The following is a 144,179-nucleotide window of genomic DNA, read 5'->3' on the forward strand; positions in this document are numbered from 1 at the left end:
ACCTGCATACACATTTCTCAAGAGGCAGGTCAGGTGGTCTGGTATTCCCATCTCTTTCAGAATTTTCCACAGTTTATTCTGATCCACACAGTCAAAGGCTTTGGCATAGTCAATAAAGCAGAAATAGATGTTTTTCTGGAACTCTCTTGCTTTTTTGATGATCCAGCGGATGTTGGCAATTTGGTCTCTGGTTCCTCTGCCTTTTCTAAAACCAGCTTGAACATCTGGAAGTTCACGGTTCACACATTGCTGAAGCCTGGCTTGGAGAATTTTGAGCATTACTTTACTAGACTGTGAGATGAGTGCAATTGTGCAGTAGTTTGAGCATTCTTTGGCATTGCCTTTCTTTGGGATTGGAATGAAAACTGACCTTTTCCAGTCCTGTGGCCACTGCTGAGTTTTCCAAATTTGCTGGCATATTGAGTGCAGCACTCACAGCATCATCTTTCAGGATTTGAAATAGCTCAACTAGAATCTCTGTTCTTTTTCTATTATAGTGGTGAAATATACCAATGAGTGTTTTTTTTTTAGCACCTTGATAAAATAAGAGCATGATGCAGAATTACAATCATCTTGAACTTGTTTTCCTCTGGGGAAAAATACAAACAAACAACTAATCCAGGTCACCAGTGCCCCATGAATGTCTAGAGATGTCTCTGAGCAGTGGTTCAGTTATCAAATAAGACTGTAAACATAATTTTTGCCTGCAAGCTTCCTCTGATAGAATTCCTGATTGAAGAATCATGGAAACCACATATTTGTAAGACCTTTAAGATTCAGTCTACACTTAACTCCTGGCATTCTCAGTATTCTTGTTTAATTTAGTTTTATACAGAATTGATTGTTCAGTTGATTTGGGGTTATTTCAGAAGAGCTATTAACATTTGCAGGCCTTGGTGTCCACTGGAACCAACTGAACACAATTTGAGAGAAGCTGATCTGACCCAACCCCTCATGCTGGAGGTGAAGCCATTGAGACCCAAAGATGTCATCTGTCAACTGCCAGAAAATCTGAGTTCCAGATCTTCAGTGCTCTGCCTCATCTACTGCAGTCTCCTTGTGGCAAGACATGGCTCTCAGCAGAATCTCCTCCTTTCCTGTGTTACTTTTCTGTTGTATTTTTCTCTTCATGTATATCCATGCATACACATACCACAAATCAGAACAACATCCTCTTGTGGCCCTCTTCTCCTTCAGTGGGCAGTGCATTAATCCCACAGAACTAGAAACAGACAGTAACATGTGGGGGTATTGTAAAGGCCTATGTTGATTTCACTCAGGAGCCAGGTTGTGATAATTCACTCCTTCATCATTCATGCCTTTATTCCACAAAGGTGTCCTGAATGCCTGCTACACCTGAAACTGTGCTAGGTGCTATGGATACAACGATCAGTAAGACACAGCCCCTGCCTTCAAGCTGCTTCCATTCTAGTGTGAGAAACAGGCCTGCAATAGATGAATGTCATGAAGCTATGAAGCTACTATGAAAGAAGCTAATTTCTACACAAGCCACAGAAAATCAGGGAAAAGTGATTCAGACAATTATATTTTAAGCACCTCCAAAGAGTCACTGTTTCCCAAAGCACTTGGAGATCTTGCCTTAAGAGCCGGAAGTGTCTCATTTCAATTGTTTAAATTAATCAGAGCAGTAGCACAGATAATACTAAGCAGGAGTTAAGAAAAAGCCAGTTCTCTGCTTTAGCAAATATCATGTATCATGAATAACTATCCCCTCCTCCCAACCCACACCCCAGACTGCATCCACAACCCCTGCCCCCAACCCTGCAATAGCAGCTTGCCTTGTTAATTGTGTTTTCTCATAGCAAATGCTAACACTGGTTTATATCCCTTGAGCACACACCAGCTGGATAGTAGCAGGAAGCCTGTTCAGCATTAAAAACTGACCGCAAATAATTTAGAGGGCAGACAAGCCACAGGCAGATAGGAGTATATCGTTATTCACAATCAGTAAAAAAACTGTCCCGACCCACCCTGCAGCGCCATCTCCCGTCTCTGATGGGGTTATAGTCTTGATAAAAGTATTAATAGACCCTTTTTATGAATGCATCCGTAGGAGCAAAAACAAGGTCACATGAAATTTAGAGGACATTAATGAGACCTATGTAAATTTAGACAGCCTGGAATGCAGTTATTAGATTGCTTTCAAGTGAGTAAAACCTGAAATTTGCTTTTCAGTTTGCAAATCATCTCACCAGCAACTGCCCACCATAAGCGCTCTCCAAAACCCATAAAGCAATGGGTCTATAAAGGATGTTTCATGGAAGAACTGAATCAAATTAAACTACCTTTTACTTTGGCCATAGAAGCTCTGACAAATAAAATGAAAGATGCTGTTGCCATTTTCATCAACTAAAACAAATCTTTGCTGGGGAGAAAAAGAGGAGAAAAAAACTAAAATGTCACTGGCCAACACTGTCATTCCCTGCCATTCAGTAAATAAACATAATGTCTGTTGATTGTCATGGAAACGTTTCGCCTGATTCCAAGCATCAAAGCTTAACAATAAAGACACCCTGATATTTGCGACTGGGCACAAACAACTCTTTTGGCATTTCTCATGAGCTCACAAACACAAGAGCCATTTTCCCTGTTTGTTTGTTTTTTCTTAGGCATGAATGCATTTGCTTTGGAAAAAGAGACATGTATCTTAGAAACCTATCAAAAATATTTGAATACAGTTACCTCACTAATCTCAGCTTCCCCTCCCCGCCTTTTAACATTTGCCTGAGAAGAATTTAAATGGCATATTTAGTCACTACATATTGCACTTCCTGATGCTGTGTAAAAGGAATTGATTTAAATCATTTACAGTAACCATGTGGGGGAAGCGGGTTTGGTTTTCAACACCAAATGCTCCTGGATCCGTAATAAGCAACCACAAATACAGACAACAAATGACTGTGCTTATCACTGTCTCTTCTTGGGTAAAGAATTGTTCTTTAGTAAACACTCATTACACACTTGCAGCATTCAACAGGAAAGTAGCTCAGATATGTGAGCAGAGATAAAGGATGCTTAACCCTCCATCTCCCAGGTAACCAATCTCGGAACTGTTGGCTACAAAAATTCAAGAATGTTCCTAATTTTTTTTAAATCATGGAATTTATAACCCCTCACAAAGCAGGAATGTACCAAGTGTAAAGGTTACAGCTGAGAGCTACTAACGCTTTAGAGGCAACCATTGTTAATAATAATCAGCTGAAAGAGGAATATAGCTCAACCTTCAGAGCATCACTCAAACATTTAGCATTTCTAAAGCCCTAGAGCCTCTAACAAGCTAGGCATAAATCAGGGAGCATTAAAATTCCTGATTTTTTGGCATTTTTCAAGCTATAAATCTCACACATTCTTAAAACCACATTGTCCCATAACCAGAGCTGAGGACCAGAGTGGGTTCCAACTGCAGCTCAAATAGAACTGGAGTTTGGATGCCTGCTTTTTTTTAAAGCATTCTAAAAGGATGAGATGGCTAGATGGCATCACCAACTCGATGCATATGAGTTTGGGTGAACTCTGGGAGTCGGTGATGGACAGGGAGGCCTGGCATGCTGCAATTCATGGGGTCGCAAAGAGTCGGACACGACTGAGCGACTGAACTGAAAGTGAAGCCAAGATGGGCTTTCATTTATCCCAACACTCTATCAGGCTTTTGTCATCTTTGGATGTAGTCATCTCTGGATTTTTCTAGAAAGATCCTATTAATCCATGTCTGCATATGTGAAATGGTTTGGATAGTCAGACATAAGGAAGCATTGAAAAGGGGAAACCAAATGGTCTATAAATGAATCAAGTCAATTCAGAGTTTTTCAAAGTGGGCTCCAGGACCACTTGTATTAGGAATTCAGACTCATCTGCTATGTTGAAATTCAGCTTCTCCAGCCTGTTTTGTGTTAGTTTCTGCTGTACAGCAAAGTGAATCAGCTATCTGTTGTTCAGTCACGCCAGGCTTCCCTGTCCTTCACCATCTCCCAAACCTTGTTCAAACTCGTGTCCATTGATTCAGTGATGCCACCCAACCGCCTTGTCTTCTGTTGAATCAGCTGTATGTATACATATAAAGAGCCTGCATTTTAAACTATGGGCCAGGTACAAGCGGTAACCCATCCATAAGTGTTTGCTATGAAAAACTGAAGGTAGCTATATGGGCTTCTCAGGTGACTCAGCGGTAAAGAATCCACCTGTAATGCAGGAGATGAGGGTTCAGTTTCTGGGTTAGGAAGATCCCCTGGAGAAAGAAATGTATTCTTCCCTGGGAAATCCCTCCAGAGGAGCCTGGAGGGCTACAGTCCATGGGATTGCAGAGAGTCAGACATGACTTAGCGACTAAACAACAATAATCATTTGTTGTATTTCTTTCTTCCAAGAAAAAGTCATTGTGCACTCTCATTCTTCTATTTATTTTTCACTGTTTTTCAAATAGACTCTTCCCCCATGTTCTCTCCCTTCTGAAGGGCTGTTGGAAGAGGCTTTATCCCTTCACAAGTTTACCAAAGCGGCTTATGCTCATCCTGAAGGGAGTGATGTCCCAGGGACCCGGAAGACCTCTGTGATCTTGACTAAGCCCTACTTCTCTGAATAGCAGTTTCCTCAGAATTTGAGTTTCTCAAACTCCAAGTATACTGCCATGTGGTAAACTCAAGATTCTCTAACCCTGGCTAGAAAAGAAGTAAGAAGAAGGGGAAACGGAAAAGCCTGGAAAATATTTTTGGCCACTTAATCTTCTTTCCCAGAAGTTGGGGAAAGTGTAATTAGAAGACCTTCTTACTGTAGTACTTTGTATTTCATAGCATCTTCCTTCCCTAAAGCTGGAAAGAATCTGTACCAGAAATACCCCCAGTGGGCTTGCTGTGGGCAGTGTGATTCCCGGGAAGCCTGTAATGTGAGAAAGATCAGGAGATGAGGCAATCCCAAGGGTAGTAAGGGTCACTGAACTGTTGAGGGACTTTTAGCCACTTCTTTTCTTTTGAACGTACTAGCCTAAACATATTTGTGTAGGTTCTTGCCTTTTTGTCCATTTTGTGAACACCGTAGAAAGGAGGGGATTGAAAAGCTTACCATCCCATTTTGTTTTCACTTTATAGTTCTAAATTCCATAAAGAATAGAAATAGGAGAAGAAATAGGGGCCTGGGAGGAAGTTTGCACCCTGGAGCAAAGAAGAGGCATGAAACAGTTGGCACACACAGCAGGTAGTAGGGGTATGTCAACAAGTGAGGCCGGCTCAAGCAGGATCCATCACACGGCTCTCCCCCAACACTCCCTATTGGTTGCCTCTACCATGTAGGCTTCTGGGGATTCTCAGAGACTCCTTTATAGGCCTGCTAAAGTATGGGGACACTCTTGTTTCCTCTCAGTCCTGGGAAAGCAGTGTTTGATTTTTCCCAAAGGAGTTTTTCTAGCAAACAGAAGAAAAACAAAACCAATTTTCCATAAACACATAGCAGCACAAGAGATCCTTGAGTCCAGACCTGCTCAGCTGACTTTACCTCACTTCCAACCAAGTTCAGTTTTTCTGGCACAGATCCTGGAGAACCACTCCCAGAATCTTCTCCTCACCCCTTCCTGCCTGGACTGGGTGCTAAACAAACATGCTCTATCTCTTAACCAGAAGTTTAAGTTTGAATTGAGTTTGTCCCCACTTCCAGGCCTGGTAGGGGTCCTGATGTTTTTCTGAACATCATTTCTCAAGTCTTCCTGGGAGGACACGTGGATGAAAGAGGGCTTTGGAGACAAGAGGTCAGGGTTAAAGTTGCTAGTTATTGCTGACAGTCCATATGACCTTACACAAGTTGCTTATCTCTTACTTAATCACCAATTTCTTCCTAGTAAAATGAGGTAGATAGATTGTATGTTGCTTGGTTTAAAATTTGACCAAGAACTGTTGCTGTGTGTGCTGTGATTAGTCACTCAGTTGTGTCCAACTCTTTGCAACCCCCTGGACTGTAGCCTGCCAGGCTCCTCTGTCCATGGGATTCTCCAGGCAAGAATACTGGAGTGGGTTGCTGTGCCCGCCTCCAGGGGATCTTTCCAACCCAAGGTTAGAACCCAGATCTCCTGCATCACAGGCAGATTCATTACCACCTGAGCCACCAGGGAAACCCAAGAACTACTGACAATTTCACAAAGTCATACAACCAGTGGTAACACTAGGCATTGTATTAGTTATCAATATAGTACACCTGCATTTCCTGGCTTTGTAGTTGTGTTATCCCTGAGATGTTTTGGTAAGATTAACATCTGACACTTCACTTTTCAGTGTAGCTGTGCCCAAGGATTTACATACTGAGATACACATTGTGTTATTATTCTTTTTTTAAATTATGTATATAGGTAATTTATATTGTTTATGAATTTCATTACAATAAAAAGGACATTATGAAATATTTGTTATTAAAGGGGCATTGGGCCTCATATGGTTAAGAATCACTTCTCTAGGAGGTAAAGGCTGATGTGAGAGATTTGTGATTTATCTCCATGAAGGTGATCGCAAATACCACAGGGAGGAGTCAGCTTACGAGATGTCTGATTCAGAGTGCCATGTCTTTAAAAGTGATGGAGAAATAACCACTGGATAGAGGACATAACCAGAGAATGCAATGGCACCCCACTCCAGTACTCTTCTTGCCTGGAAAATCCCATGGATGGAGGAGCCTGGTAGGCTGCAGTCCATGGGGTCGCAAAGAGTTGGACACGACTGAGCAACTTCACTTTCGCTTTTCACTTTCATGCATTGGAGAAGGAAATGGCAACCCACTCCAGGGTTCTTGCCTAGAGAATCCCAGGGACGGGGGAGCCTGGTGGGCTGCCATCTCTGGGGTTGCACAGAGTCGGGCACGACTGAAGCGACTTAGCAGCAGCAGCAGCAGCAGCAGAGGACATAACACAAGAACACAGCTCATCAAAGTTTGTCCAAAGTCCCCAGTAAAGTGCTACCCCCTTGTCTATCTGAGACTCTAATCTTTCATTTTCCCACCAACTTCAGTGCATGTGATTTTCCTCCTTGGACTTGTCAGCTTGCTTGAATCAATAGATATAGCAACCGACCTCCAAAACCCATTCTACTAGCAACATTTTCTTGGACTCCAGACCTCAGTCCAGTCTGGTATGGTGCTCTACTCCTGCTGGGCTTTAACTCCAGAAAGCCACCTGGTATCTGACCACAAAAAGGAAAGAGATCAAAGAGGAAAACTGTAAAAAGAGGAACTGTAAAAAAATGACCTTCTTTGATCAGGCAAGAGATTAAGCTCCTGCTACCTAGAGCCTCTCAGTCTCAGCTTAAGCCTTTGTTCTCTCCCTCCCATGAATTCTGAAATTCATTCAATTTTATGTTTTTATAAAATAGCAAAATGTCTCACTTTCTCAGCCCATGATTAAAATCTAGTTGTTTATTTATAGGGCCATTTGTTGCTGAAACCTCTCCTTTAAAAAAAATAATAATAATTGCTTCTTCAGATGGCTTTCTTCTATCTGCCAGAAGATGTCATTTTGGGATAAGGCCATTCAAACTTGTTCAAATCTGAGCAATAACTCAACCAAAATGAGGTCAATGTAAATGACTATCCACAACAGGGGGAAAACCTGTTAAATTAAATCCAGAGTAAGTACCAACATATCATGTAGTGAGAGTTACATGTGTCAAATGAAGGAGTGTTATGAGGATTAATGAGTCTGTTATTAAAAAAACACTTTGGGATTCTTGGATGAATGGCATTGTTGAAAGTGGGGGTAGGGCTGGCATTTACAGATTGTTGTTATATCAAAGACTTGTAACAGACTCTGGGGAAATATAGAGAAGGCAATGGAAGAACTTAAAACATATATTTTTATTGATTGTTGTATTTTATACTACATTTAGCAGTCCAAATACTGAATTCAGCAAAATGCGTAGGCAGATGCCAGTGTCTACTTTGAAAAGTTCTACAGAGAGTAATGTAAGCTTATCTGAGAATCTCAGAATGGTGTTATAGTCTAAGAATCATTAGGGCAATAGCAAGAACCAATTTAGGACAAATTCATTCTTACTCCCCTCAATGGTTTGTGTAATTGGCAGATGTCAAAGATGGAGAATATCAAAGAATTCTCTGTTGGGTAAAGTACAGATCTATCCAGAGGCAGTGGCATGATTCTAGCCTGTTTCCCTATAATGCTGGATGTTGTCATAGATGGTGGGAAGTGTAGTCAGTTGTCCCTAAATGCCTACAGGTCTCAGCTGGGCTTCCAGAAGACTGAATTTTTCTTTCATTTTCACCTGCTGGTTTACAAATTGTAAAATGGGCAACTGAGATCATCTTATTCTTTGAGATCTGTATAAAATGGTCCCAAGTCTCCTATCACCTCTCTTGTGCAGTCTGACACCCTCCATAGCTCTCTCTGACATACCAGGGACTGTCTTCATGGTCCCCTTTGACCTTGAGCGCCTGCTGCAGTCAGATCCTCTCTCAGTCTCTTCCTGCTAATGTGATCACCAATCCAGCCACAGAGTCCAGGTCTTCTCCTGGACTCCCCTGAAGCCTGCTAACATAAAGCCTTTGGTGTGTAGGAGCACATTTTACTGAACACTTACACTTGGAGCAAATGGCACTTGATTCACAGAAACAAAAACTATTTAAATGACAGTAACATATGCCTATTCTCAAGAGTCCCCCAACCACCTGAGGGCCAAGAACTGCTTATAGGCCAGTTTTCTCTTTCAGTTTCAGTCTCTGGCAAAGCCAGAATCCCAGGATGCCCCTATCTCCTCCCATGCCCCCTTCTCCTGTACTCTTTCTGACTTCCAAATTCCTATTTATTTTCAATGCAGAGATGTGTAGCTATTTCTTTGTGATCCCCTTCTACTTCATGCCCTCAGAGCATTGGCTTCCATTCTGGGTACAGGTTATCAAGATATTTTCCTGACTAAAATGGCTTGTTCAGGAAAGAAATGAAAATGATTCTTTTCCCCAGGAGGATTCTTTTGCCTTCCATGTGGAAGCCTAGGTCAAGCTGCAACTACTCAGGACCTTTGAAGGGAATTGCCTTGGGCTGTGCTGCCCTCTGGTCAATTTCTGGTGAGGACCCTTACCTTCCACCAACCACTGCCCATGTGACACCTTGTGAAAGCATCCATGCTGAACTCCATCCAGATAACATTGCATGAACCCCTCCTTCATATTAACACATGTGCATGTGTGATAAGTTGCTTCAGTTGTCTGACTCTTTGTCACCCCATGGACTGTAGCCCACCAGGCTCCTCTGTCCATGGGATTCTCCAGGCAAGAATACTGGAGTGGGTTGCCATGCCCTGCTCCAGGATATTAACACACATGCAATGTTAAATGCTTCCACAGTGCAAGAGGAATCTCATGACAGGAAATTATAGATTCAGGTACAAAACACCACTCTGCCTGCTCTGGGAGGAATAAAAGATCCCTAGACTGAAGAAGTCAAAAGAATTGTTTACTTAAGTTTTTTTTTTTGTTTTTGGTCCCACCATGTGGCTTACAGGATCTTAGTTCTCTGACTAGGGATTGAACTTGCACCCTCAGCAGTGAAAATACGGAATCCTAACCACTGGACCATCAGGGACTTCCTCCTATTTGGGTTTTGTTTTGTTTTGTTTTGTTTTTTTTTTTGAGTCACAACTTTTTACAATTAAATTGGACATTATTTTGAATACATGATATGCATGCATATGGCATAGACTCTAAAAAGGTATAAAAGGGGGTGGAGTGAACCGTTAACTCTTCTTTCCTTCCTTGCCCACAATAGCCCAGCCCTCCTTGCCAGAGGCAGCCACAGGGAACAGTTTCTTCTGGATCCTCCTAGAGAGTTTCTGTGTACTAACAATCATAAATATGGGTTTGTTTTTCCTTAAACATCTTGTGCCCACTCCATATAATCTTCTGCCCTTTGTTTTTGTTTTCATTTAACAATATATCTTAGAGGTCATTCCTCATCAGGAAATACAGAGACTCTTCATTATTTCTTTAGCTCCATCATTTCACATTGTCTGTAAACCCCACAATATAGTCAACAACTGATGGACATTTACATTGCTTTCAATATCTTCCCAATATGAACACTCCTGCAATGAATTCTCTTGTGACTATGGTATTTTAACCATGTGCAATATATCTCTAGGGTAAATATTTTGCAATGAAATTCCTAGGCTAAATGGTATTTCATTTTAATTTTATTAGATGTTGCTCAATTGCTCTCTATATAGATTCACTCGTTTACCTTCCCAGCAATGTGTTGAAGAGACAAGGATTTATCTACACTTTAAGAAGTGGGTAAGAGTTGGAATGACATATAAAAAGGTGAGCAGAATTCTGCTAAGGAGAAATGGCTTTCTCCTAGTCTGTAAGCACTTTGAGGGCAACTGCGCTGTTCATCACCATATCATCCAGCTAGGAGCACAATGTCTGGCATATGTAAGTATGTAGACACCTGTTGGTAGAGTGAATGGCATAGTAACGGTTTAGGAGGGGGACCAAACCTAAGCTGTCTGAGGGAGAGAGAGTAGACCAAAGGATCTAGGGTGTTATGTATGATAGGGAAGAAGTGGCCGAGCTAAAATGTAATTGCTTCTTTGTGTCTCACCTAAGAAATAATTTGTGCTCTAGTCACTGTTGTAATCAGGATGAAGAGAGAAAGTGTGATGAACTCTTATCATGGAAATTACAGCCTTCTATGGAAAAATATTGATCATATCATCCTAGAAAGATCATTAACTTGCACTATTTTTCCAAGCACTGGTTATTAGTTTGTCAATATGTAGCCACTGGATAAGGATGTTGTACATCCAGACTGATGGTCTTGGCTGCTCTTTTGGTCAGGCCAGTTGCTGGAGTTGCCTCACAGGCCAGCAATTCATCCTGATCATCCTTCCCATGGGAAGAAATGATCAAATAAGCTTGTGGTCAGTCCATTTTGAATGTGAAAAGCCAACTGAGGCCTATCAAGGGAATGGAATTTATGTATTCAGTCATTGGTTTAACAATCCAAAAAAATTAGTAACTATTATGAGGTAGGTAAATTCATGATTGTAAACACACACACAAAGGGACAGATATGCTTCTTAAATGCTACTACCTGCCAAGCGCTGTCTTTGTATTATTGCTAAACTTCACAACTGTAGGTTTTAGTATTATTTTCGCATTTTACAGACAAGGAAACTGAAGTCTTATATAGGTGAATTTGACTCTCCCATGATAACTTAAATTTTACAAAGTGAGGAAATAGGAATTCTAGTCTAAGTGTACATGGTTCTAAACCCATATTTCCACTCTGCTGTTAGACTCAAGTTGCAAGTATGAACTATGGCATGGGTCATTCACCATTCATTGCCATTATCACACATCTCTTTCTTCAGGCTGTCTCACTAAGTCAGTGAGATGGCAGCATTTTATGACATGCAATTAAATCTCAGTCTCACTCATACACAGGCCAACTTTCCTAAGTAACCAGTATTATCCTCTTTAGACTTCAGATCTTATAACGGCACATTTGTAGTACATGACTTTGTTTCCAGAATACATCTGATCACCCTGAGCATTAGGGATACTTCAGCATTTAGGCTCCACATTCATCACAGTGTGTTGCCTGCAATGCTCTTTTTTTGGTACCTGGCTCATTAGAGAGACCACTAGTCATTTTAAAACCAAATTGAGTTTAAATACATTTCCTTGACGCATCTGTTTTGTTAAATGTATCCCTCGAAACCAATATTAAAAGCCAATGCCATTAAGAGGGCATAAGGTAAGCTCATTTAGTTGACCAAATTGTATAACACAATGAATTAATATGGTAATATGCCTTTGGAGACCAGCAGCAGATAATAGAGGTGAACAGAGGAGCTGGAGCCTGGTTTTGGAAAAGCAAAAGCAATTCATCATCATGCTATAACAATACAGGAGAACATTTCTCATTTCCCACGTGCCTTCCCCCATTCTAAAAACCTTTGGGTTGGACTTTTCCAACACCAACTCCGACCACTACGACTTTGCTCACTTAGACGGCTGTATTTTCATGCAAAGAATCCTCTTGTTTGTGTACTGAAGCAGTGGTAAATCAGTGGAGATTCTATTTATAAGCGAGAGGTGGTGGGGCATGAAGCTGTGAAAACCAGGCCCTTGCCACCCTGCAGAACAACAGCAAAATACTCTTAAATAGACCGAACACAAACATAGAAGTGCAGGTAGAAGAGAAATATGGTCAAAGATTCCAGCTCTCCTCCCCTCGGAGTTAAACATTAGAAATGACACACTATGTAAACTGTCAGTCATTTCTTGAACTCAGCCCTTCTCTCAGTGGCTTGAATTTCTGTTTCTATCCTACCTGAAAGAATCTATTAAAGCTTATTGTAAAAATAAAATAAATAAATAAATAAAAGAGGAAAAAAAAAAAGAAAAAAAAAAAAGCTTATTGTAGTTGGTCAGCAAGAATCTAGCCCCTATTGCTAAAAAAAAAAAAAGCTAACTAAATGTTTTCTCTCAACCATAAAATTAGATATGCTCATTATATAAAACTTTAGAAAACACAGAAAAGCATAAAGGAGAAAATACAAAGTCATTTATAACTTCAATTCTCAGAGATACTACTATTAATACTTTAATGTATTGATATCTATTTCACATAATCTTCAAAAACAGGATTTTGGTTGTACAGAAAATGATTTTTAAACATTTCTGAGACTGAACATTTAAGTTTTCTTTTTTTATTACAAACAAATTAATAAGCACTCTGCATAAACCTTTTACCTCAGCTTTAGTTTCTTTGGGGAGTACACATTCAGCCTAACAGCAAAAGCAGAGAGGAACTAAAGAGCTTCTTGATGAAGGTGAAAGAGGAGAGTGAAAAAGCTGGCTTAAAACTCAACATTCAAAAAACTAAGATCATGGCATCTGGCCCCATCACTTCATGGCAAATGAGATCAGATCAGATCAGTTGCTCTGTTGTGTCTGATTCTTTGCGACCCCATGAATCACCACACGCCAGGCCTCCCTGTCCAACACCAACACATGAAGTTCACTCAGACTCACGTCCATCGAGTAAGTGATGCCATCCAGCCATCTCATCCTCTGTCATCCCCTTCTCCTCCTGCCCCCAATCCCTCCCAGCATCAGGGTCTTTTCCAATGAGTCAACTCTTCGCATGAAGTGGCCAAAGTACTGGAGTTTCAGCTTTAGCATCATTCCTTCCAAAGAAATCCCAGGGCTGATCTCCTTCAGAATGGACTGGTTGGATCTCCTTGCAGTCCAAGGGACTCTCAAGAGTCTTCTCCAACACCACAGTTCAAAAGCATTAATTCTTTGGCGCTCAGCCTTCTTCACAGTCCAACTCTCACATCCATACATGACCACTGGAAAAACCATAGCCTTGACTAGATGGACCTTTGTTGGCAAAGTAATGTCTCTGCTTTTGAATATGCTATCTAGGTTGGTCATAACTTTCCTTCCAAGGAGTAAGCGTCTTTTAATTTCATGGCTGCAGTCACCATCTGCAGTGATTTTGGAGCCCAGAAAAATAAAGTCTGACACTGTCTCCACTGTTTCCCCATCTATTTGCCATGAAGTGATGGGACCAGATGCCATGATCTTCGTTTTCTGAATGTTGAGCTTTAAGCCAACTTTTTCACTCTCCTCTTTCACTTTCATCAAGAGGCTTTTTAGTTCCTCTTCACTTTCTGCCATAAGGGTGGTATCATCTGCAAATAGATGGGGAAACAATGGAAACAGTAACAGACTTTACTTTCTTGGTCTCCAAAATCACTGTAATTGGTGACTGCAATTATGAAATTAAAAGACACTTACTCCTTGGAAGAAAAACTATGACAAACCTAGACAGCATATTAAAAAGTAGAGACATCACTTTGCCGACAAAAGTCGGTCTAGTCAAAGCTATGGTTTTTCCAGTAGTCATGCATGCATGTGAGAGTTGGACCATAAAGAAGGCTGAGCACTGAAGAATTGATGATTTCAAGCTGTGGTTTTGGAGAAGACTCTTGAGAGTCCCTTGGACTGCAAGGAGATCAAACCAGTCAATCCTAAAGAAATCAACCCTGAATATTCATTGGAAGGACTGATGCTGAAGCTGAAGCTTCAATACTTTGGCCACCTGATGCAAAGAGCCAACTCACTGGAAAAGACCCTGATGCTGGGAAAGATTGAAGGCAGGAGCAAAAGGGGATGATAGAAGAAGAGATGGTTGGATGGCATCACTGACTCAATGGACATGAGTTTGAGTACACTTTGGGAGATGGTGAAGGACATGAGTTTGAGTACGCTTTGGCATGCTACAGTCCGTGGGGTTGCAAAGAGTCGGGCGTGGATGAGTGACTGAACAATAACAAATGTGACTAAGGACTCACGAACAGAATGTGAACAGAAGTGATGTGTGCAACTTATGCCTTACTTGCTCAGAAGACAATTTCTTTTCTCAGATTTTTTTTTCTATTTTTTCTCCTTCCCATTAGCTGGAATATGACAGTATTAGTACTTCAGTCATGTTCAACTCTTTGTGACCCTATGGACTATAGCCCACCAGGGTCCTCTGTCCATGGGATTCTCCAGGCAAGAAGTAGTCATTCCCTTCTCCAGGGGTTCTTCCCGACCCAGGGATTGAACCCAGGTCTCATGCATTGTGGGCAGATTCTTTATTGTCTGAGCCTCCAGGGAATCCCACATCTATATGGAATATGACCACATATATATATGTATATATACAACATATATGTCCATATATATGACACATATGAAATATGACCACATCTATAAGCCAGCTTTGATTTAGTAGATGAAGTTAATGACCCCCATGTGATGATGGAACAAAAATAGTGCAGGCACTGAAGTGTTTAAGTGACTGCATGGAGCATAACTGCCCATCAGCCCAGGCAATCAAAGCTTTGGTCCATGTCACTGTACTTTGGGGACTCTTGCTAACAGTTATTCTGCCTTTACTACAATTTATACTGTGAGGAAATTTTTTTTTTTTTTTTTTTGCCCTTTGGGGGCATTAAGAAGGAAAACTAAGGTCATTAGCTTGCCACAACTAGCCAAGATATATTTAATTCTAGATTAGTCTGTACTTGCCTGACTGAGGGGGGAAAATACCAACTTTGTGTTTTAGGATTAAAAATGTGGGCCTGGTTCATGTTAAAAAGTAAGTCATAGATGTGTGACCCATTTTCTAGGGATCTCTATCACCTAACAAACTTTTTTTTAAAAAACTCCTCCTGTTTTCATAGTTCCTAGTGAAAGAATTATATGAACAAGCAGAGAAATAAACATGTGAACTATGTTCTGCATTTCATTGACAAAATATTTATACATCTGAAATCATGATAGTAGAGCACTAATTTAAATCATATGTGACAATCCTAAAATATTTTCATGTTGATCTTTTTCACCACTCTCCCATTTTCACCTTTTCACTAAGGGAGCTTTGTAGTAGGCCTTCTGACAAAGAAGGGAGAGAGGAAATTCTAAGCCCTTTTCCTCTGTTACCGCATCCTTTGACTCAACTTGACACTTTCCCTGAACTCATACCCATATGCAGGAGGAGAGCCTGTGAGTTTAGTGTCTGGGTCCTCCTGAGAAATAGAGTATTCCTCTGGGAACGTCTCTTTTAGGGACACAAGAGTCTGAAAACAATGCTATCAATGCTCCTGCCAGCCACCCAGTTGATGCAGGCATGGAGCCCACACACAGAGAAGGGATAGTCACTTCCTCTTCCTCTCATTCCCCATCCTGCAAAGCAAGACCCAGCCACCCTTGTTCCAGAAAGTACCACTTCCACCCTCCTGGGCATTTCCAGGGAAAATGAATTCAACAAAGATTCCTATTCCTTTCAAGTTTAAAAATCTCATAATTCCATTATTTCTAATTGAAAAAATTTTTATCTCCAATGGGAAAGTCAAGTGCTTTACCCCAGTCTGCTCTGTCTACCTGAATCTCTCTCAGCCTATTTATAACTTTCCATCTGGGCTTCCCTGGTGGCTCAGAGGGTAAAGCATCTGCCTACAATGCGGGAGACCCGGGTTTGATCCCTGGGTCGGGAAGATCCCCTGGAGATGGAAATGGCAACCCACTCCAGTACTCTTGCCTGGAAAATCCCATGGTCTGAGAAGCCTGGTAGGCTACAGTCCATGGTGTTGCAAAGAGTTGGACACGACTGAGAGACTTCACTTCACTTCACTTCATCATTCCCCCAAAGATTTGATGGTAGCTAACTAATTTCTTAGGAGATCCAACCAGTCCATTCTAAGGGAGATCAGCCCTGGGTGTTCTTTGGAAGGAATGATGCTAAAGCTGAAACTCCAGTACTTTGGCCACCTCATGTGAAGAGTTGACTCATTGGAAAAGACTCTGATGCTGGGAGGGGTTGCGGGCAGGAGGAAAAGGGGACAACAGAGGATGAGATGGCTGGATGGCATCACTGACTCAATGGATGTAAGTTTGAGTGAACTCTGGGAGTTGGTGATGGACAGGGAGGCCTGGTGTGCTGTGATTCATGGGGTTGCAAAGAGTCGGACATGACTGAGCGACTGAACTGAACTGAACTACTTTCTTTAACATGAACAAATTTTTTTTATCATTGTCCAACCATTCAAGTCAAGTAATGTCCAGTTTTTAAATTAGTGATTGGGCAATCTGAAATCCAATGTGTCTGTAATTAAAAAAAAAAAAGTTACAATAATTGTAATCGCAACCACTGCCTCCCAACATGTGAAAAAGCGAGTGAATTAGATTGGGTCCAGTACGTCCAGTCAAGTCCAGAAATATGTAACAAAGTATATTCTCAAAGCACAGGGAAAGGATTTCTTAGCTTTTTCTCATTTTTTCTACTCAGACTTCTTCTACTCATGGATGTTCAGACTTTCCAATCACTGTCTAAAGAAACTGAAAGTTCTTTACAGAATATAACCTTCTGCTGCTATTCCTAACTCAAGTACCCACGAATAATCCTCATTTCAATGTTTTGAAGATTAGATGATATTTAAAATATTTTATAAAGGCTATGGAATGATAATTAATATGTAATAATTTGAAATATATTTGTTAACAATCTGATTGTATTAATGTAAAGGTTGAATTGACCTAGCATATCTTCAAAGAAACAGCAAACAAGGATATCATTATTTTATTGCTTGGTAACAGTGAACAAGATCGAGAAAAACTTTTTCTTCATTCAGCTCTGCATTAAAATCATTCCTTATCTAGAGACAACATCTTTGATTGACTTTAAAAGGAACAATCATCTTCCAAAAATTTATTATTGGCTTTTACATAATACAAGGACCTGATACAACTTAAATCTCATACCATATTATCAACTGACACAGTAGGTCTTGGGTAGACCAGTAGTATTAGAACTTTTTAGCTGTACATTGGGTTGATAGTGTCAAAAGTCATGTAAATACAGCATTTCAGTTAATTTATTTTAAGTTCATTCTCCCCATCTGTTCCAGACTCCAACTTAGATCACAGAATCTCTTCCTTCCTTTTCTGGCAGAAGAAAAAGTCAACATAGCTTCCCTCCCAGCTATAAAATAGACAGAGAGACCAATATATTTTCGAAGACCATATTCAGTGATAGTCAAACTTAGAGATAATGCTTTATTGCAACCACTGATTATAAATAGTGCAATAATTCAAACAGTCACCTTCCTTCCATTGTTTGACCCCGAAATGTTAAGTATAAATATGCAATGCTCCTTTCAGACAAATGAGATTTCAGGAAGCAGAATTGCTTTATGATCAAACTCAAACCTATTTAATAAAAAGCCTTTAATAGAGCTGTGGTTTAAAGCCAGTCAAAAGCAATGACATATGATAAATGTTCTACCTTATATGTGCATGTTATAATGAAATCATAAGGATAAGTCAACCCAGTGCTCGCATTGTTCTTGTGTTCATAATTTATATGTTGAAACACCATATTGTGATTCAGAGCTGAGAAAGAATCAACACATTAAAAAGGAAAAAGAGAGACAGACAGAAGTATCACTTTCCTTCAGATGGAGAGAAGGCAATATGAACCCTTATTTACATTGTGCACACACAAACGCCACTTACAGATAAATATATACTCTCCTCTAGTGTCTCTTGGATCTCATTTTAATTTTAGAAAGATATATTAAAGAATCGCTCCATCAGAGAAAACTCTGAACCCTTCATTTTTAATGGTTAAAAAAATCTTTATTTCCAAAGTCAACTGTAAGTACTTACGCAGGCTTCAAGCTAGTCCTGAAGAGAAACATTTACTGAGTCACTGTCATAGCATAAATGAAGCTGGGATCTATCTTGATGATTTGAGATCACTTAACTAATCACTCAGACCTAAAGCCCAGATATTGGACTAGGTGATGTTTCCAAACTCTTCACAAATATTAATCAGAATTCAAAATACAGAACTGGAATTCCTGGAAATTCTCTGGAATTTCCCAAATCATAAACTATTCTTAAAATACTTTTAATATTCTTCATACTCTTTACTCATCTTCATAGACATCTTAAAAATTGTTTAGTTAATAAGCTTTAACTTGATCAGTATTTACAGAGAAGTATAGCATATGGAAAATATTAAAACATTGGAAAACACCAGCAAACATTTGGTAATATACAAATAACATTCAGATATCCTAGCAAAGTTAATAGCACTACAAAGAATCAAAGGCTAAACTCCCCATTTAAGACCTTATTTTGTTCCAAATTCATTATTTCTTGGACCACCCCTCATAGGATTTGTATAAAGTATATTATGTATATAAATTCATTAATATTTATTTTATCTGCATGAATGAGTCACCAACAGCAGCAGACTGGCCCATGAACAGATACATAACAATGGCCTCAGCTATAAGCAAGGCCGGCTGATAGATTAAAACAGCATTTCCCTCTGTGCTTCTAACCAGTTTCCTGGAAATGTCAACCTTAACCTCAGAACTCCCATGTAAATGAGAGTAAATGTTCCTTGCTCATGCTTTCAATTTGGTGTCAGTGGATTCCTTCTGATCAGTACTTGCTCTAAGTTGATCATTAATCTTAAGTTCTCACAGGAGAATTATGCTTTTTTCCTCTTTCCCAATTTCTTGACAGGTTTTCCTGGAGATTTAGAAAAATCATGGTGGTGGCGGTTCAGTCACTAAGCTGTATCTCACTCTTGCGACCCCACGGACTGTAGCCCACCGGGCTCTTCTGTCCATGGTATTTCCCAGGCAAGAATACTGGAGTGGGTTGTCATTTCCTTCTCCAGGGTTAGAAAAACATAAGTTTCCTGAAAAATGTTGGGATGGAATTCCCATGTGAACACACTAGCTTTGACAGGAGAAACAGAGCAGTGAAATAATGCAGAGTCTCATAACAGCATTTTGCTATATTTTCCAAAGTTCCCAGCAAAAATATGAGCAACATGAAAAATGGTTCTTCAGCCATTCTTTTCTCTTAAACCTCATCACCAGCTCTCTGCCCCTCAGCTCTCTCAGCTCCGTATAGATACCAGCTCCCTTCCCTAATAATAGATCCCCTGGGAATTTAATTCTTGGTTCCATTTCATCTCTGGTCACAAAACTGATTCTAGAAAGACTGGACCTAGAACAGGATGTTCAAACCATGTTGCATGGAACACTCCGTGATCAAAGAACACCTGAGGGATATCTGGGTGGGGCTTATGCAGCCCCTTATCTCTGCTTTCAAACACAGTAACTCCACATTTGTCAGTTTAACAGAGCTTGTTTTTACCATGAATTGTTTTGTGTGTTTAAAGAAACAGTTCTACTATTAAAAAGAAACAGAAAAGAGATAACAATTGCTGACTCAGACTGCCCTGCAAAGTCTTGATAACCTCTAGTGGTGCAAATCTTGGGGAGACTGAAGTTAGTCTCAGGCCAGGGCCTGAAAATCTAGTGCAGGATGGGCCCATAGGAAAGGGATGTCTGGAGCACAAGAGGCTGGCCAGAGCCAACTCCCCTCTGGTCAAACTTGGGTGGTAAATATGGAATGACTCAACCTTTAAAGCCCAACTGCCTGAACTGGACCTTCTTGGTCTTTCTGGCCATATAAACCCAACTGAACCACTCCAGCAAACCAAGGACAAAGCCAGAAATCAAAAGGCCTGCAAACCCAATTTCTTTGTATCTCTAAGTCTTACTTACCCCTCCTTCCCCAAATGAGTTTCCTATGATATTGCAAATGCTTCCATGGAGACTGCAAAGTGGATAGGACTTCCCCTTTCCCCTTCACCTCCTCCTCTTTCTTCCCCCTCAACCAACTCCATTTTCTTTTCTCTCTTCTTCCTTCAGCTAGCTGTTGCTGCAACTTATTCTATATCTGCTTCTTTTCCCAAAAGAACAGAATCATTTGATCTTCTGTTCACAACTTTTGATTTCTTCCCACTGTGTTACAGAACAAACTTGTCATCCAAAAATGCAGTCTACTTTGCCAGTGAATCAGCTTCTACTCTCTCCCTTCCTCCTAGGCCCCACACCTGCAAAGCTCCAGACTGGCTACACTCGTCACTGAACACAACTGTACATTTTCTCTGCTATGCCTTTGGTCACACCAAGCCTTCAGAACCGGTGTCCATCCACACATGTCTACCTGTTGAGATCCAACTTGATCTCAAGGCTCTGTTGACACACCCTTGAGCTGCCACTATTCCTCAAGTTGTTGTCAGTTCCCATGAAGATGAATGATCTGTCACAGCACATAACACTCTGCCTTATATGTAATACATTTTCAATAAATACAAGGAAGGAATTAAACTAAATCCCCCACTCCCAAAACACACATAATGCTCTTTATGTAGTAAGCTTGAAAAATAGGTTATTGACTAGCTCACCAAATGGGAGAAGATGAAGGAAACATCCCAGAATATTTATGTTGCCATCAGCCTCAACTTCATGGTGTGCATTTTCTCATACTAAATGTAAAGAAACAAAAAGATCCTGGATTTTATACAGGTAGAAAATGTCTCCAGATTTTCTTCATAATTTCATGTATGCTCATTTTATACAGTTTTCAAATCTTACATTTAGCATTATCAGAAAAATCTTAGCAAAAAGTCAATAGCTCCCCTGCCTAGGGTAGCAAATTCCCAGAGTATGTTAGCAACAAGAATGCAGGGTAGTGAATACTAAGCATATTATTCTGGGCTGTATATCCCAGTTACTTGTCTTACCATCCTGCCTCAGCGACTTAGAATGTTGGATTTCCAGGGCAGCAAGTGAATGGAAGACTGACACATAGAAATAGCTCAGAATGATGAAACACATGCACTGAATAATTCAAAACAAACTTTCCTGTTGGATAAACTGCAACTCTGATGATAAAGAGGGATACAATGGATCAGTGTCCACTGCTGCCCCAGCTTCCTCTTCTGTAAAATGGGAATATTAACTACTTGTAGGGCTGTCATGAAGGTTAGATGACATATTTTATAAGCTCTGTGAAAACAGGAATTATGTCCTATTTACAATCCTCACTGCAGTGCCTTGACATGATTGGCACTCAATATACTTCCAGGGATTCAGAAAAATATCTAAATGTCTTGAGAAATGTCAGGAAGGAATTCCCACATGGAAACACTAGATTTGACAGGAGAATAGATGAGTAAAATAATTCAGAATTTCATAATAGCACTTTGCTGTATTTTCAAATCAAAAGTCCTAGAAACATTAGAAATAGATGAATGTGTATGTGAGTGTCCCTGTGCAATCGTGTCCAATTCTGCAATTCCACAGACTGTAACCTGCTAGGCTTCTCTGTCCATGGGATTTCCCAGCCAAGAATACTAGAGTGGGTTGCCATTTCTTTCCCCAAGGGATCTTCCCATTCCAGGGATCAAACCTGTCTCTCTCGTGTCTCCTGAATTGGAGGGCAAGCTCTTTACCACTAGCACCACCTGGGAAACCCGATTAATTACTAAAACCCTAAGCACAGTTTGGTATCTATTGAAAATTTAATAAATCGAAGCTTTAAAAGCAGACTTTATAAATAAAATGACTCAATCAGCAGACCACTTGTGGCAAAATGCCCACCGCACTTTCAGACCAGGTCAGGTTGATGCTGGTATTTATCAGTATTTATCATCTTGTGTGAGGGAGGGGAAAGGCTTTGACCTTTATGGCTATGTGGTCATGTATGCAGCAGGAGCTTTTATCAAACTTAGCTACTGTATTTGAAGAGTTCCAAGGACTCTTCCTTGATGCTGTAGAGACCTGAAACACTCTGGAGATTTGCGAGCAATTTACACTTAACTCTAAATCCCAGAAGCCCCTTGTCCAGCTCCTCATCACCCTCCTATGAGCTCCTATGAGACTGCTTGGTCTTCCTTGTAGCACCTGCCTTCTCCTGAGTTAATAAGAAGGTGAGTAGGGAGTCAAGGAACACCCCCGTCTTCTGGACAATCATGGGTGATTTATTTTGTTCTTTTACCAAATATTTACTGAGCACCTACTAAGTGATGGCCCTGAAAATACAATGGTGAATACAACAGAAATGTGGCCTCAGGCAAAGAGGTGATACTAGTGGAGCTAAGGCAGGAGGTGGGGACAGCCACAGCAGGAGAGGCAGTGAGATGGAAGAGGGCAGGTCTACGGAGAGCTCTAAATGATGCTCTCCAACTGGTCTGAGGATGAGCTCTGGAATCAGTCTCTGGCACTGACTGAGGAGTATGGGGCATCATCTGCTCTCAAATGCTTCTTCGTGGGTCTGACATCTGGCCTATCCTCATTTCATTAGAAAAGTGGGTCAAGCAACTCTGAGGCACGTGAGGCTGACCCTCCCTCCTTTAACAGATGTGGCACTGAGGTCCACAGGGACTAAGTGACTTATTCAACACAGTGAAGCTAATTCAGGGCAACACCAAATCCATCAGGGCAAGTCCTAACTCCAGTTCAATACCTGTGGCTCCCACACAGAGTTCTCTAAACCATGCATCAGTCTCCCCTTTGAATGAAAACAGCCTCCAGAAGAGACAGGACTTGAGAGGAATGATAGTTCTTCATTCCAGCACTGCAAGGACTCCAACTTCAGTGATTCCATGCAATCAGCCCATTATCAAGAGCATCTTTCTGTTCTCAGATGCCTCAGCCCCTGCCAGCAGCCCCCAGCTTGGTCCTGCTGCAGCTGTGTAACCAAGCTAATCGCACTGGGAGCTGGTTCTAGAAACATAGCTGCTGCTCACAGACATAGAGTGCCTGCTAGCAGCCAGGCACTGATCTAAGTGCCTCCTGGTAGCTCAGATGGTAAAGAATCCACCTGCAATGCAGGAGACCTTGGTTCCATTCTTGGGTCTGGAAGATCCACTGGAGAAGGGATAGATTACCCACTCCTGTATTCTTGGGCTTCCCTGGTGGCTCAGCTGGTAAAGAATCCTTCTGCAATGCAGGAGACCTGGGTTTGATCCCTGGGTTTGGAAGATCCCCAGAAGAAGGGAAAGGCTACCCACTCCAGTATTCTGGCCTGGAGAATTCCATGGACTGTATAGTCCATGGGGTCGCAAAGAGTCAGACACAACTGAGCAACTTTCACACAAACCTGTATAAAACCATTTAATGCTCACAGCAACCTATAACGTAATTAGGCACTAGTATTATTCCCATCTTGCCACCAAAGAAACTGAAGTGCAAAGGAAGTAAGTAACTTGCTCAAGGTCACAGAGCAAGTTTGTAAGGATTTAGACTCAGACAGTGAGGCTCCAGAAAGCATGCCCTGAACTACCATTCTATACTTCATTGCTGTTGTTTAGTCACTAAGTCATGTCTGGCTCTTTGCAATCCCCTGGACTGTAGCTCACCAGGCTCCTCTGTCCGTGGAATTCTCCAGAAAAGAATACTGGAGAGGGTTTCCATTTTCTTCTCTGGTTCTTCCCGACCCAGGGATTGAACCTGCATTTCCTGCATCTCCTTCATTCTTTACTACTTTGCCACCTGCGAAGCCCACACTATACTTACTCCTGTCTATTGCTGCTGCTGCTGCTGCTGCTAAGTCACCTCAGTCATGTCCGACTCTGTGTGACCCCATAGATGGCAGCCCACCAAGCTCTGCCCTCCCTGGGATTCTCCAGGCAAGAACACTGGAGTGGGTTGCCATTTCCTTCTCCAATGCATGAAAGTGAAAAGTGAAAGTAAAGTCGCTCAGTCGTGTCTGACTCTTAGCGACCCCATGGACTGCAGCCTACCAGGCTCCTCTGTCCATGGGATTTTCCAGGCAAGAGTACTGGAGTGGGGTGCCATTGCCTTCTCCAACTTCTGTCTATTATCCACGGCTGAATCAAAACCATTCCAAACTCAGTGGCCTAAAACAATACAAATAGATTTTCTCACCATTCTGTGGATGAGAAATTCAAGCAGGAAAAAGTAAAAACAGCTGGTCTCTGTCCATGGCATGTGGGGCTTCAGCTGGGATGGCTCAAATGACTTCACAGAGGTTACATGTTTGAGGTTTCAGTTTTCCTTCATCTGGTTTCTCCATGAGGTAACACGGGCTTCCCCACAGCATGGTGGTGTCATGGTGTCAAAAGGGAGCATTCCAATGTGCAAGTGCTTACCAAGTTTCTATTTGCATCAGACTTGCTAATAATTGGCCAAATTAAGTCACATGAGCCAAACCCAGAGTCCACCACAGGGGAGAGTAGTATGTAAGGGGTGAACTCCAGGAGGACGGGTTCATCTGGGACTGGCAGTGAAGCATCTTACTACACCAGACAAGTGGGACACAAAAGGGTGAGACCAGCAGATCTTGGGGCAGGTTTCTGCTTCCTTGTTTCCCTGTACTGCCTTTTACAATGAATATACTCCCCATAGGAAGAAGGAGCTTAAAGCCAGTGCATATTACAAGGTGTGGGGACAAGACTCTCTAGTGTCATAGATGTTATCATTTCTGGACACAAAGGACAGCATCAATTGATTACAATCTGAATTTTTACCTCATGTGAAGAGACACAAGATAACTAAACTATTCAGGATGCTGAATATAGTAATGGAAAAATTTATGGAAATTATAGACTTCCAAAGGACTTCAAGATGTCCTACATCAGATATAAACTGTTAATGTTAATAAAATAAAGTAGAACCAACCCCCCCAACCCCATGTCTTTAGCAAACTTATTGCTCAATAAAGCTTGACTAGAGAAATAGATAAGTAAGGAGGAGACTCAGAGTAGTTCCTTGCATGAGCTTTGAAAGATGGAATAATAATTAAGGAACAAGAAGGAAGGCCCCAAAGCATGGAAGCATATGATACATTCTGCAAATTGAAGATTTCTCACTTTGCACAAGATTATTGGTCCAAGGAGCAGTGGCTGCGTGGGCACTGGAGGGCCTAGAGGAGCTATTCCACGTTCAAGATAAGGAGGGGCGGCGGTGAGGAGATACCCCTCGTCCAAGGTAAGGAGCAGCGGCTGAGCTTTGCTGGAGCAGCCGTGAAGATATACCCCATGTCCAAGGTAAGGGAAACCCAAGTAAGATAGTAGGTATTGCAAGAGGGCATCAGAGGGCAGACACACTGAAACCATAATCACAGAAAACTAGTCAATCTAATCACACTAGGACCACAGCCTTGTCTAACTCAATGAAACTAAGCCATGCCCATGAGGCCACCCAAGATGGGCGGGTCATGGTGGAGAGGTCTGACAGAATGTGGTCCACTGGAGAAGGGAATGGCAAACCACTTCAGTATTCTTGCCTTGAGAACCCCATGAACAGTATGAAAAGGCAAAATGAGAGGATACTGAAAGAGGAACTCCCCAGGTCGGTAGGTGCCCAATATGCTATTGGAGATCAGTGGAGAAATAACTCCAGAAAGAATGAAGGGATGGAGCCAAAGCAAAAACAATACCCAGTTGTGGATGTGACTGGTGATAGAAGCAAGGTCCGATGTTATAAAGAGCAATATTGCATAGGAACCTGGATTGTCTGGTCCATGAATCAAGGCAAATTGAAAGTGGTCAAACAAGAGATGGCAAGAGTGAACGTCGACATTCTAGGAATCAGCAAACTAAAATGGACTGGAATGGGTGAATTTAACTCAGATGACCATTATATCTACTACTGCAGGCAGGAATCCCTCAGGAGAAATGGAGTGGCCATTATGGTCAACAAAAGAGTCTGAAATGCAGTACTTGGATGCAATCTCAAAAATGACAGAATGATCTCTGTTCTTTTCCAAGGCAAACCATTCAATATCACAGTAATCCAAGTCTATGCCCCAACCAGCAACGATGAAGAAGCTGAAGTTGAACGGTTCTATGAAGACCTACAAGACCTTAGAACTAACACCCAAAAAAGATGTCCTTTTCATTATAGGGGACTGGAATGCAAAAGTAGGAAGTCAAGAAACACCTGGAGTAACAGGCAAATTTGGCCTTGGAATACAGAATGAAGCAGGGCAAAGACTAATAGAATTTTGCCAAGAAAATGCACTGGTCATAGCAAACACCCTCTTCCAACAACACAAGAGAAGACTCTACACATGGACATCCCCAGATGGTCAACACAGAAATCAGATTGATTACATTCTTTGCAGCCAAAGATGGAGAAGCTCTATAGAGTCAGCAAAAAAAAGACCGGGAGCTGACTGTGCCTCAGATCATGAACTCCTTATTGCCAAATTCAGACTTAAATTGAAGAAAGTAGGGAAAACCACTAGACCATTAAGGTATGACCTAAATCAAATCCCTTATGATTATACAGTGGAAGTGAGAAATAGATTTAAGGGACTAGATCTGATAGACAGAGTGCCTGATGAACTATGGACGGAGGTTCATGACATTGTACAGGAGACAGGGATCAAGATTATCCCCATGGAAAAGAAATGCAAAAAAGCAAAATGGCTGTCTGGGGAGGCCTTACAAATAGCTGTGAAAAGAAGAGAAGCGAAAAGCAAAGGAGAAAAGGAAAAATATAAGCATCTGAATGCAGAGTTCCAAAGAATAGCAAGAAGAAATACAAAAGCCTTCCTCAGCGATCAATGCAAAGAAATAGAGGAAAACAATGGAATGGGAAAGACTAGAGATCTCTTCAAGAAAATCAGAGATAACAAGGGAACATTTCATGCAAAGATGGGCTCGATAAAGGACAGAAATGGTATGGACCTAACAGAAGCTGAAGATATTAAGAAGAGGTGGCAAGAATACACAGAAGAACAGTACAAAAAAGATCTTCATGACCAAGATAATAATGATGGTGTGACCACTGACCTAGAGCCAGATCCTGGAATGTGAAGTCAAGTGGGCCTTAGAAAGCATCACTACGAACAAAGCTAGTGGAGGTGATGGAATTCCAGTGGAGCTCTTTCAAATCCTGAAAGATGATGCTGTGAAAGTGCTGCACTCAATATGCCAGCAAATTTGGGAAACTCAGCAGTGGCCACAGGACTGGAAAAGGTCACTTTTCATTCCAATCCCAAAGAAAGACAATGCCAAAGAATGCTCAAACTACCGCACAACTGCACTCATCTCACAGGCTAGTAAAGTAATGCTCAAAATTCTCCAAGCCAGGCTTCAGCAATGCATGAGCTGTGAACTTCCAGATGTTCAAGCTGGTTTTAGAAAAGGCAGAGGAACCAGAGATCAAACTGCCAACATCTGCTGGATCATCGAAAAAGCAAGAGAGTTCCAGAAAAACATCTATTTCTGCTTTACTGACTATGCCAAAGCTTTTGACTGTGTGGATCAGAATAAACTGTGGAAAATTCTGAAAGAGATGGGAATACCAGACCACCTGACCTGCCTCTTGATAAATTTGTATGCAGGTCAGGAAGCAATAGTTAGAACTGGACATGGAACAACAGACTGGTTCCAAATAGGAAAAGGAATACGTCAAGGCTGTATATTGTCACCCTGCTTATTTAACTTATATGCAGAGTACATCATGAGAAATGCTGGGCTGGAAGAAGCACAAGCTGGAATCAAGATTGCTGGGAGAAATATCAATAACCTCAAGATATGCAGATGACACCACCCTTATGGCAGAAAGTGAAGAGGAACTAAAAAGCCTCTTGATGAAAGTGCAAGTGGAGAGTGAAAAAGTTGGCTTAAAGCTCAACATTCAGAAAATGAAGATCATGGCATCTGGTCCCATCACTTCATGGAAATAGATGTGGAAACAGTGTCAGACTTTATTTTTGGGGGCTCCAAAATCACTGCAGATGGTGACTGCAGTCATGAAATTAAAAGACGCTTACTCCTTGGAAGGAAAGTTATGACCAACCTAGATAGCATATTCAAAAGCAGAGACATTACTTTGCCAACAAAGGTCTGTCTGGCCAAGGCTATGGTTTTTCCTGTGGTCACGTATGGATGTGAGAGTTGGACTGTGAAGAAGGCTGAGCGCCAAAGAATTGATGCTTTTGAACTGTGGTGTTGGAGAAGACTCTTGAGAGTCCCTTGGACTGCAAGGAGATCCAACCAGTCCATTCTGAAGGAGATCAGCCCTGGGATTTCTTTGGAGGGAATGATGCTAAAGCTGAAACTCCAGTACTTTGGCCACCTCATGCGAAGAGTTGACTCATTGGAAAAGACTCTGATGCTGGGAGGGATTGGGGGCAGGAGGAGAAGGGGACGACAGAGGATGAGATGGCTGGATGGCATCACTGACTTGATGGACGTGAGTCTGAGTGAACCCCAGGAGTTGGTGATGGACAGGGAGGCCTGGTGTGCTGCAATTCATGGGGTCGCAAAGAGTCGGACACAACTGAGTGACTGACCTGAACACTAGATTGTTGAGACATCATTTTAAAAAATGAACAGGTCAATAATTTCAGAGATAGCAGGTTGAGAGCTTGAAAAATTACCTGGATATTCTTCCTTTGCTCAGAAAACAATAGAACCACCTGGAAATTTCAGTCCTGTAAGTATAATCCTACTTCTTTTCCCAAATGATACTAGATGAGTCATTTGTTTCTCTACTGTTTTAATTCCTCAGCTATATGTTTCAATTACTAAGAAATTTTTTTAATTCTAAGCTCTAATTTTACAAGTAGCTTTTGGCCCAATTTCTCACCTAAAGCAATAAAAGTTTATCATATGTAGAGACAATTATAATTATATAACTATAATTCAGTTCAGTTCTTGTCACACAGGTACATTTTTACACTGTTAGAAGCATTATCTTAGCAATGAACTACTAATACAGACATCTATCTATATTGTGTATCTGAATATGAACTTGCATTTATTCTGAAGTGTAAGTCAAGTTGCATGAGGTACTGTGAAGCAAAACTGTGTACCAGCACACAGAATGATCTGTGTTTAGAACTCACTCACCCCCAGTAAAATCATGCAGAGATAAAAGTACACACTCTTCAAAATATGGAGCAGTTGAATTTAATTACGTTACCCTCAGTCAATTAATTAGAAAGAATTCATTGGTGATGTCATTATGTCATGCTTGGGACAAATACATTATAGTGATCAGACAAAATGTGGCAGTCAGAACTTCCAGGGCTAAGCAGAGATAGTATTTTTCAGAAAGAATTCCCAGGTTAGAGTGGAGAAACTTGTGAGTCATTTTCAACCACTAACTCTTCTCTCTTCTAATAAGTGAGTCCATTGCCAGCAAGTTCATAGTAGATCATAATTCACCATGAGTTCCCTTTAGAAACTGAGTTATCTGTGGTGATTTAAGAGCCTCAAAATACAAAAGAAATGTGTAATTCTGTAAGAGTCTTAGATTCTGTACTTCCAGAAATAGAGACATGTCTATGTTCATACTGCCAATTTTCTAGAATTCAAGGAAGAGAGGCAAAATCTACACGCAAAATGAAGGAAATTGTAAGGGTTCTGTAGTGTTCACACATGTATGTAGGCACAGCATTTTGGAAAGATCTAAATCTGCTGGAGAGATTTCAGTCATACCTGCTAGAAAACGTGATGATCCTCTACTTCACCAGAGCAATCTACACTTTACAAAATGCTTCCAGGCACACGATCGCATCTGATCAACACATCTTTGCTTGAAAGTGGGTATTAGAGCCACCATTTTGAGATGAAGAACACAGGAAGGGGAAATTTTAATCTACTTACCGAAGGTCACACTCCTACTGAGTGGCAGTACTACAACTGGATCCCAAGTCTCCCGGACAGATTTGACCCAAACAGACTTGATACCAGACAGTTCTCTTTACACTAGGCAGAGCCTCTCCCAGCCACTTCCTCTGTTTCTCTTTGGTTCTTAAAAGTGTTCTCAAAAGATCATCCCTACTGCTGAAAAACTCTTGTCTCTCATGTTTAATCAACTTTCCATATCCATGGAGTAGGGAAAAGTCTTTTTGAAAAGACAAAATCTCCTAAAGTGAGAATTTGATAAGAAAGTACTTCCCTGGGGATGTTCCACAGAAATTTTTAGATAAGTTGAAATAAAGTGACTACTCCAGTCTTTTAAAGCTTTAAGATTCAGAGTCCCCGACCTCTGTGGGTCAAGGTTTTCTCAGTGATACAGAAGGTCTCAACCGGAAGATCTCTCAAGCCTTTTCTGAGCCTATGATTATATGATAATGGCTAGAATCCCTAAATCTTCTTTGAGATGGTTAGAACCCAGCTGTTCTACCTCAGGCAGAAATAACTGCTCTTAAGATATTAAGATGTTTTCCTTTTTAGGAAAAGCTATTAAGAAGAAGGTCTCACAGCTTTCTGGAGGAGACAGTACCTGATGCAGCATTTTCCCAGATCAGAGTCACCCTGTTGCACTGTGCCTGCAGGCCAGTCTTTAGGGTCTGAAAAGTGCCCTTTGGCTCATGGATGTCACTTTGGCTACCCTGTACAGCTGTTGGACTGGCCACCTCCTGGGCCATAGCAGCCAACTGTGAGACCAAACCAAGAACAGAGGCATTGACATTGGGACCCTTTGGAAATGGAACTTTTGAGAAGTTTGGGCATCTTTCTTTTACCTGCTCTTTAAACCAAGCAGTCAAGTCTGGATGATTCTTCTCTGTTATAAATTCATATTCCTGCCTCATATCCTCTAGGACCTTAATCAGATCTTCTCCCAGGGCAACATCCAACTTCATGTTGACCTTGAAGTCATCTGAGACATGATGTTTCCCCATCTCCTGTCTAATAACAGGGAGAGAAAATGAATTGGCTGTGACCATCAGAAGGCCAGAAGTGTGTTGACAGGCAGCAGTTCACAGATCTATTAAAAAAAAAAAAAATCAGCTTATGTGGTTATCACTCTTTTACTGGTTTGAGTTGGATTCTCATTATTTGTTGATGACAAAGCAATGCTTTCTTTCCTCTTATAATTTTATAAAGCAAACAATAGCACTAGACAGGTTAAATAAATAAATAATAAAACTTTTAAGAAAGAAGAGGGCTTCACAAAAGGAGAGTTAACATTTATAACTTCCCACCCTGATAGTTGCCTTATGCATGATATTTTACTCAACCTAACCCTCACAACCATGCTATTACTCTTACATTAGAGAGGAGGGAAAGCAGGTGCAGAGAAGTTAGTTTGCACAAGGTCACAAAAGCTATTATCGGCAGTTAGGATTCAAACTATTTGTTTTTGAAGCCTCTGTTCTCTTTCCATGGACCTATTTTAGCAACAGGAAAGCTAAAGATCATGAATAATAAGGGTTGTTATTTACATTAGCCCCTATATAATACAAAAAATTCTGGAGATGGGTGAATTCCTCAAGTAATGAACAGTCACAGGATAGAAAGAATGTAGATTTTCTGGTGCCATGTTCCCAAAGTGTCCAATGGAAATGCTATGACAGGGGGAAAAGGGTTGATCTGGGAGTTAAGAGATCAGGGTTCTGTTACTAATTATTTTGCTCTTCAAGGGAATACATTTTTAAAAGCCATGCTTTAAGTAAGTAGTAATTCTGACCACAAGCTAGGAAATAATAACAATAATAGCAGCTAGCATTCATGAGGTGCTCACATCGTGCCAGTCACTGTATCTGGCATTGCCTCATTTCCATCTTTACGACAACCGTCAAAGGTGAACATATGATTAGCCCCATTTCACAGCTGAGAAAACCAAAACACCTAAAAGTGATGTAGCCTCCTCAAGGCTACACAGTAAGTGTGGTGTGGGGTGCAAAACCAAGGAATCTGATCCTAGTGCCCATGTGATAAGCCGCCATGCTTTGAGTACAAGGACCATAGGTATGTGGTTAAAAAGCACTTAGAAATGCAAATCCCAAAATGCAGATTAAGGGAGAAAGACTTCATTGACATGCCAGATGCCCCACCAAGAGAAAGCATCATAGTTACATAGGGTCATTATTATGTCATTCAACTTGCTTCAAGAGCTGGTTCTGCCAGAGATTACACTTGAGTATCTGAACATTTTGGTCAGAGCACCTGGTATGATCACATAAAACTGCATCTAACAGAAACCCAGCATCATTGATTTAACTGAATCAGGGTCTGTTTATCTCATGTAACAAGCAGTTTGGGCTGCACAGCTGCCATGCTGACTTGGGGACCTGAGCATGGGCCCCTCTTCCCTTCCAGGCTGCCACCCTTAAGAGGGTTGCTGTCATCCTTGCTTGAAAAATTGATGCTACACTTTCCTACCCCACTAGATGAAGCAGCTGGTCACATGTGGTTATTTCCATTTAAATTAAATTGAAAATTCAGTTCCTCAGTTACACTAGCTACATTTCACATGTAATTGTCACAAGGGGCGGATGGTTACTATATTGGCCAGTGCAGATATAGCACATTTCCATCATCAGAGGATGTTTTGTTACACAGCATTGCTCTAGAAAATACATCTGCAAACTCAGCAGGAAGAAGGGAAAGGGGAGGAAAAACAAGTGAGTGCCAACTGAGACTATGCCCTTTTAACAAAAAAACAACAGCTTTCACAGAGTCCTCACACTGTAGGATTTTGCTTTCATTTCATTGGTCAGAATTACACCACTTCTAGATCCAAAGGATCATTCCTTGATCCAAAGGAGTTTTAAGTGGGCCTATCGCTGCCCTGAACTAAAAATGGGAGCTGTGGGTAAGGAAGAAGAAAGAACATATAATTAGCTAAGTAAGTAGCTATCTTTGCTAGCCTCATCAGCACAGGTGAGTTGTGTTTTAAATTAGGCCAGGTTTCCCAAAACAGAATGACAAGACCAGGCAGTTTTAAACATCTGTCCTTTTACAGATGTGGGGCCCTGGGCAGGCAAAGGCAGTAAAGTCAGTGATGACTGCCCCCTGTAGTTCCTCTCAGGCATGAGTGAACACTGAAGCAGGGAAAACAACGTGTCTATACTTGCTCAGAAAGTGCCCTGGTCTTAAGCCCATAGGCCTTCACCAGCCTGTATCTCAGGTTGACAGACTGTGCTGGACAAAGGGTATGGTCATGCTGAGGAGACAGGTGACCTGCAGTCTGCCCCACAGCAGTAGCTAATGTGGGCAGTGGCTAGCTTCTCTGAGGTGGTCACCTGGCCTGATACAGCCTCTTGAGTGCACTTCTTCATGGGCTTTCTTAAGAGGCTGAGTATTTTTGCTGGGCTCAGGCTGCCCACAACTGGGGAGGGTTTGCATAATGTGTTCGAATGGCAGGAAGGAAGGCTATAGATGGCTTTCAGGCTTCCAGCTGGCAAAGCACTAAACTCCTGCAGTAATGAATTCAAATTGTGATAGCCTGAATATTGGTGATAACAATATCTGGCTGCCTGCACAGGCATAAATGCAGTGTCTCGATATGGTAGTAAGAGGTGAGGCCTGGGGTTAGGAGAATGAAGATAAACTTTGCTTCAACATTTTGTCCCTGGCCAGCCTACAGGAAAACAAAAAAATAATTGTATATAAATACAAAAGGTTGAAAGGCAATGAGCTTACATGTTTCCCTTATTGTCACCAGCCCTTTGCCTAACTCCAGCTTTTGACAAATGCTTGGTTTTTGCTGTTGATAGAAGAAAAGGATGACTTTGTTTGAAATGCATCAGGAGACAAGGAAAATGATTTGTTTGCCCCTAAGTAATTTTTCAAGAGGAAAAGCAATGATGACAGTTATTTCATCTCTAACAGATGCAAGTTCAGTTCAGTTCAGTCACTCAGTCGTGTCTGACTCTGCAATCCCATGGACTGCAGATGCAAACCCATCCCCAAACAGACATCTGGAACACTGAACTAATACATTGCATCAATGATTTTATTGATAGCTATTCTGAAATAAGGAGATAGCAAAGAGAAGTTTGAAAAAGCATTTGGAAAATAAAATCTATGGCTATCTAGGACTTTTAGTAAATAAATATCCAGCCCTAAAACTATGATTCAGTATGGGATGAAGGCTGGGAAGAGGTAAGGGACGGAATTCTGTTTGATATGTGCTGCAAACCTCTGAAATTTGGAGAACATAAAACCCTTCAGTTCAGTTCAGTCATGTTCAGTTCAGTTCAGTTTAGTCATGTTCGACTCTTTGCAACCCCATGGACTGCAGCACGCCAGGCTTTCCTGACCTTCACCAACTCCCAGAGCTTACTCAAACTCATGCCCATCGAGTTGGTGATGCCATCCAACCATCTCATCCTCTGTCATCCCCTGCTCCTCCTGCCCTCAATCTTTCCCAGCATCAGGGTCTTTTCAAGTGAGTCAGTTTTTCGCATCAGGTGGCCAAAATATAGGAGTTTCAGCTTCAGCATCAGTCCTTCCAATGAATATTCAGAACTGATTTCCTTTAGGATACACTGGTTGGATTTCCTTGCAGTCCAAGGGACTCTCAGAGTCTTCTCCAACACCACAGTTCAAAACATCATTTCCTCGGCACTCAGCTTTCTTTATGATCCAACTCTCACATCCACACATGACTACTGAAAAAAAACCATAGCTTTGACTAGACGGGCTTTTGTTGGCAAAGTAATATGCTATCTAGGTTTGTCATAGCTTTTCTTCCAAGGAGCAAGCGTCTTTTAATTTCATGGCTGCAGTCACCATCTGCAGTGATTTTAGAGCCCAAAAAAATAAAGTCTCTGTTTCCATTATTTCCCCATCTATTTGCCATGAAGTGATAGAACCGGATGCAATGATCTTAATTTTCTGAATTTTCATATCCATTGTCAGGGTTCTATTTGCCAAAGAAGGTCAAGATTGATTCAAAGACCCAAATGTGTTGATTTCCTGTGTCTGTCATAACAAATGCCATATACTAGCTGGTTTCAACAACAGAAATGTATTGTCTCACAGTCTTGGAGGCCAGAAGTCCAAAACCAAGGTGTCAGCAGAGCTGTTTTTTCTGAAGGCTATGAGGGAGAATTGGTTCCATGCATCTCCCCTGGCTTCTGGTGCTTTGCCTGAAATCTTTGGTGTGCCTTGGTTTGTGTCAGGGTAAGTTCAGGCTTCACATGGCACTTCCCCTGTGTCTTTGTCTCTGGGTCCAAGTCTCCCCTTTTTATAAAGACATAGTCATATTGGATTAGGGGTCACCCTCATGGCCTCATTTTAACTTGATCCACTGCAAAGACCCTAACTCCAAACAAGATCACATTCATAGAGACTAGGGATTAGGATTTCAGCATTTTTTGAAGGGATGCAATTCAATCCATAACACCAGGCAGCCCTGGTCAAAGAATTACTTCACTTTTCCACTTCATTATTGCAGACTGAGTTACCTAAAAATTAACTTGACAGTATTGCTTCTGTGGGCTTCCCTGGTGGCTCAGATGGTAAAAATCCTCCTGCAGTGCAGGAGACCCAGGTTTGATCCCTGGGTCAGGAAGATCCCTGGAGAAGGGAATGGTACCCTACTCCAATATTCTAGCCTGGAGAATCCCATGGACAGAGGAGCCTGGTGGGCTACAGTCCATGGGGCAAAAGAGTCAGACACAGCCTAGCCACTAACTTTATCACTTTTATTTCTTGGGAATTACTCACATAGAAAAAAAGCCCCTCTCATTTTCTGGATGTTTGCAATCTACAGTCCTTTTCTTTATAAAGCTCAAAACCTACTGTTCCAATCTAGGACTCAGAATTATATATTTCCAATAGTTTTCAGTCGCCTTACCTTCAACCCACTTAAGAGAATCAAGAACTTGAATTTGGAAACTATTCCTGGTTTAATGTTTGGTGACTTCCTTAAAAATTGAAAAGTTTAATATTTAATTCAATTCAACCAGCCTTTGCAATAAAATTCTCTGGGAATTTGAGGACAAACTCCATGATTTTTTTTACCTGGGTGCTGTTGAAAGGAAGAGGCCAGAATGGCTGGTCCCTCCTAACCTAAACATTCTCACTGTCACAGGTGGAAAAAGTAGAGGACTGGGTATGGAACTCCGCTTTTAAGCAAGCAGCTGCATTTTTAGGGAAGCAGTAACAAAATTAAGTGAATTTATTTAGAGGGCCCAGAAATCCCCATAAGCCAAACCCCAACTCCACATGAATGTTCTTTTTCTTGTCCTGCTACTTAAGGTCTGTTTCCAAGGATTCAAGAGTCCAGAATGGAACTGCCTTCCCTTAATCTCCTCTTTATTTCCCACCCTTCCAACCTCCCAAATAAATGAAGAAATAATAGAAAAATACCCAGAATCACTCCCTGTAAGAAAAAAAATCTAAGAGATCATGGATCAAGTGAGTGTGTGAGGGTTTTGACTTTTTAAAAAATAATCTCCCAGAATACAGCACTTACAGACTCCTTTGAACACTATTAAGTCACCCATCATCATTCTCTTTCCAAAGCTAAATAATCTCAGTTTCTTTAACCTTTTCTCCCTGGTCCTATTTTATAACCTTCTGATAGTGTCTGTGTTGCTCTCCTAGACCCTGTCTGAGTTCCTTTTCAATTTTAGAGTAAAAAACTGGATTCTGTCATCAAATCAGTGCTGAACCCATGTGAAAGATGCTATAAAGAGTAAAAACACTGTTGTAGCCTGAGACATGTGGGCAGGGGCAGGGAGGGAGGGCACATGGATGGGGGACAAGGAGAGTAGAGGATTATAAATTCTTAAAAATAAAATGTGTGCTATAAATGCCAAAGAGCACTAGTGCTAATTAAACAGACTTTCCCCCCAGAAACATCAGTGTGTGATATAAGACACAGGAAATGTGGAGGCTGACAACATCCTTGTTAGGAACGGCCTCGTGTCAGCAGGGTTTGGGCAGCTTACCAGGAGGATGTCAGCAGCACAACCAGTTAGCTCACAGGCCTCTACTTACAACATAATCATTTCTACTTCATGACAACTGTTGGGCTATTCACTGCATGAGATTTGTCCCTCTTGTCGAAGGCTTTCCAACAAGCCATTTAGAAACAAGTCACAGTGTGGACGTGGCCGCACCAACGTGTCCTGCCACAGACTCCTTTGGCCTCCATCACAACCCTAAATTACATTTAACTGAACCAAAGCTCTGTACAGCCTTCTACTGCTGCTCCCGGGAGCTCACAGCTTCCCAGGCTCACCTTTCCTTGAGCACCTGAGCCTCATGAAGACCCTTTTCCTGTATAGCCAATAGGACAAACCACGTATGCTCCTTACTACTCACTCTCTTCACTGTTCCCAGTGTATCTCCTTCCTCATCTATTTCCCAAAGTTGCTAGTTGTATTCTAATTTCCTCCATCCTCAACACAAAAGGTGAGAGTTGGACCATAAAGAAGGCTGAATGCCAAAGAATTGATGCTTTCGAAGTGTGGTGCTGGAGAAGACTCTTGAGAGTCCCTTGAACTGCAAGAAGATCCAACCAGTCAATCCTAAAGGAAATCAACCCTGAATACTCATTGGAAGGACTGATGCTGAAGCTGAAGCTCCAATACTTTGGCCACCTGATGCAAAGAGCCAACTCATTGGAAAAGACCCTGATGCTGGATGCTGGGAAAGATTGAGGTTAGGAGGAGAAGGAAGTGACAGAGGATGAGATGGTTGGATGGCTATGAGTTTGAGCAAACTCAGGGAGATAGTGAAGGACAGGGAAGCCTGGCATGCTGCAGTTCATAGGGTCACAAAGAGGTGGACATGACTTAGGGATTGAAAAACAAAAACAACACAAAGACATGCACATGAAATCTAGAAAACTGGTCCAGATGAACCTATTTGCAAAGCAGGAATAGAGACACAGACTTAGAGAACAGAGTTATGTACACGAGGTGGGGAGGTGGGAAGGAGGGGGTTGGATGAATTTAGAGAATAGGATTGATAAATATATACACTTGCTATTTAATTGCTAAGTCGTGTTTGCAACCCCATGGACTGTAGCCCACAAGGCTCCTCTGTCCATGGGATTTCCCAGGCAAGTATACTGGAATGGGTCACCATTTCTTTCTCCAAGGGATTCCCCAACCCAGGATTGAAAACGCATCTCTTGCATTGGCAGGCAGATTCTTTATTGCTGAGTCACTGGGGAATGTGTAAAACAGATAGCTAGTGGGAAGCTACTGTATAGCATAGGGAACCTGGCTCAGTGCTCTGTGATGACCTAGAGGGGTGGGATGTGGTGGAGTGGGGAGGTGGTAGAAGGGAGGCTCAAGAGGGAGGAGATATATGTATACATATAGCTGATTCTTTTTGTTGTATAGTAGAAACACAACATTGTAAAGCAATTATACTCCAATAAAAAAAATTATGCGGCCAAAAAAAAAAAGACTTCATGGTAAGAATGTCATCTTCCAGTCTAGTCTTTATTTATATTGCCTCTAATTTATTCTTCATATTTCTCCCTCCCCCCTCACCCTCCATGCCCACACTCTCCACCCATCTTACACACACCCATACACATCTCTTCATAAAACCATTTAGTTCCTGATTTAGGCCTCAGATAAACAAATTGATCTTGTTTATTCTACAATTCATTCACATCTCTTCCCTTGAGTGTCCAAGATGTATTTGTAATTGTAATCTAGACCAAGGTATAGATTATCCAAGCACCTGCACACCCCTCCCTCCAGGCTCTCAAATTCAGGGGCCTCAGCGAATTGAAGGGGCATATGTAATCTTGGGTAATAACAAAAAATTTCATGGAAATCCCCAGGTGTTACAGGGAGCATAAACTAAAATGTATCAAGTAGAGCAACAAACACAGGATTTACTGGGAGAATAAAGGTTATGGGAGAACCTCCACTTATTTTTCATGATACAAACAATTCTATTGACTTTAACTTTTCAAGCTGAGACCTTCCTGCATCATTCGGTATTTGATGAAGATGAAATGTAACAGGGTCACATGTCATGTCATTTATAATAACTTAGTATTATGGTTGGTTGGGAAATAAGACCAGGCATATGAGGCTCACGAATTTGCTTGCTGTAAATTTCCAGCACCTGTTTATGATACAGCTTTACTGAGAAAACAGCTCCAACAACTTTATAGAGTGTGGCTCATGAATGTTATTAACCATTTATAGTGCATGTTACAAATTTTAAAAGGTTTTCAACTTTACAGACAATCTATAGGTTTATGAATTGAAAGCCACTGAAATAAATCATCCTTGGTAATGAAAGGGAAAAAGGGACATGATATAATTTCTATTTGTCAAGACATAATGATGTCACCATCCATTTATACTCTGCATTTAAAGGTTGAAGCTATTCAACAAATCTCTCCCCAGCCAAATACATCAGGTGCCTTAATGGAGGCCACAGCAGAGGTTCCACATATCACCCACCAATTAGAACAGGAGGTAAAACTTGTTTTTTCCTAGCTGAGCAATTCATTTGAACAATAACTTTTAATGTAGTGAATAATAGCAAAACCTCAAAAATGTAATCACTTATAGATGATCTCTCTGAGTAGTTTGTAGATTAAACACATTTGCTTCTGGAGGTGCTATTTGTATCCCAAACACTGCTTTGATTTATTGATTCCATTAATCAATAACTCAGTTAATAATTAAAAAGACAGAATATGGGGCTGTTGGCCAAGATTTACCTTAACAACATGTACCTATATACACAGCTGCCAGGAACAGTTGAAGGGGTTGTTCACTGCTCAAAGAGGCCAACCTGAGGGCCAGTATGGGTTGAAATATAGTCTTCAATCCAGAGAACAATCCTCTTGCCCTGACATTGGCTATATTTGTCAAGGGAATGGGGCACATGGTGTCATACAGACTATTGACATCCTTTGTACTTAGGGAATATTGGATATAGGATAGTCTTAGAAAAAACTGTCTTAATTCTGCCTTTATGGCAGCCCACCTGCTAGGGAGTACCATGTACGTTGTCACTAAGTCATGTCCAACTATGCAACCCCATGGACTGTAGCCCAGCAGGCTCCTCTGTCCATGGGATTTCCTAGGGAAGAATAATGGAGTGGGTTGTCATTTCCTTCTCCAGGGGATCTTCTTGACTCAGGAATTGAATCTGCATCTCCTGCATTGGCAGGCAGATTCTTTACCACCGAGCCACCTGGGAAGCCATAGGGCATACCAGGCAACACTAATTCCTCACCCAAGACTCAGTGCTGGTTGAGTGTAAACTGAACGTGCCAAAGAGCTCAGTGAAAGTCCTGGCCTCATTTAAATTCTGTTTGGTGGTTGAGAACACCATCTCTCAGAACTCTTACAGGAGATTCGTTCTGATTGGGAAAATGTTTTGAGAAGTTCTTGGAACAAAAGTGGAGCTTAAGAACATAAAGTTTCAGAGAAAGGGGGGTGTTGCTCTCGATAGTAGAAAGGATAACTAGAGCATGGGCTGTACAAGAGAGGAAAGGCTTCAAAAGGAAAAGGGGGAAAGATTAGAGAAGAGAGAAAGGAGCACCACAGCCCATGCCTCCTGTTGTGCAATGTCACCCCTTCCTATAAACACCTTCCAGTCACCAGTAAGGTCTACAAAATTCATAAGATTCTTGGTACAGTTGGTTGCTTGCAAAAAAAATAATAATTAAAATAATTAAGTGATTCAATTCTGCTTCCAGGTCAAAATAGGCACATCAAGTGAGGCTGCAGGGACCAGAAAGACCCTATGTGTGTGACTTTGACTCCTTCCAACTGTGAAATCTGGGGCCTGGAGACAATCTCTCTTAGCACAGGAGGAGCTTCTCCATTCCAGGATTCCAACTACACTCTCTTTTACTAAGTGATAAAGAAAGATGTTTGTAACAAGTACTTCAGTGCTACGCATACATCATCTCATTTAATCTTCAGGTGGAAGATGGAATTATTCATTCCATTCTGCAGCTCAAGAAACTGAGACTTATACATGGTTATAATATCTGCTCAGAGTGACAAAGTCCATGAGGAGTGGAGCTGGGACTGACATCTCAGAGTTCAGTTCAGTTGCTCAGTCGTGACTGACTCTTTGCAACCCCATGGACTGCAGCATGCCAGGCTTCCCTGTCCATCACCAACTCCTAGAGCTTGCTCAAACTCATGTCCATCGAGTAGGTGATGCCATCCAACCATCTCATTCTCTGTTGTCCCCTTCTCCTACCACCTTCAATCTTTCCCAGCATCAAGTTCTTCTCTAATGAATCAGTTCTTACGGGCTTTTCTTTCAATGAGCAAGTGTTTTTTAATTTCATAGCTGCAGTCACCATCTGCAGTGATTTTGGAGCCCAAGAAAATAAAGTCTCTCACTGTTTCCATTGTTTCTCCATCTATTTGCCATGAAGTGATGGGACCAGATACCATGATCTTAGTTTTTTGAATGCTGAGTTTTAAGCCAGCTTTTTCACTCTCCTGTTTCATCTTCAACAGGAGGCTCTTTAGTTCCTCTTTGCTTTCTGCCATTAAGGTGGTATCATCTGCATATCTGAGGTTATTGACATTTCTCCCAGCAATCTTGGTGCCAGTTTGTGCTTCATAGAGCAAAACATTTCACATGATGTACTCTGCATATAAGTTATATAAGCAGGGTGACAATATACAGCCTTGATGTACTCCTTCCCCAATTTGGAATCAGTCTGTTCCATGTCCACTTTTAACTGTTTCTTCTTGACCTGCAAACAGATTTCTTAGGAGGCAGGTCAGGTGGTCTGGTATTCCCATCTCTTTAAGAATTTCCCATAGTTTGTTGTGATCCACACAGTCAAAGGCTTTGGCATAGTCAATAAAGCAGAAGTTTTTCTGGAATTCTCTTGCTTTTTCTATGATCCAACGGATGTTGATAATTTTGTCTCTTTTGGACTGATATCTAACACTTTCAGAATCCAGAGGCTCTATTCTTTTTTCAGTAGTGGTAAAATCCACATAACATTAAATTCACCATTTTAACCATTTTAAAGTCTACAATTCAGTGGCATTTAGTGTATTCATAATGTTGTGCAACCAGTATCACTATCTAGAGAACATTTTCATCAACCCCCACACACAAATCCTCAATGCTTAAGCAGCCACCTCCACTCTCCTCCCCCTCCCCCTCCCTCCAACCACCCAGAAATCATTAATCAGCTTCTGTCTCTCTGGGTTTGCAGAGGCTCTATTCTTATCTGCTATATTGTACCCAGCACCCTGGTGAAATATGGAAGAGGCTTTAGGGTGCTCACTACAGCTCCCAACCAAGTCACGGAGATAAAGAGCTACAGCTGGACAACAGAAGCATTGGGATGTATCGAGAGGGGAAGAGGTTGTCCTGGTAGTTTTACTTGTAAAACTACATTTTCAATGCCTGGGTCTTTGAGTTAAGATACAGGTTAAAGATGTGAGGGAAGCTGAAAGTTGAAAGCTTAAGTTATAGAAAAGGATGAAAAGATTCCAAGCATCCAGCTTGGTAAATCATGGAGGTGAAGAAAGGGGAGTCATCGTTAAGTGAACAGAAACACACATGGAAAGGCTTTTGAGGAGAGAGAGTCCCTCCTCGTTATGGGAAATGATTCATGAAAGTGAGTGCTTTTAACAGTCACAATCTTTTTTTTTTTTTATTTTCAAAATATTATTTTGTTCTCATACTGTACTGCTGTCTTAACAGCCAGGAATCACTGCACTCCTGGCTGCAGGAGGTACAGACTATGTGCTGTTACTAGGGGAGCAGGAGGAAGGGCACTAGGCACTCGGTGATCAAACAGCTAAACAGAACAAGACGAGAAGGAGCTAGTGCCAGGGCTTTGGATGCTTCAAAATGCACAAACCTCCGGAATTTTTAAAGTAATAAGTAAGTCTCTATTTCCTAGGTTCATGGATGGTCTTTGGGGTGGTCGATCCCACTTGGACCACTATTTGGGGTATTCTGAGAAAGGAATTACTCTATGTAAGCGTATGTGAAGTTGAAATATAAAACAGCTGTCTGATCCCTGGCCCAGGTGAAAGGTCTCCTAAGCTTTTTTGATTCCCCAAGAATCTGTCCCCTTGTTACTTTGCCAGGTTCTACTCTCCATTTAACACAAGCTTCAATCTTACAACACAGGCTTTCAATTTTTCTGGAAGAATACAACTCTCTTATTCCCCCATCACAGACAAATCTCTGGGTCCCATTTTTCTTTGATCCCTTCATCTGTAGCTACCTGCACCCAAAGTGAAAGTGAAAATGTTAGTCACTCAGTCATGTCCCACTCTTTGGACTGTAGCCTGTCAGGATCATCTGTCCACGGAATTCTCCAGGAAAGAATCCTAGAGTGGGTTGCCATTCTCTTCTCCAGGGGATCTTCCCAAGGGATTGAATCCAGGTTTGCTGCATTGCAAGCAGATTCTTTACCATCTGAGCTACCAGGGAAACCTCACTTTCCTCCCTGCACCTACCTGCTGCAAATTAGCCTAAGCAAGCAGTTTTCACCTAGGAGTCCGGGAAAGGAATACTGTGCCCAATAGGATGTTTGAAGTTCAGGGAAAGAAAAGAAAAGGTAGCGTCTTCTCTGTCATGATTTGGGACTCATTTTTGTCTCCACATGGCCGGAAAGTGGACTGTGTGCCCTTCCTCCTGTCCACTCCTGGCACTTAGGCAATGCCTCGCAGGGAAGACCTGAATGCCCAACCACCTTCATTCTGTGAGTGACCTGAGCCTTCCACAGAGTGACCGTGGTCTGTTTCCCTTTGCTCCACCAGCTCTCTGCCATACTTGCTTCAAGGTGCAGCTCTCAGCTACTTGCAGCTTAATCTGGGTCCCGGGAATTTTTCTCCTTCCTGTATTTCTTTAGCACATTTATAATCTATGCCACAAAATCTAGCATGCATGCATGCTAAGTCACTTCAGTCATGTCAAACTCTTTGCAACTATATGGACTACAGCCCGCCAGACTTCTCTGTCCATAGGATTCCCCCGGCAAGAACACTGGAGTGGGTTACCATGCCCTTCTCCAGGGGATCTTCCCAACCCAGGGATTGAACTCACACCTCTTATGTCTCCTGCACTGGCAGGCAGGTTCTTTACCACTAATGCCAACTGGGAAGCCCTATAAAATCTAGCATTTGAATCTAATTTAGAGCATGGTTCTCAATCCTTAATTTTAGCTCATATTTCTGCAGGTAACAGTGGCTCCTCATCGGAACTGCTTTTGAGGTGAGAAGGTGTAGGCTGAACTCCTGCCTCTGCCCATCATTGTGTGACCTTGGAGAAATCCTATAACTTCTCTTTGAAGAATAGGGATAACAACACTTGCTCCCTCATTTATTGATAAGCATCTAAAGATTTATGAGATTTATTTATGAGATCAGGTGTGTGAAATTATGTTGTAAAGCACACATGAACAATATATTGTCTAAATCTCAAGAGTCCGGGTCTTGTGTCTTCCAATTAGGTTGTGATTTCCTTACCAATCATCATCATTCAACTTTAAAAAATAATACAATATCTTTTTCTAAATTAATAAATTAATTTTAAGCCAAAATATTTATTTCCAGTCTCCTTTTACTGTAAAGGGCTTCCCTGCATTTAAATGCTAACTTGAGCATGCCAAACAATTTGGTGCAGGCAATTCTTTTTAGCTTCCTGTGTCTTATTATCCTTATGCTAAGAACAAAATCCCATCTTCTGCACAATACTATAGGCAGAAGAAAATATACCCAATATGGAATTTGTGAATTGAGAGAGGCATTGAGATGAGTGTACCCATTACGGGGTTAAAGCAGGCTCAAGGCTACAAAACAACCAACAGTGAAAAGAATATTACAAAAAAGATAGTTTATATTTGCTAAAGAGAACAAACTTTTGGAGCCTTCTAGAAGTGCTTTTTAATATACAATTTATATGCTAATTGTAAATCATTTGAATATATTAGCTAAAGCAGGTTCCCTAAGGACCTACTGTTGGTACAATTTGTCCTTAAAAAACAAAGAGAGAGTTCAATACTTGAAAAGCCCATATCTCCGCAATGGTCTCAACAGCCTACCTAGTATGCCCCCAGTGCTCTACAATTTCCTTCCTTGTTCTATCATCTTCGGCCACGCTGGCTTCCTCACTGTGCCTCACAAGAGCCATCTGGGGGTCTTGACACTGGCTGTTCTCTCCAGGTAGAGTGCTCTGCTCAGGACTCCCATGACTAACTACTTCCCTCCCTTCAAGCCTTTGCTCAGACATTCCATCCTCAGACAGGATACTCTGACCACACTACAGAAGTTGAATTTGCAGTCCTCCTTTTTGTATGCTGTTATTCTGCTCTATTTTTTCCATAGCACTGATCACCTGTTAAGACAATAGATAACACACTTCCTTCTTGAATATATCACCTCTCTTTCCCGGGTAGAATGTAAGCTTCACAGGCAGGAATTTTTGTTTATTACTGTATCCCAAGCACCTAGAATGGGGCTTCCGAGGTGGCACTCTAATAAAGAATCCACCTGCCAATGCAAGAGATATGGGTTTGATCCCTCAGTTGGGAAGAGCCCTTGCAGAAGGAAATGGCTACCCGTTCCAGTATTCTTGCCTGGAGAATTCCATGGACAGAGGAGCCTGGCAGGTTACAGTCCAGGGGGTCACAAAGAGTCAGAACAACAGAGCACAAGTACCTAGAACAGTGCCCGGGATGTAGACACTCAGTACACTGTTTTGAATGAAAGAATACTAAAGGTGCTTGGTGTTTGTAACGTGGGATTTGACATCAAAGATTTACCTGGAAAGAGAGATTTCCAAGGAGACTTCAGAGATCCTCTGGTGAAAAAATGAAAAACAGTAGAGCAGAAAAACAATGGAATAGAGAACATGAAAAACAGTAATGAGAAAGAGGAAATAGAAGCGGAATGAGGAAGGAAGGGGAGACCATGGGTACCCTTTTCCTCATGGAACCAAATTTTTCACACAATATACAGTTTGCTTTTAATTTATTGTTTGTTTATTTTGCTCTCCTTTAGGCTGGTCAGCAAGGAACTGAGAGTAGAGCTGAAACAATCTAAAGGTTTCTCAGTGGCCTGTGAATTCCTGGAGGTCAGGGCAATTTGAACAGCAGCCCTAAAAGATCTCAGCAATAAGATAGTTGGGGAGGATAAATTGCTTCACTCTCCCCATTCCAGAGGAGGTCACCCTCATCCCAAAACAGAGAAGAATAGGCGGAAGGAAGAATTGACCAGGTCTCTAAATGAGCCATAGTATTCATGGTAAACATCTTTCCTTTGAAAGTGAAAGTCGCTCAGTCATGTACGGATCTTTGCGAGTCCATGGACTAGTCCATGGAATCCTCCAGGCCAGAATAGTGGAGTGGGTAAACTTTCCCTTCTCCAGGGGATTTTCCCAACCAGGGATCAAACCCAGATCTCCCACATTGCAGGTGGATTCTTTACCAGTTGAGCCACAGGGCTTCACGATATGCAGTGGAAGTAAAGAGTCTCAACCACTGGACCACCAGGGAAGTCCTCAGGCTTCTCAACATGAACTGGATTTCATAGGGCTTCCAGAGAGAGTATGTGTGTGATAGAAGGAGGGAAGGTGGGGAGACGGGCATTGGGCTTAATCTGCCATTCTCTTTTATAATCCATTCTAAACAGAATTGGATATTCATCCAAGTCTTTATCTGGACACTCATGGGCCTTGAGTAAACCAGGAAGTGATGTTTTCTATTAATAACAATCCATAGTTCAGAATGCCCATGCCAACATTTAGCCTTTAACTTGATACTTTGTTCTAAAATTTAAGCATGACTTTGGACAAAAATGAAGGACTTAGGTTCCCTTACTCCAGATTGTATAGGATTCCTTCCTGGTTGCAAGGGCATTTGTTAACTTATTTTTCTTTAGAACCATAACCTATTTCCTAAAGTGTCCTAATACATTTCCCAGATTCAGAAAGGAAGAGAGGAAGGAGGGAAGAAAGAGGAGAAGAATATCACTTATTTTCTTCCCCTGAAATATCATCCTCCCTTTGTCAGTTTCCTTTGTGGATATGAAGCCACCTCTGCAGTGCCCTGACCTTGGCCACACCCGAAAGCAGAAGCTTCATAAAGGAATAACACACTTGATGGAATCAGGTAGGAAGAATATATCAGTCATATTTCTCAAATGAGAACTTAGCGCGATTCAGACTCAGCCTCCACTTAGCTATGCGTAGGTCAAGAACAATCCCCAATGGTTGGGATCTGAGACTGATATTTTCTTTAATAAAACACAGCAATGGTTAAATCATGATGATGTATGACAGAAATCAAACCAATATTGTAAACCAATCATCAAACAATTAAAAATTAAGAAATTAAAAAACACAGCAAGAGACATGTTGGTTCCCCATTTCTTGCTGTTCCCCAATCTCATGCACTCCTAATAAAACAGGCTTAATCCTGTTACACAGTATGGAAGCAGGTTTTCAAAAAGAAATTGGATTTCTATTGATTGCCAGCCGATGGAATTCTTACTGCACACATGGGTCTGTGAGATGCTGCTTATGCTACTGCTGTGGGCAATATGCTGGGCAACTATGTTTTTTCAAGAGACAGCCACACATAGTAATATAATGCTTGAGGTTTTTATCTTTTCCTATTAGGCAGGAGTCATTTCAACAGGCTCTCCTTCAAAAGAGAACATGACAAGCTATATGACTATGTGTCCTGTACTGTTATGAGCCCCCAGTCACAGTGACTAGAGTTTCGTTAAGCACAGACCTCCCTATAGATTAGAACATATATCTTAAGCACCAATGTTAAAGTTAATGCAAAAGTTCAGAGGTGCAAAATAATTTAAATGTGCCCAAGTAGTAGCAATAACATCTCTAAAATCTCACCAGTGAATTATGGATATGTGGAATATTAAAAATGCAAAGCTAACTCAATTTGCATTTGCAATGCCCCCTAGCTATTACGGGGAGGAGGAAATTGCTTTCTGCTGAATTCAAGGGCACACTACTTAGTGCTGTATTTAAGTCAAGGAAGAAAATCATTCATTTTTATTCTACCACTTAACTTGTGCTTATGTAATCTGTCTGGCACTGGAGTCAGTTGTCTGATATTATTTTCAATCACAGAAAGAGAATATATAATTCAATCATTACACCTTGATTTTCACTTGCTTGGCGATCTTCTGGAGTCTTATTACCACCAGTAAATGCCAGTCTGTCATCATTCAGTGTTCAACTCCAGGTCCATTTCTGACAGACAGCACCAGCCATGAGCATTATTATTTTTATTTTTGAGGAGGGGAATGAAGTAAGGATAAGGTTACATTTCCCCAATCAGCTGGGCAGATACTGCTGCTAAGCTGCTAAGTCACTTCAGTCGTGTCCGACTCTGTGCGACCCCATAGACGGCAGCCCACCAGGCTCCCCCGTCCCTGGGATTCTCCAGGCAAGAACACTGGAGTGGGTTGCCATTTCCTTCTCCATGGGCAGATACTGCATTTCTTCATTTCCTCATTTCTTCAGTGAGGCTCCCCACCCATAACCCATCATTTGTCATCCATAAGCCACCTCTCCCCACCAGGGAATCCTCAAAGGTAGGGTAGACACGCAAATCAGTAGCTAATATATTGCAAAGCAGGAGGCTGCTTTCAACTTTGTGTCTTCTCTCACCTTGTTCTTCCTGCTTTCCAACTAGTCTTTCCTTCAGCTGCTCCTTTTCATTTTCCCTACACAGTGGCATTGCCTGCTGCTGTTCTTTCAACATAGGGATGGACTAAGAGCAACTCTCCAGGCAGAAGAGGAAACAGTGACATTTCTTAAGATGGAAGCTCAATTAAAAAACAAAAACAAAAACAACTAGGTGAAGGGCCAGGGTCTGTTAAAGGGGAATTATTTGATTCACAAATAATGTGGGGGTTCCCTGATTACAGTGAAAATGAGAGACAACACATTTTGGTGGCTGAGGTTGGACGATAAATCCCAGTTAAGAGAACACTTGGTGTTGGTCCATTACCCACTGATCTTTGTGATTGTGTTTGATGATCATATCGGGCGTTAAGTTGCTTTGTTTCTCTTTCCTCCACATTTCTTTGTATCTATTGCCTTATCATGAGTCACTGCTTTTTTTAAAAAAACTTATGTTACTTAGATATAATATGACTGATAATAGTGGATTTTAAGGGCTTCCCTGGTAGCTCAGATGGTAAGGCATCTGCCTGCAAGGCAGGAGACCTGGGTTCAATCCCTGGGTTGGGAAGATCCCCTGGAGATGGAAATGGCAACTCACTCCAGTATTCTTGCCTGGAGAATTCTATGGACAGAGGAGCCTGGTGAGGTACAATCCATGGGATCACAAAGAGTCAGACACGACTGAGCGACTAACACTTTCACTTTCTACTAAAAAAAAAATGTGTATAAGCCACACACCCAGGAATTTTGACTCATTAGGTAGGTCTGAGTAGAAGGTCTAAGGATCTGCATTTTTAAAAAGAACCCCTCTCCAGACTGTGTGCTGCGCTAAGTCTCTTGAATCGTGTCCAACTCTGTTCAACCCTATGGACTATAGCCTACCAGGCTCCTCTGTCCATGGAATTTTCCAGGCAAGAATACTGGAGTGGGTTGCCATGCCCTCCTCCAAGGGATCTTCTTGACTCAGGGATTGAACCCGTGTCTCTTGCATTTGCCAGTGAGTTCTTTTCCAGTAGCACTCCCTGGGAAGCCCAGCCTACTCTTTATGAAACCGCCTTTGAAAAGCCTATAGAAAGAGGAAGATACTGTGTGTGGTGTAGTCTAAATCATCTCTCCACTCCTATCCCTTTCCTTCCCCTCCCCTTCTCCTTCCTCTTCCCCTTCTTTCCTCCTCCTCCTTCTCTTTCTCTCTCTCTCACTCAAACATACCTGCTTCAGTCCATGTGATGAACAGGTCAAGTTCATCTCTTTGTTACTGCCTAATAAAATCAACAATCTTTCTGGAAGATTGACATAATAGGCTAAAAACAAAGAAGCAGAAATTACTCTCAAACATCAAAAAGGCCCGGGGGATCTCCAGAGGGTGGCATAAGAGAAACTGAATTGGAAATTGAGTCTGGCTTCCTAAAGACAATTCCCCTATTTTTTTCTAACAAATGAAGCATCCCTGGATTTCGTACTTGGTAGCTCTAAACAGAGCACTCAGAAGGATGAATAATTGTACTGGGCATAGGAAGAAAGGGGTTATTCAAAAGACATGGAATGTCCTTACATATTTATAATGCATGTGAGCTGAAAACCAGGTGAGACGGACTAATTGAGGGCAAGAGGAGAAGGGGACGACAGAGGATGAGATGGCTGGATGGCATCACTGACTCGATGGACATGAGTCTGAGTGAACTCCGGGAGTTGGTGATAGACAGGGAGGCCTGGCGTGCTGCGATTCATGGTGTCGCAAAGAGTCGGACACGACTGAGCGACTGATCTGATCTGATCTGATAGACAACAAAAAGCCCATTCGGTCCTTGGAATTTCAAGCTCAGTCTCTGGTCAGATAATATTTTAAAAATCAGAATTCAGGCTATTGTTTTGAAAAATACATCAGATAGAAATGAGAGCAGGCAAATGAGAGATTTATAATACCCATGGTACACAGCTTGTAAATTGACTGCCTTTTTTATCTCTGTAGCAGGAGAAATGGGGAAATTCTGAAAACCCCAGAAGAAACAGGCAGGATGTCTAAGTTAAGAATGCAAGGGGGAGAGGACTCCCTATTAAAACAAAACACTGCCCCCTTTGCCCTGCACATATCATAACTTACCTGCTTTATTCATTCTAGCTGGGCTTCTCTAGGTGATTTATTAGTTGGTCTGAATTTAGCACAGAAGGAAAGACAACTAGAAAGTGGTTCCCCACAGTGTATTTCATGAATCTTACTTTCCTCTTAAAATTCACACATTGTGATTCCCTGTGTTATCATTGTCTTGTCCCAGACATAAGCAGCTTCCATTATAATTACGAGAGCCAAGTCTGGATGAAAGCTCCTTATCATTGATTTTAGCACAACTAAAACCAAATGAAATCTGTCCCTCCTTACCACAAATTTATCAAACAATAAGGGGCTTCATTAATTCAAAACTACAGAACCCTTTGAGCACACCTACTGCTTTCTTTTTTCCAGGTCTAATGTGCCTTTTGCAAAGCTGGAGGCTGGGGGCAACAATCTTTTTTTTTTTTTTAATTTTATTTTATTTTTACTCTTTACATAATTGTATTAGTTTTGCCAAACATCAAAATGAATCCGCCACAGGTATACATGTGTTCCCCATCCTGAACCCTCCTCCCTCCTCCCTCCCCACACCATCCCTCTGGGTCGTCCCAGTGCACCAGCCCCAAGCGTCCAGCATCGTGCATTGAACCTGGACTGGCAACTCGTTTCATACATGATATTTTACATGTTTCAATGCCATTCTCCCAAATCTTCCCACCCTCTCCCTCTCCCACAGAGTCCATAAGACTGTTCTATACATCAGTGTCTCTTTTGCTGTCTCGTACACAGGGTTATTGTTACCATCTTTCTAAATTCCATATATATGCGTTAGTATACTGTGTTGGTGTTTTTCTTTCTGGCTTACTTCACTCTGTATAATAGGCTCCAGTTTCATCCACCTCATTAGAACTGATTCAAATGTATTCTTTTTAATGGGGGCAACAATCTTAACTCTTCAGGTGAGAAAATATTCTCTCCTTACAGGAAGGACTCTGTCCCCATGGGTCTAACAACATACCAAAACCATAACAATACAACATCATGGTGTCCATACAATGGGAATTATATACATACAGTAATGGGACAGTCATGCCATCTCAAAGGAAAAGAAATGGTTTAGATCCATGATACAAGCTGGGATGATAAATCAGAATGCTGCTAAAGATAGGGCAGCATAATATGGAAGCTAGCCCAAGGGAAACCGTTAAAACATAGATAACACTGGGTTAAAGCTACAGAAAAATGAAAAGGGAAAAACCAAACTGTTTAAACATTAAACATTTGTTTAAATATTAAAGTAAAGTTAGGATGACAGCAAAATCGATATTAAATCAGGCCTGGAAGCTTTTATGACCTCAAACCCTGGGCTTCCTAACTGCTAGTGTCATAAATGATGTCACTTTTCAGCATAGTCGTGGCTGCCAGCAGGCAGGTCAGAAATGCCAGCTTTCATTTAAATTGTCCATTTGTGATGTAATTTAGCATTTACTCCCAGGGACAAATGTCACCGCTCTGGGCACCAGCCCCTGAAAGTGCTGCTGTAAGCAAATACTTCCCCTCCTAATTCCATTCTGCACCCAGGAGCATGGTTTCCAGAGGGGCCTGTGAGTTCTTCTGGGTTTGAACAAAGATTTGAGGACCATATAAATGAGTTAAGACTCTTTTCCAGTTGGTGAAGACAGATTTTGAGGAAACTCTCCTGGGATGAAATGAAAGGGAGCTGTGGAAAGCTGTACCTGCTATAGAACATTTCACGAGCAGGCTGGGATTGGAGGCCTGTGATGTGGACACATGGGGCTTCAACCAGGGGCAGCCTTGAGGTACCAGCTGCACAAGGGAACTTGCTGGAAAGATGGAGGGAGACTTCTTTTGTTCCCAACCTCAGCTCCTTGATTCTTAGTCCCATCTTCCTCCTCTCTCCAAGTACTTCCCCAGGCCCTGTTATGTTGACTTCTGCAGGCTAAGTTGCTTCAGTCGTGTCCAACTCTTTGCAACCTAGTAGGGTAGCCTGCCAGACTCCTCTGCCCAGGGAAATCTCCATGCAAGAATACTGGATTGGGTTGTCATTTCCTTCTCCAGGGAATCTTCCCAACCCAGGGATCAAACCATATTTCCTATGTCTCCTGCATTGTAGGCAGATTCTTTACTGCTAATGCCACTTGGGAAGGCCCTTGAAACGCAGAAGGACCTGCTAAAATGCTAACATGCTCTGGGAAGAGCATCATCAGCCTTTCCCAGGTCTGTCTTGTACAGGTGCTGGAGTCCCTTGAGGCAGGACTGTCTGCAGCAGGGGTAGCTGGCTCCAGTAAGTGAAGGTGGACCTGCTTTACATTCTTCACATACAGTTTCAACAGAACGTAACATGGGATTCTTCAGTTATGGTGGTCCAGTCACACCCTGGAGATGTGTCATTTAACTAAGTGAGCACTCATTAAGGTCCTACTAGGGTGTGAAGAAGGCTGAGTGCCGAAGAATTGATGCTTTTGAACTGTGGTGTTGGAGAAGACTCTTGAGAGTCCCTTGGACTGCAAGGAGATCCAACCAGTTCATTCTGAAGGAGATCAGCCCTGGGATTTCTTTGGAGGGAATGATGCTAAAGCTGAAACTCCAGTACTTTGGCCACCTCATGCGAAGAGTTGACTCATTGGAAAAGACTCTGATGCTGGGAGGGATTGGGGGCAGGAGGAGAAGGGGATGACAGAGGATGAGATGGCTGGATGGCATCACTGACTTGATGGACGTGAGTCTGAGTGAACTCTGGGAATTGGTGATGGACAGGGAGGCCTGGCGTGCTGCCATTCATGGGGTCGCAAAGAGTCAGACATGACTGAGTGACTGAACTGAACTGAACTGAGGGTGGAACAAAGGAAAGATAAAATTTGGAGCAAGTGAGTGAGTGAGTGTATTGTGTGCATGTATGAATGTTTGGAGATATGGTGAAAATGAGAGATTAGTTTGCTAGGATTCCATAATAAAATACCATGCACTGAGTGGCTTAAACAACAAAAATTTATTGTCTCATAGTTCTGGAAGCTGGAAGGCAGAGATCAAGGGGGCCGCAAGGCCATGCTCCCCCTGAAAACCCTGGAAGAATCTGTTCCAGGTCTCTCTCATAGTTTCTGAAAGTTCCTTGGCTGGTGATAGCATAACTTCAATTTTCATATGGCATTTTCCCTGTGTGTCTGTGTCCAAATTTCCCCTTTGGACAAGAAAACTAGCCATGTTGAATTAGAGGCCCACCCTACCCTAGTGTGACCTCATTGTAACTAATTACATGTGCAAAAATATCTCCAAAAAAAGTCACATTTTGAGGTACTGAGGGTTATGACTTAACATATGAATTTGAAGGGATACAATTCAACTTGTAACAGAGACAAGCAGGGGTAGAAATCAGGAAGCAACCAAGTAATGAAAACCATAGAGAATGACCTTGAGCCCTATGGGAGCAAGGACCTTGAGCCCTATGTGTGGTCAGTAAGCAGGGAAATCAAAGACTAGAACTTGTTCAGGAAGGAGCATTACTTGGAGCTGAATTCAACCCGGTCATTCTTAGCTGTTCCTGAGACAGCAGTGAATACTTGTTCTTCTCAAACAACATACTCATTTATTTTGTATTTGCATTTCTACTTGAAATGGAATGACATTCATTAAAATTTCTTAAAATTACAGGACCATGAGAAAGAGATCAGCGGTAAGAACTATTCCAAAAAGAAATCAGTGGTCAATTTACATTCTCCTACAGAGACAAAAGAAAGCACAATCAAAAAGTGGAACCAAGAGCCACACAAAACATGGCACATGGCACTGCCTATCAGTGGCACCTCACCCACTGCCTGCTTAGGACGGGAATCTGGAACTGCAGAATAAGCACAGAGAAAAACGCAAACTAAAGCAGTCCTAATCCACTAGAGTTGCAATTATGGAAGTTCAAAGTTACACTCAGAGATGATCCAGATTTCGACAAATGGCATAGAGTTGTTACACTATAAATTTTTTAATCACAAAAGTTACTTCAGCCCAAAATTCTAGAATTTTAATTTCGTTTTGCAGTTTTCATCTGCATGGTTTAGAATAGGACTCTCCCTCCCCAAAGCAGATATCCCTACACCTTTGGTCCACTATAAACATATGGACATGATCCTTCCTGTAAAAGAGATGTGTTCCAATAAATGTTGGTTATAATAAACACCTCTGTTTTCTGTCTGCTCCAGTTCTGTCAAATTTGTGCTCACAAACGGAGGTAGACAAGGAAATTATCCAAGAGAGACACAATTGTAATTAGAACAGCACAAACAAAGCACAGCATTGATTTTTATAGGTGGAAAACAATGTCTTCGATCCACGTCCTATGTAGCCATTTCCCTGGAGAGAATGTGCCGTTTTTATTTTCTCATCCAGAATATGAAGGCCTGCTGTTTTGCTCTGGGGGCAAGGGTGGGAGGATTGTTGCACAGGGGTTATGAGAAGGGGTAGCCTCCAAAGGCTTGTAAAAATATCAAAGTTTGAGGGTTTTTTTTTTTTTAAGTATATACTCCCTGACAGCTTCTAATACAACAAGGAAAGGCTCTTAGGTAAGCAAAAGATGATCTGCATGTAGGCTCAAAAGCAAGAGTGTTTATAGCCAGCTCTAAGAGCAGGTTGTGATGGCGACCTTCTATGTCACAACACAGGCAAACTCGAGCAGGTAACGCCTGTGAGATTTAATGTCTGCTCTGTGGAAATGTTTCTTTATGCAGGCACAAGGTTTAATCACTTTTGTCAGCATTTAATAGATCCTATTTTTACTTACACAGAGGTTGGAGCAAATAAGAAAATCTATTTAATCTAGAGTTTTAATACATCAGGCTCTGCCTTTGAGGAGAGTCACAGTGTCCTTTCCTATCCAGGTGTATAAATTTGACGTTACTTGACTTTAGTGTAATAACACCAAATTTCTATTTATTAGCTGGGTTATTTTCAGTTTTAAGTAACTGAAAACCCAATCAAATTCATTCAAAGAACAAAAAAGCTGCATTGGCCTGGTTAACTGCTAAGTCCAGAAAGGCAGAGTGGCTTCAGGCATGGTTTCCTTCAGGTGTGAATTTTTACTAAATTAAAGCCTTCCAGGTGAGCCTGAAGCACCCAGGACAGAAGTATCACCCCGGTGTGTGTGATCCCAGGGACAGTTTGGAAATGGAAGCTGTTGCCTAAACACTGGCCAAAGGTCTTTCTCTCTTTAGCTGGAGCAGCAGAGGAGTTGTTTTTTTTTTTTAAGTAGTACCTGATTTCAATGAACGAACACAGAGCAACTGCAGCAAGTTTGTCACCTTATCAAACCCCTGATGAGTCACTGAATCACTCAAAGACATGTATTTTCAGCAATGTAAGTTTTCTGTTTTCAAAGAACTTTAAAGACAGCATTTGATATAAAGAAGTAACACCCATCATGATAATACTGAACTTGCACAATTTGTTTTGGACTTAAAGTTGCCTGTGTGTGTGTGTGTGTGTGTGTGTTAGTCGCTCAATCATGTCCAACTCTTTGCCACTCCATGGACTGTAACTGCCAGGCTCCTCTGTCCATGGAATTCTCCAAGCAAGAATACTGGAGTGGGTAGCCATTACTTTCTCCAGGCGATCTTCCCAACCCAAGGATTGAACCCAGGTCTCTCACATTGCAGGCAGATTCTTTACCATCTGAACCAACAGTGAAGCCCTAAAGTTGCCCTTGGATTCCTCAAAAAAATCCACCTAACCCCCTTTCATTCAGAAGAACCTTGAGCCCTTCAGAAGGCTCCAGGTCACAGCTGTGCTCTATCTTCACTGCCCCGCAGACGGAACACGTCCCTGCTGACAACAGTGAACACTCAGTTTCATCTCAGCTGTGGCAAGGATGCTCCGATGGCCCACCCCCAAAGCCATGATGGCCTCTTCTGTTATCCTGTCCGTGAGGATGCTGGTTTCCCACATCAAAGTTCTCATGTGGTTCAGGCTGGAGGCTGAGTGTAGGTGGTGTCCAGGAAAGAAAACGGGACATGCAGCAGATGACTCTGCTATACAAGGCCATGAAGGAAAAGGATCAATGTCCCAGGAAGTCTGGTGGTCTCCTCATCTCCTTGATCCCCTAACTAAGAAGGACAGATGACAAGGAACCCTGTTCCCCCTTTGGCTGAAGGATGGGGCCTGGAGACTGCTGAACCAAAGATAAATTCCCTCTGTCCCCCAACCTCAGCCACCTTACAATCCCGATTGCCCAGCTGAGCCCAAAGAATTCCTCGTGGCTATAAAGTTCCTCGTAGCCCAGAAGCACTGGGTTTACAGTGAACCCTCATTAAAGTGTGCTCCTGCAGCCAGACTGTCAGTTTCAAAAGAAAACTCCTTTTAATTTTAACTAGAGCACTGGGCATCAGAAACAGTGGAGAAAGGGGATTCATTTATGAGTTTCTATGGCAGATTATGGGTTTTATTTGCTCCTTTACACCACTTTTCAGTCTGTCATTTTGGTAAGGTTAACCCCAGTGTAAAATGTTCCCGTAATTATGCTCGGAAACACTCCCAGCCTGCCGCATGCCAATAAATGCCTGGAATAACTGTCAGGCTAAATGAATCCCATTTGGACAAAATGATTATTGAAAGTTATTTTAGTTCCCTATTAAGCAGTTGTGGAACAGAGCTGTAATCAAAATGTTTATTTCAATTAGAATTATTATGGTCAATAAAAAGCTCAAGTAGAAAGTAAACTACACTTTATCAAATAAAGTAAAGGCCACAGCTAGTTAAACTTCTTGTTTCACATGGCCTCTATCCTGGAGTCTGACAAGAGGCACATTATCAGCCTTTTCCATAGTATATTAACAGCTATTATAGCCCAACCTCTATCTAGCAGATCCAGAGTCACTTGCTCTGGGTGGACAAAAACCCCAATTCTTTCTTGATGGTTACCATGGCTAGCAAGCGGGCATGAGCCCCTCTGACTCTGTAGCAACACAGAGCACCCCTCCCACTGAATGGCTGAAAAAAGCCACAGGGGTTATAACGCCAACAGGAGTATTTATTCATTACCCTGTCCCCAGGACTGGCTGTACACAAGCATTCTCCTTACTTTAGTACTAATTTCTTTTCTTGTGGATCCCAGCAAAATGCTTTTTCTTATTCGGTTAATGCAGTCATCCTCATCAGAAAGCAGCTTTTGGGGGTTTTCTGTTTGTTTGGGGAGAAATACAATAAAATACAATACAAAATACAATGAAAGATTGTATTTCTATCCTACGAGAATCTGCCCTTCAAGTGAAAGTGTGGGTTGTTGTTGCTGTTTAGTCCCTAGGTTGTATCCAACTCTTTTGCAACCCCATGGACTGTAGCCCTCCAGGCTCTTCTATCCATGGGATTTCCCAGGCAAGACTACTGGAGTGGATTGCCATTTTCTTCTCCAGGGGAATCTTCCCGACCCAGGGATTGAACCTGCATCTCCTGCATTAGCAGGAGGATTCTTTACTACTGAGCCATCAGGGAAGTCCCAAAATCTTGGGTACACACAGGCAAATTACTTTTTCCCCCTAAATCACAACAATTTCAGTCATAATCCTCTATGGCTAGAAGTACTGTGTTGTTCTGATAAATTCCAGTGCCCAGGCCATACCCAAAGTCAAGTTAGAAAATCTGAAATGGGACCCAGGCATCAAGGGTTTTTAAAGTTCTCCAGGACATTCCAATATTCAATTCATGGTGGGAATTCTACTCTAGGACAGTGGTTCTCAAAGTGTGGTCCCTGAACCAGCAGCATCAGCATCACTTTGAAAGTTGTTAGAACTGCAGATTCTCAGCTTCCATTTGTTAGTTACTTTATCAGAAACTGGTATGGGGCCAAACAATGTGCATTTTAACAAGCCTCCTGGTGAGTCTTGTTATCTCCTGATGCATGCTCAAGTCTGAGAACCATTTCTATAAGGGATCTTCTTTGAAGAGGAAAATAGAGCCAAAGATGTTTTATCACCTACTCACATATTAAGAGAAGCCAGCATTTACCCCTAATAGAACAGGAGCAAGATTAATAAACCAACAGTGTCCACTGATTGCCTGCCCGAATGTTAAGACAAAAGATATAAGAAGAGATGCTAAAAGCATCTCTTAATTCCCACCTAGACAAGGAAGAGAGTCTCAAAGAACCATCATCAGAAAAGCCAGGGTTGGTTGAATAATGAGGAGCCAATGAATTCACAATCTACAATCACAGTGTAAAAGGAAGTTCAAATGGACAGAATAATAGGTAAGCTGGCTCAAAAGCAAAGCCTTGACTCAGGTAAGCGTTTGTTTCACCCCTTCACTTATGTACAGCAGTTCTTCTGACTTCTCACTTCTAGCTTCCCAAGGTCCCCAGGATTCTCAGAGTACCTCAGAACAGACAAGGGAATTAATTCATGCTGAGATCTAAATGACCAACAATGACTTTGTGTTCTTACATTTCCTTGCTTTATTTGGATATTAAACAACATTCCTACAATATCGATACTTGGACACTCCTTGCATGCCAATTGCTGGTTTGCTGCTAAGTCGCTCACTGGTCTAAGCCTTTATAAATATATTAACTCACTGAACACGCATAACAATACTATAAGTACTAGTTTATACAATTTCACAGGTGAGGAAACTGAGGCAGAGATGTTAAGTAGTTGTCCCAAGGTCATGGCCTAGCCCCAGGCAGTCTGGCTTTAAAAGCTGAACCATTAGGCTAAACATCCTCTCAGAACAAGTGGGCTTTTCAGACATAGAACTCGTGGGCTGGAAGATGTGGGGGAAGAGCTCTGTAAGAGCTATTCTCTCACATTAGCTAATTGCCAATTCTATTTAAATATCAAGTCAGATTGGCCATACCTTTCCCACTTTAGTGGGTTGTTCTCGCCTTAGAAAATGTGTAGTGCCAGTCTTGTCTTCATAAACTTATCCTGTTCCAGCTATTTCCCTACATATTAGACTAATCGAGATAAAAATTCTGAACTAACTACTTTAGAAGGATTTGCTTTTCTTAGAAAATTATGATCCAGGTCTAGGGCTTCCAAGACCTAGTTCTTCAAACTCAGAAGCATCACAGAAGGAGCAGGCTGTGAAGCCCAACATCATCTCCTCTGAACAGAGCTGTCTTGGCCTGAGTGGAGGAACAGAATAAGGTTTGAATTTTTTACTCCTACTTTTCTCCCCTTAAGTCTTTGTTAGTCTTTTTTTCAGAGATGGCAGTGGCACCCCACTCCAGTACTCTTGCCTGGAAAACCCATGGACAGAGGAGCCTGGTAGGCTGCAGTCCATGGGGTCATGAAGAGTTGGACACGACTGAGTGACTTCACTTTCACTTTTCACTTTCATGCATTGGAGAAGGAAATGGCAACCCACTCCAGTGTTCTTGCCTGGAGAATCCCAGGGATGGGGGAGCCTGGTGGGCTGCCGTCTATGGGGTCACACAGAGTCGGACACCACTGAAGTGACTTAGCAGTAGCAGCAGCAGCAGTAGTCTTTTTTTCATGAAATAGTGTTGAATTTGACAGAGGCATCACGTTCTGGCTTATGGAAAATCTGTCAAAAAGAGACTACACAGTTCAATTTCACCCCATGTCTAAAGACCACGGAATCCAGTGGTTCATTGTTACCCCATAGAGTGCTTACTTAAGTATTGCACATCAGCATCTTCTTAACAAAAGACTTCTTGAACTGGCTGGGGATGAGCTGGGGAAGGGCTGGGGTGGCAGCTCTGAGTAATCTTCAATTTTTATCCCTTGACACTTTAATTAAGATAATTTAACAGCCTGTTAAGCACAATATGCAGAATTTCCCACTAGAAGCCAATGAGGAAAGAGTCTTGGGGAACAGAGAGATACGTGCGAGGATGGAGATCCAGGCAGCACAGAGCTGGAAGGAGTCAGGGTTATTTTTCAACCCAATGACTGTGACTTTCCCAAGGTCACACATTTAATTAGTGGACTCCCTGGATCCCACACTGTATGACATGCTGTGGGATGTTAAATGGGACTATTCAGGCATAGCAAATTGTGAGCACTTTTCTAGAAAATCTCAGCCTCTGACCTCAGAAATTCAGTCAGTTTAAGCAAAGCCTTGCAATGGGAGAAAGGCTGAAGGAAATATCGATGACATGACTCAACACCTTCTGACCTTGTTTCAGAGCGGGAAGGGGTTGCCGGCTGTAGTCAGAGAACTGCTGTCTCAGCTTGTCTCCTGGTTTTACTGTGTGGGCCGCACAGCAGCTGCCTGCATCATGAGTACTCTACAGACACATTAGGGCTCCCCAAGCCTCTACCTATGAGGCAGTTTAGAAAAGTACCTCCTACTCAGGCTTGTGCAATCAGAAGTAATACCTATGCAATGAAACATTTTAATCCAAAGACACTGTCAGCTCTGACATTCAGAAGTTCAATTCTTTGGCTAAAGTCAGAGAAGAAGAAATATTATATCTCTTATGTTGAATCTAAAAAGAAATGATACAAATGAACTTACAAAACAGAAAGAGACTCACAGACTTAGAGAACAAACTTATGGTTGCAGAGGGGTGGTAGGTGGAAGAGGATGGAGGGAAGGGATAGCCGGGGATTTGGGGATGGACATGTACACACCGCTATATTTAACATGGATAACCAACAAGGACCTACTGTATAGCTCATGGAACTCTGCTCAGTGTTACGTGGCAGCCTGGATAGGAGGGGAGTTTGGGAGAGAATAGATACACGTATATGTGTATGACTGAATCCCTTTGCTGTTCACCTGAAACTGTCAACAACATTGTTTGTTAGTCAGCTATATACCCCAATACAAAAAAAAAAAAAAAAAAAAAGACCTTAAAGAGCTTATTTTTAAATTCTACCTTTTGAAAATAAGAGTTTTCAGTCTGATAGATAATATGCCTTTGCCCTAAAAGTAGATGGCATTTACCCTATTCTCCAGAAATTATGCCATTAGTACTTTGATATGTGCTCAGCACTTATTAGGATTCATTCTGATTATTTATTTCCAGCTTAGTTGGCTAGATGCATACATTTATAAAATATAAAAATATACATGATGGATTTCAAATTCACTTTAAATAGACTGAGAACTTCACAATGCAAGCTCTTAGATTCTGGGTACCACTAACCCCTTTTTTCACATTTAGGAGTCAAGAAAAAAGAGAGTGGGCAGTTTCAGGGTAAGAGACTAAGTTAGGGAAAGTCAAGGATCAAGGTGAGCCAGGGCAGGCTAGCAGGGAAGGCAAGGGTCAGAAATTCTGGCTTAGTTTAAAAGGAAATGACCCACTGTTCAAAAAACTTTATGATAACTGGGCAAAAGTAAAAGAGAGGGAAGGGAGAAATGCATGTGTGTGTAAAAGCATGGAATTGCAGAAGTGCCTAGGGATCGCTGAGAAGCTCAATTAGATGGGGTCAATGTTTGGGGGTGGATGGTGGAAAGAGACAATAAGGATATGATGGGCAAATGGGCAAAGTCAGTTGAGACGAGATGGTGAGAGTCTTCCTCATCTTCACTGAAGTCTTCCCTGACTACACAGGCACTGAATCACACCTTCCTGGGAAACTTCTAACCTGTGTTACCCAAACCTTAAAGTCACTGGTACTTAATCAACAGATCCCATACTGTTACTTAACTCTGTATTTTATGTTTCCTCATGCCTTTATTTTGACTATTTGAGTACATTATCAACAATTTTCAGGGGAGGACTTTCCTTTGATAGTTGTATAATAGGAAGATACACGACACCTTAAGCAATAATGACAACAGCTGTTAAGGAATTCCTACATGCAAAAGTTTCTTGTGTATCTAATTCTCAAAACGATTCTATGAGGCACATACCATTTCCATTTTTTTAAATGGGTAAACTAAGGCAGGAGAGGTTAAGTAGCTTGCCCAAGGTCACAGAGTTCTAAATGGAGAAACCAGGATTTGAAACTGTCTGATTCTTTTATGACCCCATGACTGTAGCCCTCAAGGTTCTTCTTGTCTGGGACTTCCCAGGCAAGAACACTGGAGTGGGTTGCCATTTCCTCCTCCAGATGACCTTCCCAACCTGGGGATTGAACCCGCATCTCCTGTGTTAGTAAGCAGATTCTTTACCACTGAGCCACCACTCAGCCTGCCAATGCAGGAGATGTGGGTTTGATCCTTGGGTTGGAAAGATCCCCTGGAGAAGGAAATGACAACCCACTCCAGTATCCTTGCCTGGGAAATCCCATGGACAGAGGAGCCTGGTGGACTACAGTCCATGGAGGTCACAAAAGAGTCAGACATGACTTAGGGACTAAACAACAAGAGTCTGATTCCAGTGTTTGTGTTTTTTAAACCACAACACTCTACCCATTTCCCAGCAGGTGCTTAAGAAATCTTTGCTGAATGAATGGGATGAGTGGGTATCAAATAAATTATTTAAAAAAATTTTAGCCCATTATTTGAAATGCTATGAATTCATTATTTAATTCTTCAGCAACTTAGAGATTTTCTTTACCAAGTCACCAGTGGGCTGCATATTCAAATGAAAATAAAAATCCTATGAGTATTTTTCAGTAGAGATCTATGAAGAAGAAACCTTGTTTCACAAGCTTGATAATTATCAACTTTGTCCAGGCCTCTGGGCTTTTTTCTCTAATATATACGAAAGCTCTCTGAATGTTTGTCTTCCTCTTCCAGGGACTTAGGCAATCTGATATTACTCTTCATCTCAGAAACATCTCAATAATAAAAACACGAAATTAATCCCTGCAAGATCAATAGGGAAGGGCTTGCAAATGCTACATAGCTGGCAGTTGATGGTAAAAGAGCTATCAATTCTCCAATTCAGAGAATAGCCGGGGTGGAGCCGTCATCTCTGACCATCCACCCAGACACCACGAGGAGCCAGGGAACTTTGCGAGAAGGACTCAGAGAAGATTTCCATTAGAATCCTACAATGATGGGTAGTGGGAGCCTCTGGAGCTGCAGAATTGCACAGTGCTATTTCACAGCCAAATGCAGGCACTTGGAAATTTGAACCTATTACAAGTTATCCTTGGCTGGGAAACAGGATGAACAAAAAATGAAGGTGCTGACAGTTTTGACAAGTGCCAGAACAAAATGGAAGTCAGGAAAACAATCAAAAGAATGCAAGCAATGTGACATTCCTGCATCCTTTACGCTTGTGAGGGAGGAGGCGGCTTCTCTCTTAAGGAAAAGCCCTTGCTCCTAGCAACATTCTGCCAAGATGAGAAGTCTTCCCATGCAATCCCCTTTCTGCAGAGCAGCTGTGGAGGAAAAGCACCATTCTTTCCCATGATTCTTGAGTGTTTTGACTGATGCCTGTGATAGAGTTTAAACTCAGTCAGGCTTTCAAGAGTTGGACAAACAAATCTTGCCCAGAAATGTCAGGCTTTAATAAATTATCATGTCAGTGTCTCAATTTCAGCTCAGTGTTTAGACTGGAAGGAAAGCAGATGAATAAAGCAAACCCTTAACTCATACTAACATATATTCATGTTCGATCACCATGTAAATGACCAACTGCTGCCAGATCACCATATAGGTTACAACAGAAGCAACTATAGAGCAATGAGACTATAAAAGATGATAGACAAGATATAGTTTAGCATATGAATGAAAAAATGTTCTTCAAGATGGCTGTGGGAACTGATCACTTATTTTAATAATATGGCTGCTCATGAATATATAAGAATGTTTGTAAAGTACATAAGCCAGTGTTAAGTGCAATGCTGGAAAACTCAAACCCTGTCGCTAACTAGCTATGTTATCTTGGAAACATAAGATAAGTAAACTTAAGGTTTACTTAACCTCCCTGACCTTTCATATCTTCACCAATAAAATATGTATATTAATTTATTTGATGTCTGAGGGAAATATGTTTGTATGCCAAAATTTTAATATCTTTGACATCTAGAAAGTACTCAATAAATGGTGGCTATAAAAATTATCATCATTAATGATAATAGTGAAATAAGATCAGTTATTAAATAGCTATAGAATCTTGAGCAGTTACTTAACCTCTCTGACTCTGGGTTCACTCATTTAAAATTGAGGTATGTTATACTTCATAGAAACTTCCCATGTGGCTAAGTGGTAAAGAACCCCTCCGCCAAGGCAGGAGCTTTAGGTTCAATCCTTGGGTCAGGAAGATCCCCTGGAGAAGGAAATGGCCACTCACTCCAGTATTCTTGCCTCGAAAATCCGAGGGATAGAGGAGCCTGGCAGGCTACAGTCCAAGGGGTCACAAGGAGTTAAGCATGACGTAGTGACCAATACTTCATAGGGTTGTCAAGGAGATAAATGTGAAAATATGAAAAGCATCCATTGTAGTATTAGGTACACAATAGGTGCTCAATAGATGCAGCTTCTTTTCAGTGACACTTATATAGCAATATGAGCTTATTTAATCCACAAATGGGAGAAAAGTCAGAATAAAGTATCAAATCCACTTTTACCAAGAAACTACTTGTCTCTCTGTTTAAAATCCTATTACAATCTGTTTAAAATATAAAATAAAGATTAAATCCTGATGTAGATTAAATTTGTAGTTAGAAACACCAGACATAAAAGTGCATTCTTATGTGTTATATTTATAATGGAAGATAAATAAAATGCCTGCAAGTAGTAAGAAATTAGAACATAGAAGCTGTTGAAATAAAAGTTATAGTGATGATGCAACGAGGGAACGCAAGGGAGGCAGGCCGGAGCCATTGCCGAGCCATTGCTGTCGCTGTGACCCGCGGTAACCAGCGCGAGCTCGCCAGAAGAATATGAAAAAGCAGAGCGACTCCGTTAAAGGAAAGCGCCGAGATGACAGGCTTTCTGCTGCCGCCCACAAGCAGAGGGACTTGGAGATCATGCAGCAGAAGCAGAAAAAGGCAAACGAGAAGAAGGAGGAACCCAAGTACCTTTGTGGCTTCGTGTCCAACCCTCTTGCCCTTCGCCTGTGTGCCTGAGCCAGTCCCATCACGCTTAGGTTTTCTCCTGTAGTGCTCACAGGTCCCAGCACCAATGGCATTCCCTTTACCTGAGTCTGCAGCGGGTCCCTTTTGTGCTTCCTACCCCTCAGGTAGCCTCTCTCCCCTCTGGGCCACTCCTGGGGGTGAGGGGGTTACCCCTTCCCAGTGTTTTTTATTCCTGTGGGGCTCACCCCAAAGTATTAAAAGTAGCTTTGTAATTCAAAAAAAAAAAAAAAAAAGGAAAAAGTTATAGTGATGAGAATCCATTCACATAATTTCACAAATTTCTTCCTCTTTTATTTCTGTGATGAGTATATAAAAGATGCCACCCCTTCCCCCAAAAAATGCAAAATCCAGGCTTTCAGCTAGAAAGCAAGTGATCAGGAATTCTAGAAGGAATAAATAGATCTGTCTTCATTAATTAAGACTCTAAATAAAATACAGTCCCTTGTGATTGTGACAAAGATCAAAAGATACTTGGATATCATCTTCAAAAGCTTTTGACTCTTGAGAATCTTAAGAATCTTCAGAGCCCTTCATACTCTGGCATGTTTTAATTCTAAATTTAGTCTGTTGACACTTTCAAGAAAGTTAAGAGGTAGCTATAGCAGTTATGGGAATGGATAAAGATTGGGAATAAAGTATGAAATTGAACCAATTAATCAGGGATAATTTAAATGATATTTCTTATAAGTTCTATTTTGGATATCTAGATATACATAAATATTATAAGATATTTTAATAAAGGATAAATGTTTTTATTTTATCATTTTAGAAAATCTTTGAGAATGCTAGCTTCTCAGTTAACTAAGTTAACTCTTAGTCACTAAGTCTGCTTGTTTGCATAACTTGGCAGCTAACCCAAATTATGGACAGCACAGGGGAGGAAATAGCCACTTGATTATTGAGCTCATAAATCTAAATACAAAAACTGATCGTTTTCTATATAGGGGATTAAGTATCAGCATCACATGCAGGGCTCTCTCAAACTACACACAAAAATGCAGACACACACACACACACCCATCAGAGATGCTGGCCACCCATCTTGATATTATACAGATTTCCCTTGGAAGGAAAGTGTGTAGGTTGGAAGAGAAACATACACACACACACACACACACACGATTCTGATACATTCCCTCTTCCCACCACTGAGTTGTGTTCAGTCATGTCAGACTCTCTGTGACCCCATGGACTGCAGCACACCAGGCTTCCCTATCCTTCACTATCACCCAGAATTCACTCAAACTCATGTCCACTGACTCAGTGATGCCATCCAACAGTCTCATCCTCTGTCATTCCCTCCTCCTCCTGCCTTCAATCGTTCCCAGCATCAAGGTCTTTTCCAATTAGTAGGCTCTTCACATCAGGTAGTCAAAGTATTGGAACGTCAGCTTCAGCATCAGTCCTTCCAATGAATATTCAGGGTTGATTTCCTTTAGGATTGACTGGTTTGATCTCCTTTCAGTCCAAGAGACTCTCAAGAGTCTTCTCCAACACCACAGTTCAAAAGCATCAATTCTTTGGTGCTCAGTCTACTTTATGGTCCAAATCTCACATCCATGTTTGACTACTGGAAAAACCATAGCTTTGACTCTAAAAACCTTTGTTGGCAAAGAGATGTCTCTGCTTTTTAATACACTTTCTAGATTCATCATAGCTTTTCTTCCAAGGAGCAAGTATCTTTTAATTTCATAGCTTCAGTCACCATCTGCAGTGATTTTGGATCCCCCCCAAAAATAAAGTCTCTGTTTCCATTGTTTCCCCATCTATTTACCATGAAGTGATGGGACCAGATGCCATGATCTTAGTTTTTTGAATGTTGAGTTTTAAGCCAGCTTTTTCACTCTCCTCTTTCACCTTCAACAAGAGGCTCCTTAGTTCCTCTTTGCTTTCTGCCATTAAGGTGGTGTTATCAGCATATTTGCGGTTCTTGCTCTTTCTCCCAGTAATCTTGATTCCAGTTTGTGCTTCCTCCAGCCCAGCGTTTCTCATGATGTACTCTGCATATAAGTTAAAGAAGCAGGGTGACAATAGACAGCCTTGACGTACTCCTTCCTCAATTTGGAACCAGTCTATTGTTCTATGTCCAGTTCTAACTGTTGCTTCTTGACCTGCATACAGATTTCTCAGGATAAGATAAGGTGGTCTGACATCCCCATCTCTTGAAGAATTTTCCACAGTTTATTGTGATCCACACAGTCAAAGACTAGCATAGTCAGTGAAGCAGTAGATGTTTTTCTGGAATTCCCTTGCTTTTTCTCTGATCCAACAGATGTTGGCAATTTGATCTCTGGTTCCTCTGCCTTTTCTAAATCCAGCTTGTACATCTGGAAGTTCTTGGTTCATGTGTTGTTGAAGCCTAGCTTGAAAGATTTTGAGCATTACTTTGCTAGCATGTGAAATAAGTGCAATTGTGTGGTAGTTTGTACTTTCTTTGGCATTTCCCTTCCTTGGGATTGAAATGAAAACCACTGAGACCTACTGCTAAAAATTGATGGCACTTGTTGCAATCATTTTCATATTTTCCCAAAGACTCAACATATCTGCTGTTATTTAACAGACTCTTATTCCAGGAAAGGCTGTAGAGATGTATTTGAAATAATGATATTTGACTTAGTCAAGTGAGCACTCTGTCACTCTCTTAGCAGAAAAAGCTCAAAACAAAAATTTCATGTTTTTAGCCAGAAGCATCTGCAAAGTATGTCTTTGACCAAAAGTTGATCATTTGAAGAAATATATGAGAAAGAAATATAATTTAGAGCATGATTTCACTACACATGAATCTGCCCAATGGTTTTCCCATCCTGTCCCCAAGTGTATTGTCCCTAGGACACAGCTACAGTTTTAGGAGGATGTTAAATCCAAAAGCAAAAACAAGGTTTTGAATTTATTTTATGTCAACCATTTCAATATACAGTTTTTTAAAAGTATGAGGATCTATTAGTGATTTTCATGCATAATCCTTTTTGTTCAGTCCTGATGTACAATCTGCCAGCAAACTCTTTGATGTGTTTTATTATGTCCCTTCTTGCTATTACTTGATTGTCTCACAGCTGTCTGCTCATTTCTATCTTGATTAATTTCTTCTAGGGTGCCTATATGTCCAATTTGGGAAATGATGTTGTTCTATTTGAGCCGTTGGCTTTTTGTAATAATTAATTAAATGAAATGTAATAAGAAACTACCTAGCCTGAGAAATAAATGATGCTGAGAACTAGGAAAACTAACAGGAGACACTGGGAGTGTGTAAATCTTACTGGAAAGCAGTTTTATTCCTATTTTTCAAAGAGCCATTTATCTAAAGAATACATGTGATCCACTCCAGGTGGGTCCATGGTTCAGACTGAGGCAAAGTCAATCCTTTCAGTTGCTCACGTGCTCTCCTTCTGGTTCATCTTCTTGTGCACCCTCTTTGGAGTTCATGTTTTCTCTTTAGTTTATTAGTAAGAGTGAAGACTTATAAGGAGAAAACTGGATCCACTCTGGAAGATCATTGCACTGAGGACTGTTCTGCTTTTATTAACCTGGTGTCCTGATGAAAAGCTATTACTGAACATTTTAATATGAGTTTTCATCACTAGCTTAAGAAGACTTGAAATGGCAGAATCTACAGAACATAAAATGTCAAAACAGCTGTTTGAAGGGATACATGTCTAGCCACGGGAAACTCCTAGCCAGTCACTCCTTTAAGCTCTTAATTTACATGAGTTTTCAGTGTGCTAAATGGCATCCCACTCCAGTATCCATGCCTGGAAAATCCCATGAACTGAGGAGCCTGGTGGGCTACAGGCCATGGGGTTGCGAACAGTCGGACACGACTGAGCGACTTCACTTTCACTTTCAGTGTGCTATCCTACCTATACTTATAAAAAATATTTTAACAAGGTTTGTCAAAATAATGTCAGTTATTGGTTAAGTGTCAATTGCCCCCTGCCTAAAAAGCAGTCAACTAAATTTTCAACCTTGTAGGAGGCAAAAGCTGTAATTTCGTATTCTGATGTAGAGTGTCAGATAACAAAAAGAACCATTAAGTGCAGAATGTCATACTTCAAAGACATTACAAGCAATCAAAACAACATCTTCATGCCCATGAATTTTGAAAACATTGAGTTTCTCAAAAATTCAGCAGGGGTTTACATGGAGTATAAAATTTACTTCACATAGACACTTTGAATTTTTAAATGAACCATTTGCTGTTAGTAGCAAAGTTGCTCAAGTTTTGCTGGAACTTTAGACAAGAAAAAGGGATCAGACTGGAGTTATGAATATAAACATTCTCAGAGCTCAGATAGTCCCATCACCAAAATCTCACCACTGAAATAGGACTACATCTAATAACCAGTTTAGGGACATACAATGAATTGACTTTAAGGATTTTTTCTAAAATGCTTTACATTTGCAAAACTTGTTACATTTCCCCCTATTTAGAACATTAACTCATCTGTATAATAAACCTTTTTGCATGGACAGATACTCAGGGCTATGATTCAAATATATGAAGCATTAGACTCAGTTCTGCCCTTCCTGACCACACAACATGGCAGTGCCCTCTGCAGAATCCTGGATGATAGAAAACCCCTCCTCCGGCTCCCTCCTGATTTTTCAAGGTGGTTGTACCAGTGATGCCAGTCCTTCCTGGGGGCACAATGGATATGTGAGAAGAATAACAAGTCTTCCAAATAAACATACTCACTCACAAAGGGTAGCAAAAGAAGGTATCATGCACAATGTTTTTACTTTTTAATGCTGTTGATTATATTATGTGGAGTCTCTCCTGACTCTCCAGTGGTTCAGTGGGTAAAGAATCTGCCTGTAACGCAGGAGACAAAGGAGACCCGTGTTCAATCCCTAGGTTGGGAAGATCCCCTGGAGGGGGAAATGGCAAACCACTCCAGTTTTCTTACCTGAAAAATCCCTTGGTCAAAGTAGCCTTATGGGCTATAGTCCAAAAAAAGTGTTGCAAAGAGTCGGATACAACTGAGAAACTAAGCACAACAAACAAAACTCCTGCTTATTAAATAATCATAGACTCTGTAGAAAATGTCAGACAATTATTTATTTAACCTCACACACTTAAAAAAAAAAACCTCTAGGTGCATTGCAAAGGTTTGGGAACTTGCCAAAAATAAAGTCCCTGGGAGATGTCCATGCAAGATGTTGATTGACATAAATATGAAACTTCTTTAGGTCTCACCCTTACACTCTCTGAGCTGAAAATGATAGCAGAAATAGGTACTTAAAATTCCTCAAGTAGGATGCCCAATAAATGTTAGGTAAGAAGAAAATAACTAGACTCCATGTGCTCTAGCAATAGCTGCCAGGACCATTGCTCATGGAAAGTTCTAATGGCTTATGGTTGTCAGGGATGACTAGAACTTGTTGCCATTGAGTCTTTTTTTTTTTTTTTTTTACTTTACAATATTGTATTGGTTTTGCCATACATCAACATGAATCTGCCACGGGTGTACACGTGTTCCCCATCCTGAACCCCCCTCCCACCTCCCTCCCCGTACCATCCCTCTGGGTCATCCCAGTGTGCCATTGAGTCTTATGGGAAGATGGACTTGTGCATGAGGTGAATGCTCATGCAATCCCTTTGTCCCTCTCCTGCTTTAGCAAATATCAGCATGAGGGAACCAGGGAGCAGGAGAGGGAAGAAATACTACCCGGTTATATTATCTGATATTCTAAATGTCAAAGGATACTCTTTCATCTTAAAACAAAATCTAAAATCTTTGCGACAATTTAAGCACAAAATGAAGACTCCCCTCATAAACCAACTTCACTTCTTTGACATTTCTATTATCACTAATTTTCAATAATGTACAGTAGGTTTTGCTTTGTGATAATAAAACTACCCATGTTACAAGTTTGGTTTTATATAATACTCCATATGGTGGATTCATAATAAATTTCTCCTGGGAATACAATCATAAACCACTATTTTCTGCTGTAAAAAACCATTAAAGCACAGACATGCACAAACAAGGTAATCTGCAATAAATTTGGAAATGTTAAAATACTACAAATGTAAATGTATTCAGCTCCATTGCAATGCATGTAATTTCCATAGCTTTATTAGAAATCTTGCCTTTGCAGTGGTTCAGCGATAGGTTATAAATATAGCAGGAATGAGTCAGCATGCAAATCCCTTCTCTGTGAAAAAACAATTTGAAAGGTTTTATAGCCCAAAGCTGTTTATTATTTTGTAAGAATGGTAATGTTAGTTTGTGTTTGGAACCTGCTGAGAGGAGAATTCTCAAAACATCCTGTTTATAAAACAGCAAGAGGGAAAAAATTTCAGCAAATTAAAAAAAGAAAAAAACAACATTTGATTTATGTAAGGTCATGGAAATAGCATTTCCCAAATCCAGCATTTAGCTGATGGACTTCTCTCTGCAGACATTAGGGTCATACAAGAGATGATCAGTATATCCCACTAAGGAAAGCAAAGCAGTGTTAGCTTGGCAAATTTGAATCCTGGAGGCAGATAAGTAAATGTCTCTGGAGATGAGAAGGGGTTATAAAGACGAAGAGGACCAAGGACAGAACTGTCAGGCACAGCTAGAGTAGGGCATGTCATAAGGAAGAGGGAGACCCCGAGGTGCAAGAACCTGAGCTTAGCATGTAGACTGCAGAGGAAAGAGAGTTGCAAGGAGGGTCTCAGATATGGAGGAAAACCCAGGAAGAATGAGGACTGAGAACAGATGACTGGACTTGGAAGTCAAGAGTTCCCTATAACCTTCAGAAGTCTAGCTTCAGGACCTGGTGGGAAGCAGAAGCCACCCTGCAAGAATACAAGGAGTGAGTAGATGGGTGACGGTGTGAATATTACAGACCAGGACCACTTAGCAAAAAGAAGGGAGGGACTTGTTAGCTCGAGTACAAAATGGATCAAGGAAGGGTCTCTCGAGACAGAAAAGAACTGGGGAGGTTTAAAGTCAGTGAAGAGGGGGAAACCAAAGATGCAGGAGATGATAGTTACTCCTAATAGGATGAAGTTCAGGTGGAATGCCAATGAAGTGGTCTCAAGGACATGGGTGAAGGGATTCTCTTAGGTAGGAGGTGGAGCATTTACTTATAAAGAATGGGACTAGTAAAGATAAAGAAAAAATCTGCAGGGAGTATAAGGAAGGAAATTGGTGGAACTGAGGTCCAAAGGCCTCATTCAAAAAACCAAGAAGCAAGCTCTTAAATGTAACAACTCATTTTAAAAAATATTATTATTTCTTTGTGAGCACACAGATAGGGTCTGTGTGTATGATGTGAGGGAACCAAAGACTATAAAAGATTCCAAACTATCCAAACACATGTGCATGTACTCTGTCATGTATATACACATAGATAGACACACACACACACATGCATATACATACTGAGAAAAAAATGCAAGCCCATTCCAAAACTAGATATTCTCATTTATTACATTGCTCACAGTACCGACTGATGACTTTTTCTCAATTTCTCCTTTTCCCTACAGAGGCTCTTTCTAAATACGAATCTTGAGCCCATCTCAAGCAGAATGGAGCTGAGCATCTTCTACAGGGTTCAAAACACATGTAACTGCATAAAGGGAAGTAATCCGGGCATATAAGCACAGAGCTGGTTAGATAAAATGAAATGTGGAAGGCCAGAAATAGAATTTGAAAAGACAATGTTAAAAAAGGAAGCGAAGAATAAGTTTATTTCCCAGCATGAAAGAATTGGTGCATCTTCTTATCTCTGATCACATGAAGAGACTGTGTGAACAGCCCAGGAGTATATATGGGGTTACTATTACAGGATTTTCACCCCAAAATTGAGGAATTCATTCTTTTACATTAAGAGGGAATTGGAGCGGATTTAAAGGAATACATAAGAGTAACAAAAATTCTTTAAAAGGAAGAAAAGGTTTAATAAGGAGGAAATAAAACGGTGACATGGATAAGCCTAGAAAATTATTAAGAGAAAATCAAAACTGTGAGCAAAAAGGGTAAGCAGAACTCACAGAGCTATTTTAAGAGTGAAAACCAAGTGAAAAATGTCAAGTATAAGATTATTCTTATTTGACATTTTTATACAGCAGCAACTTATAAAAACATCAAACACTGACATAATCCTTCCTCTAGCATTTTAACACATCATTATATTGTTAACAACGACAAATGGCTGTAGCCATTCATGACTTTTTAATAGATTTCTTTTATCATAAAAATGTCACTTTTAGGATAATCTGCATTCTCACATTTTTATGTTCCGCTATGGTTTTAAAATGTCAAGTATAGGAGATATCTATGTCTCCAATGCTTAAGAGTTTTACTATAGATCTTGAGAATATCAGTATAAAATAAGCCTTAATCTGATGTGGCTGCTGTGCTCAAGTCATGTTTTCTCCTTTTAAAAATAATTACAAAGTACATCAATTAGGTAAGGATGAAATTGTGGGTTAAAGTCATAATAGACAGGAAATTTGTAGCAGAGGCTGCCTTGACCTAATGCAGCCTTACGTGTTCAATCTTACGTGTTCAATTCCATAGGCACTATTATATAAGAGATATTTGGCCTGCCTGCTCAATTAGCAATGATGGTAACAATGTGTCATTTCTTCAGGAGCTAACATGTGTCAAATCTCCAAGTAGATTTCTTTGATCAATTCTTCTTAAATGTGGGGAAAACAATACGATTAAATATTGTTATCAAAGATCAGGCAAGTCAGCCACAGAAGCGGAATTAGATCTCCCGTGAATCAATATGCTAGGACAGGGACAGAAACTTTTTCTATAAAAGGGCCAAATAGTCAACATTTTAGGCTAGCAGGACACATGATCTGTGTTACAACTACTCAAGTCTGATACCACAGCACAAAAGCCAATGGAGACAGCACATAAATATTGATAAGTGAGCATGGCCCAATAAAAGTGTACCAATAAAACTTTATTTACAAAACCAGGAATTGGGCCAATCCTTGATCTAGTGGATCAACTCACGCAATCTGTCAAAAACTGCAGCTCAAACCTTCGCAAACACTAATTTTGTCTAGATTGAATAATTATAATAACATTAATGAGATTTTCCAGATACCAAGCAACATGCTGGCACTTTATATAAATTATTTCATGTTCATCCTATTCAGTAAGTACTGTTATTGCCTTCATTTTACATATGAGAAAACTCAAGTACAGAGAGGTCTATGAATTACAGAAAGCCACTCAGCTGAAAGTAAAGGAGACAGAATTTGAAAGTAGTCATCTGGATCAAAGATTATGGTCTTAACCACTGCCTGATGCTCAATGCATTTAATTTGTGGATACTAAGAAAACATGAAGCCAATGGACATTTTCCTGGAAAGGGATGGTAGGGTGATAGACTTTTTAAATTTAACAGATGAAGAGAGGGAATGCTCCTTGTGGCTAGGTATCTTGAACCGGCCCATTCTGATCTAATTGTGAGTGCTACTGCACTCCCACCATCACCACTGAGAATAAGACCTACAAACCGAATCCTCCAGCAAGCTGATGCCCAGACCATTAAATGCTCTCAACCATCACGGGGAAAAGCCCTGGGCTAGGGCAGCAAGAAGAAACATGAGTTTAAATCATAGGCGAAACCAGGAAAGAATCTACCCTCTTACAGTCACCTACAGAAAGGCTTGCACCCTGAATTTCTCAGCTCATCCTCCACCACTCTCCAGCCCAAATGAGAATGAATGAAAAACAAATTTTCAACATGAATGAAAACCAAGATGTGGTGCTTCTAGCATCTTTTGTTTGCGTGGCACATTCTCATAGTAGACAAGCATTACTTTATCTTCATCTCACAAATGAACTAAGAGGGGTCATTAAGACCCAGGCCACATAATAAGGAAAGACTCAATATCAACTCTTCTGAGCCAGCTTTGGGGTCTCTTTCCACTTAACCAGACTGTCTTCTAAACTTTCAAAGGGACCTACAGAGTGACAATTTGAAAAAACAAGCCATATCACACATTGAATGGCATTATACATAGACTTTTTGTTCAACTGAGGACACTGAAAAAGACAATCATCATAACCCAAATCTTAAATGATCTCCCTCATTCTGGTAAATTTTGGACAGACTCTAAAACTAAATAAAAGAGGGAGAAACTTAGGTGAAATTTTTCCTCAGAGGCCCAGAACTTACAAGATCTGCTCTCAATACTTTCCACCCAGAAGCATCTCTTCAGGGCAGCCTGGCTGCCAAGGTTATGACACATCCAAGCCAATTCTTGATTTGGCAGCCACAGTAGGAGGAGGGGAGCTCTGGACTCAGTCTTTCCTGCATCCTCCCCATCATTGCACAATGATTGCTCTTTGCGTATCTGCCCAGCAACTCTCCTCCTTTCCAAACACAAGGCAAAGAATGCAAAACATCAAGGCAAGGTCGAAATTTTGTCGACTATATTTGATTATTCTTTCAAACTAGACACAGAACTCTAGTCTAAACAAAGTTGTTGGGAGCTGGGTCTGAATAACTGAGGACAAAGATCGTCCTCATTTTTAAGAGATACAGTCAAAACTTTATCATTTCTCCCTGAAGCAGATATAAGTGTTGTTTATCAGTGCATACACATTACTCTTTCCAGTTTCCTTGTTAAAGAAGAAAATGTCTAATTTACATGTAGAATCCACAAATCATAGCCAGGCCAGACAAGGAAGCAGATGACGATTGTGATTGATATTCCAAAATTTCTGTCCTGATTTTCCCATCCTTAGAATTAGCCACTCCATAAATCAAACCAACATATGAACATCTGATGTCAAAACCAATAGGTCACATCTGTGAAAAGCATCGGAAACATAAAGAACCGGATCCTTCTGTTTTCTTTGAAAAAAACCCACCCCTTCCACCACTTTCTCCATGATACCTTAAAATATGCTGTCTCTGCAAAGAAAATATAATTTTCCACATGTGTATTGGCATAAACAATGGCCATTTTTTCTTCCCACTTGGTTGTGTAGAAAATGAGGAATTAACCCTATTCTCTACTGTAAGTCTAAATGAAACCTTGGCTGTTTCTAGGTAAATAGCTATTATTAAAACATGTGTATATATTATCTACCAATAACCTAGTAGAGATGAATATCCCTCATTTCTTTATAATGTTTCAGTTTCTGGTGATCATACCTCAGAGTTGAAGGCACAAGATTACACAGTTAGGAGATGTAAGAGTTGCCTCCTATTCTCACCCACATCAACTTAGGAGACTCACTTGTGACTCTAGACCTTGAGTCTTCTCTCTCCAAGAAGCTCCAAGCACAAATACTTAAAAGGGCAACACTGGTGACCCACCACCCCCAAAACATGTGTTGTGAGGTCTTTTCTAGTCATGGTTTTGAACTTAAAATTGTAAAATGTTTAGAACTGAAAGAACCTCACAGACCACTCCAACAAAATTTTTTATTTACAGCAAAGGAATCTGAATGGTGAAGAGTATAAATGACCTCTTTAAGGTTATAAACCTATGCACAAGACACCTTGGTCTCCTGAGGCTCAGCCTCATTCTTCCCCTCCTCCTTGTTCCATTTTCAGCTGCATCATCTGTATACTTGTGAGGTGTCTTTGGTGGCCCCAGCATACTTGCTGGGTGGCTGGTGAAAATGAGAGCTGCCCCTGGCTACTGGAACAAACTTTAGTCTTCATGAAGCTAACATTCCCTACAAGGATGATCCATGGCTCATCTCAAACTGCTTGACTAGAATGACTATAACATGTTGCACATGGTATGAAGTCAATTAAATATTTTTCCAACAAATAAAATAAGCAAATCAGCCCATAGAACCACATGGTTCATTTGGTGGTTTGTTGTTGTTCAGTGTCTAAGTCATATCCAATTCTTTGTGACCCCATGGACTATAGCCCACCAGGCTCCTCTGTCCATGGGGTTTTCCAGGCAAGAATATTGGAGTGGGTCATATTCCTTCTCCAGGGGATCTTCCCAGACAAGGGACCAAATCCATATCTCCTGCATTGGCAGATGGATTCTTTACCATTGACCCATCAGGGAAGGTCAATTTTGTGGTTATAAAGAGGCAATTGTATTACATTGTAGAACACTGTAGAAATGCATATAGCTTTCCCAGATCAGGAGACTCAGTCATCACCAACCTAGGGCCATGGTGACCCTTACTCTATGTATTGACATAGCTAAAGGTTCATGTGTTATAGAAAAATTTAATAAGGCGCCTGATGAATGAAATTGAGATGTGGAATAAAAAATTAAAGAACCTTTAAGATCATGCTCTTATTTTATCTATTTGGGGGTCACAGACTCAAGAGAACCAGTGGACTTTGCTAAGCTGCCCCTTGACCTCAAGTGCAGCTGTTTCCACCACTAGAGGCTGCCTCCTGCCCACTGGAGGGCTTTTGTCCATGAAACTAGATCTCTACAACATGGAGCCAGTTTCTACAGTTCAATGTTCTACTCATAGCCCTTCAAATATCTACTGGCTAATTTAATTAAGATTGGAAATTTAGTCAGCTTAGTTGGTCTTTTACTACTGGTAGATTATTAGCCTTGAGACTTCAGTCTGTATGCTGTGTCAGTCAGCTAAATCAAACTGCAGATTCCTTCCATTTAACTTGGATAGGTGATCTGACTTAATACCTGCTCAGAAACTAGCTTTGGTTTCTTTGCCCAGGTAGGCTGAATTCTGCTTCCTCCTCCTCTCTGTTCTTACACTTACTGAAGGCTCTGCAAATGGCAGCAACTCTGTGGGCAGTGAGAACACCCCGCCCACAATCACCAGGCTTGTCATCCTCGGTGTGTCAATTCGACTGTCTGTTCCTTCCACAACCTCCACACCCTACCCGACTCTTCACAAATGTCTGTAGGATAGATTGAGCCTTCTGCTCAATAGCCCAGGAGTATGGGAATTCTTGTCCTCTTGGCTAAAAGCTGAGAAAGCAAGAACTATTTGTATGGGAGCACTATAAGACATATAAGGGAATATATCTTCCATGCCAGCTTCTCAAAAGTCAAAGAATCTGTGCTCACGTTCAAGTGAAATCTAAGGAACTGTAGATGTCTCATCCTTTCCAACATAACCCGTAACCAGGGCTGGAATAGGTAAATGTTACCTCCTCTGACAGGATAGAGACTTACCTGTGTGCCCACTGTACATTCAGGGAAATCTTTTCACTGCAAGCTCCTCAAATGTTCCATGTTGTTGGGGAGTCTAAACACCTTTCCAGAAGACTTTCACTGTTGACTCTACTTGACCTCAGTTCTCCATCTGAAAGAACCATTCTTTTTGACCTCTGTGTAAGTACTGCCCAGCCAGACAGCCCCAATCAACATGGTGACCCAGGGGATGACATGCTGTAATCAGATACCAGATTGTTCTTATAACCCATTGGCTCTACTTGTTGGGTGGGTCTCTGAACTTTAAAAAGTGGAAGAAAAAAAAAAAACTAAGGAAATACGGTCAAGTAGGAAATGGCATGCTCCTGTTTCAGAAAATGTTGGCAGTGTGGGGCAGCAACCTGGACTGAAGTGCCAATTCTATCTGAGAGTAATTAACAAACAATAAATATAACAAGCAGGAAGAGAGTGACAATAGGTGGCTTCATTTAACTGGTACTTATTGTATACCAGGCTACATTCTTAGTTCCTTACACATGTAATTGCATTTAATAATATTTCCAGTGTAAGCAAATTGGTCAGATTACTTTCTCTTCCCAAGGCTTTGATTTTCAGAACCGTTACACTGAGATAATAGTTACATCATAGAGATGTTGTAAAAATTAAATTTAAAAATGGAGACAAATGCAATGTCAAACTCTAAAGTGATTTACAAATATTCAGCATCATCTTATTATTATAGAGGTTCCATTCCCTCCAAGGATATTCAAGTAAAAAGCCTACAATCCATAGCTGAGTCCTGATCAAGTAAAGGGGAACCCCAGCAGTGACCCTAGCAGTGAATCCTGTACCCTCAAACACAAAGCCAAAATACCCAAGCATCATCTTTCACAAAATTAAACAAAAGGTTCTGAACTAAATGACCGCCAGGGTGGGCTTCGCTGGTGGGCCAGTGGTTAAGAATACACCTGCCAATGCAGGGGACATAGGTTTGATCCCTGGTTGGGGATGATCCTTCATGCCACAGGGCAACTGAGCCCATGTGCCACAACTACTGAAGCCCACGTGCCTAGAGCCCGTGCTCTGCAACAACACAAGCCACTACAATGACTGCATAGCTAGAGAGAAGCCCCTGCTGGCCACAACTAGAAAAAGCCTGTGCCCAGCAATGAAAACCTAGCACAACCAGAAATAATTAATTTTTTTTTTTTTTTTTAATAAATGAGTGTCAGGGTAAAGGTTGGGAAGTTGATCTCTCCTTCTCCCTTCCAATAAGGCAGTGACATAAAGTAACCTGCATACATTCTGACACCACCTCCCCACCTAGATGTTTCCATGAAAGCAGAAGGCACTGCCAGCATTCAAGAAAGCCCTGTTCTCTGGAAACTTTCCCAGACTGAAGAGGGCCCTGGAAACCTGCTCCCTCCCACAGGCCCCTGTGCAAGGAACAGCAGGCGTCTTAAAGGGGCTGCAGGCACCCTGGGCCTCTCTCTGGCTGCTTGCTCCAGAACTGAAGAGCCTGGTAAGAATATACAGTGTTTTTGGAAATGCTTTTAATCAAAATCACTGCAGGTGGTGACTGCAGCCATGAAATTAAAAGACGCTTACTCCTTGGAAGGAAAGTTATGACCAACCTAGATAGCATATTCAAAAGCAGAGACATTACTTTGCCAACAAAGGTCCGTCTAGTCAAGGCTATGGTTTTTCCTGTGGTCATGTATGGATGTGAGAGTTGGACTGTGAAGAAGGCTGAGCGCCGAAGAATTGATGCCTTTGAACTGTGGTGTTGGAGAAGACTCTTGAGAGTCCCTTGGACTGCAAGGAGATCCAACCAGTCCATTCTGAAGGACATCAGCCCTGGGATTTCTTTGGAAGGAATGATGCTAAAGCTGAAACTCCAGTACTTTGGCCACCTCATGCGAAGAGTTGACTCACTGGAAAAGACTCTGATGCTGGGAGGGATTGGGGGCAGGAGGAGAAGGGGACGACAGAGGATGAGATGGCTGGATGACATCACTGACTCGATGCACATGAGTTTAGGTGAACTCTGGGAGTTGGTGATGGACAGGGAGGCCTGGTGTGCTGCGATTCATGGGGTCGCAAAGAGTCGGACACGACTGAGCGACTGAACTGAACTGAATTGAACTTCCTCTTATTTAGAGTTTTGTCTTCCCAGTATTTCTTTTTAAAACGAATCCCCTGTCCTTTCAAGAACTGAATTATATTTTCACATTTTCCACTTTCTTCTCCCAGCACTAACTTCCTGGAAAAGTGCCAAAGTGAATGGGCCAAGTTCTACCCCTAGTGTTGCCTTGTACTCTCCAAGGCAGGAATGCTTTCTGTATCTCCTACGCCTCTGCAGCTTAGGAGAATACAGCGCTCAGACTTAAATTGCCTTTTAGGCAAAATTACTCACTTTAAGACAGGAAGTTCTGTGTTCTACTCTGTTGGATTTTCAAGAGGCCCCGATACCACCGCCTTACAGCATCAGCTGTGATGGAATACCAAGTGCTGGTCCCGCCAGTCAGCGAAGAGAACACCACGGGTTCTATAACCACCGTGTTACAAATAGGAAGCAGACCTTAGAGGTAAAGCAAAATGGGCTCTGGGTTTGATTCCAATTGCATTACTTATTAACTGTGAGAATTTGGGCCAGTGACATGACCTCTCTGTGCCTGAGTTGCCTAACTTCTAGAATGTCAATAATGATAGTACCAACTTTACAATTGATCACGAGGAATAAAGTTATATAAATAATGAATGTAAAACTTATTTAGAATATTCAGTATATACTGATGCTGCTAAACCCTCTCTATTAGTGTTTACGTGGTTGGTATAAACAATTACCACAGGCTAGCTGGCTTAAAGCAACAGAAACTTATTCTCTGTCTGTTTTGGAGGCCAGAAGTGTGAAATCAAAATGTCAGTGGGGTTTGTTCCTTCCTAAGACTTTGAGGAAAAATCTGTTCTATGCTGCTCTTCTGGTTTCTGATCACTACTGCCAGGTCTGCACGTTCTTGGCTTATGGCTCCAATCTCTGACTCTCTCTTTTAAATGTCTTCTGCCCTTTTTCTCTTATAAAGACAATTGTCAATGGATCGAGGGCCTAAACCAACATGATTTCATTTCCAGATCCTTAATTTAACTGTATCTGCAAGTGTAATTTGGTCATCCACACAAGGTCAATTCCACAGGTTCCAGGTGGATATATATGCCTTACTGGCAGGCCACCATTTAACCACTTACACCCTCCCTCCAAAATAAAAATAAGTCAGTTTAGGTCCCATGAACCTCACACTTACTCTCCCTGTGTGAACCAGGACATGGGTCAGTTTTTTCTCACAAATTTCTTTACTCACTCTTTCTATTCAGAGGCCCTTTTGATTAGATTCTTCACAGATATGACACGTGACTGTTTTCTCCTATCACGTGGCTCATGAGTTTGCAGATGGAACATGGGCATAAGTGATGGGAAGTGTGGAGTAGGGTTTTAGATAAAGAAATAGAAGATGGCCCAACTCAACCCCTCATGTCCTTGAGAAGGTAACAGAGACCTCAGAAAGGATGTGTGTTGTCCAGGTGTTTCAGGTAATATGACGACAGAGTCATCACAGAGTCAGGCACTGGCCCAGGGCCCTGCCTCTCTTTCCAGTCACCTCCCACAGGGTCACCCTCTCACCACACCCCGCAGCTATAAGGTCACACACAGCGTTCTACAAGTCCACATGGGGGAAACCAACTTGTATCACACCTTACTCGACACCCCTGATTAATTCTAAAGGCCACACCAGTTTTAGTCCATCAAATTAAGGCCATAAAATTAAGATGTAAATAGCAAAAGTTAGCAGTGCCAGGATGCCAATCAACCTTTGATTTGCTTTTGTTAAGTTTGGGGGTACAAGGAGAAAGTTTGGGAAATGCTTCCCATCCTACATATGAGCAACAGAATTTGTAACTTCTTGGGAATCTTTGATGATACAAATAATCTCATATTCTAAAGATTCACCTGATATACCAATTATTTGGAACTCAAATACTCCACCCTGTAGTATCAATATTAACCATAATGAATAAGTTCTCAGGCTAAAGCATACAAAATAATATAATTATAACAAAAAAGAAGTCAGTATTAACAATATAAGTAATTAAAAAAAGAAAATTTAAATTGAATTATAGGAAGTTAATTCTTTTATTAATTTGCCCAGAATTTCAGCTTGAGGAAAAATAGGTTTAATAAAAAGAAAATCAGGAGGTAGAAGAAATTGGGGCTTCTGGGTATTTTCAAGGATGTCAAAGGTCAATTAAATTTAATTCCATTTTGAATTTATGGATTCTTTTTCCCAAAAGGAGAAATATTTTATGGCTCTCTACAATTTTCAAACTGCTTTCAATGCAAAATTTCATCTACAAGACCAGACCAATGAGTGGCAATTTTATCCAGCAGCCAGAACAAATGAATTCCAGCAACTGATAAATTAGCAACTGGGAAGAAGTCATTACTGGTCTCTCGCAAATCCTCACTCCCCAGAGTGTGGTCAGGAGCCTCAGCATCACCTGGGAGCTTGGTAGAAATGCAGAGTCTCATCTGGACCATAGGCCTACAGGGATCAGAATCTGCATTTCAACAAGATCCCCAGGGGATTCCTCTGCACATCAGCATCTGGGCAGCAATGCTTCTACTAGTGAACAGCGTCACCTTTATGAAATAAAGCAGTTAACCAAGGGAAAATGCTCATGGAAAAATACACATTTGATTTTTAGTTTCAGCAATGTTGCAAACTGAACTCAAATCCTCTTTCCCTTCACAAAACAGAGATGCTGGATAAACCATAATGGTTTTTTAAGTCAAACTCAAAAGACAGGGGAGTTTTCTGGCTTCCAAAACACTACAAAGGAACTCATACTACTCTAGAGAGTGCAGCAGAACCCTGGAGGATAGCAGACTTGGTTACAGGCCCTAACAAAGAGGGATCAGAATCATAAAATCCCAATGATCACCAGAGATGGTAATGGAGATGATAACCGGTCCATATGAAGTGTGATGCTAAAACTTCTACATAAGCCCTCCCTGCTTTGTGGAAAGGGAATGATAGAGCTTCCCAAGGGGGCTGGGTAAGAAGCAAAGCAGCATCAAGTCTGTGGGGCCTATAGGTCCTAATTTGTGCCACATACAGATACGGAGTCCAAATGAATACTATCCACATGGGGCCGGAATCTCAAACTAACAAATAACTGTGAAAAGTCACCCTGGACAAGCGAAACCCTGGGGACACCCATCCAGGGCAAATATAAAACCTCTCTGTAAATATACTCCCACAAGCCAGGCACATCTGACTCATACATTATGATAATAAACCCAGCTGGGGCTAAGCCTACAAGCACAGATTAAAACAACACAAGAAAAGAATTCACTACAAGAGGGCATATCAGGTAACATGAGCAGTGGATTAGCATGCCCCAAAACACAGGATAATAGAACCATTCCAAAGAGACTATTCTTTTATTTAAACTTCCAAGCAATTTACTAGTAAAGAAAAAACTGAAACTAACAGGTAATTTCCAGAAGGCAAAAGAGAAAAGGAAAGATATGCCCATTTGAATGCAGAGTTCAAAAGAATAGCAAGGAGAAATAAGAAAGCCGTTCCCAGTGATCAATGCAAAGAAATAGAGGAAAACAATAGAAAGGGAACGACTAGAGATCTCTTCAAGAAAATTAGAGATAACAAGGGAACATTTCATGCAAAGATGGGCTCGATAAAGGACAGAAATGGTATGGACCTAACAGAAGCAGAAGATATTAAGAAAAGGTGGCAAGAATACACAGGAGAACTATACAAAAAAGATCATCATGACCCAGATAACCACAATGGTGTGATCACTCACCTGGAGCCAGACGTCCTGGAATGTGACATCAAGTGGGCCTTAGGAAGCATCACTACAAACAAAGCCAGTGGAGGTGATGGAATTCCAGTTGAGCTATTTCAAATCCTAAAAGATTATGCTGTGAAAGTGATGCACTCAATATGCCAGCAAATTTGGAAAACTCAGCAGTGGCCACAGGACTGGAAAAGGTCCATTTTCATTCCAATCCCAAAGAAAGGCAATGCCAAAGAATGCTCAAACTACAGCACAATTGCACTCATCTCACACACTAGAAAAGTAATGCTCAAAATTCTCCAAACCAGGCTTAACAGTACATGAACCAGGAACTTCCAGATGTTCAAGCTGGTTTTAGAAAAGGCAGAGGAACCAGAATAAATTGCCAACATCCATTGGATCATTGAAAAAGCAAGAGTTCCATAAAAACATCTACTTCTGCTTCATTGACTACACCAAAGCCTTTGACTGTATGGATGACAACAAACTGTGGAAAATTCTTCAAGAGATGGGAATACCAGACCACCTAACATGCCTCCTGTGAAATCTGTATGCAGGTCAAGAAGCAACAGTTAGAACTGGACATGGAGCAAGACTGGTTCCAAATCAGGAAAGGAGTACATCAAGGCTGCATATTGTTACCCTGCTTATTTAACTTCTATGCAGAGTACATCATGAGAAATGCTGGGCTGGATGAAGCACAAGCTGGAATCAAGATTGCCAGGAGAAATATCAATAACCTCAGATATGCAGATGACACCACCTTAATGGCAAAAAGGAAAGAAGAACTGAAGAGCCTCTTGATGAAAGTGAAAGAGGAGAGTGAAAGACTTGGCTTAAAACTCAACATTCAGAAAACTAAGGTCATGGCATCTGGTCCCATCACTTTATGGCAAATAGATGTGGAAATAGTGACAGACTTTATTTTTTGGGAGGGGAAGCTCCAAAGTCACTGCAGATGGTGACTGCAGCCATGAAATTAAAAGACCCTTGCTCTTTGGAAGAAAAGCTATGATGAATCTAGCTGTTGCTGCTAAGTCAAGTCAGTTGTGTCCGACTCTATGCGACCCCACAGATGGCAGCCCACCAGACTCCTCGGTCCCTGGGTTTCTCCAGGCAAGAATACTAGAGTGGATTGCCATTTCCTTCTCCATGATGAATCTAGAGAGTGTATTAAAAAGCAGAGAGATTATTTTGCCCGACAAAGGTCTGTCTAGTCAAAGCTATGGTGTTTGTAATAGTCATGTATGGATGTGAGAATCGGACTATAAAGAAAGCTGAGCACTGAAGAATTGATGCTTTTGAACTGTGGTGTTGGAGAAGACTCTTGAGAGTCCCTTGGACTGCAAGGAGATCTGACCAGTCCATCCTAAAGGAAATCAACCCTGAATATTCATTGGAAGGACTGATGCTGAAGCTGAAATTCCAATACTTTGGCCACCTGATGCAAAAAACTGACTCATTTGAAAAGACCCTGATGCTGGGAAAGATTGAAGGTGGGAGGAGAAAGGGATGACAGAGGATGAGATGGTTGGATGGCATCACCAATTCTATGGACATGCGTTTGAGTAAGCTCTGAGAGTTGGTGATGGATCAGGAAACCTGTTGTGCTGCAATCCATAGGGTCACAAAGAGTCAGACACTACTGAGAGACTGAACTGAACAGGTAATTTACAGATGAGAAAGCTGAAGTTCAGAAAGTCTAAGTTCTAATAAGGACTGTAGGCTTAAGTCCAGTCCCAGTACTTTTTCTACCACATCACATTATCTCTGTTCTTAATAAACGTAGGACTAACTCCTATCTATTAGTTGGATCAATTCTTTGATTCATTTAAAACAGATGAGAGAGAAAATATTTTCTTAGTTTGGGAAAGGAAAATCCTCATTCAGTTAATTTGATTTTGAGCAGCCCTTTTTTTACATGACAAAGGAAGGAAATTGGTAGGTACCTTTGTATACTCAGGAACTTTTACTGGGGAAAAAGGAAGTGACAATATAAGAAGTTTGCGGCAATTGGACAAAATGAGAGATACTAGGTAAATATCCATCTGGATTTCCAGAATGTTCAGAAGATGAGGACTTATACCTTGGCGATTGTCTTTGTTTTTCTAAGGCAGGATGTCAGTTAACCACTGGAACTCGAGTTGAGATGAGTTTTTGCTTTTACTCAGAGGATCATCACTGCATCCCTGAGAGGCTTTCTATAGTTGCAGCTTATAACCCACAAACCACCATGCAGGATACTAAAGAACTGGTGTATAGCTCGGGCATTACAGCAAAGTCATAATTTCTTATCTCTTACCCCTTATTAAATTGCAATTAAATTCCATCATTCAGAACTGCCTGATCTTGAGCCAGATGCATATATCACAAGAAGGCATTAAAATCTGACCTTTTATATCCCCAATAAGAAATGTCATGAGTCCATCACAGAAGCATAACTCCCTTTCAAATTAGAGCTAAGAAAGATTTGAACTTCAAAGGAGAACTCTTCAATTACAGGTGAATTGGAGGACTTTTCTAGTAACCTCTTAAAATTATGAATTCTAAAGGAAAAAATAAGATGACTTTTGTGTTTCAGAGCAAAAGTAAAAAGTGAATGAGTAAATAGCAAGATGGGGAAAAAATGCTACATACAAAAAAAGTGAAAAGGGACCACACTGATCCATCTCTCTGAAGTCTGTTCTAAGATTATTGGAAACTTGAAAATCAGTTACATTTCAGCAGAGGCCCTAAAACCCAAAACAATTATCCACTGTCTCTTTTACTGGCTAAGATTTACATCTAGTGGCTTCATCAGTATAGATACCACAGAGACTCTGCAAAGAGTACTGTGGGGCCTGGTGACTTTAGAGCTTGCCCTTGGAATATTTATCATTTTAGCTCAGTAAATAGCTAGTCCTTTGCCAGCAGGAAGATAAGCAGGCAGCCCTATCAGTCTTGGTACTTTCAAAAGGTTTTCATTCCACAGCACACTGGAATATTCATCTTCCCTCTGATGATCATCCCTGCCTACAAAGAAAGTATTTAGACCTTTGTAAAGAAGGGTTATTTAAATAAGAAACAAAAAAACTTAACTGAAGAGTAACAAGAGGAAAGATGGGGAGAGGGAGCAACCAGAGACAGAGATCCAACACCAAAGGCAGTGTGGGTCTGCCATGGCTGGGAGCTGGGGGTGAGGTGGGGGCAGGGTGGCTATGAGGCAATTCTAATTGAGGAGTGTAACTGAGGCCATATGTAGGCACCTCCATCTCCATCAATACAAAAGCAAACCTGGTGTTCCTAGGAAGCAGGATGCCTTTCTCAAAATCCATGTATGTCTTAATTTAATACATGTTTATTGAGTTCCCACTGTGTATACATATATATATACATATATGTGTATATATATATGTGTGTATATATATATATATATATGTCAGAGACATACCATGAGTTTAAGGAGAAGCAAAAGTGATAATAAAGCATACAATAGATAGAAAACACAGTTCAAAATAAAATAACACCAATTCAAAAGAAAAAGAAATGATGTCAATTGTGGGACTTTGTAGCCTCAGGTAGAAAATAGTATTTGAGCTGGGCCTTAAAGAAAATGTAAGAATTGGACATACAGATACACTTCTGGGAAATGCAGTACGCTTCTCTCTACCACAAATAAGAAACCAAGTAAATAATCAGGCTAGACGTCCTTACCCTTCCCTGCATCTGTGAATCACTACAGAAGAATTTTTAAAATAGCATGCTGGTGTCCCTCCCCTGAATATTTTGATTTGATTAACCCAGGGTAAGACCAGCCATGAGTAGTTTTACTTTTTTGAACACTTCCCAGGTGAGGGTTATGTGCAGCCAAGGCTGAGAATCCTGAGCTAGAATGGAGACATGGAGACCGGTATTTGCCCTTGGAAGTTTGTACCAAAACTTTGAAAGAATCCCAGCTCCCAGGGTGTCATGACTCATGAATTGACACCATGTTCCACAGATAAAATACAGGAAGGGAGGCCAAAATATAATATTGATTTCAACATAATCATTGTCCTTTGGGAGTTTCCACGTATCAAAGGAAAGGCAGTAACCCAGGACGTTTGTGGACACTATCTGGTGCTCTGGTGGGCTCCCTGCCAGAAGAGCTCCCACTTGAAGGAACTAAATGAAGAACAGGCCACGTGAATCATAAGTGGACAGGCTCACAGAGTGTGCATAGTGCTGCTTTCAGATCTGTGTTTGAGAACAGAACCAGGTACACCCGACGGTCCCACCATTGTGGTAGTCTCTGACAATTCAATAAAACAAGGATGAGTTTTTCCTCAATGAGAAGTCACCTTTCTAAGTTTGAGCTTTAGAAGGTATGACATTGCAAGCTTAAGTGGGCCAAATGTTTGCAATGAGCCTCAGGGAATCTTCCAAGTGAAAGGCTTGGGATCATGTCTTAAAGGGTAAAAATGGAATAACAGCTTTAGAGTGGCCTCCTATTAAAAGTAAATAGAGTAACTTGTATTCTACTTCTCTATTGCTGCATAACAAACAAGTCAAAAATGAAGTGACTTGAAGCAATTTATCATTCTTTCTCATAGTTCCATGGGCTATCTGGCTCAGCTGGCTAATCCTCCCTAGGTTCTCTCACATAGTTGTGGTCAGACAGTGGCCGCAGTCATCTGAAGGCTCAATTGGACTGGACATTCTGGACGGAATACTCACATGGTCACTAGCTGGGAGCTCAGCTAGACCTTTGACTGGAATGTCCACATGTAGCCTCTCTCTGTGATTGGGCTTTCTCACAGTATGATGACCAGATTCCAAAGACAGGAAGTAGAAACTGCCAGATCCTCAAAGTCTGGGTCCAAAAACTGGCAAATAGCATTTCCACTATATTCTGTTGTGCTTTTAAAACTGTTAACAATGATCAATGTATTGCCTCTCAGCTGTGTAGTTTCTTCTTTGTCAGCTGAGCTAACACTGAGCTTTGTCAGTGGAGTGCTTTGCCAGCAGAGATGCTGGAGAAGGAAGGGGCTTTCTCTTCCTGGCTCTGATGCACTCCTGCACCTGGTAGCTTCTGTAGCTCCTGGCTCTGCGGTTCAAGGCAGCCAGCAGCACTTAGCAGCAAGCAGCTCCCCGGCATCCCTTTAGGTGGGTTCACAGCAAATTCTGAAGAGTACCACCGCCCCCGTCTGAGGCTTCTCCAGGCACACCAGGGGTCAGCAAGTCCCAGAGTGACGACTTCTAGCTAGTTCCTCTGGCACAGCGCCAGAGCAACTTCACAGTCATTTAATGAGTCATGGCCAGGCCTTGACGATATTCTGTTGATCAAAGCAGATACAGAGCCTGCCCAGATTTAATGAAAAAGGACACAGACTCTGCATCTCAAATGTAAAAAATACGGCCGTCTTTAATCTTCCACAATTTGTGAACAGATTAGCTCTTATTCTCAACACTACATATTTGAGCTTTAAATGGATATTTTTCATAGTTCTTTAATAGCAACTCCCACAGAAAATAAAAAAGCAGTATTATATATACAATACAAATATAAAAGAGTAATATTATGCTATGCTTCACTGCAAGCTCATCACCTCTAAGTCTGAGTTGTTGGGTTTTTTTTGCCAGTAGTCTGGACAAGTTTGCACCAAGTATCTCTTCTCTGCCTAGTTCCCTTGATGGCCAAAAAATTATGTCAGCAAAGACAAGGTAAAAAGGACAATCGGTGGACCAGGACACAGATCAGAGCCACACAAAAGGGCAAATCCCCAGCATGGGCATTGTGTGGCCACTCTAGAATTTTTCCACAAATTGTGACTGTTGGAATTCTGCCAGCATCAGCCACACAGTCCACAATGACCCAACACTCGAGAGCTTTTGCATTGCTAAATGTCTGTGGGGCTCAGAAATCAATATCTAATCACACTTAACTGGAGCCCGATATTCTGTACACTCAGCAGTATAGGTTTCTGGTTGCTGGATATACAAAAGTTAACATGGGAAGCGGAACATTTGTGGAAATGAGCAGCATTAACAATACTGCCACTCTGGTGCAAATCATGCAAATCACTGCTAATGATGTTTATTTTATTTATTTATTTATTTTTTTTAGTTGAAAAAAGAAGAGGTAGATTTTATTTGTAATATTACAGAAATATTTCCAAAATACATGAGTGGGTTAAACAAATTACATTTTTTTTTTAAATTGCTAATGATGTTTATTGAGTGCTCATTTTTGCCAGGGTCCCACTCTACTAAGGGTTTTAAGATCAAAGGAAATACAGACACTTTGTGTGTGTGTGTGTTAGTCACTCAGTCGTGTCCAATTCTTTGCAACCCCATGGACTATGGAGAAGGCAATGGCACCCCACTACAGTACTCTTGCCTGGAAAATACCATGGACAGAGGAGCCTGGTAGGCTGCAGTCCATGGGGTCGTGAAGAGTCGGACATGACTGAGCGACTTCTCTTTCACTTTTCACTTTCCTGCATTGGAGAAGGAAATGGCAACCCACTCCAATATTCTTGCCTGGAGAATCCCAGGGACGGCGGAGCCTGGTGGGCTGCTGTGTCTGGGGTCGCACAGAGTTGGACATGACTGAAGCGACTTAGCAGCAGCAGCAGCAGCAGCAGCCATGGACTATAACCTCTGTCCATGGAACTTTCCAGGCAAGGATACTGGAGTGGGTTGCCATTTCCTTCTGCAGGACATCTTTCCAACCCTGGGTTCGATCCCTGGGTTGGGAAGATCCCCTGGAGGAGGGAATGGCTACCCACTCCAGTGTTCTGGCCTAGAAAATTCCATGGACTGTATAGTCCATGGAGACACAAAGAGTTGGACACAACTGAGTGACTTACACTTTTTTTAACCTCAGAAATTAATGTTACTTTTTTTTCCTCAGCCCTTCATTAGGAACATAATAACTAAACTACTTCTCAAAATCTGTCAACTTTAAAATCTTGAGTAATGGGATTATCAGGCTTCCCAGGTGGCTCAGTAGTAAAGAACCCACCTGCCAATGCAGGAGACATGAGTTTGATCCCTGGGTCAGGAAGATCCCCTGGAGAAGGAAATGGCAACCCACTCCAGTATACTTGCCTGGGAAATCCCATGGCCAGAAAAGCCTTATGGACTACACTCCATGGGATTGCAAAGAGTCAGACACCACTTATTGACTAAACAACAACAATGGGAATATCAAGTAATGGGAACATAAGCTACACCTGGCTCCCTGGTAAGGACTCGCTAGTCTCTATTCAGTGAGGAGCTTACTGAGAAACCAGCTTGGGCTTTTAGTAAGCCATTATAGGGTCACAAGGGTAGTCAAGTCCCTACTGCCCCTTCTCTATTCCTAAACTGCATAATTCACACTGAATTCACAACTAAAACCCTCAGGAAGTGTCTATTAGCAGCAGTGCTGTCCTTTTCCTTCTTCACTGGCTGGCTCCCCATCACCTAACAAATGGATTTGTATTATGACACTTCCCAGATGAGTGCTTCTCAAACATTATGTCCATAAGAATCTCACTTGAGGATCCTGCTACAATCCAACTTTCAATTCAGTGGGTCTCAGGTGAAGTACTAAGATGCTGCTTTTCTAAGAAGCTCCTAGATAATGTTGATACTGCTGGTCCTCAGACCACACTTTGAGGATCAAGGATGAAAGTTATTATGGAGAAAGCTTTAGCTGCTTCCAGCAGTGTTCAAAAGAAGACAGACAAAACACAGGTCTCCAGTTCCCTATCTTTTCCACTCTCTCGCTCAAGCACTAGAGACTAGATGACAATCAAACCTCAAGACAGTCTTGGAAACCTTGAAATTCTCTAAGCTGGATATGCAAATTAAACTCCAACTGTGACCCCAGGATTAAAACACCAGCCCAGTTTGCAGCTGCTGAGAACCAGAAAACACTGAAACCTGAATTTAAAAGCTTGAATCTACCCTCACAGTCATGAATATCAGAGAATCACTTCAAATTTGTTGTCTTTTTTTGACACCAAGAAAGAGAAGGTGCATGTTTGCTTGCCTTACAGGTCCTGCCAGTTTGTTTCTCGACAGAGTTTAAGACAGAAAGTTAGAAGCTAAACTTTTTTCTAAAGCAGCTACGTAATAGAAGCATAGAGGCTTGGATTTTTCAGTTTATTTTGAATTATCTAGATATTTGTCCTGACTCCTCAGAGCATGCTAAGAACTTATATTGTTGTTGCTTTGCTGTCTTCCCAAGTCTTTTCTGTTCCTTATCTGCATATCATCTTAGGTCACTCTGTCCCTTAAGGTCCATAAAACTGGTTCAGCCTCCTATTCTGTACTCTCTGGAATGCCTACCCAAGACCTCTTTATGTTCTGGGGGCAAGTCATGTTCTATGTTCATTTCTACTTCAAATTACACTGAAATTTGTTCTCTGCTTTTTGTACTTTTTTTTTTTCCCTCCTAGACTGTCCCCAACCCAGCCCCTTCCAATCTTCATTTCGAGCTCTTGTGTTTTGAAAAATTTTAACAGCAGTGGAGGATTATGCTGCTGCACTGCAGACCAACAACTTTGTAGTACGTATCCCACAGCACTATTCTTGCAAATTCTAGTCAGGTGCCCACTTTCAGTATATCTCTGGACCTTTTGCCTTCTGGCTAATTATCCCTTTTCCCTTTCCTTCCTATTTCTCTCTCTATACCACTCTCTCCCTGATTGCCTCTAAACAGTCCAATTGTGTGTTCATAGCCAGTTATGCAGTGCAATTTTGCTCTTTACATCCTGTGTTCCCAAACTGTGCCAAACTCACTTTTGTATTTCTGAAGTCCATCAGTGTGCTTTCCTGTATGAAAGAATCATTAGCAGATTTCCATCTCTCCTTTCAGGGGCTCCATTTCTTTGGAAGTTCATGGAATTTAAAACATCTTTTTTTCATTAAAAAACATGATCTCACTTGGCCTCGTTCCTCGGAGGTAGGAAAAACAAGCATTCATAAGGCCATGTTTGACAAGGAAACTAAAACCCAGAAAAACCATGTAACTTATGCAGAGTCTCCAGGTTAGGGACAGAACCAGGACTGAGACCCAGCTTTCCTGATATCTGGTATATTCTTTCTGCTGAGTCATTGTTTTGCTGGATGAGACCAAACATGCCACCATTTTGCAACCATATGGAAACCTGACTACTAACATTGATGCAATCTACATGAGTCTATGTACAGCAAATAGCAGCTGTGCAACTGGAATCTACTTCAATGTTCTCTCCACTCCAAATTGGATTTCTTCATATAATCTCCATACCTTGCATGTTGTGATGTATCTTTACATTCAAAGACTTCTTCAGTTTTCATTTTGAATGCAAAATAACATCCAGACTTTCATTTGAAGATGCCTAACAGACTAGAGCACCACCTGTTCTTGATTTATTTTCAACCAATTAAGCATTTAAATCGTTTCTCATCTAAATTGAATTTACTTTTACTACTTTTTCCTCACCCTTTTTCTTTTCCACAACCATCAACAATGTCTAGTAAACAACTGCTTAATGTGCTAAGCAAACAAAAGTGTGGTTGTTGGGAAGTGGAAATGAGAGAAGGCGGATGGAGTGGTGAAGCCGGACAACTACAAACTGTTACCAGACCTGGACTGACCTTGTGCAAGGTGAGCTTAGACAGGTCACTGCACCTCTCTGGACTTCTGTTTCCTCCACCATAAAATGAGGCTTAGATGAGGTCTCTAAACTTTGACAAGGTAAAACTGTCACCATCTTCCTTGCTGACCTTCATTTCCTCCTGACTCAGAAGAAGTGGAGCACCTCCATTCTAAGACTCTCCCTTACTTTTGAGATTCCGAGTTTACTCTTCTTGACTTTGATTAAGAAGTTCTTTCTCTTAAAGTTTTGACACCCCCCTTTTTTCCCATTAATTTCTTCCCTTTTTCTACCACCAATTCACTGTCCTACCACCAATTCACTGTCAAGAACTAACCAATTGCCAGGACCCAGGTTCGATCTCTGATTAGGGAACTAAGATTCCTCATGCCATGAGGCAAGGCCAAAAAGAAAAAAAAGGAAGGAATCAATGACTTCTATGGTTTCTTTCTCCACAATTCAATTAGGTTTCCTGCTGACTCCACACTCCTTCCTTTGCAGCTAATCCATTTTCAACCATCTCAATTTTCAAGTGATTTAGAAAACAGGTATGAACTCAACCCAGACTCAAGGAAACATGTGCTGCATGTGCTGCAAATGAATTGCTAACACAACAGTGTTACCATTACCGCAATCAATATATATTTAATAACTTGTTTGAAACAGGCCATATTTCTATATTCCATGAAATTAATCAGAAGCTTTCATGGAAATCTTTATGGAACACATGATTGCATGCTGCTGCTGCTGCTGCTAAGTCACTTCAGTTGTGTCCGACTCTGTGCGACCCCATAGACGGAAGCCCACCAAGGCTCCCCATCCCTGGGATTCTTCAGGCAAGAACACTGGAGTGGGTTGCCATTTCCTTCTCCAATGCATGAAAGTGAAAAGTGAAAGTGAAGTCGCTCAGTCATGTCCGACTCTTCACGACCCCCTGGACTGCAGCCCACCAGGCCCCTCCATCCATGGGATTTTCCAGGCAAGAGTACTGGAGTGGGGTGCCATTGCCTTGTAGTTTTAATTTGCATTTAAGCAAATGGGTTAAATTTTTTTCAATCAATTATTATTTTTCTTGGCTTATGGTTTTATTAATTTATGATTGATTTGGTTAAGCTAGAAAAATATATAAGAAGTCAGTTCTCCACTTAAAAGAGCTAAACTGAACTTGAAGCCTTGTGTCAGTGAAAGATAACAGAAAACCAGCTTTTGCAACTCTCTTTGAAGTAGGAAATACAGAGTTTTTGACAATTTTTGCCCCAAAATGGTAAGTAGAGAAACTCAAGGTTTGTCTCCTCTTTTACCACGTTCAGGAAACCCTGAACCCACTCCCACAACAGCCTCAGGACTGGGGAATAGGCACTGACAGGACATGCCAGAGGTGTAGCAGCTTTCAGAGTGCCTTCAGTAAATGAGCTCATTTTATCCTCGTCACTCTAGGAAAGCAAAAGGGGCAGATAAGCCACCTCCTTCTAGTATCATATAAAAGATAACGTTCTTCACCTTCAATCATGAATTCATGTATCCAGAAATAATCATTGTGCACTTATTATTTGCCAGCAACTGCTCTCCATCACTGATTCTTGAAATGTGACCCGTGCCCCCCACCAGGCCAGCAGCATCAGCAACACCTGGGAACTTACAAGAACTACAAATCTTCAGCCCTAAGCCACAACTCCTGAACCAGAAACTCTGGGATGGGCCGAGAACGTGTGGATAAACAAGTCCTCCAGGTGATTCTGATGCCTCCTAAAGTCTAAGAACCACTGTTGTAGATACGAATGTGAGCAGTACACACGCCTCAGCTTCAAAAGGTTCTCTAGGTCAGTGGAATAAATGGCCAAGTAAATAAAGCATTAAAATATAATGAACAACATGCAAACCAGTAAAAACATAGAAGACAAGCAAAACTGATCAATAGCATTCAGAGAAAGCCCACTGACTCTTTAGAGGGCACTGCACTGTGAGGAATTATGAAAAAAAAAAAAAAGTAAAACAAACAAAAAGCTCTTTAATGAGGTGTGGGATCTCAGGCCCCTGTGCTCATCAAGGGAACAACATCAAAAGTGCTGAAACCAATCTAGTCCAAATACAGGATCTCTGATTCTCCTTCTGAATTCTGTGACTCTGCTCCTACTCTGCAAGGATTTCACAATAAGTCAAATACTAAGTATTTCAAAAATGTTGGATTCAGAGGCTGCTATAGTTCATTTTCTTTGGGGCAAGGTAGTAATCAGTCCTCAGATTGGAAGGAAGGTGAGTGCTAGTCATGTCTCTTACTTTGTTACCAGCTCCCTTATAAGATCAACAATTTCCAACAGGGAGAAAATGTAATGACCATCCCTGTCTTTCCAGCTGTGATGAGAGGATGAAGGGCTTGAGGAGTTTTCTTTAGTGTTTCTCCACACTGATCTCTTGATGGGAGCCTATAGCATCTATAAGCAAACATATCAGCATTATCCCTTAGTAATAGCTACCATCTGGAGAGCACTTTTCCATTCACAAAGTGATTCATCTGTGGTATAGTATTTACCTGACTTTGGTCACAATCCTATGACCAAAGAGTCTCTTTCAATTCTTATGAAGAAAAAACTCAGAAAACCTTGTAGGATCGTGTTATGGGCTGAACTGTATCTTTCATGGTCAAGTCTTAACGTTCAGTGTCTCGGAATTTAGAAACCAGGTCTTGTAAATGTAATTCATAAAGGAAACCAACCCTGAAGATTCACTGAAGGACTGATGCTGAAGCTGAAGCTCCAATACTTTGACTGCCTGATGCAAAGAGCTGACTCACTGGAAAAGACCCTGATGCTGGGAAAGATTGAAGGCAGGAGAAGAAGGGGGACAACAGAGGATGAGATGGCTGGATGGCATCACCAACTCAGAGGACATGAGTTTGAGCAAGCTCTTGGAGAGAGTGAAGGACAGGGGAGCCTGGTGTGCTGGAGTCCATGGAGTCACAGAGTCTTAGCAACTGAACAAAATGGACTTAAGATGCAGTCGTGCTGGAGTAGGGTGGGCTCTAATCTAATATGAACAGTATCCTTATGGAAAGGGGGTATACAAACACAGAGACACACACACAGAGAACACCATGTGAACACGAAGACAGGAATGAGGGTGAGCCTTCATAAGCCAAGGAGCACCCCAAAGTGCCAGCAAACTACCGGAAGCTAGGAGCAAGGCACAGAACTGATTCTCCCTCACAGTCCTCAGCACAAACAATCCTGTCAACACCTTGATTTCAGAGCAGTGAGACAGGGAGTTTCTGTTGTTAAAGCCGCCCAGGTTGTGGGATTTGTTACATCAGCCCTAGCAAACTAATACAAAGGGCTTCGCCAAAACCTCTGAGGGGTATTGGGCACAAGCAGCTGTGGCGCCACCTCAATAGAGGGGGCACCGAGAGGGGTCAGTGTCACCCCACTGTGCCCCTGAGCCTGGCATCTCACAGACTTCCTTTCATCAACAGTGGCACTCAGGGTCGCAAACAAAGAAGCCAGCAGAACTGGCTGGTACCGTGGGATGTTTGAGGGACCCAGCAGAATCCCAGAATAAGGGCGGCAGGGTAGAAGGAAAGAAAAACTGAGGCTGCCATTTGTCTGGGAAGGCATGTGTGAAACCCTCTCCCATGAGACCCCCATGAACACATTGTGGGGGCGGTGGGTGTCATTACCCAGCAGGAGGCACAATTTCCCATCTACAAGAAGAGCAAAAGTCACTGAAACAACCAGTTTAATCTGATCAGCATTTTAGTTAAGAAAATGACCCATAACTTGGAGTTCTCTTTGGGGATTGCTCTGTTCATCATGGGAAAAGCAGCAAACTCTCATTTCCCATATCATTAAGGTAGAGACATTAACCAGAATCATTGTGTGTCTGAAGGACTTAATTTGGCAAGATTGCAGAGAGGAGGATGGAAGGAAATGGGTTGAGAAAACATTAACAACTTCAGTCAGGTATGTTGACCACCAGTCAAGTATGGCTTATACAACCATTTCAAGATGAAAAATGGAAAGTAAAATGAGGAAAGGAAGAGAGAAAAACATAAAACAAAATTATGAGGCAAAAATGTTGGACTTCTCTGGTGGTCCAGTGGTTAAGACTCTCTGCTTCCACTGCAGGGGGCCTGGGTTTAATCCCTGGTCAGGGAACTAAGATCCCATATGCTACATGACATAATCCAAAAAAGAAAAAAAAAACAAAAAACAAAAAACTGTTGAAGTGGTCATTTCCAATTTTCTAGGCACCTTAAATAAAATGTATAACTACAAAAGAAGGCCTTGTTTAATAATGTAAGATCTTGTTCTTTTTACTGAATCCATTAGAACAGGGCTATGCAAAGAGTACCAGGAACAAGCAAAGGAAAGCAATGGGTTGGATGATTAACTTGTCACTGAAAATAAACAATATGTACATATTTTAGACCCTCCAAATCAGTTTGTGACCAGAGAGCCTCATGGAGAACCTAAGAATATTAGCTACAATAGGTAGAAGGAAAATAGAGATCCTAGTAGTTGGAAAGATTATGTCCTCAAATATTATTAAAATTATAAAATTTCATGATATATATTAATTATATCATTTTAAAAGGTATTTAAAATGATAAAGCTATAATTGTATAATTAATATAACTAGTTTAATTATCACAGATGTTTTCACAACTCGGAACTGACAGCTGTTAATAATTGTAAGTTCTAGCTGGCAGAAATATCTGTTAGATTTTTCTTTTTCCTTTTCTGTTTTGGAAGATATCTCCAAAAATATCTACAAAAAATGTATTGTATTTAAGGAATACATTGACCAACCTATCTGACTATGGATCTGACATTTACCAGCATTTTGAGTTTGAGCAAATGTTTTACTCTCTAAATTGTTTCCTCATCCACCAAGTGAGGCTCATAATAATACGAGGTTATTTATGAGGATTAGAGGTGATGTATATAAAGAAATAATGACAGGCAGTAAAACATGCCCGGAACAGTGACTACGCTTATCCCCAAATCTCCTCGTGGATGTCCCCAGTGTGCCATCATCCAGGCCAGCCATGAGCGCTTTAAATTCTGACAAGGAAGCCTCACCTCTCAGGCTGGTGTGTTACATTTTTAAGATTCTTCATCATTAGAAAGTCCACTAAATAGTCTGCTTGGAAGTCACTATGGTTCTACTCAGGGCACAACATCCTTCCATTCAGCATTCTTTCAGCACTTCAATTCAGCTAAGACTCTTCCACTCTCCTTCAGCTCCCTTCCCCATCTTTAATGCTTCTCTTTTCCAACTTGAAATGTCTCAATCTGGGACTTCCCTGGTGGTCCAGTGGCTAAGAATCCGCCTTGCAATGCAGGGGATGCAGGTTCCTTCCCTGGTCTTGGAACCAGTATTCCACATGCTTCCTAGCAACTAAACCCCTCACAGCAACAAAAGGTACCACATGACACATGAAAGGTCCCATGCACCACAACTACACACCTGATGCAGCCAAAGAAATAAACATTTTTTAAAAAGTCTCAATCTATCATATCAAATGAGACTTAACGTTGAGTTCCCAGCCCATGATGGTGAATTTTCTCCACGCATGCTTCCACTGACTTTACCTCTTTAAAAATTGCAGTGCCTGGACTTGAAATGGGAGTTGGATTCTTCTCCCTTTTCCATACCCTTGTTCTCAATCATGAATGGGCAAACATTTTCCATGAAGGGTCAAATAGTAGGCATCTTCAGCTTTACTAACCCTACAGTCTCTGTGCAGTCACTCAACTTCAGTACCAGAGCACAAATGCAGCTATAGACAGTATATCAAAGAATGTGCACAGCTATGTGCCAGCAAAAGAGTTCTCTTACAAAAAAACAGGGGGCAGGCAATGTTTGACCAGTAGGTCACAATTTGCCAACCCCTGTTGCAGATAATATTCTCCTGCTCAAGACTCCCATTGGCGTTTTCCAATGGCTTCACCATACTAGTGCGTCTTTAGTCATACTTGCCATTGAGCTATGTCTTAAACAATATGACATGAATGTAAGTGCCTTTCTGGGTGCAAAGAAGGATAAATACATAAGAGCAGAATGTAGCCAACCTCACTCTTGGTACACGCAGCATCATGAAACATGCTGAAACACTGCAGAATGGATCCTTATTGTCAGTGCCTGCACAGATACAGAAGCTACCAGCTACCACAAAGCCATCAAGGCATTGCCATGACTGAGCTTAGCATGGAGACAAGTTGATGTTCCTCATGGTGCAAGTGTTCCACAGACACTAGAGATTGGGAGATCCCAAGTGGTGAACTTTGCCTTCATCTGTTGTACATACCATCTTGAGAGCTTCAGTTCACCTCTCTAACCTGCTGTGTACTTTTTAGATAATCATTTTATTATCTAATGTTCAGAGTCACATTCATCCTTTCCTTTGTTTATACATCATTTTCTTCTTTATTCATAAAATATTTACAGAATTAAGGTATTCACATGGTAGCAATTAATTAGCAACTAATGAGGCACCAAAAAACCCACAGAATTTCTTTCACCAGCAACAAAATTTCATGGCTACATAATTCAACATTTCTTTGTTTACTCAGACTCAGGAATGTCCTTAATTAAGATTTGTTATCATTTCCTGCCTTGATGATTCAGTATCTAGAGTGTCACCAGCCTAAATCAGCGCAGGAGTGAAAAGAACACTAGATTTCAAGTCAAAATGCAAATATTAGTTCCATTTGTTACTTTTTAGTTTGAGCAGTTAAGGAGGTTAATTAAATTCTCTCCATCTCTTCATGCACAAAATAGAGTAAATAACTTACCCTATTTAATAAAGTTAATTTGTTAAATATGGACATGGATTAGAAGGTTTTCTCCATATTTGTAATGTGTTGACTGTACAGAAAAAGAGTCAAAATGTACTGTTAGCAGAAAAGGTTACAAACCAGTAGTAATTTTTCTTAATTTTTCTGGAAGAGACCACACAAAGTTTAATAATACTAAAGTGCTAATAATGATCATCCCTGTATGGTAGAATGATGAGTGACATTTATTTTGCTCTTTTTTGCTTATATGTAGTTTGTATGTTTTCTATAATAAGAAATGCTAATGGTATAATAAAGGGCAAAATTTTTTAATAATTACTTATTGAATTATAAAATAATACATGTTAATTCTAGAACATTTGGAAAATACAAAAAAGCATAAAAAGATTACATATATTAACATGCACTTACCCGTGTGTTTTAATAATTCATAAGAGGAACTGCAGGAAACCATCCTTAAGCTTGAATCCCCGTATTCCTTCGTTCCTGGTACTCGCGGAGTTAGACTAAAAAGCAGCTGAATACCTACATATATCAGGCAACATTTTTAGTATGTAAATCTCCATAAGGAACTCAAATTGCTTTGGCCCATGTAATGAGAAGTGAATCATGAAGAGTCATTTCAGCTGGCACTGCTAAAACATATGATGCTGTCAAAAAAGAGCTATATATAAAGCTTGTTTGGGGGACCTTGATTTTAAATAACTGGAAATAAATATATTTTCTCTAAAAGAATAAATTGAAGCAACAGAGTAAACAAGACTTTTAATTCCTTTAAAGGGAAGTAAGTTAAGGGTAAACTTTGGAAAAGGCTTACATTCAGTACTAGAAGTCTTTCAAATGCCTCTCGAATCTAAAGCACGACTAGCTGTTCCATCAGAGTGGCCCTAGATCAGCTCCAAAACTTAGGGAAATATACTAAGACTAATGTAGACTATTAAGAGTAATACATGGTGCAAACAAATTTCATCCCCTTCTTGTATTACCACCAAATGGGAAACAGAAGGAAATTCATGACTGACTTCCTATGCAGCAAGTACATTTTACATTCTTCCTAAACCTAAAGCCACATATAAGAATTGCATAGTGATCATAGATATATCCCAGCAATTCTTTTCAAAAGGCTTTCTGCAGTGGCTAAAACTGTTTACTAAAAATAAACCCCCACCAGGCTCCTCCATCCATGGAATTTTCCAGGCAAGAGTACTGGAGTGGGTTGCCATTTCCTTCTCCAGAAGATCTTCCCCACAGAGGGATCAAACCCAGGTCTCCTGCATTGCAAGCAGATGCTTTTACCATCTTAGCCATGAGGGAAGCTCGAAATAAACCCAGAGGGAGAAAATAGTTATAAATTATACATCTGATAACAAACTTCTACCTCTTAATAGGTTGTATACAGAACACCTACAACTAAACAATAAAAAGACAAATAACCCAGTTTTTAAACAAGCAAAGGATCTGACTAGACATTTCTCCAAAGATACACAAATGGCCAGTAAACACACGAAAAATGCTCAATACTATTGGTCATCAGCGAAATACAAATTAAAGTCACAGTGAGATATAATTTCACACCCACTAGGGTGACTATAGAGAAGGCAATGGCACCCCACTCCAGTACTCTTGCCTGGAAAATCCCATGGATGGAGGACCCTGGTAGGCTGCAGTCCATGGGGTCACTAAGAGTCGGACACGACTGAGCGATTTCACTTTAACTTTTCACTTTCATGCACTGGAGAAGGAAATGGCAACCCACTCCAGTGTTCTTGCCTGGAGAATCCCAGGGACGGAGGAGCCTGGTGGGCTGCCGTCTATGGGGTCGCACAGTCGGACACGACTGAAGCGACTTAGCAGTAGCAGTAGCAGCAGGGTGACTATAATCAAACACGTGGAAAATAATATTTTGCCAAGGATATATAGAAATTAGAACCTTCACTTATTGGTAGTTAGAATGTAAAATGGTGCAGCTAGTAGGAAAATAGTCTGGCAGTTCCTTAAAAGACTAAACACAGAATTACCATATGATCCAGCAATTCCACTCCTACACATACACCAAGAGAGATGAAAACATAACTCCACATAAAAATTCGCACACTGTTCATAGCAGCATTACTCATAATACCCAAAAAGCATAAGCAACTCAAATATCCATCAAGTGATGAATGGAAATATATGGTCATACGACGGAAAATTGTAAAAAAAGGAATGAATACTGACAAGTGCTACAACGTGGATGAATCTTGGAAACATTAAATGAAAAAAGCCAGTTACAAAAGACCACATATTGTATGACTTCATTTTTATATAAAATGTCCAGGGATAAGCTAATCTACAGAGAAAGTAGATTAGTGGTTGCCTAGGGCTGGAGGAGAAGGTGACTGAGGAAAAAATAGGAGTGACTGCTAAAGGCACATGTTTCTTGGAGTGAAAATGAAGTTTTAAAATGAATTGTGGTGACTGTTATAGAAGTCTGTGATACAAGAAAAGTCGCTGACACTTTAAATTCTCTTTCCTCGATAAACAACCTTTCTGTGTGACTTCTTATTCGGTCCTGCTTCCTCTGATTCTTAAAAGCAAAGTCCAGGAATACCTCTGCCTCCTAGATATGCATCCTGCTGCAATGAGGGTTTGAGGGTTTGCACGTCAAGGAATGCCCACTTTACCTTTGCTGGCTCTTTTGAGACTTACAGTCTCTACATTTTCATAAATTCTCCTCCTTTCTGTTACCATTGCCCAGGGAATTTATAGTACCTTGAAAATGAAAGTGTTAGTTGCTTAGTCATGTCCGACTCTTTTGTGACCCCATGGACTATAGCCCACCAGGCTCCTCTGTCCATGGAATTTCCCAGGCAAGAATACTGGAGTGGGTTGCCATTTCCCTTCTCCAGGAGATCTTCCCGACCCGAGGATCAAACCCGCATCTCCTGCTTCTCCTGAATTGGTACCTTAGTTTCATCAAAACTGTTGCTTGGGCGTTTGTGGGAGGTTTTTTTTTTCTTGTGTTCATTTTGGTGGGGGATGATTTCTAGAAAGAGCTAGAGGAAATGCCCAATTTATATTATAATATTCATGGCAGAAGTATGTCTCTTCACACTTTCTCTGAAACCTTGCTTCATGTGTATTTTTCAAGCTCTTGTCTATTTTTCCTCAAATTTAGTAAAGAAAGTAAAAAGCTTCCATCGTTCTTTATGCCCCTTATCTACCACTGTGCTGTTTTTTCTCATTCACCAAATATTTATTAAGTGGCTGCTATTAAGTACTGCGCTCAGTACTACGGTTATAATGTTGACCAAGATCACTGATGTCCCTGCACCCCTGGAGCTTACAATCTGGGAGCAAGAACTCAGATTTAAATAAGCAACATAAATAATCTGACTTCAATATCCCTACTTTCCCACCCTCCATTCACTTTTCAGTCCTCAGTCCTTCTGATATTATTCAGGCAACATCAGTGGAGAAATTTTCATGGACAAATCCAGTGACCATCTGCTGGTCTTCATCTCACCTTCCTTCTCCACGGCACAGTTCACCATTCCTTTCCGTTTAAAATGCACGCTACCTGTGTTTCTGTGGCCACACGTGCTCCTGGTTTGCCCCTGCCCTCTGTGTCTTCTGACAGTCCCTGCCAATTCTCATTAAGAGCTGGAGTTCTCCAGGGCTTAGTCCTTAGCCCTCTTCTCTGGCCACTCTGCATGTCTGCCCTAAGCAACTTCACACACACACACATACACACAGTTTAGTCACTCTTTCTATGACAAACAACTCTCAAATGTGCATCTTTAGCTCAGACTTCTCCCTTGAGCTCAAAGTCCATATATCAGCCACCTTCCTAGACATCTGCACCTGGATGTCCCTCTTTCAATACCAACTGGATGGATGGAAAACTGAGTTGATACCTTAATCCCAAACCTATTAATAAAGCTATATTCCCCAGACTGTTCAATGGCTTTACCATATACTCCATCACCCAATATTAAAACCAGGCATTTATCCTGCCATGTCTCTGCCACTTCCTGATATCTTTTAATGTATTGTGTTTTAAATCGTTTCCTTCCCTCCAAGCCCATCTTTACTTCCCTTGTTCAAGCCCTCACCATCCCAGACCCAAACTACTGCCATAGCCTCTTAGCTGGTCTTGCCGCCTCATTGTCCTCTGTCTCATACTACCACTAGCGCCAGAGTGATCTTCCTAAAATGCCAACCTAATCGCGATCTATTTCTTCTAAACACCTTTTAATGTTTCCCCCTTCCACTGGATAAAATATAAACCCCTTGCTATAACTGAAAACCCTTCCATGATTTGGCCTCTGCCTGCCACCCCTATGTCTTGTTTCTTTCCTCTTTTCCCTGCCCTATAACTAGAGTCTGTTGTATCTCTTGAAAAAGTGAAAGTTTGTCACTAAGTTGTATCCAACTCTTTCCTGACTCTGTGGACTGTAGCCTGCCAGGCTCCTCTGTCCATGGGGATTCTCCAGGCAAGAGTTTTGGAATGGGTTGCCATATCCTTCTCCAGGGGATCTTCCCGACCCAGGGATCAAACCTGCATCTCCGGCTTGGCAGGCGGATTCTTTACCACTGAGCCACCTGGGAAGCCTACTATATCTCTTTCTCAAACTTGTCATGCTAGTTGAAGCCCTATGTCATCCAACATAATCCTTCCTGAATCACACTCCCTCCATGTTTCCTGCTTATTCTACGAGATTCAACCTAAGGGCTGTTTCCTCTCTGAAGCCTTGCCTGCCCCCCAGTCCACCCAAAAATATCATCTCCTTTGAGCCCCTGTTTGATGCCCTAGAGGTACCTAAGAACATCTATTCCATCCTGTTCAAATTCTGTGTTTATTCATCAAGACTTTGACTAGGCTGAGAGCCCCTTGGGGGCAAGGATGGGGTCTTATTTAATTTTGCACCCCGAGTGGCTTTCCAAGGCCTGACACCCGAATGTTTGTGAATGAATGAAGGAGGGTGTGAATGAACGAAGTGTGGCAAGATCACAGTGTATGGAAAAACACATATACCCCAGTCAGTGGGGAAAGGCATTTTACAGCTATCGTGGTGTTGAAAGACAGGAAATACAGTCCTTCCCCCTGGCTATTAAGTGTTTTACATCAGATCCTTTCTGAGGTGTTAAAAGTTAAATCAATTTCCAGGAAACCATGATTGCTGATATAAAATATGTCCTGAGAGGAATATTTCCGTCCTAATACTTTCTACACACACGAAAGGGAAGAGCGCACCTTTAGCTCATGTTCGATGTTGTCATCTAGAAGTTCATGCCCTCTCCATCCTCCAGGCCCTTGTTTGAAGGCTAGTAAATAAGTATGTTGGCCAAGCAGCAGTCTGTGCACAGGTTCTTTGCAGAGCTGCAAAGCCAGCAGATTCTTTGCAGTGTAATGAGCCATCTCCCCATCAGTACCTGGTCAGTACCTGAGACAGAGCAGGCCAGGTGGGGCCAAGAGGGACTGCACCAATCAGACCAACATGAGGAACAGGGCTTCAGACATGCAAGGGGTCATCACCAGAGCAAGGACAAAGAACCACGTCCACTCTAGAAGACAGTTGCTGGATTCTGGGGGTGCCCATGATGAAGCCAAAGCAGGTACTGGGCCACCATTTAAGGAATCCACAAGTGTTAAGAAGTTAAGAGGAGCCTTATGTGTTATGTGGTAGCCTGGATGGGAGGAGAGTTTGGGGAAGAATGGATACATCTATATGTATGGCTAAGTCCCTCCGTTGTTGATCTCAAACTATCATAACATCATTCATCGGCTATACCCCAATTCAAATTAAAAGTTTAAAAAAAAAAGAGAGAGGAGCATCGTGTCCTGTGATGGAAGCTCCATGTGAGGGCAGGGGCAGAGGCCAAATGTACAGGTTCAGACTAGACCCAAGGGAACAAAGAAGAGAAAGCAGCTTTACAGTTTCCTGGAAACCCAGATTAGCAATGGCAAGATAGTATTGCTCCCTGAAGCAGTGGCATTCTTGATATGTATAAATACAGACATGTAATGGACATTTTCTAGTGTTGGGTGCCTAGAATCACATCCCTATATGTTTTTTTTTTATTAGTGGACACTATCTTTCCTGCAGAAAGCCCATTCCTTGCAGTTTGGGTGGCACTAACCTCATGCACCCCTGGCTCCAGGGTGGGCACGTGACCCTGACCTGACTTTACATCCCCTCCCCAGTCTGCTGAGGTCCCTAACGTGGTCGATGAGACGTCTCAAGCATCTGGCAGCCACATTGCCTATCTGACTGAAGAATGAACAAATACAAATGAGAGATGCAGAGAAAGTCTGTAACATCACGATCCCTAAAGCAAGAGGTATCCTTAGGGTTCCTTTCAAGAGAAGTCTGCATCGGGTGTCTATCACCTGCTGACACGCATTAATGTTGAGAGCAAGGAGGACTTGGCAGAATCTTGGGGCTGGGCTTGCAGTCTGGGCAGAACACTTGGTCTTCAGAGAACTTCTCATACTTCTTTATGTGACTCTCAGATTTTATGCTGAGATTTTTTTTCAAATGAAAAGAGAAGTCTGTATTTTCGGTGATTACTATTTTTTTATTTTTCTGTCTCTTTTTGTTGCTCATCTTCTCACACCTATACTCAACCTTCTGGCAGAGGTGAAGGGAGGGGTTGATGGTGAAATAACACTAGACCACATGAAACCACCTATCTATGAGATACTAGAAGCCATCTTCTGGATACCTAGGGTCCCCCTGTTTAGTGGGCGGGAAGGACACGTAGACCAGAATTATGAAAAGCCAGCATAGGCCTGACCTCCACTCCAGTTTAGTTTCCCCCTAAAACTAAAGCAGAGATGGAGCTTTGCTTCATCCTGGTCCCTGCAGGATCCCATAATGGTCCCCGTGTAATTAGCCTAAAGACATCCCCTGCTGTTTGTTTGCCAAGAGAACAAGTAGAATGTGCTAGAGAAAAAGAGGAGCTGTTCAGCGGTAAATAGCAAGGAAAAGGTGGAAATGTTTGATCTCATATATAGATATGGCCTTTGTGTTCTCCAAATAATTACTTTTGGTTTACTTTTTCTAAAAGACTTGATGGTTGGTTAAGAATAAACAATAAAATTAGATACTAAAAACAAACAAAGCTCTCAGGGGATGGAGCCAATATAAGAGAAACCCAAAGCCTTGGTGCTCACACTTAGTTGAAAAAAACAGACCTGAGTTTTGTCAGCCCTTCTGCATCTATCAGACCTTCTCTCTTAACACCAATTAACTAAGAGAGGGGATCTCAAAGTCTGAGGCAAAGCCTTTGATTTTCAGATAAAAGATCACATCAACTTTCAGAGGAAATTTCAGATGTCATTACAGGTCTTACTGAAACTTCTTCCCAGTCTGTATCCCAGAAAAGTTTGACTCACATTTCTGCAGGATACAAATCAACAGCCCTGACGACGACTGTGTCATAGATGTCATTTAAAAACACTCATATTCAACCAAGAAGGTGGTGGCCAAATGAGAGACAATGTTTGATCCTCTCCCCATTTTCCACTGCTGCAAAGACAGAAACTAATAGCAAATCCTTCTTTATCATTATTTCTCCTGTTTTTTAAGAGCAACAACTTATTTTAGCAGGTATTTCTTTCTTTTTTTCTTGCAAGGGTTTCAGAACATTGGCATGCAGCTGGTAACACAGAAGGAGAAAACAGAAACCACATCCGGAGGTAATCATCTCCCAGTCACTTTAATGGATTATAAATGTTAAAGAGCCCGCCAATTAAATTAGCGTGATGGCATGTCATAAAAAGTTACATAAATCTTAAATGGAGGTAATGCTCTTCTCATTATACTTAGGGATGAGTAGATAGTAAGACCCAAGACCTTACTACACAACAGTAGCTTTGCTTCATTTCTTCTTGTGCCACCAAATTTAACAGACAATTTGAATAAAGCTATCGCCTCGCATACTCACATAAAATTGAGTTTTATTGCTAACTGGGGCGTATTGAAAAGCGAGAGACCAATGGAGCCAAACTTCCCACAATGATTCAATCAATTTGGTATCCTTTTAATTTTTAAATTATTTATTTGTTTTTTTAGGAGAACAAGTCGCATTTTCCTCTGTTCTTATTCAACCAGTTGATAGTGGAAAGTTCTTATTTTTCCTCTTTAACTTGCAAATGCGATTCTTTATCTCAGAGGTCCAATCACCATTTCAAAGAGGAGATTTTTGTTTTTAAGAGATTCTGTTTTTAATTGGCTACTTAGAAAGTCTATTTTGGAAAACATAGTTTCTCACTGGAGTTAATTTGATCTGTATGGCTCAAAAAAGGGCAAATTCTACCAGAAGGAAAAGAGTATGGACCCTGGAATGCAGTTACTTGGGGTAATAATACTTAGCAACTTGGGGAAGCAGAGGAAGTAGTTCCTCTTTAATAGCTCAGCCTTCCTTTTGTTATCACTACGCCAGTCTCATTATGTTCAGAAGCAATGGCGGCATTGGACAATTGCTTTTTAAGCACTAAGGAACTAGCTGCAGTAATTTGGCTGTTTCTAATCCTTCTCCAAATAAAGACATTCCTCTAACTTTATGAATTTGTTTTTTAACTTACAAACACATTTCCATGGATTCGATCACCTTGTACTGAAAATGTAAGAGAATCAAAGACTGCAAAGGAGTTGGAAGAAATAAAGAGCCCTTTCCAACCTTTTGAAAAGCCTGCAACAATAATGAACCTATAATGCATAGGCAATAACCCTTCCTTCAGTCAAAAAGAAATACAAACAGAAAAGAGAGTGTTGCATAAAAACTTGGGTGATTCTACACTTTAAATAATAAGGTGAGATGTTGTCACAAAGTATTTTGTTATAGGTGATATCTGTTTAATTATAATTCTGTACACTACATTATGTGAGAATCTGAGTTTGAGCAAAGTTGGCTCTCTCTTTTTTTTTTTTTTTTTTTTGCTTTAATCCACCCAGGCGTTGAGTTCAGAGATAGGGCTCTAAGTTGTTGGGGGACGTGAAGGGCGGCAGGGAGTGAAGGATGAGGTCAACACTGAATCCTCTGTAGCAGAGGATCGTATTTACTCCGAGGCCTTCCCACCTTGTTGCTCTTTCCTGTAAGTCGAGTCTGCCCCCTCGTGGTGAAAGTGAGAGGCTGCGCTCACCTCCCAGGACGCCTTCCTCTTCCCTTCTAGGTCAGTGAGAGGGTATTGGGAGCAACTGGTCCCTTCACCAACATCCTGCCCTTGAGCTGCTTTTCATTGCTTCTCTCCCCTCTGTTCTGTTCCCCTTTTCTTCTCTTACTCCTTCCTTTTGTCTTCTTCCCTCCCCTTGCATTCCAGAGCCATCCACAATATTATTTACCAGCCCAGGCATGAGAGCTAAAATCGCTGCAGACCCTCTGCCTAGGGAGAGGATCTGAACTCTGATTTAAGGAATTCATACAATTTCAATAAATCATTAAATAACTTTAACCCCAAAGAGTAATACCATGTCATCAAGAGCTTAACAGACACTGAACAGGAAATTGGGAGACATGGATTTCTCTGGCCTTAGCCTTGGAATATGATATGGATGTAACATATTTGTATGAAAACCAAGAAACCTGGACATAAGCACAACTTAATAGAGAAGCAGGAGGCAGGAAGATAAAGGGGGTTTCTCTGCCCTCGGCACAGAAAAGCAGAAGGTCACATACCCGTCAAGTCCACCCGCTCCTCAGCAAGCCACCCCAAACACACAATCTAAGTAAACAAAAGCAATGTTCACCATGTAAAGGCAGCCTCAAGATAAAGCTCCTTGTTCCCCTCATGGACCTGTTCCAATCAGCCTGCCACCCATGGGGCCATCCTAAGCAACCAATCCATCTGGAGTATCATTTCCATCCTATTTCCATCCATTTTATACACAGAAATTTTTTAAATTACATTTCTTCAAATATACCTTCAAAGGTATGAACCTTCAAAGGTATATTGCCTTCATTGTCTGTACCTTGTACATTCAGAATCTCTCTCTCACACACACACACACACTCACACACACACCCTCTCAAGTTCTCTACTCTAGCCACACTTCTCTCCTGGGTTTCCCCCACACCCCTCTCTTTCTCTCCTTCATGTTTTTTCATTTGGTCTTTTCCAGCTTAGATTGTTCTGACTCAAGGCTCACGGCCTTTTGTGAAGTTTGCATCAGCGCAAGACCCTTTTTATTTTATAAAACTGCATTAGTGCACAGAACAGGACATGTCACCCAGGGAGATGTAAGTTGAGGGCACTTCCATACCCATAGAAAAGTCTCATGTTGAGGTAAAATGCATATATTTTAAAACAACTGTAATTTACGCAGCTATTAATCTTCCAAGGCAAGCGGTAGGGTACAGTGAAATGTTCATAAGCTAACAAGAAAGAACTCAGGTGGCTTACGCCATTGCCAGAATCCTGAGATGGAATTACGGCCCCATAACTCAATGTTGCCAGCTCTTTCCATTCCCTAATGGAGGTTCTGAAGGACGGGACTCCCGTTCACTTTCCCTGTTTACTCTCTAGCTTCTGCTCTCTCCAGTCACACCGAGAAGCCCCCTACCTACTTCCTGATCTACCTCAGAGGCAAAAAGTGTGACAGTTATTAAGCTGCATCTTTGTTGAAGAAATGCAGAAAGAGGTCTCCATAACCCTCCCAATCCAAGGACTTGGTATTAGGATCGTGGTGGCAAAACCTCTCTTTCATAGCAGATATAAATACAATAAAATGCCCACCTGTTGCCTCCAGATCTAGCCAGCATTGCTCACTCCCAGGAGCAATAATAGGTGGTGCACAAAACACTCACACGTGAGGGAGACCTAAATACCACTCAAGGATTACACTGCTGCTGCTGCTAAGTCGCTGCAGTCGTGTCCGACTCTGTGCGACCCCAGAGAAGGCAGCCCACCAGGCGCCCCCATCCCTGGGGTTCTCCAGGCAAGAACACTGGAGTGGGTTGCCATTTCCTTCTCCAGTGCATGAAAGTGAAAAGTGAAAGTGAAAGTGAAGTCGCTCAGTCGTTCCCGACTCTTAGCGACCCCATGGACTGCAGCCTACCAGGCTCCTTTGTCCATGGATTTTCCAGGCAAGAGTACTCGAGTGGGGTGCCATTGCCGGTTATTCATCTTTTGGTTATTTCTCTAAGGGTAGTCACCAGCCCCCTGCATCAAAATCACCGGGCATGCTCTTTCCTTCTCTCTGCTCAACTTTAGACCTGCTACACCAGGTGGATGTGGCCTACTGAGGGTCACCCAGGGAGTCTCACACCCTGATTTTACGAAAGGGAAACCGCTCCACAGAAATGACAAGAGTTCCGAATGGAGACAAGACTGGATTTTCTGACTCTCCATCCAGCACATCACACTGCCTTAAAGTCAGTTTCCAAATGCCCCCAAAGATGGCTTTGAGACAGTTTCATAGTCCTTTGGGACATGCCTGTCACCCGCAAAGCCCATTAACAGTTTCTGGGAAATAAAAATAGAATCTGGGTAATAAACTAAAATCTAACCTTGTTTTTCTTTTTTCTTTTCCTTTGTGCTTCATCTAATTTCACTTGCTCACTGGGCGTCTGGGGCAGAGGCCTCACACCTGGCCCTTCAGACCAGAGCTCCAAGTGAAGAACCGCGGCGCTGACACCTCAGTTTGGGGGCCGTGTGCAGAAGCAACACTTTAAAAAGGACGAGATTCACGATGGCGGCAGTGCCCCTCATGCAGAGGGGCTGCACCCGCCACTGAGATCTGAAGCCTGAGCAGCCCAGCTGCACCTGCCCCAGGAGAGATCCGCCCCCTCCTTGAAGAGCCCTGCGGAAACTCTGAAAAGCAGCCCCACCCATGGCCCGGCCGGGAGGGTGGGTGCTCTAGAGCCCAAGCTGGCCCCTCTCCATTTCTCAAAGCATAAAGCTTCACTTTGCTCCTGAACCAAACTCGGTCTCTTATTCTACTGGCTTAAAGAACAACAGGCAGGAGAACCCTTGTTGCGTGCACGCATGCTCAGTCACATCTGACTCGTAACAGCGCCTCCGTTCATGGAATTTTCCAGGCAAGAATCCTGGAGTGGGTTGCCATTTCCTTCTCCAGGGGATCTTCCTGACCCAGGGATCAAACCTGCATCTCCTGTGTCTCCTTCACTGCAGGTGGATTCTTTACTGCTGAGCCACCAGGGAGGCCTGAATCTTTGTTGAGACCCGATTCAAAAGGATCAGTAACAAGCCCATGTTGCCTGGCCCAATACCTTGCTTTCACCATTCTCCTCACCTCTGTGCCTTTGACCAGATTATCCTCTACATAATTCTTCCTAGAAGGCATTTCTTTTCATGTTAAAAATATCTTGCAGGAGTGACATCATACACCCAGATGTTGAATGAACAGAACCCAGACCCTGTTTTGCTGACCCTTATCCGAGTAGACTAGGGTTCTCTCTAGAATTTGATGCCATGTTGACAGTTGGCTGCCAACTCACTGCCGAAAGCCTTTCATGTGGAAAAATATGTATTCCAAATGGGGGAGATGGATGAGTTGTTAAACTGTCATATAGTCTGTTCCATACTAAGCTAGGTTCTCATGGAAAGAGATGGGAAGGATGGAAAGAGATCTTAAAGTCATGACTGATTATTCCAAATATATGGACAAGAATGCCAATAGGGCGTGTTGTAACATGTTCAAGGAACTTTTCTAAACCTATATTTCAAAAAGCTGAGCTCAAGCTGTTGACCTTTCAGCTACATCAGAGCACTGAAATGGGCTCTGTGGATAGCCTTTGTGCGTGAATTGCATACTAGTGTCCTCAGCCTCAGAACTCCCTTGCATTCTGAAAAGTGCTAATTGAAATGCAATGCACACGTTCTTTAGCCTGAGCCTGAGAGAGAAATGTGAGCGCTGGACAATGCTGTCATATAAATATGATGCACAGTAGCAACAATGGTCATGGTAACCAGCCTAGTGAGTTTGCAAACCAAATCTGAGAGCATTTGGTGGCTCCATTAGTTTGCTTTGCCCATCCACCATCTGTTGTTGACTCCAGGAGGCCAGTGTGGGCAGCCCTGCTTGTTTCTGCTGACTTAGGCCAGCTGGAAACTGTCCTTCTAGAGGGATTGGAGGGCGGGGTCTGCAGAAGAACAGAGGTGCCTGGTCCCTGCTCTGATCTCACTCTAACTGGGAAATCAGGTTTTATATAAGAACCTCCCTCTGTGTGCTTCAAAACTGCGTTTACATCCCTTACCTCTGTTTAAAAATTGTGTAAACTCACAGGTCCACCTGTTTTATATTCTCCCCTTGCTGATGACTGAGGAGAGAAGTGAGGTCACCTGGTCACAATCAGGCAATTGTTTCTTTTGAGTTGAGCTGTAAAACATCACATTTGAATTTCACCTTATTTTCGGACTGAAATAGTTCATTCTTTTCAAAGCAAAGCTTTTCATAACTTGGAGTGCAGTGCCCTACATAAGCCAGGTTTGCTTTCTGAATTAGGTAATGAAAGTATTGCTCATCTTTCCCTTGTTCTGCTCCCCCAAACCTATACACTCCACATGCCTCATTCATTCTTCAATAGAAATAAACTAGTGCTTCATATAAGAGGGGCAGTGAACTAAATACTGGGGATTCAGAAGTGAAAGCACAGGCCTTGGTTCTTAAGGAGCTCACAGGCTAGTGCAAGAAGATAAATAAAGCTATGCTACAAATATTATGATAGAGATTTACACAGGGTACTCATGGCAAAGATTTATAGCTGCCCACCAAAATCGATTCCACTCTTCTTCCCCAGTAATAGAGTTTTAGCTGAGTGTAGATCCAGCTCCCCACCCCCAGAATTCTGTCCTGAGCAACTAAGCACAGTAACATGACTGAGGTCTCCCCATAAGAATACAAGTTGGAAGTGATGTGTGTCACTTCCAGAGCTAGGCCTTACATGTGCTCTACACTTTCTTACCATTTCTCATGAGCTGGGACGTGGATTTATCTGCAAATTCCATTCAGCTATGTAGAATGAAACAGTGCCCTAAGGGGTGGGGAGAAACAAGATAGGAGGAACCCTGAATGACAGCACAAAGCAAATGGACCCACTCATCCATCCTGGACTGGTTTGTGAATGAGGAAAAAAAAAAAAATCTTGGGACTTCCCTTAAGTGGTTAAGACTTTGCCCTCCAAAGCAGGAAGTGTAGATCTGATCTCTGATTGAGGAGTTAAGATCCCACATGCTGTGGGGCCAAAAAACCAAAACACAAAACAGAAACAATATTGTAACAAATTCAAAAAGACTAAAAATCACCCACATCAAAAAATCCTTGTTCCATAAGCCACTGTTTAGTAGGGCCTCTTTCTTAAGACCGGCTTCCCTTGTGGCTCAGCTGGTAAAGAATCCACCGGCAATCCAGGAGACCAGGGTTCAATCCCTGGGTTCGGAAGATCCCCTGGAGAAGAGAATGGCTGCCCACTCCAGTATTCTGGCCTGGAGTATTCCATAGACTATTTAGTCCATGGGGTCGCAAAGAGTTGGACACAACTGAGCAACTTTCACTTCACTTTCTTAGGACAGCTTAGCTTTCACTCTAAGCAATACAACTCTGTGCTCTGTACTCGTAGGACTGAAGTGCTGTCTGTAATGGGAGTAAACAATTCATCTGAGATTACATCACACTTTGAGTCAACCCACTTTCCCAGCACCTAGCACAGGCTCATAACTGCTTATGAAGGCCGACTACAGAAGCACTATTCTAAAAACAACAGATACATTGAGTGTTAAGGGGCCAGAACCAGAAGCAATATTTGAAATGACCTAGAAAGCACTGCGTGGTGGAAAGGGTCTGAGTAGCGGCATTGGAAAAATCTGGATTTGAATCCTAGATCTGCTTCTCACTGTCTATGATCCTTGGGCAAGAATCTTACGGCCTTTAATTTTTAAAGAAAATTTCTAAATAATAATAAAACAGAGGAGGAGGAAAGGAGTATCTGTCTTGCAGCATGGTTGAGGAATTATAATAGACATAAGCCAAGCCCAGTGTCGGGGAACGCAATAGCCTTCTATAGCTGATTATTATTATTAGCATTTTGCAGACCCTGTGAGAAAAGAACTAAATACTCTCCAACTGCAAAGATCATCCTTTCCTGCACTCACTAAGCCTGCTACTGGAATTTGCCTGTGCTAAAAAAAAATAGAGAATTTTATTTCCTCACCAAGACAGAAGCACATTTTGCTTTGAATCTTCCTGTACCCCTCTTTAAATCTAGAATTGTGGACCAAAATAACTTATACCAAGAGAGCAAATACAGTTAATAAAAGCAGAGGAGAAGAGATCTGACTCCTATGTTAAATTTGTTTTAGTGCCAGATTTTGCATCACTTTTTCCTGGAAGCCTGTTTCACTGGATTTTAAATGTGGCAAAAGCAGAAACCAAGCCTCATTCATGCCATCCTCCTCCAGCTTAAAACATTTCACACCCTGGCATGCATTCTGCAAACATTCAATAAATACTAAATGAGTCATATAACTTTAGACCCATAAAAGTCTTTAGAGATTATCCAGTCTTGATCTCATCTTTCAGATCAATTTCTTCATCCACTCATTCAGTCAATATACATCAGGCACTATAATATGCTGACAAATGGGGCTGCACAAGAGATGTGAAATGTGACATCACAATTGGGTAAAAAGACTTGCTCAAAGTCAAGCTATGAGAATTAGGAATAGCATGTAGGTCTCCCAATGGCAGTGGTCTTCTTATAGAGTCTTGAGCATACTAAGATCTTGCTCAGCAGGGCCCTTGGCTCTCTTAGTTCCCCACCGCCCCCAGATCTTTGCAGGGCTATCTCTTTATCCTTCACAGCTTTGGCCAAAGAGACTTTGCTTGATCATTCCAATTAAAACTTTTAACAAGCTCCTTTCCACAGCTGATGACAAAATCAGCCTATTCGTAATGAAAACAAACATGTATCTAATATTCTAAAAGTTAAAAACCAATGAATAAAAATATCCTTAATGTTTTGCCCCCTTGAAGTCCTACTCCCCTGAAGGACGACCAGGAAGACTGTGACCTCCCTCCTTTCTTCTTAAATTGTGTCTAAATCTTTTATCGGTGGATATTTTATCTTGTCTGAAATGATTCCTCATTTTTTTTAAAACTTTTTCCATGAAATGTTAATGCTTTTCAACATGTATTTATTATGCTGTGTATGTAAATATATATGTTTCCCCATGAACACCGTGTGGGAAAGTTAATAAATACATATGTATTTCCATCAAAAAATCAAGAACATGCTCTCTCATAACCACAGTATAGTTATTAAAATCTATAAATGTAACATTGATACCCAGATCTCATGCATCCTACAAATATCGTTTAATTTTCATCAATTGTCCTAACATTTTATAGCAAAAGGCAAAAAAGAATTTGTACTACTCAAGGATCCAACCTGAGATCATAAATCTCCTTTAATCTCCTTTAGTCTGGAAGAATTCTTCAGTCTATCTTTGTTTTTCCTGACCTTGACATCTGGAAGAATACAGGTCAGTGATCTTATGCAGTAAGTCTCTAAATTCAGGTTGGTCTTATACTTTCTCAAGATTAGAATCAAGCTATATCTATTTGACAGGAATCTCACAGATACTGTGTTCTTCTCATTGCATCTTTTCCGGTAACACACAATTTCCATTTATCCCATTTCTGATTATGTTAATTTTGATTACTTGGTTAAAGGGGCTAGATTTTGCCACAGTGGTTACTATTCTTTTCTCTGTTAGAGAAAACAAAGACATAACATACCCAGGAAAAGCCAGGATGGAATCCCATATTTTCAAAATAGCTCTATATAACTCTCTACGCTTTTTGTCCCGATCACTAACCAGGAGTGACCAAGCGGAATAAATCCTTCTTGAAACAGCCACATTAAGTGACCAAATTGCCTTACTAAAGTGTGTGGACCAAGAAAAGGTAAGGGACAAAGAATCATAAACTTTTCTTAGTTGATTTTTTTAAATTTTATTTTATTTTTAAACTTTACATAATTGTATTAGTTTTGCCAAATATCAAAATGAATCCGCCACAGGTATACATGTGTTCCCCATCCTGAACCCTTCCCCATACCATCCCTCTGGGTCATCCCAGTGCACTAGCCCCAAGCATCAGATTGCCATTCCAGCACTCAACAATACTGCAGATGACAGAGAATATGGAATGTCCATTAAATTCTTTGACTATTAGGCCATTGTTAGATGGTCTTTGCAAAAGATCCAGAAAGCCTAACAGATGACACAGTTTAGCTGTAAAGGCCACAGTGATGTGGCTAGAGTTGGCTATTTGGACTGGAATAGTAGTACCATACCCTGACAAACTGTGAAAGCAGAGAGGCAATATCAGTGGTCCCTAAACGGGATCAAAATTCAGTGGAGTCAATCTGCCAGAAACAGAGGTAATGTTGCATGTAATGTGGCCTCCTTCACCACTGAACAAATAGGCCAAATTTTAGCAGGAGTCACACATCTGGGATGCAGTGAAAGACTCTGCATCCACAAGAAGCATCCTTCAGTGTGCCCAGCCTGTGCTGGTGGATGTGCTGCCATGCCCAGCACAGTGATGAAACCAGATGGTAATGGTGGCAGTCTTGATCATAGCCTAATTCTAGTTCTTCTGAGCAGAAAACGGACCTTTACCTTTATGTAACTCAAGTGAAGTCTGATGGGCAGACACGATGTGTTTACCCAGTTCATGACACAAAGAGGAATATCTTTAATCTACCAGTCTTAGTCTTCCAAGTGGCAGACCAACTGGCAAGCCATTGGTAAACCACCCTAGAGTCAGTAGGGGTCCTTAAGAGTGTTGTCCAAGGCAAAGGTGATTTAGTCCATTGTGCAGAAGTTGGTCTTCCAGAACTCTTTGGGATTGGATGACTGCTGCCACCTAGTGGACACCATCAACTTCCAACTTTGCTGAAGCATCAGCTGCTGCTGCTGCCAAGTTGCTTCAGTCGTGTCCGACTCTGTGCGACCCCATAGATGGCAGCCCACCAGGCTCCCCCGTCCCTGGGATTCTCCAGGCAAGAACACTGGAGTGGGTTGCCATTTCCTTCTCCAATGCATGAAAGTGAAAAGTAAAAGTGAAGTCACTCAGTCATGTCTAACTCTTCACGACCCCATGGACTGCAGCCTACCAGGCTCCTCCGTCCATGGGATTTTCCAGGCAAGAGTACTGGAGTGGGGTGCCATTGCCTTCTCCGCTGAAGCATCAGAGAACTTGGTAAATCTAGGTGAGACCACAGACTTGATTACTCACAGCACAGCAAACATGACGAGCATTAGCATGCTTACATTGGTTCCTACTGCCCCCAAGTCCTATGAAAGCAATGTGAAGGCCCCAGATAGGATCCCATATGAAGTCACAATTCATGTATATGAAGCATCATTACCCAGGAGGCATCCAGCAGTGGAAACCACGGCAACAGTACACTGGATTGACCCAGGAGCCCCACCCACTAGGCCACTTTAGCTTTGCTTCCCCACTTCAAATAGTGTCCAAACAATGAAGAATGTTGCATTATGGGAGAGAAATTCTTATCTTTAAGAATTAACCAATTTTATAGCAAGTGGCAAGCAAGCTTACTCTTTTGTCCCAGAGGGAGATATTACCTCATCCTTCAAAGCTGTTCACTGCAGATATGACTCTAAGAAATAGCCTGGGTTAAGAGAGGTCAGAACATTACATTCTTGGAATATTCAGCAAGATGTGTAGAGAGGCAGGACAGACCTATGGAGGCATTTTCCCTCTGGAGAAAAGTAATAATTATAAAGGTCTGCATTGTAGCATTCATTTACCAATTTCCTGGTTTAAATACTCCCACCATGGCTGACTTCTAGAGAAGGAAATGGCAACCCACGCCAGTATTCTTGCCTAGAGAATCCCACTGACAGAGGAGCCTGGAGGGGTACAGTCCATGCAGTCGCAAAGAGTCAGACTAACTTAGCAACAAAACGATAACATGGCTGACTTCAAGCTACTATTATGACATTCACGTCAAAGTTGGGAAGAGAGGAACCACCACTTGCTGAACTGCCCATTGGTGACTCTAACTTGAATCAATTATTACTGTGATTGTTGCCCTTGACTTTGAAATGCCTATTTGAATCTTTTATTCTTATTATTTGAAACTTTGTTTAGTTCTACACATGCTTTCACAGACTATTATTTTCCCTACTTTCAAATGTATTCCTGCATAACTTTTTAAGAGTATATCATTAACTTTTTATAGTTTGTTTACCTTTAGTACAAGAGCATCCCTCCTCTTAGGATCCTGAAATAATTTCTGGAGAAGTCTAGCAGGGGTAATATTAAATCATAGATTTAAAAGAACCCATAAATTTGAAATGTTGAGAAATGGGGTGTGAAAGTTCCAATCTCTGGCTGATAGTCAAGCCCTTGCATTTCTTTCTGAATTTTTAGTAAACCATCCAACCAAATTTATAAATTTCTGAGTCTGTGATCATTTCTCCAACATTATCTGGTTTGAATTTTCTTCCTAGTATTTATTACTCTCTTAAATTTTCTGCTTTTATTCACTTTGTTTATTACCTTACTGCTCTTAGAGGGCAAAAACAAGGATTTTGTCCACGCTATTTACCATTTTATCCCCAGCACCTAGAGTAGTGCCTAGTATGTAAAAGATACTCAATAAATACACAAAAAGTAAATTAATTCTGCTTCCTGTTCTAGCACCTATCTCACCTCAGAGGCTGCCTCTACGTTCAGTCACTTCTTTGAATGGTGCTCATGCAAATGGCAATCAAGATGGCAAATAGAAGCTCCACATTTTTCCTCTTATAATTAAACCTTGATTGGGTGTCAGGACATCTGATATCTCAGTGCTGCCATTCATACACCATGTGCTTAACTGCTAAGTCATGTCAGACTCTTTGTGACCCCATGGACTGTAATTCTCCAGGTTCCTCTGTCCATGGGATTCTCCAGGCAAGAATACTGGAGTGGGTTGTCATGCTTTCCTCCAGGGGATCTTCCCAACTCAGGGATTGAACCCAGGTCTCCCACATTGCAGGCACATTCTTTACCATCTGAGCCAGCACAGAAGCCCATTCATACCCTGTCAAAGCAAACAAGTCATTAAACCTTTCTGTGACTCAGTTTCTCCATCTAGAATGCTCAAGGATCTCCTGAAAGAATGCTTTCAGTTTTCATTGTTGTCTCTGGGGCCATGCAGTGCTGAGTATGTATCAGTGGGTTTTTATCTCATTCTAGTAACATCTTTGTTTCTGGAGGGTGGTGGGAGAATAAAGATGAACAGTTGTAGTCTTGCTTTTCTGTCACCAGTAGAGTGATTCAGAAATTCTGAATTTTCTTTGAAGGCAGTTTCTCAACTTTCCTTTAACCAGGATCCAAACCATTCTTCTGACATGCTTCCCGAACTCATCCATTATTTCATCTATAAAATGGGGCCAATAACACCTACATCACAAGGTTGTGGTGATAGTTAAATCAGACAACCTAAATTGGTAGTTCTCAAAGTGGGGTTCCTGGACCAGCACCTCCAGCAGTATCTGCCACTAGCTGCTTAGAAATGCACAATCTTGGGCCCTACCCCATTTTCTGAAGCAGAAACTCTGAGGCTGCTGAGCTGCATTGGTTAAAAATCCTTCCAGGTGATTCTGGTTCACGTTAAAATTGGAGAACCACTTGAAAGAGATGAAATCAGTTGACGCTTGTTTGACCATCAAATGTCTGCTTTTCACTTATTCATTCATATTTGTTAGCCACCCAAACCCAGCCCAGCTAAGCTGCAGAACTGTCTATCCTCACCCCATTCAGCAGATGTGAACAGTAGCGAAGTGAAGTGAAGTGAAAGTCACTCAGTCGTGTCCAACTCTTTGCAACCCCATGAATTGTGGCCCGCCAGACACCTCTGTCCGTGGAATTCTCCAGGCCAGGGTACTGAAGTGGGTTGCTATTACCATCTCCAGGAGATCTACCCGACCCAGGGATTGAACCCAGGTCTCCCACATTGCAGGCAGCATCTTTACTGTCTGAGCTACCAGGAAAGCCCAAGAATACTGGAGTAAAGTGGGTCTACTCTAAAAAGATAGACCCTCTCTATAACCCAACTATCAACATTTGCTTGGGCTGCTTTTGCTCTTGCCCACAATTATTGCAATTTGACAAAAATTTACCTCCATGTTTATATTTTTCTTTCTTTTATATATTCTCTTTTTATTTGTCAGGGAGTTGGTTCAGTAGACATTTTGTGCATCCATAGGTAGCTAAGTGACAGTCTGCATGGCACTTGGTGGGACACAGATTGAAGAGCACAGTGTCCTGAATCAAATGGCTCACACCATCTGGGTGACACTGGACAAGTTAGCCTTGGTGAAGCCTGAGTTTTTCTAATACAAAATGGGGTTAACAACAAGAAAAGTCTCCATTTATTGAGTATCTCCTAGGTGCCAAGCACTATGCTGGCTATTTCATATATGATGCATATTACCTAAAATTGGGCTTCCCTGTAGCTCAGCTGGTAAAGAATCTGCCTACAGTGCAGGAGACCCCAGTTCAACTCCTGGGTCGGGAAGATCACTGGTGAAGGGATAGGGTACCCACTCCAGTATTCTTGGGCTTCCCTGGTGGCTCAGTTGGTAAAGAATCCACCTGCAATGCAGGATACCTGGGTTCGATTCCTGGATTGGGAAGATCTCCTGGAGAAGGGAACAGCTACCCACTCCAGTATTCTGGCCTGGAGAATTCCATGGACTGTATATAGTCCATGGGGTAGCAAAGAGTTGGACACGACTGACTGACTTTCACTTTCACCTAATTTAAACAAAACCCATGAGTTATTTTTTTTCTTTAAACATATCTTAAATACTCCTAACATTTTCAACATAATTTTGCAACATTCAGGGCCCATCATTTCCTTTTTCAGTGTAATTAAATGATAGTAAAGATACTTTGTGGGAAAACAGCACCTAACTGATAACTAGCTTTTCAGCAAACTCTGCTAGAATGCCTCAATTCCATTAAGTGAGTGATATCAGCTGGAAAAATGAGGCTAATTTTGCTGCAGGTTTAAAGAAAGAGGAAATAACCTTTAAATAGTGGTCTATCTGCGCTTTGCAGTAGAAGTTCTTAGTTCATACTTAATTGAAAAGCACGTTGCTGTTGAATATTGAAAATCCTGGAAGAGTTTTTTAAAGTAATTTAATGTAGCATTTTATGGTTGCTTTTGTAGTTTAGAATTTGCGATGGATATCGAGGGATGTATATGCCTTCTGATCCCTTAGATTTAATCAGACTTCTCGCTTGCTTGCTTGCATAATGGTTTATGGTACCTTTGATGATTTGCAGCCAACCTAGCACTTTTAATAATTTACTGTAAAAGCATTTAATTTTTAATGGACAAGAATGGGTAAGAGGTAACTTTTGCATTGGTAAGTGCTCTCCTGAAGACTAGGAAAAAGGAACAGTATATTTAAATTCCAAACATTATTGAAAAACATGAGTCTTTTATTACCAAAATCAAATGCATAATTGAAGAACATACCTAACCCAAAATTATTGTTCATGCCTTATTTAACCAGAAGATAGCACTGCTTTCATGATGCTATCATGAGGATATTTTTTCAAATTCTCATTTTTTTTTCTTATCTTCCATGCTGTTTCAATATTCTGTTCCACTAGATAAAGCATATCTGCCACAGAGTGAGAATACACGTCATTTTATTACATCTTGCTAATCAAGGAAAGCTGAACAAAAGAATAGTTTGTAATGTCTGCTACATAAAAGAAATATCATTTTATATTCATTTTCTTTCAAAGTTTTTCTAAGATCTCAATGTAATGTGCATACCTAGGAATGATTTCACAACTAGTCTTAAAATATCAAGAGTTTCCATGTGGAGAGAAAAATGGGAAGATGCCAGGATAAATATTTTTTAAGACTTGATGGAGGACAAAACATATCTTGCCTTCGGAGGCACATAAAACAAAAAATGTTGCAATAGCCGAATAATCCCTTTTTCAGATATGCCATATGTAAAAATAAGAATGGCTTCACAGGAGTGCTTTCTGGGGAATCAAGTAACAGCCTACAGCCCTGGAAATTTACTCTACTCTTCTAACATTCCACAGCTGACTGTCCCCAGGCTTACCCTGAAATGGACTACAGGGAGAACTCTGATGGTCAAGGGTCCAAGTCTGAGCTCTGTTTCTGGACTGCCTTTGGAATACAGACATCAGAGCAGTTGTGTGAGAATGTGAAACTCATTCTCTTTGTTTGGCCTTCAAACAGTCTTGAGTGTAAACCCTGCTACAGAAGATTGGTTCCCAGGAACTCTTGGTCCTTAGCCAAGGAGTCTGTGCCCATCAAAAGTACCCCATCTAAAGAGGAGCATTTGAAGATCCAATCACCATTTCCATGCTTGGTTTCCTGGGATGAAAAAGCAGGTGCCAGCTTTTAACTGGTAAACTAGGACTCTATCTATAGCCCACCATCTTTTGGCTTCCTGGTCGAGGTTATATATAAAACAGCTCCTTTCTTTATTAGCCAGATATTCATCTCCACTCTACCTAATGAACAGAAACTTCTAGGTCTAATCAGTTGTCCCCCCAGATTTGAGACAGCAGGAATTGCTCCTGAGCAAATTCAGGGGCACCTGAGTTGGGTGACTTTAACAACCCCATGTACACATACCTTTTTCTTCTCTCCAGCTCTCTTAAATTCTTTATCTCATGTCATCAACGTAGACTCGCTGCCTACTTTTAGAGGTAGAGAGCCCTTAGACATCATTGGCAATCCACAAACTTTTCACCTGAAGAAGAAACTCTGAACTAGCTAACTTGCCCAAGGCTACATGGAAACTGGGAAACTGGAATTTACTAAACTGACTGCTTTTCCCATTACATCATACGGCCTCCCTCCTCTCTTCCTCTGTCCCTTTCTCCCTCCTCCCTCCCCTCCCCAACTACTGTCATCCCTTCTCTTTTTGTTTTAGGCTTCCTCATGGTGCCAACAGTACCAACGAATGTCACTTAGCTGCAATGGAGCCTTCGTTGCTCAAAACAGTAGGTGGGGAGGTGGGGAGAGAGCAGGTATGCCTGACCCTGGTCTAACAACCTTTCTGGCTTAACTCTATTTTTCCTCCTCCTCTTCCAATCAGGTATGCTGCCTCTTTTTTACATTCTGACAACACTTCACAATAAGCAGCTTAACCCCAGCTAATTTGCCAGCCTATTCTCTATGACAGAAACATAATTAAGTTTCCTGGCATTTTAATTCCTTTTAATGTCCTTAGTAAGGTTAGGGCTTTGTGAAACAGCTTCAAAAGAGGACAGGGTAATGTGGAAAAGAGTGTTTTAAATGTAGCCTTTTGGGTCCTTACATCCTCCAAAATTTATGGCACCCTAATAAGCACAAGCTGGAATCAAGATTGCCAGGAGAAATATCAATAACCTCAGATATGCAGATGACACCACCCTTATGGCAGAAAGTGAAGAGGAACTAAAAAGCCTCTTGATGAAAGTGAAAGTGGAGAGTGAAAAAGTTGGCTTAAAGCTCAACATTCAGAAAACAAAGATCATGGCATCTAGTCCCATCACTTCATGGCAAAGAGATGGCGAAGCAGTGGCAGATTTTATTTTTTGGGGCTCAAAAATCACTGCAGATGGTGACTGCAGCCATGAAATTAAAAGACGCTTACTCCTTGGAAAGAAAGTTATAACCAACCTAGATAGCATATTCAAAAGCAAAGACATTACTTTGCCAACAAAGGTCTGTCTAGTCAAGGCTATGGTTTTTCCAGTGGTCATGTATAGATGTGAGAGTTGGACGGTGAAGAAAGCTGAACACCGAAGAATTGATGCTTTTGAACTGTGGTGTTGGTGACGACTCTTGAGAGTCCCTTGGACTGCAAGAAGATCCAACCAGTCCATCCTAAAGGAGATCAGTCCTGGGTGTTCATTGGAAGGACTGATGTTGAAGCTGAAACTCCAATACTTTGGCCACTTCATGCGAAGAGTTGACTCATTGGAAAATACCCTGATGCTGGGAGGGATTGGGGGCAGGAAGAGAAGGGGATGACAGAGGATGAGATGCCTGAATGGCATCACCTATTCGATGGACATGGGTTTCGGTGAACTCCGGGAGTTGGTGATGGACAGGGAGGCCTGGCATGCTGCAATTCATGGGGTCGCAAAGAGTCGGACATGACTGAGTGACTGAACTGAACTGAACTGAGTACCTAAAAGACTTCCCAGGTGATGCTAATGGTAAAGAACCCACCCGCCACGGCAGGAAACATAATGAGACGCAGGTTCGATCCCTGGGTTGGGAGGATACCCTGGAGGAGAAAATGGCAACCCACTCCAGTAGTGTTGCCTGGAGAATCCCATGGACAGAGGAGCCTGGAGGGCTACAATCCATAGGATCACTAAGAGTCAGATATGACTGAAGTGACTTAGCATGCAGCACAAATACATTAAGTGATACACCAAAGGATTAACATCGGCATGGAACTAGAGTAGGGTAGAGGGCTTCCCAGGCGGCTCAGTGGCAAAGAATCCAGAGATGAGGATTCAATCCCTGGATCAGGAAGATCCCCTGGAGAAAGGAATGGCAACCCACTCCAGTATTCTTGCCTGAGAAATCCTATGAACAGAGGAGCCTCGTGGCGCTACAGTCCATGGGGTCGTAAGGAGTCAGACACAACTGAGGGACTGAAAAACAAGAGTAGGGTACAGTCCAGGAGGGAGATTATTAATTCATTTTAGCCCATCTTTTCAAAGATGGAAAAAATAAATAAAGCAAGAACAAAGGCAGGAAGGAAGGAAGGGAAGAAAATATGCCTCAGCCACAATAAAAGCTTGAAACTTAGAAGTATATCAGAAAAATGTTTTAAATATTGTAAATAAAAGGGCTAAAAGTCTAATACAGCCTAGTTTGCAATTCTTTATAATGCTAGGTTTTGGTGAAAAGTAAAAGGGTCTATAAATGTCTTTTTTATTCTTTTAGCAGTTAAAGAAAGGAAAATTCTGAGTTATGGACTGTTAGTGAGTATAGATAAGAAAAATATCTCTGCTATGAACGGATGCTAGAATTTTTCATATACAGTGTATGATTCATGTCTATACAAGGGGAAAAAACAGACTAAATACCAGTCAATCTTGTATTTTTGGCAGGCCAAATGATTAACCATTTCACATCAGAGTCAATCTCAATCTAATCATCTGTCTGGGAATTAGTCACTATAATGGAAAAAAGTACTTAACTCAGAAGGGTTCATTCATTAATCACATATCAACACCCCAGAGAGGTAATTCTTCTGCTTAAGTTCCCAAGCTTTCATTCATTCCATCAGCAGTTATTTGTTGAACTCTTACAATGAGCCGGGTGCTCTGTAGGACACTGAGAATAAAAACACACTCCTTAAAATAAAGGAAATTGTAGATTAGAGAGAAATAAAAAATAAATAAACTAGCTCATGATCTAAACACTGATATGGACTTGAGAAAAATGCTATGGGAGTAGGGGGTGAAGAGAAGAACTACATATCCATCCTAGGGCAAGTTGAGAAATCTTCACAGAGGAAGTGACATCTAAGTCAGACTTAAAGGATAAATTGAAGTTCATCTCAAAGTTCCCAATGAAAACCAAGGCTTAAAAATCAAGGAGCCCCAGTTTATGAACACCTCCATTAGGTCAGTATTTCCCACTATGTTCCTAGATCTTATTTGAAAAAACAGGTTTTCAGGGTCAAAAGAAAGTTAGGAATGCTCATGCGAAGAGTTGACTCACTGGAAAAGACTCTGATGCTGGGAGGGATTGGGGGCAGGAGGAGAAGGGGACAACAGAGGATGAGATGGCTGGATGGCATCACTGACTCGATGGACGTGAATCTGAGTGAACTTCGGGAGATGGTGATGGACAGGAAGGCCTGGCGTGCTGCAATTCATGGGGTCGCAAAGAGTCGGACACAACTGAGCAACTGAACTGAACTGAACCCATTAAATAATTTTCTTTACATCAGGACTTCTTAGAACCTTTATACAACAAAATATATACCAACCAAATACATGAAATGGCACCCCAAGTGTCAACACCGGTTACTCTAAGAGCAGAGAACTGGAGTAGAAGGAATCAATGCACATACAAAAGAAAAGGACATAGTGCAGTGATTCCAGGCTTAAGGAAAACCCCTCTTCCTTGTAGAACTTGAGGGTCTACTTGCCTGTGTAAACATTTTGTCTTATTTGCAGTCTGTTCTCATGGATTTATTTTCATTTGCATTTTGGACTAAGATAAGAAAAGGTGTTTATATGTTCCACTAATGAATATTTGAATCTCTGCTGAAAAAAGCAGCAGATGAATCTTAACATTTATTATTACTGGCATTTATTATACTGCTATCAACACTGCAATCATTCTCATTCCAAAAAGACCATCGTCTTACAGGATTCTGGAGAGGCCCTGCCCCCATTGTGTTTTGGTGTCAGTGCTATAGAACTAAGAAACCCAGAGTAAGATGAATAATATACATGCATACGGTTGATAATTATGTACTAATAACTAAATCAAATAGAAACCCAGAAATCACTTTTCTTCTTTGGTGGATAATGATCCACCAATAGATTAAGACTCAGATCTTCCCTTCCTGCTCACTGCATGTATATGAAATAATGTGTTGAATTATGCTTTTTCTATTTGTGAAAAAAGTACAATGTAAGTATATTTTAAGGAACACTAAATATTAATAAAAAGGAGGGAAATGCAAATGGCCTAGATAACATAGTGAAAGATGGATGACTCAGTGGGTCACTATTCCTGTGAACAGAACTTCAGAAACTACAGATAAAGACAGACTTCAAGCCTCTTATATGACACTATTTAAAGCATTTGCTACCTGTATAATAGGCTGGAAAGGGACTATTCAATTGATGAAGGGAGATTTAGATCTATGACTTACATTATCATGATGAATCCTATATTAATATTAAAGTTCTATCCATCACATTGGAAATTTCCCCCAGAGGGTTTTAACATTTCCCTGGTGACTGCCTCAATACGTAAATCAATGCCATTCTGAGAGGCCAGAGAAGACTCTCTGCATATAACTTTTTCTACATTACATTTTTTCCCATTTTATTTCTGTACACATTGAGTCCATTTTAGTCTTAGAAAAAAGTCACCCTGTCTTCAGATAATCCAAGTTCATATGTCTGTCACAAATGCTCTCATTGAGCCATTCCATACTGTTTCCTATTTCCCTTTTGTCTGCTGATAGTAAAATTAGCAGCAGTAAGAGGTCTGCTCCATAGGCTTAGGAAACTTGGCACAAGCTATTAGTACAAGCAGTAAATGCTGGCCAGCTTATATTTTGTAGCCTGTAAAATGTTGGGTATAGTGGCTCAGATTCTTTGGTTGGTGGCCACAGCCTGCAAATGTCACATTTCATCAAAATCACTTCAGCAACTGCTGTTCACATGTCCGTCCAAAAAGAGAGAGAGGGTGACGCAACTGGATCATGTGGGAATGGAGCTGGTCTCTTGATACTAATTTGCAGTGTATTAGGAGCAATGCTGCTGCAGGTTCTCTGGTGTAATAGTAACCTGGGGATCTCCTTGACCCTAAGTATAAGATACTCCAAACTGAACTGCAGATGAGATCTGGAGTGGGGGTGAAAGAAAAGAATAACAGGCCAAAAATCATTCACTGATTCCTCCTTCTGGACCAGAAAGAAAACTTGGAAGATAAAAGTCCATCTTCTCTCAGCCTTCCATTTCTGCTCACCTCTCTCCCAGCCTGCATCCCACCACCTCTTCCTCAAGCCTACCGTGAACTCTAGAAGAGAGTATAATAAGAATAATAGCAGCAGTGATTGCAGCAACTTTTGAGGGAACTTGCAGGACTGATGACTCAGCCAGCCCTGCAGAGCATTTGCTCAACTTTTTCTGCAAGTGGCTGGTCAGAACCTTGGACTGGAGCACTGAACAGAGAGAAGAGGACACTGAGCGGACACCCTTTACCCCACAGCTTAACTATTTTTCCAGATGTAGCCAACCAACATCACCCTCCCAAACTCGCTTCTCACAATTTACCCCTCGGAAGGTGTCCCAGAGGAGGGTGTGCATCCTCTGCCCAGGCTCTCGCTTGGGGTCAGCATAACTCAGAGCATTCTGAACTCTGACTGTAGTCAGAAGAAAGGGCTGTGGGGCCCAACACTCAGCCTCTTAGATGGAGAGCATCTACTGCCAGCAATGGAAGGGAGAAATTACCTGGCAGATTTTTCATTTGAAAAACTTAATAAATTTTTAAATCTTACTCTTTCAAAAGAAGCCATAAATGGGTCAAATGATACAGAATAGTAAAATGGATGTGATATGAATTCTTTATAATTATGGAAATAGCAGCTTCCCTATTGGTTACGTGAGTCATGTAACATGTAATTCCCCATCTTGGGTTATTAATAATGGATACACAGTTATCATATTGTTTTAATGAACACTTCTGAAATACTTTCTGTCACTAAAAGCAAATATTTTATTGTAGGCAGATATGGTTGTAGGATTGAACTAGAATGTCCCATTATTACTACCTCTAGTTTAGTGTAAATACTGTCAAAAACAATAACAGAGAGTGGTGAAGCTAATTACCAGAAGAATATATATATTTGGAATTATACACAAGAGTCTTATTTTTACTATCTCCAAAATAAACACTCCTTACTCATCTGTACACAGTTCATTACATAGAGGGAATTTGGGAGTGTTTCCAAGGAAGACTACCCAAGTATCAGGCAAAGAATGGTAAATCTGCCAGTTTACTAGAAAAATAAACTTTCTTGCTCAAAAGGCCATGAACCATTCTACTCTGGGTCACAGAACTCACCTGATCTTAGTAAACTCAGTGCAAAGAAATGAGGCAAGCCAGTATCACCACAGCTATATAGAGTGTGTGAAACATTTAGGAAAGAGGCTCAAGTTGAGAAGAGTGTAGGACCATTAGGGACCAAACCACCTGGTCTTGAAATTCTCAGGATAGACCTTCATATCTGGTGCTAAGCATAATGCTAGAAACAGGAACACCTCCAAATGCCAAAGAGGAACACCTGAGCCAGGGCTCTCGCCTGCCAGGGGAAAAAGGGAATCTTACAGGCTCTCAAAGTTGGCATCGCTTTTGATGGATATATGGAGAAATAGCTGGGAACTGTGCCCTTGGCTGCCCCTGGGGAAGGGAGATCTACAATTTATTTTGTTTTGTTTTTATCATCAAAGCCCCACATGAGCCACAACAATATCACACAAGAACACCTGCTTGTAAAAACAAAGACCCAGATGGCACCAATGAAAGCACTTGTCTGCTGGCATCACCGGGGCAGGATAGAGACCTACCTCCTCAGCACCTTTGGAGAGAATGGAGAAATATCCACACCAACACAGGATGCTTCAGATGCCCTTTGATTGCACAAAAGAACTTAGTTTTTCACCAGCTTAGCAAGTAGTTTTCCTCTGCACAGTGAATTGGATTCAGGGAGAGAAGAATTCAGGTTGTCTCTAACACTGTCTTTCTTACTGTTTTGAATAACTATAGTACTATCTTCCCAGTAGCACCACCCGCCCCCAACTCTTCACAGGTTTGCAACTGGATCTTCTATGTTACTGCAATGTGACGCACCCTGGCTACAGGTGCAGGATGGGGCACCTTAACTAGACTGGGCCAATCAGAGTCCATCCCTGCACACTGAATCTGCAACTGAGATAAGGCAGTTTTTAACAGGGTGGCTGAAATTGCAAAGAGGTCAAATCAGTCATTCCTGAAGGAAATCAACCCTGAATATTCACTGGAAGGACTGATGCTGAAGCTGAAGCTCTAGTACTTTGGCCACCTGATGCAAAGAGTTGACTCACTGGAAAAGACCCTGATGCTGGGAAAGACTGAGGACAGGAGGAGAAGGGGGCAACAGAGGATGAGATGGTTGGATGGCATCACCGACTAAATGGGCATGAGTTTGAGCAAACTCGGAGACAGTGAAGAATAGGGAAGCCTGGTGTACTGCAATCCATGGGGTCACAAAAAGTCAGACACAATTTAGCAACTGAACAACAACAAGAAAACCCAAAAGTTATTGGCAAACAGAGAAGCAGAGAGATCAAGACAGCAGTAGGAGGGAATAATGAAGCAGACACACAGAGAGAAGAAATGAGAATGCAGGAGAAGGTCCCACTGGTGATTAGAGTCCTAGGCTCTAGGTGTTTCATAGGTCCTGGTTTCATCCATAAGACATCCCAGTCTCCTTCTATTAAATTCTTCATTTTGTTTAAACACATTAGAAATTTCAGTAATGTACAATCACGGACTTGAGTACTCTATCAGGTAAAGGAGAGCCTAGTTTTACAGCCGTGCTAATAATGAAAGCCTCAAGCACAAAACATTTACACAAACAGGAAACTGCTCAAGAGGCAGGGAGGTCCAAAGTGAACCCACAGGGAATTTTTCTCTCTTCCATCTCTCACCATACCCTGCTTAGCCTGGGTATCAGAACTGTCTAAGATTCTAGGATTCCTTCTTCCTGGATATTTTAATCCAAATGAGACCAAGTTAAGACATACATGAAGGAAAGTTTTAAAGTGGTAAATTTAAACAAACAAAGCAGCCTAAAGCATATCAAAACATAGGAAGGGCCATTTCTCTGCTCTTGACCTAAAGGTTGGGGAATAGGGTGCAGATAGATGTGGTATTTACTGGAAGATCCACACTGATCTCCTGGTCTGATGCCTCTAGGTCATGGATCATTGGCTACTGCTATCATTAAATCAGATGGGGCTCCACCAGGGCTTATCAGTCAAATACCACTATTCTTAGACTTCTCTAGATCATTCAAGACTGTGTTTATAAGCAGCTATGGCTTTCCTGGTAGCTCAGATGGTAAAGAATCCGCCTACGGCACAGGAGACCCCAGTTCAATTCCTGGATCTGGAAGAGCCCCTGGAGAATGGATAGGCTACCCACTCCAGAATTTCTGAGCTTTCCTGGTGGCTCAGATGGTAAAGAATCCGCCTACGGCACAGGAGACCCCAGTTCAATTCCTGGATCTGGAAGAGCCCCTGGAGAATGGATAGGCTACCCACTCCAGAATTTCTGAGCTTTCCTGGTGGCTCAGATGGTAAAGAATCCACCTGCAATGAAGGAGACCTGGGTTCGATCCCTGGGTTGGGAAGATCCCCTGGAGGAGGGCATGGCAACCCACTCTAGTATTCTTGCCTGGAGAATCCCCACGGGCAGAGTAGCCTGATGGGCTCCAGTTCATGCGGTCACAAAGAACCAGACATGATTGAGCGACTACGCACAGCCAGCATGTTGTTTCTAGAGGAGGTCTGCCAGCTTATGCACCTAAGTATGTTCTGAAATGTTTACTAGCTTTGTCTATTTTCTTTACTGTAGGTACTCAAAAAGGAAATACCTGATTTGTTAAGTTCACTTGGCACAAAACCCAGGACAGAATTAAATCCAGTAGATATTTAATAGGATTACATTAACACTCAGTTCATTTAACCTCCATTAGTACAGAATTTTCTGTCTAGATCCTACCTTTTACAATCAGATTACCAGAAAAATCTTCTCCTTTAATTAAATTTATACCCAAATCACTGTAGGTTTAAAGGTATGTTTTTAAGTGCCTCTCCAAATACAACTATTTGGCTGAGGGCTTTTCGGTTTGCTTGCTCAGAACTGGTTGAGCTTTATGTATTGACTTGATTGAGTTTAGCCAGATGCCATGCTGTCATTCTTGGCTATGTCATGGACACACCCCTTTGGGGGTCCAATAAAACCAGTGTTGAAGAGAAGCATAACCCCCCCATCAGTGATGAAGTCTGGCCAGTGTAAACCAAAGACCCACTGCTATGAAGTACACTCATGAGCTCAGATCTAGAGCTGAGAGGCAGGAAGTATGGCCAAAGCCAAAGCACTGGAAACAGAAAAGAATAAAGTCCAAGTGCCCTGTGTTAATATAAGTGTGGTCAGAGCCAGGCTAGCTTCTGCTCAGAACCAAGGCAAGTGCATGACTGCTGTAGATCTGTGGGAGCCCTCAACAGACCTCAGGAGCACAGAAACCAAGTGATCCCCAATCAGAAAGTAAAAAAAAAAAAAAATGAACAAAACCACCCATTTATCTGCATATTTCAATTCACCTCCTTTTCATTTTTTTCCATCAGAGATGAAAGAGCATCTAAGAGGGTCCATTTGAACAATAAAGCTAATTTTTATTGGTTACCCCTTTATCCTTATATTCCTCTGTTTAAGATGATAAATAGTGTTTTAAACACCCTCCAAAACCCACAACAGTGTAGGTTTAAGCAACAGATTTCCTCCCCAGTGAAGGTGTGGCCAGGATAGTGAAAAAAGTTAGCCTAAGGATCAGGCTCAGTTCTTCCTAAGCTGTCTCATGCCTTCTTTTTATTAAAGCAAATGATTATTTGAAGAACACAGTCCACATTTTGGAGTAGAATCCTTCAAAACAAAGATAAAACAAACACACCCAAGATATTGAAGAAGCACACACCCTGTAAGAAACTAAATTCTTCTGCTCAGGTTGGAAAAACAAGATGGCTGATTACTTATTTTAAAACTATCAAAAGACAAGATTGGCCAAAAACAGAGAAAAAAAAAAACCCCATAAAAGTCTTGGTTTCCATTACATTACCTATATTTGTATAAAAGCTATGTGTTGTTTTAACCAAACATCTGGTCTTTGTCCCTCATGTAGAGAATTCTGAGTTTTCTTGACATTTTGGCAAGAGGTACCACAAACCCCTGCCAGGCTAGTAAAAATCACACATTTTTCCTGCAAGGGAAAAAAATGTCAATAAAAATGAAACATTAAAAAACATAAAAGCTCGACTTGGAAAGCCTTGCTGTGGAGATTCTGCTTCCTAATCAGCCTTGCACAATTGCCTTAACTTCTTTTTTAAACAGTACCACACCATATCATTTGAAAGATCTAATACTAATACTTCAAGTTTATTCAATATATTGTTCTAAAAAATGTCCTTCAGATAAAGGGACCTTGCCATTTAATCACTTTCTAGAATAAATCATACGAATTAATTTTTATAAATATTTAATGTCTATTCTTATATTGTACAAATTGACTCTTTAAGTTCTTTCAACCAGAATTGAATTTCAACTGCTTTTGCTACATAAAGGAATAATCTTCGTCTCACATTCACATTGGCACCTTCCAAGGCCCTGACGTTGTAATCTGTCATAGTAAAAAGCACAGAAGTAAATACAACCCTGCTACCAAAATATGACAAGCTCATTATAACCAGCCACTCATAAATCTTGAAACAAAGGCACCACCACATATTTAAAAAAATAATAATTTTATGTAATTTGCATAGGGATGTTTTTGTTTGGAACCAAGGCAGGTATTTCTTTCTCTTTGCACACATAATACTGAAATAAATTATTCAGAAATACCACTACCTATCTCTAAAGAGGGCCAGAAATTGGTTAACAAATGGTTGCAAAATACTCTGTAAACATAAAATGCAAAATAAGACTATAATGGCCATCAATTCTTCTGCACAGCATAACAACTGGATTATGCTTAGAGAGAAAGGAAGGAATAAACTGGAAAAAGGCAAGTGTCTGGGAAGTAAATGGCTGGGTTGAGGGTAAGGAGAAGGGCTCTGTAATGAGGTTCCTCTGGATATTAAAATTCATCACCTCTTTGATAGATCTTGCCATGGCCTCAGGGAGACCTTCTATATAAAGATTTAAATAAAAACATACAGCCCATGGCACAAAAACAGCCTCTTACTTGAAATGTTTTACTTGGGGTTCAGATAAACCAGAGCCTTACAAAGTCCTAAACCCAGTCAAGTTGGCTCAGTTCCTGATTGGCGGAAATGGTTTGTCCTCCACTTAGCTGCCTGACAGAGGGGCTTTCCTGACGGCACAGTTGTAAAGAATCTGCCTGAAATGCAGGAGACAGATGCAGTTTCAATCTCTGTGTCTGGAAGATCCCCTGGAGAAGAGAATGGCAACCTACCCCAGCACGCATGCACGAACTGCCTACCAGAGGTTAGGATGCAGCTAGTGGGTATAGACAAATACTGTGCAATCAGAATACTCTTTCCTGTGCTCAGCCAATGGGCCTAAGAAGTCTCCCTAGCGAGAAACCCTGAAGCATCGCCAGGAAGTTCTCCTTGGGGCAGTACAGTCCCCTTTCCTACCCTTCCTGGTGTTGGAGCCCATCAATGTGGCAGGATCCATCAGGATATATTTAACTTACCAAACTAAATGCTCCACTACAACAGAATAAACCTAAACTCACATTCAACCTACCTATGCCTGATTATCCATGTAAAGGTCTCAGTCTGCAAAAGTCTTCAATGTAAATCCTCAACAAGACAAGGTGAAGATGTTATGATTTCAGAATAAGCACAAATTTAAGGTCTAAAAATGTGTAAGTCTCAGTAAAGAGAAAATTCTGGTCAGTGGCCAAAACAGGAAAAAATAATTACCAAGCAACTTCAGTTTTAACTCCTATTTCCAATACTAATGAAACATTTACTCATTTATTTAGAAATAAAATTTCCTGAGCATCTGTGAGATAAACAAAAATACCCCTATGATCTGCACAAGTAAGGTCCTGCCCTCACACAATTGACAGAGGAGTGGAAGAGGAAACAAGGGAACAGGAGGAGTCAATGAGAAGAGCCATGATGGAAGAACAAAGGCCATTGATTGGAGTGTGAAGTCAGAAGAGACTTCTTATGACACAGGATGCCTCAGCTGGAACCCAAACAATGAATCAGTGTAAGGAGAGAGGGAAGTGTGTGCATAACCCATGCACAGGAAAACCATGGGCAGAGGCCTAGAGGCAAGAGAAAGCTCATCTCTTTGGAAGAATAGAAAGAAGTCTGTCATAAGACAGAGTTGCTAGGAACTTAATGAGAGATAGTGCTGGAGAAATAAGCAGGAAACAGATCCTAAAAAGTGGACTTAGGGATTCCAAGGAAATCCCTAGGGATTCCACTGAAAGGTATTAAGGAATATATCATAAATATATTGTATTTTATAAAAATTTTTCTGAGTGTATGGTGGAGCAAGAACTGGAGAGGATCAAGACAAAGGTCTAGACAAAAGAAAATGAACTGAGTTACAAGCAACACAGACGGAGAGAAGTGAACAGAGGTAAGAGCTATTTAGAAGTCAGAGGAAAACAGACTTGACTGAGCAGACCAGCATAGGGAGTAAGTGTTCAGATAGCTTGGGTTCAAATTCTGGATATTCCACTTATAGGGAAAGTTACTTTTTCTGCATCTTAGCTTCCTTTTCATAGAAGGTGAACAATGATGGTACCTGCTTGTAGAGTTACTATGAAGGATAAACAAACTAATTCACAAAGTGCTGTACTTTAATAGGACAGTTCCTGGCACATGACTAGTAAGTGGCCAAAGATATAGACCACTATTATTGAGTGCAATAGCTCAAAACTAGAAACAGTGCAATTGTTCATTAACTATAGAATATGATGCAGAAGAAAAGAGGAGGAAGTAGCCAAGGATCTCACAAAGGATTTTGACTTGGATAAATGGGTGGATGACTATACCCGTTATCTATTTACTGCCTCTCAGGTCCTGATCCATCCTTTGTTCCTTCACTGATAATGGAGATGGACCCAGTCAGCATTTCCCCTTGGCAGCTGGCACAGTGCTTTCCCAGTGGAAGGCACTCGAGAGATACTGCAGGAGGAAGGATTTCTCTTCCTGGTTCTGGTTTGCTTCTTTGAGGTCCTATACAGGGACTGTCCCAGAAATCCGTGCAACAGACATCCATTAGCATTCACCCCCATCAAACTGCAGAAGCAGATTCTATATGAGTCTCAGAAATGTCCCAGAAGTTGCCTTCCCAGCACTGGCCCATCTTCACCACAGAAGAGTGTCTCACACCTGTGATGGACAGCCACTGGCCCGCGGTGACCCAGCAGACACTTCACCACCATCCACACCTTCTCCCACTACAGCCTGAATTTCAGTTTGTCCTCTCCTTGGATCTTCTCCCTTGGGCCTCACGTATTTCTTACCCCTTTAATCTCCTGGTACAATTAATAATTCCTTATATGAACCATTTCCTATTCAAATTACTGTGTGCTTTCTGCCTTCTGATCGGACCCTGACGAATACTGTAACTATTCAATGAAACGGAAAACAGGAGGAGAGACAGGTTATTGAACAGAATAAATTCCATTTTGGACATACTGGACTTGAGATGCCTGTGGGAATCCCAACAGCACTGTCTGGTAGGAAGCTGAGTATCTGGGGTTTCCAAAGCTTAGAGAAGTGTCCAGGATGAAGAGAGACACTTACAAGGGAGTAGCCTTAAGGTCTCTAAAATCTTAGTAAATGAAGCATGTGTGTAAATGTCACATGTCGGGGAGACAGATTTTATTTTGTATGCTTGTGTGTCTCATTAAGAATCCCTAACTGTGCTATGTATATGGCAGCACATTTCATCAAAAGATTTATGGTCATTTTGTACTGTGTATGTTATGCAATGTTGTTTTATATCTGTTAACATTTTCCAAGCTAACAGAAGATGTAGTTGAAAAGAGCCAAGCCCTATACTAATAAGATTAGAACTCTAATTACACTCCAAACTTGGAAGTTTAAAATCTGGTTGAGGCTAGTGGGTAATTAATCATATCAGCTACTCTGGATACTGACTTCAGCCAGAAAAATCAGTGGATGTGCCAAAACCCCAAAGAGCAGCACTGAAAACTGGTCAACTGCTCAAGGCTGAAACAATTACAGACAAGCATGTTTTGAAAGAGACCCAGGCTGGTTCATTCTGCCTTTTCCAGGGTCAGAGCTCAGCTGACACAACTTGTTCCTTGCTTCACCCACTTAAAAGTTTGGAGCTACTGACCACAAAAAAAAAAAAAAAAAAAAAGGAAGTTCCATCAGCAGTTTACAAAGGAACAATTTGGAAGAGAAATGTATAAAATCCTCAGGGAAATTAAACCCAATAATCCAATAACAGCATTACAAAATTAACATTAGACTATGAATTGAATTAATTGCCTCCTACTGTGGGGATTCTTGGCTACCCAGAGTCTGAAACAAATGAGACCAACGCTGTCAACTGCCATAAGAGAGACCAGAGGAAAGTATAATCTTGGGGTACGCAAGGGTTTGTCACACAATTGTCTTTCAACTTTCTGATTTATCCTGGTGATCTTTAATACGGAGAAAGGTCTTCACCTCTGCCCAACTCATACCTCAGATTATGGTAGATGAGCGAGAGAAGCTAGGGGTATTTTTTTTTTGGTTGCACTGGGTCTTCTCTGAAGAGTGGGGGCTACTCTTCACTACGTTGCACAGGCTTCTCATCGTGATGGCTTCTCTTGTCGAGGAACGTAGGCTCTAGATGGGCAGGCTCAGGAGTTGCAGCACATGACGTCAGTAGTTGTGACACAAAGGCTTATTTGCCCCCTGCTTCCCCTGCCCGCCCCCCACCCCCAGCATGTGGCATCCTCCCAGACCAGGGATTGAACCCACGTTCCCTGCATTGGCAGGCGGACTCCCATTCACTGTGCCACCAGGGAAGTCCCAAGATAGTACAATTCTTGCAATAAACGGTAGATTTTTATGACTTGCTTTTTTGGGAATTCACCTCTAAGTGCCTATATCTAGAAGTAGCTGGAGTGTTAGAAATAGATCACCCTTAAGGTCTTTTTCTCCTAAGAGGGCTAAATGGACGGGGGAAACAGGTAATGATTTCTCTAGAATCTAGGCAGGAATATAGGCAGTCCGATGATAAGGCAGACCTTTAAGAATACCAGTCAGCTGCTCTGAAAGAGACTTGCTTTGGCATTTCAGTAAATAAGCGTTTATTTCTGTAAATTCTTTTCTTATGCCATGATGTCAGTGAGCCTGCGGCAGGGCAAGATTACCTAAACAGTATAGGTCAGGGAACAACAAAATTAGCATGTGTGTGATTTACCAGTCCTCTGCCAGCATTCTTTAAGGGGTTTGAGGTGGAAGGTAGGATGTGGCATCATCATAGAAATAAAATCCTAGTGATTTACACAGTTTTGCCAAATAAGGCCCTCAGGGCAGATGCAAAAGGCCTTGAACTGCCTCCAGCCTCTCCCGAGACAGCCAGTTTGTCAAAATGCCTATTGCTTGGTCTTATGCACACCCTTCAGGTTACAGCTGACATTTACTCTTGAAGCTTTTTAATAACAAAGCAGCATTTTACAAAAAGTTAATTAATGGAATTTTATTTCAGTCTTATGTGATTTGGAATTCTTTTCACACTCTTAATTTTGTCTGACATTTTGAAAATACTATGCCTAACTCTTTTGTGTGAATAAAAAATTTTTTTCAAACATAGCTAACACATATTGAACACTTTTCCTTTCTCCCAAGAATTGACGCAAACACCGAAGACAAAATACTTCTTTTTTGAGCTCAGAGAAATGAAGCATTCAGTTTGTGTGGAATCTTAATGATGATGGCCCCAAACTTATCTAATTAAATACTCCTTCATGATGAAGGAAATTATTTTCAAAGTTAATGAATTTGCAAGCAGAAATGTTGCTGTCTTCCTAGAACGAATTACCCACATTCCTCACATATATATTTCAGTTAAACACTAATTAATGTTGGTGCTTAAAACACGTGGGATTGATTTCCCAATGAAAGCAAACTTTGTTTTTAGACAGTATAAAAAGACCACAATTTCCTTTTGTATAGACATCAGGCTGCACATATAAACTTAATTCTAGATTTTGGACAAAATGGAAATTATTTCATTAAAACGATTCATTTTATTGATGTTAGCCACTTCAAGCTTGTTAACATCAAACATCTTCTGCACAGATGAATCAAGGATGCCCAATCTTTACAGCAAAAAGAATTATGACAAATATTCCAAGGTAAGTTTTTTAACTCTGTCTAACATGACTAGCATTCACCATTGAATATTTGTTCTGAGTCTAGTGCTTTTGTAAAGAGTAAGAAATAAGTTTGTGGTTTGCTTTTTGTCACACTTCAGCCCATCCAGGGCAGTGTATTGATGTAACTTGTATTTTGTAGCAAAACTGCACACAGCCTGGTCTCATGACTGTTTCAGTGCAGAGTATGATACTTAGCAAGGATAAGGTGCATTAATAATTGTCAACTGACTCAGAAGTGCACAGTTGAAGTAAAGAATTGCAGAAATAAGTACTGGTTACATTTCAGCTGAACATTTAAATTATATTTCTATATCTAAGAAAAATGTTTACTCCTAGATGGTGGAATTCCACTTTTTTTATTTTCTTCTCTATGCCTTCATGTAAATTCCCGCATTTGCTAAAATAAGTAGGTATTATTTTCTACAATGAGAAAAGTTACTTTAAAATCTTCATATGGACAAACTTTCATGGCCAAACTAAATCTAATTAAATATTTGCTGTATTTTAAATGGTTCCTTTAAAGTTGATATGGTCATGCTGTAGTAACCCACAAACCAATCAGTGTTTTACTGATGTAATTTACATACTAATAAAATATAATCAGTTTCTTGAAACATGTTTTTAGGTAAAAAAAGAAGTCTCTGCCAATTGTACCCCAGAACTTGGCTAGCATGCGCCCACCACTTTGACTTTTAAAGATGAGGGAAACAAGAGACATGGAGAGGCAGTGGAAAGTGTCTCTAAAAGCAATATATAAAAACATATGAAATATTTTATAAACAAAATGAAGCAAAAACTGAAGGAGGGATAGTTAGGGAGTTTGGGATTGACATGTACACACTGCTATCTCTAGATAACAACAAGGACCCACTGGACTGCATAGGGAACTCGGCTCAGTATTATGTAACGATCTAAATGGGAAAAGAATTTGAAAAAGAATAGATACATGTATATGTATAACTGAACCACTTTGCTGTATACCTGAAACTGTCACAACATTGTTAATCAACTATACTCCAACAGAAAATAAAAAATTAAAAGAAAAAGAATAACCACAGTAAAATAAACTTTCACTTTATTTCAATACTTCATTATGTTCCTGCTCCTCGAATACATTGCTGCATTCACTATATATATTAATATTTTATAGTTGTCTTATAATAGTCCAGGGATGGAGAAACTAGAGTGCTTTAAGAAGCTTAATATAAATTATCTATTTTGAAAATTCTGTAATGAAAGCACAAACTTTGTTCACAGCTTTAACATTTCTATGAATTAAAGTCTGGATTTAACATAATTTAATAATTTAAACTACCGCTTACAACACTAATAAATTATTTAATGGTTATTTCTAATTATAGCCTAAAGGAGATCTAGGCTGGGAGAAAGAAAGAAGTCTTACTTTTGAAGAAGTAAAAGATTGGGGTCCAAAAATTAAGATGAATACACCTGCAGTCAACAAAATGCCACCCTCTGCAGCCAACCTGCCACTGAGATTTGGGAGGAACATGGAAGAAGAAAGGAGCACTAGGGTGATGGCCCACCTGCCTCTAAGACTTGGAAAAAATAGAGAGGACAGCCTCTCCAGATGGGTCCCAAATCTGCCCCAAAGGTTTGGAAGAACGACAACAGCCAAAAGCATCACCAAAACCCTGAGTAATTTGCTCCAGCAGTCCATGCATTCACCATCTGCCAATGGGCTACTTTACTGCATGACCTGCCAGCCCCAAGAAATCCAGAATCCTGGTCAAAAGAACCTAAGGTAAATATTCGAATGCCAATTAATTGCACATGCAGTTAGCAGAGCTAGTCTAGAAACTTTTAAGATGCTTACATTTTTTCAAAAGAAGTTTATAAGAGAGTTTTTAAGTTTCTTAGGACTTCCTTGGTAGTCCAGTGGTTAAGAATCCACCTTCCAATGCAGGGGATGAAGGTTCCATCCCCACTAAGATCCCACGTGCCGGAGGGCAAGTAAGCCCATGCACCACAACTACTGAGCCTGCCTGCTCTAGATCCCATGTTCCCCCTGCCTTGAGCTGCAACTACAGAAAGCCTGCATGCTGCAATAAAGACCCAGCACAGCTAAAAAAAAATTTTAAAAGAGAGAGAGAAAAGAAAAAAGCTAAATTTGTAAGAAGGAAAAGGCACAGGGAAATGAACACCTATAAATTGAGAGGGTCAGTTTCTATAGCTCAGATGGTAAAGAATCTGCCTGCAATGCAGAAAACCGGGGCTCAACCCCTGGGTCAGGAAGACCCCCAGGAGAAGGAAATGGCAACCCACTCCAGTATTCTTGCCTGGAGAATCCCATGGACAGGGGAGCCTGGCGGGCTACAGTCCATGGGGTCACAAAGAGTTGGACATGACAAAGTGACTAACACATACACATACTGATATTAAGTCATGAGTTAGCTTCCCCTAAACCACATATGGGTCCCTCACATCTCTCTACAGCCACACTCTAAGCAAGAACAGGCAATGATAGAATGAGGAATTCATGCCTATGAGGTATTGTCCAACATTTGACTTCTCTAACATGAAAGCTCCCCATGAGGGAGTTGTCTGCAAGTACAAAAGACACTATTTCAAAAACCCAGGTTTCAAATTCAGATCTTCTTCCTCAACTTTAAATCAAAATTTCTTTTTCCAGAATCTCATGTTATAAATAATTCCTGTTATTATAATTATTCTTTCTATTGATATTTATTGAATATCTACTAGTAAAAATCCTAGCATAAACTACTACAAGAAGTTCAAAATTTTAATAAGCTACCTACATATTATTTTCTAGTACAGCAAATGTTAAAAAAATTTTTTTATATAAAACAGAACATGACTCTACTGGTAGAGTTTGGCAATGAATCAGATGTTGGGAGTGGGGTGGCAATCAGGGAGAGAGATGAGTCCGTGGTAAGTTTGTCATTCTAAGTGCCCATTACAAATTCAGGATCCCATCAATGTCTCACTCATTTCAAGTGCTGCACAATTCAACTCAGGTATAATTAGGCAATTGGGATCATGGCCTGCATTTGTATGTTTTCACATGCTATTGTTGTGATGGATGAGAACATTTTGCACTGCTTACATTTTAGGAGACTGGGATTCCAGAAAATAGATGATGCAGAATTGAAACAAGAAAAATAAGAAATCTGGA

At 41.2% G+C, this 144,179-nt stretch overlaps 2 protein-coding genes and 2 long non-coding RNA genes across 5 annotated transcripts in view; 3 read left to right on the plus strand and 1 right to left on the minus strand.

Annotated features, from left to right (window-relative positions):
- Positions 1 to 58,864: 58,864 nt before the first annotated feature.
- LOC123334759 lies at positions 58,865 to 112,714 on the minus strand. Its single transcript, XR_006552869.2, has 4 exons — positions 112,582 to 112,714; positions 101,500 to 101,613; positions 78,849 to 78,978; positions 58,865 to 59,922 (listed from the first exon to the last, which is right to left on the minus strand). It is a non-coding gene; the product is annotated as an uncharacterized LOC123334759 (long non-coding RNA).
- LOC102392411 (small EDRK-rich factor 2-like) lies at positions 65,526 to 65,955 on the plus strand. The gene has a single exon (XM_044946732.1). It carries the CDS (start codon positions 65,552 to 65,554, stop codon positions 65,735 to 65,737), a length of 186 nt encoding a protein of 61 aa, XP_044802667.1. The 5' UTR covers positions 65,526 to 65,551; the 3' UTR covers positions 65,738 to 65,955.
- LOC123334758 lies at positions 80,886 to 112,743 on the plus strand. Of its 2 annotated transcripts, XR_006552868.1 has the most exons (3): positions 80,886 to 81,415; positions 108,710 to 108,772; positions 112,651 to 112,743. It is a non-coding gene; the product is annotated as an uncharacterized LOC123334758 (long non-coding RNA). The 2 variants fall into 2 exon arrangements; XR_006552867.2 differs by lacking the exons at positions 80,886 to 81,415; positions 108,710 to 108,772 and adding an exon at positions 112,099 to 112,446.
- Positions 112,744 to 140,866: 28,123 nt separating this feature from the next.
- The window catches only part of NPVF (neuropeptide VF precursor), a 3,467-nt gene continuing 154 nt past the window's right edge, over positions 140,867 to 144,179 (plus strand). The window contains exons 1-3 of the mRNA XM_006055280.4: positions 140,867 to 141,004; positions 142,387 to 142,787; positions 144,118 to 144,179. The exon at positions 144,118 to 144,179 is cut by the window's right edge and continues 154 nt beyond it. Coding sequence (XP_006055342.1) covers positions 140,867 to 141,004; positions 142,387 to 142,787; positions 144,118 to 144,169 — 591 coding nt within the window. The 3' untranslated portion in view covers positions 144,170 to 144,179. The remainder of the gene's footprint in view (positions 141,005 to 142,386; positions 142,788 to 144,117) is intronic.

Source organism: Bubalus bubalis, chromosome 8 (assembly GCF_019923935.1).
Source record: "Bubalus bubalis isolate 160015118507 breed Murrah chromosome 8, NDDB_SH_1, whole genome shotgun sequence".
Classification (NCBI taxonomy): domain Eukaryota; kingdom Metazoa; phylum Chordata; class Mammalia; order Artiodactyla; family Bovidae; genus Bubalus; species Bubalus bubalis.

Excerpts from the sequence above, each read along its gene's own strand:
- LOC102392411 (XM_044946732.1), top strand. The coding sequence starts at position 65,552 with ATGAAAAAGCAGAGCGACTCCGTTAAAGGAAAGCGCCGAGATGACAGG.